This window comes from Coffea eugenioides, chromosome 2 (assembly GCF_003713205.1).
Source record: "Coffea eugenioides isolate CCC68of chromosome 2, Ceug_1.0, whole genome shotgun sequence".
NCBI classification, from domain to species: Eukaryota; Viridiplantae; Streptophyta; class Magnoliopsida; order Gentianales; family Rubiaceae; genus Coffea; species Coffea eugenioides.
Genome location: NC_040036.1, coordinates 73,466,141 through 73,604,451, shown reverse-complemented (window position 1 = coordinate 73,604,451; position 138,311 = coordinate 73,466,141). Strand labels below are relative to the sequence as shown.

The following is a 138,311-nucleotide window of genomic DNA, read 5'->3' as shown; positions in this document are numbered from 1 at the left end:
GTGTTAAAGACATCAAGGGGGATGGGTTTAAAGTCCAAAATTCTTGATCACTAATGGTGGAACCTCAATTCAACGCTAGATACAACATCTAGTCTTGAATTCAATGAGTGAAAGTACACCATTCTAGTGGTTGGTGCACTATGTGAAGTTTAGACATCCCAATGTTGAATAGTGCATGTTATTCTCGCCAATGCAAATGTAAGGATGAGTCATTGGACTCTTAACGAATCTTAAAAGTGCTATCTATGGCGGGGGCACTAAGATGTCGCCTATATGAATGTTGATTTTCGGCAAACCACAAAGTTAAGGACTTTACTTTGTAAACATTCATGAAAGGATAGTGATACAAGGCCGTAAAATGTATCGTTGAATAACTTATGGTTGTGCATTGCTCAGTGTGTGATGTGTTTATGAGGTTGGTCCAATGTCCAAGTGGTTCAAAGCTTGTCTACCATCTTGAAGGATTGATTTCAAAGAACCTTCACTAAGATAGTGGTTCAATCGAAAGACACCATTATTTATGCATATGAGTGTCAGATTATTTGGTGACCTTTTAGAAATCCATTTTCTAATTTTGAAAATGGCGGGGGATTGTTGGAAACTTTTCAAAATTTGTATGATGTACATACATGTAATTAATGTATATTCATTAATTTTTGGTACATGTATAGTATTGTGAATGTTTCTAAAATGTACATTCATTTATGAATGTATTCATGTATATGGGAATTATTGAATGAAAGGATAGATTCATGTTTTGATCTAATGATCATGAGATGTATGAATTAAAGTGCATGAATGTGTACACAATACTTTGAATCTATTCATACACAATACTTTGAATCTGTTCGTACAAGTATTTAATGGGATCTTTTGTTTCCCAAACAATCTTCCTATATAAAGAGGTCAAGTAGAGAGTGGTTGGCTGCAGAAAATCACTTTCCTACTATCCTTACTCTCTCATAAGCACTCCTTAGTTCACAAAGGGTTTGTCTTGCTTTGTGCAAGAGTTTAAGACAAACAAAACTTCATCTTATCCTAAAGGATATTTGTCCAAGGTTATTGCACGTTATACCGGACAAATAAAGCCTAAAGGAAAGTGATTTCTATCACGATTTGAAGCCAATTCTTGTTACAATATTTGCTAGTCCTTTACAATTTACCCAACACAATGCATTCCAGCACGACCTCTGATCCATAGAAAACATTTGACCTTAGGGGGCAGCAAATTTTTTTTTTCTGACGTAAGGGGTATTCTGACTTACACCAGACAAATTGAAAACAGCATGAGCTTCCAAATTCCTCCCCAGAATTTCTTATCATCCTTTTTTGTGAAGGTGATTCAACCTTACCATCCCAATTCTTCAAAAGGTCCATTAATTATCATTCAATATGCCGACTTCACAGAGAATTTTCCATCCTTGCTATACATATAATGCCAAACCAGCTCATCCTCCGGCCAAGAATCACAGAGGTATCAATATCACACAAAACGATCTCGGCCTCATGCATTGGGAAGACAGCTTTGATTAGAATAGTTCAGTTTGACAAGCTTGCTGCCTACTTGTCTGCATTAATACAACTATTACAGAATTAAGGAAATTAAGAAAGATGTTGCATTAAGGGTATCTAGTAGTATTACGAGTTTTACCAATGGTGGCGCCCTGCTGATATCCAGCAAATAATAGTACTATTAACTAGTGAATAAAGCATTCCTTGGAAATTAAGTTTTTTTTATTAAAACTAATGGAAGTAATTAAAGTTTATGATTTATTTGGCAAATAAAAAAAAGTGATTGGAAGTGACAGTTATTAGAAAGGGAAAATCGTCCAAAACGTCTCTCACATTTTGTAAAATGACTTTTTTCGTCCCTCACTTTTAAAAGTGTAATTTTATATCTCTTACATATTCACATCGGTCAAATTTAGTCCCTAACTAGATTTCCGATCATTTTTTGGCCGGAATCCATCATGTGCAAGGCACGTGATCATTTTTGAAGGGTAAATTTGTCAAATTATATTTTACATAATCTAATCTATAGTCCTCACATTTTATAAAAAACAAATTTTTTTCGTCCCTCCACATTTTATAAAATGATTTTTTTCATCCCTCATATTTCACAAAATGAATTTCTCCATCCCTCACATTTCAAAAAATGAATATTTTCATCCTTACTAAATATGTGTGTGAGGAAACCTAATAAAAAAAAAGTGTGTGAAATACATTTTGTTTAAACACATGTATATGTCTATTTGATTTTTGCTTAATATACAAATAGCATAAATATATGTATGTGTCTATTTGAATTTCACTTAAAAAATAATACGAATACCATATATTATACGTGATCATTTGATTTCATCCAGTATTAGCTAGTAAAAAATCTGGCATTCATTGTCAAGTTGGCCAACAAAGCTATTTTCGGTCAAAATACAATAAGAATATGCAAAATAAGGTTCTATTAGTAAATATTAGTCATAATCATACAAAAAGAGAAGATAGCCCACAAGTTGAGCCCAATTACATACATGTGTTTATGCTATTATTATTAAGTAAAATCAAATAGACATATACATGTGTTTAAAAAAAATGTATTCACACACATAATTAGTGAGAAATGAAAAATTCATTTTTTGAAATGTGAGGGATGGAGAAATTCATTTTGTGAAATGTGAGGGATGAAAAAATCATTTTATAAAATGTGAGGAACGAAAAAATTTATTTTATAAAATGTGGAGGACTATATATCAGATTATGTAAAATATAATTTGACAAATTTACCCTTAAAAAATGATTACGTGCCTTGCACATGATGGATTCCGGCCAAAAAATGATCGAAAATCTAGTTAGGGACTAAATTTGACCGATGTGAATATGTAAGGGATATAAAATTATACTTTTAAAAGTGAGGGACGAAAAAAGTTATTTTACAAAATGTGAGGGACGTTTTGGACGATTTTCCCTCTTAGAAATTAGTACTAAACTTAAACAAGTTCTATCTTTCATAAATCTTTATTCTTATGAGAGTAATATTAGAGAATCAAAAGATGACACAAAATTTTAACACCGAACTTCCGAATTGTCATCATTTACATATAGAAAGGTGTCGGACTAAGCAATCAATTATAACCATAATAGAGGTTGTTTAAAAATGTCCCAAAATGTTGTGCGCCATTAATTGAAATAAGGCACGCTAAAGCTTCAGTTTGACTAGCAAATATTGCATTGATTTTTTAGAACAATAATGCAAAATAATGCATGTTTGTTTCAAAAACATATTTTCATTGTGTACGTAAAATAAGCGACTTTTTTTTTAAAAAAAAGCACATGGACTAAGTGACAATTTAATTAAAAAATGCTAAAAGATTGCATTCCATGAGTATATTTTCTGAAACAATTAATTAATTTTGCAAATATGTTATTTTGAAAATCTTGGAAACATTTAGTTTGGTGTAAGAGTTTTCTTAATGGAAAATGTTTTTCCCATTTTCTTAATGGGAAATGATAAATGCTTTTTTTGAAAATATAATATTAAAAAAATTAAAGAAAATAGCAATCTCTTCATTCTTTTTGCAATTTGGTTTGACTTCCAATGCCATACTGTTGTACTACCATCGTTTTATGTCCATGCTACTTTTACTTTTTCTTGTTTAATGGTAACACTACATGATATTTCTTGGAAAACATTTTCAATCAAAAACGAAGACATGGAATATTATGGACTAGAATAAGCAAATGCAAAAAGCAAAAATGAATCGACTAAATATTCCACTTATAACTGATTTGAAACTCATAGCACAAATACATTTTTCTAAAAATTGTCTATTACACAAAACAAGCTAAAAACACGTGAAAAAGGGGAAAAAGACGGATTAAAATTTTGCATCCTCCATCTTCTGAAAACAACTCATCATAATTTATCTTTATACGTGAAAAACTTTATAACACAAACGAAAGCAAGTGAAATAACGGAGAAGGGAGGACAAAAAAGAAGTTGCTAATTATTGCATTTATTACCATATTCGATGGAAGTAAATGTCAAAATTTGTATATGTAACATGCATTTAAACGTGACGATGTATAAGTAATCAATAACTTGTACTATAAAAGATTTATCCTACAAAACTTATAGTAAGTAATTAATAACTTGGTGTGGATAAAAAGTTTGCACTTAGGGCTAGCATAGTACCGAAATTTTGAACTTTTTAAGAAAAAGTTAGTTTATTTCAATTTTCAACTTCCCGCCTCGATTAAAATTAAACTAATTATCGCTTAACAAAATCTCCCTCCCCGACTCATTCCCACTGTCGGGGAGGCCCCACATATGGTTCGATGCAATTCCATTGGTCGCTTTACAAAGCATCAGATCGCCGACCTGTCATTTCTCCACTATCCGATTAAACTCCCCAGGACCCAATCTGATGGTCCAAACTAATAATTCACCCGGATCGCCAGCGTGGCACTCCCATCCCAATCCAAACCCCGGCCTATATATTCCCCCTGTCCCCCGTTCCCCGCTCCCTTCTCACATCAAAATTCAAAAAAAAAAAAAATCGCTGGAAAATTTCCATTTGAAAAAAAAAATTTCCTGAAGAAGAAATGGACGCAACAAAGCCAACCAAGGGCGCCGGTGGAAGAAAGGGTGGCGAGAGGAAGAAGGCGGTTACAAAATCCGTCAAAGCAGGGCTCCAGTTTCCAGTGGGTCGCATCGCCCGATTTCTGAAAAAAGGTCGTTATGCTCAGCGCACCGGTATCGGCGCTCCCATCTACATGGCCGCCGTTCTCGAGTACCTCGCCGCTGAGGTAAATGCTATCAATATGAATATTCTCTCTTTCGTGGTTTTTTTTAAATCTTTTATTAATTTTGTTTCGGATTTGTTGATCTTTAGGTGTTGGAATTGGCTGGGAATGCGGCTAGGGATAACAAGAAGAACAGGATAAACCCTAGGCACGTGCTGTTGGCGGTGAGGAACGACGAAGAATTGGGGAAATTGCTGCAAGGGGTGACGATTGCGAGCGGTGGAGTTTTGCCGAATATAAATCCGGTTCTGTTGCCGAAGAAGACCGCTGCTTCGGAGGAGAAGGCGGCGACTAAGCAGTCCAAGTCTCCAAAGAAAGCTTAGATTTGGGTTCTGAGCAGTAGAATAAATAGCAAAAAAAAAAAAGGAATATGGGTTTTTAGCTATTTTAGGTAGTTTTGTTTAGTAAGTGGAGAAAGGTTCTGTTTTTGTTTTTGGGACTGAAAATGAAATGAAAGTGGACCGGGGGGGATCATTGTACTTATTATTGTGGTTCTTTTTGTTCAGACTTGTTACAACACAAGTCAAGTCATATTACCAGTTCATGTACTTCTGGTTTCCTCTCTTTCTGTATTACCAGTTCATGTACTTGTACTTCTGGTTTCCTCTCTTTCTGTATCAAAAGATAGAGATTAGCAACTGATCGCTAACTAGGCTTGTCTTCAACCAGAAAACTGGAGGATTATTGTTTGTTTTTGCATCACAGAAAAAGTAAAAAAAGAAAGAAAAAAACTGTGTAGGAGAGAGAGAGGCGAATGATTAAGAGGTCAATGGGGGGAGTGTTTTGGGGGAAGATTAGAAACACTTATCCATGTAGTTAGGCCTTTCTGTTGTGTTTTATCGAATGTAGATCATACTGTTCAAATTGGCATTTCATAAAGTCTCATCTTTGGTTATTTGAGGTTGTGATAGATTATAAAGAAGTGTTTTTTGAGTTACTATAAAAGTTGGATTCTTGAACTATGGATTAAACATCTTAGAAGTAAATATTATATAGAGATGAATACTCAAATTTCTTGCTCTAATTAGGGCTTTGGCCATGGCCATTCAGGAAGTTATACTTTATGAATTAGTCCAAAAACTAGATGTGTTTAACTGATTTTTTTTTTTTGTATGATTAAATCTAATTTTAATTTTTTTTTGAAATTAGATACGTTTAGTCTGATGGTGATTTAGTTTTTTTTTTTTTTGGTTTTTTCATCTTTTATTGAGCATTCTTTCTTAGTGTAGGTTGGAGTAGAAATAAGAGTAAATTAAGTTGGTTGTTGTCGTTTTATAAAAAAAAAATATAATTATGTAATTAAAAATTGAATTCTTATTTTTGTGAGTCTATCCAAAATTGTTGAGAGAAGAATAAATATGACAAATGTGATTTGAAAGTTTTAGTGAAAAGCTAAACAAAATAATAATAATAATAATAATAATAATAAGCTCTAATATTATTCGTGTATAAGATCATGATTATGAAATATTTGACTTTGGATAAGAATTCAAAAGTCACTTGAATATGAATGACCTGAAAATTGTACTACTTCTTTAGTAACTATTTCAAGGAGAAAAAAAAAACGGAAGGAATGACATTGCAGGCAGCGGGCTACAGTGGAAGGTTCATTAATGACAACGACCTGGGCCTAAAAAACTAACATATGGGCTAACTTAGTTGGCTAGCTTGGTCTATCTCCATCTGTCTTGGGCTCCAAACAAAACGAAAAGCCCACGTTCATATGTTCTTCAAATAAACCATGTACGTTTTTTTTTTTTTTTTTTTTTTTAAGTATAACAAGAAAACTCCAATCAGCGCTGGGTTTTATGCCGGGGGTTTTATTCTTCAAATTCAGAGCTTTATCAAGCCAACTACAGCTACAGTAATGAGATATCTTCTGGTATTCTTATTAACTTTGATTAATTTTTCTAACTATTCTTTGATAATTCTTGGGATGTATTTGAATAGACAATTCTGTTCTTATTTTTATTTTGTACATTTTGCAGAGAAAAGTTCCCTTTTCTGATAGAAATAGAAGGTCTCTCCTGCGGATACTGGCATTAGGCTCAGTTGGGTCTGGATTATTCTTCTTGAAAGATGGAACGGATTCGAGTAAGTAGAATTTGTTTTGCAATATACTTAATAGTTTTCGAGTCGGGTTTTTGATCAATGTTTGAAAACTTGGAAAATGATTGCTGTAATTGCATTCGTCAAAGGAGGGAAAAAGATTATATTTTTAGGTATTTTCTGGACCAACAATACAATTAGCTGCCAAAATCAGAGTCCCTTTTCAGACCAGATTGCCCTGATGCCAAAATTTGTCTGGGAATTTTAACTTTTTGAGTTGGGTTTTTGATTCAATGCTGCAAAAATTGGCGTACTGTAGTTTGTTTCCTCCTGAATGATTTACAAGACAAATGATTCTGTTTCTATATAGTGCATTTCTGGAAGAAGGAAGAAGATGACAGTAGTTAGGTAATGTCTAAGCTAACATGGTCATTATGATTGGCTAATGATCGCAGGGGCATCAGTATCCATATCGGTTCCTGTACATGAGTCATTGAGTTGGCAGTGGAGGAATTTGCAAGAACAAACTCCTAATCCAGCTTTTGTTTCTTCGGATCAGAATGTCCAGCATCGTAAGTGTGATTTCTAATTACAACTCATACTCAAACTTTTAAGCTCCTGCTTCCTTTCTTTCTTTCTTTTGGAAAAAACCTCGTTCTGTATTGATTTGTACTGTTATCTGATTATACAACATGATCGTAGGAATTCTTCCATTATGTTTGTCTAGAACTGGCGCGGACCCATCATGGGATGTGAAGAAGGAATTTTGGAAGGGAACTGGGGATGGTGAGAAAGGTTTTAATCAATCATCGGATATAAAGAAAGAAGCTACTGGGGATGTTGGGGATGTTCCGAAGCATTCTTGTAATTGTTTGGGACAAGATACCATAGCTAATGCGGCTGCTAAGATTGGGCCTGCTGTTGTCAATTTATCAGTTCTTCAGGGTAATGTCACAGAATTGAAAATTATTGTCACATAGTATTTCTCTATGTAATCCTTGAGGTTCTATTTACATAGGTTTCCATGGGATAGCAGTTGGAAAGAGTATAGGATCTGGAACCATAATAGATGCTGATGGCACCATCTTAACCTGTGCGCATGTGGTTGTTGATTTTCAAGGGCTGCGCTCTTTGTCAAAAGGGAAGGTTTGTGAATTGATCTAGTCCTTTGATTTCTTACTAAGTGGAAATTACTTGTATTATTTGTTACAGAACTTTCTTCTCTGTAGTTTTAGTCTCCTGGATCCACTCTAGATTCAATATATGATAAAGATAGCTCTTCAATGCAATAGTAGAATCTTAAACCAGTGTGCCATTCATTCCCTATGTGGCTTACATTATGCTGTAATACACTTGAAGGCGGATTTTATTAAGAATGCACAAGCTCCTATCATGCCATTTTCATTTTACTACCTTTAAATTGCATGGTTGAGGGATTTTGTAATTTTAGTGGTGGTCATATTATCTGCAGCACATTGTTTTGGCGGAAAATGAGAATTAGCAATAGAATGATGCCATTAAGTTGCCCAATGGCTTCATCTGTTAAGGAGACTAATTCAAGAAATTTTGTTGAGATTTTCACAATTTCAATGGAGTCTTAAAAGTCTTATAATTGAATGAAGCAATTTAGTTGTTTATAGAGTGGAATTCTAATTGACTTGGATATGAGAAATAGTTTTATTTACCTCAAAACAAGATTGTGAGTTTGAGAGAAACCTTGTCAGGTATTCAGAGTCAACACCATTAAACAAGTAATGAATTGTTCTGTATGCAATTTTGAGTAAAAAACTTGATGATGCAGGTTGATGTGACTTTGCAAGATGGTCGGACATATGAGGGTACAGTGGTGAATGCTGATCTACAATCTGATATAGCAATTGTCAAGATCAAGTCTAAAACACCTTTGCCAACAGCAAAACTGGGTTCTTCAAGTAAGCTTAGGCCAGGTGATTGGGTAGTTGCCTTGGGTTGTCCTCTCACTCTCCAAAATACTGTTACAGCTGGTATTGTAAGGTATTGACTAGTAAGTAGCCTGCTTCTGACAAACTGCTATTGTACTAGGTGTAACTCAAACGACTAATACTTTTCAAGGGTATAGTTTGTCTTCACAGCATCACACTTATTCATACCGGTTGCTGTGCACACTTATACACATACTTATCACCTGTGTGTTGTTCTCATCATGGTGGTAGCAGATCATCTTGGTATTGTTGTTTAGTGACTGCATGGTTTTTTATTTTCTTGCTACCTCTTCCATATAGTTGTGTTGATCGTAAAAGCAGTGATTTGGGTCTTGGAGGAATGCGAAGAGAGTACTTACAGACTGATTGTGCAATCAATGAGGTAAATGATGTAGTTATATCTCTTCCATTATTCGATTTTTGAAAACAGGCACATGGTTGAATACGTACCTTACTTGATCAAAGTCACATATAATAGCGTTGTCTTAAGCTGCTAATTTTCCCGATTTTATTCTGTGAACACATAATCTCCATCTAGTTGGAGTTTTTCCAGATAGCATCTTTGTTGTTGCAACAAAGGGATTTGGATGGTACTTCTTACCTATGTTATGGAGTTCTCATAATCTTCGAATTCCTGAGGCTTTGCAATGTCAGATGCGCCTAAACATTTCTCTGAAGTTTTGAGATGAAAGAAAGATAATGTTAAGTATCTTGCTTCAGGTTTTACTGGCAATTTAAGTGGCTGGGTTTAGCATTTGTCCCTCCAGGCAAGGTTCTTGGTTTGGAATTTTAACCTCACTGTTGACTCGATCAATATAACAATGGAACAATTTCAAGTGAAAAATTTTGAGTTTAATTCTAGTTTCTACCATGTTGGAATTTGGTGTGGTTGTTTATTTTGAACTCCTCGATGTTATTAACCTAAATTATGCGAATTTGTTTTCCTGATTGTGCAGGGCAATTCTGGTGGACCTCTTGTAAATGTCAATGGAGAAGTGGTTGGTGTTAATATCATGAAAGTATCGGGAGCTCATGGATTAAGCTTTGCTGTTCCAGTCGATGCTGTCTGCAAAATAATAGAGCACTTCAAGACAAAAGGGTATTTAAGAGTTGCATGAAACTGAAAATTTCACGTGCTAAATTGTGTATCCTCTTGTTGTTTCAATTTATTCAAAGTTATTTGTTTTTCTATCATTTGTTACACACACAATTAAGGACACAATGAGAGATATCTGAACAAACATAATGTGGCCCACTTGTCTATTTGGATATAAAGAGATTGATGAAGGGATAGGGCTTGATGAAGATAAAATGGTCCTTAATGTGGTAGCGTGGTAAAATTTGAGAAAGTGTTGGGAATAGTGAAACGCGTAAAGATGGTGAGGGAACTTCTGATGGTAATGCGGATGAAATTGAGAAGGTTAAGTGTTGGGTCCTTGTAGTGCTTGTTATCCAGGGGAAAATGAGGATTTTGGGTTTATTGTGGTGAATAAAGCGTAACCATAAGTGTAGGTTTTCTGATGGAGCAATTTTACAATAAATTAGGAACAATGGGAATGATGAGGTGTGAAAAAATTGCGAGGAGGTTTATAGGTGTGCAGTAGAAGTAATTAAGAAGGTCAAGTATGACAGCAGTAGTGGTGTTGATAATCCATGGGTGGTGGAAGTTCTTTGATGCAAATTGGATTTTGGAAATAGAGACATCTGAGCAAGGGATTTGAATTAAGTGTAATGAGAAGGTTCAGAATAGTAGCAAGGAGGCTTCTTGTTGTAATGACAATGATAAAACTGGGGACTTTGAGAATAAAAGTATTGGTGATGGTTGGGATCAGTATTATAAGGAAGTTCTTAGAAGAAGGCATGAATTGCTAGTCTAAAAGATGGAAAAAGGTAATAATATTGGCGGATTTTTTTTGGGTTTTTGGGGGGGGGGGGGGGGGGCGTCGGCAATCTGGGTACAAAGGATCTGTGTGGAGTAGCTTTGGCAGATATTTTGGGGAAAGTGAATGATGGCAGCAAAGATGTGGATATTTTGGAGGCAGCAAAGAGGTGGGATACAACCATTTTTTTTTTCAGAGGAGGTGGATGTGACAGCTATTTGAAAAAAGAAAACTTTTCGGATCTTAAATGTTTTACTGATTTTGTTGAACAGATTGTACAAACATCATATTGCCTGCTTAGCTAAAAACACAGGTTTTGATGCTGGCACCCTCTGTCTCTCCTGATTTCATTTTCTGCACAGTTTTAATATGTGTAATTGTTGAATGTTCATAGGACTGCCATACTGAACTGATCAATTAGCTTAGTTTGTGACCAATGCTAACCCTTCTTATAAATTTGTTAAACTTAGGTGGATGCCTTTGTTTTGTATCAGAGATCTTTCTTTACAGGTACATGACACTGTTTTTTTTTTAATTATATAGGAGGGTTGTACGACCTTGGCTGGGTTTAAAAATGATTGATCTCAATGAGATGATTGTTGCTCAACTTAAGGAAAAAGATGCTGCATTACCAAATGTCACAACGGGTATTCTTGTACCAATGGTATGCTTCTTTAATGGTATTTTTTTGAAATTTATTTTCATTTTGTTTGGGATTTTTTTTTTAGCTTTTTAGGACAAGGGGATTGAATGTCTTAATTTGCAACTATAATGTCATGGAAGGTCCTTTGTATTCATATGCTAGATCTAGTAATAGATAGACTTACCTCTGTGTATATTTGTGTGATTGCATAGACTTATGCTTGTACATATATACTGCAGAATTTGATGCATACTTCTGAGGTTTCTTAAGAATACAATAGAGTTCTCTGTTTCTGATGATTGACGGCATCAATGGATTGCTATCGTGCTGAAATGCTAGGGGAATGCTAACCTCTTTTTGGGTTCTGAAAAGCTGTTTCAAGATTCTTTTTTATCTCCTCCCGTACTCCTTTGCTTAGCACAAAAAAAGACAGCTTACCTTTTGGCCACATATATGTCCTTCTGGGTTTGCACATGAGTTATGAGTGGTGAAGGATTATGTTGCTTACCAGTATTTATCAATATGCCACAATTTTACACAAATGCCAAACATTCTCAGCAGCATACAATGAAAAGACTATGAACTCCGTGTTTCTGTCTTTCTAAGTCTCATGAGAGTTTATGTTTATTAAAACCAGGTAACTCCGGGATCACCTGCTGATCGTGCTGGATTTCTTCCAGGTGATATTGTAGTGGAATTTGATGGAAAGAGTGTTACAATGATTAAGGAGGTAACAAGGTCCTTGCCAATGTGGAATAGCATTGATTTTTGTTCTTACATGCAAGACCTACTTGTTAAGGCTATCCATCTTGGAGATTTGAAATCCTATTTACATACTTTTGGTTGATAGCCTTCATTAGAAAATCTGATTCTTAAATTGCATTGATGTATTCTCTCTAATATCTTTTTTTTTTTTTTGAGGGTTTCTCTCTAATATCTTTAAAATACTAGACATATTTATAGGTTGCGCAAACTCATTGCAATGCATGCAAAAGATTTTAAAAAATTCGAACTAAGGAACTTCGACTTGAGATCTTTTTATGTGGTCTTTAGTATTTGATCATGGCTGTTTGTTGCTTCTTTTGCAGATCATTGAAATAATGGGAGACAAAGTTGGAAAGCCTTTGAAGGTGGTTGTGAAAAGAGCAAAGGATAAAACTGTTACTTTGACTGTGATTCCGGAGGAAGCTAACCCAGACATGTGAAGAGACGGGATAGCTACCTCCTTTTTACTTTGTGCACTATGCTGCATATTTCTGTCTCTCATGAGCAGATAGTTTCTCTTGTTCTTTTATTTCCTATAGTTTTTCGTCCTTTAAAAATCCAAATCTAGTCATTTTTGGAATATGATTAAAATTTCAAGAATTGGTTGATATCTCTCAAGTCTCTAACAGCGAGAATTAAAGGTTTATACTTTCTAATGTTGCTTAGTGTTGGATATAATGGAAACTACTTTTGTTTACTCAAGTTTTAACTTTTTCTTCCGTTCCCTTTTCATTAGTTTGTATGATTGTATCACAAGAAAAAAAATAGTGAATTACAAAAATGGCAAGGTAATTTGGTGGTTATTGAAGGAAATGGTTCTCTTGTACATAGTTCTGCCTTCAGCTTTTGGACACATTTTCGAGTGCAATGCTGGCAATTAATTTATACCAAAACCCAAAAAAAGGAAAGAAAATTCCAAACTTGCCATTAAAATCTAGCAGGAAATACACAGAGGAACAACGTACAGGCACAAACGAAGAGCAAAACCAAAATCCAAATCTTGATACTACCAGCTAATATCGCCCCACCAAAATGAAGTCGTCATCATCTAAAGCCTGAACATCTCTCTCCCCCACAAAATGTTGCCGTCCAATCTCTTTCACCATATTCACGAACTCCAGCCTTTCTGACAAAGGAAGAGGGAGATATGGCAAGCGAAAAACTGGTCTCACAACACCAAGCTGAGCAAGAGCAGTGTTCAAACCAATGGGGTTTGGTTCCTTAAAAAGCCATTCAATGAGAGGCATAAGCTTTGAATTTAGAGCCGGGTTCTTCCCAGCAAACATGAGTTCTCTCATTAGACCAGGAACCAGGTTGCTGGTAACAGAAATCACACCTGTGGCATCATGATCCCACCTAGAATCATGGCACTGATCATCATTGCCACTCCAGACGACAATCCCCTTACTTGTATAGTGTTCAACCCTATCATTTCCAACACATTCTTTGACACCTGCCAGGTTAGGGCTCTCTGCAGCAGCAAAAATCACCGATGGTGGAATATCTTGGCCAGTACGGGATGGCACATTGTATATGATTGTAGGGCCCATAGGAAGTACACTATCAAAGTGAGATATCATGCCCTCTATGGAAGTTTTACCATAGTAAGGATTAATGTGAAGAGCTGCATGCATGCCAACAGCAAAACCTTGTTCTGTGGCATGGATGGCTTCCCTTGTAGAGTTGCTCCCAGTGTTTCCTATGACTTTGATTGACCCACCAAAGCAGTTAACTGTGTGACCAATAAGCATAATATGTTCATCCCAGCTCATTAATTGACCTTCGCCAGTAGTCCCACCAACAATCACACCCTCAACTCCATTTTCAATTTGCATGTTCACTAAGGAGTCATAAGCCTCGAGGTCAAACCTGCCATCTGGTAGATATGGTGTTTTAATGGCTGTAATCAGTCTCAGAGACTTAATATCCTCAGCAAAAGTCCTGGCACACATACAATACAAAGTGATACATCATTAGCAGCGCTGGAACCCCCACCTTTCTCTCTCTCTCTTCCTCCCTCCCTCTCTCCAAAAGGACAACTTCATTAGTTTCTCAGTCTATACAGAGCTTTTTTACTTCAATAAAGTCAGCAAGCAATCCCAAATATGTAGACAAGCTACAAGCATTCTCTACAATTTGACTTAATCTTTTTGTTAACTTCCTACATACTACAGCAATCACAGACAACTCTGATTTGGTACCTCATGCTCCATGTATAAAGCACATAGACATGCATGCATAAAACCTGGATTAATATAAGTAGATGAAACCAATCCATGTGTCGCGCAAACATTAATTCCTTATACTTTGTTGGTTACCAGCATCAACGCCATTAGCAGCTAAGCAGCCTGACTAAAACGTTTGCATGCAAGCTTTCATATTTTTATTACTACACTGATAATGTAATAATGCTTTGTGACAATCTGCGCATAGAAAATTTTTAAAAACTAGCAGACAAACTTTTCTACTACTGCCCTTTTGAATCATAAGCATCTCTGAGAAAGAACATTTTTGAAATCACCAGATTAGGGAGTGGGAGTGATTCCAAATAAAATTCGTTCATTCAAGCAAATATGCTATTTCAATCTAAACTTACGCCATATAATATATCAAAATACCCTGGACCAGTCTTAAGTTTATTTCTAGTCAATCATCCCTGTAATACCACCTTCATCTCCCCTTCTAGCACAATAAATTGATAGTTCAGAAGAAAGAGATGCAAGACATAAATATCTTTGAAAAAAAAAACTCGTTCCAGAATGTAAAATGCTCCTGCATATTTCAACTGTTACCCAAATTCTAAATTCAAGACACTTGATGAAAATAAAGAGAATAAAGATTAAGTCATAATTCAAACCTATTCTTAACTTCAAAACTGCGCATTGGGAGATGAAAACTAGAAATAACAGCTGCTTCAGGAGACCTCCACCTTGCATTCCTCCTGCTTGACAGAAACAGTAGTAGGTATTAGGTAGAATAAAAATCCTGGCTGCAAGAAGATGGACTTCTGCAATTACTTATCATGCTAAGCAGTAGGAAAAAGTCATAGCTATTCTCCACAACTTCATCTTCATTGAAACAGGTTAATAGCTCCCAAGAACACATAAAGAACGGCAAACACATACAGAACTAAACTATGGTTAACCTACTTGCCCGGTTGCCCTAATATGTTTGTCATACAAGCGGGATCATATTTATTCACCATTACCTACGTTAGCTATGGGAAAGGGAACAATGATTTCTCATGTCTTGGTAATCAGTTCCATAGAAGTAATTTCTGCCCTCTACCATTTCCAATGCTTCCTACAACTGACGACAGAAACCCCCAAAGAAACAAGCTGGAAGGTATACCCACAAACAAGCATCATTGCACATAGGATAAAATTTTGACCATCAAATGCGTGAAGCCATGTTCTGCAATCAAAGATTCATTCCATTTTCTTGACAATCACTTGTGCAGAATCAAAGTGAAACCTGTAAGCCACTCCTTTTACATACTAACGCAAATCACAACACATCTTATGACAAGTTTAGTCATGGGACATCTTTCAGGAACATATTTTATAAGTCTTGATATATAAAGAGACCACAAGGTCATGAAACAAATCATCAAAAGTTGTTTTAAGTGATTATGTTATGCCATCAGTAGGTAACATTTTCTGCTTTTCTCAAAACACCCGTATCCTATATAATTCTGCAGACACTCACTTTAATGAGATGATAGATAAAGTTCTATACGCAAAAGAAATGAAATATAAACATGTATTAGGCCAGTGATAAAACGAGTACATTATAAAAAAGATTGTAGCTTTGTTGAAATTTTTATAATGAGCGGAAATTAGAAAAGATAAATAAGACAAGGACTCTGATTAGATTATTAAACCTTTTATAGATAATGGGACGAGGCAAATTGAATGGAGATGAGTCCCTCAGGCTCTTTAAGGCTGGCAATTGTTGGTAAACAGTTGACATCTCAACAAGGTAGAGAAATCCCACAAATTGACTGATAAAATAAGCAAAAAACCGGCAGACTTTCTGGAATTATTATATATATTTTTTGAAGGAATAAAGGGGTAATTTTATCTTCAGAAATATGCGATGATCGTAATAATAGACGTTGTAATGGGAATGCCGGTGGATGTAGTGATGATGGGATTGGAGGTGGTGGAGAGATGGAAATTGGCGGCGGAGGTTTGGGCCGGGGTGATGGGAGAGGGCATTTCGTCGGATTCCGGCAAGAATAACACGCGAGCAAATGACGGCGGCGCAGCGGCGGCGAAATGAAGCGCTGGGGAGATTGTGGCTGAGAGCGCTGTGAAAGGTAGGAGGAGGTGGTGCGAGGACTAGGGTTTTTGAATAATTTGGATGCTGATATTAGTTTACTGCAATTTAATAAAGGAGGTGGTGCGAGGGCCCTCTGGTATTTATTTTTCAATAGAAGTTAAATTTAAAATTTGTGAAAGTATTTAAATGTAAAGATACATATAATAAATAAATGTGATATGTACATATACTACATACTAAATTAATATTTAATTTAGGTATATATATATATATATATATATATATATATATATCTAGTTAGAGAAATCTTTTAATAAAAGTTCCTTTCGATTACAATAATATTTTGAAAAAAAAATTAATGTAACATTTTTTGTAAGATGGGATTATATGTGATATAAAAATGTGATAAAGATGTAAGAAAGATTTTTGTGGGAAATCCAAAGTTCCGAACAAGGCCAATTTTTAGTGTGGAAATTTGATTGCTGACAGTTTTTGTCCAAACATTTTCTAGAGTGTTGACTGGGTTGGCACGTGGTGATTGGTGAGTGGCTTTCTGTGGAAAATGGGACGCAAGAAACTTTTGAATAGTTACAAAAGATTTCACTCTCAAGATTGACCAAAAACAGATAGTTGTAACTACAAAATAATTTAAAAAGATTTCTCAACTCTCATGCAGTTAGGTAATTCAAGTTTTGTGCTATAAAATTAATGAAATGATAAGTGCAGATGTTACATTCATTTCTTAAAAAAGATACATTAGAATATTTATTCTCCTACCCACAAACAAGGGTAATTGATAAATTTATGTATGCTCTCATAGTTTATTAGTTCATATATGAAACTATTCAATTCATGCAGTTGAAGTATTAAATTCATGTATTTATATTAGTTTTGTTACGTGTACCTTTCACCTTGTATCACTTATTTATAAATAGAGGGTATATAAACCTCATTTGTAACCTTTAAAATATGTAACCTATGAAATATTACTCTTTCATCCCTTACATCTAGTATATTATGTTATTAGTTTCACAACATTATGGGACTTTTCATTTATTTTTTTTAAGCATCCATTTTCCATTTTATAGGTGTAATCTACTAATTTCTTGATAATATGCTGTTTCATATCACTTTACCCCCTTTATTGCCTAATCAAACATTAATGATGAATTAATCATCCTAAATTTTAACAAAATGACATTAATGCCCTTATATAATAGTTCTAAAAGAATGCTATACTTTTAATCGGAATATAAAACATCTTATTAGAAAAAACACAAAGTCACATGATTTAAAAAATAAAAAAATAAAAGATGGTATAATACCAAAGAGTTGAAAAATTATATTGTGGAGAAAAAAAGAATTTAAAGATTCCTAAAACATCTGTTTAAGTTTTCCATCGCTTATTTTTCTTCCTTCAAATTGTAAACAGATTGGTTTTGATAATTTTCATTTATCTTGCAGCTTTCAGAAGATTTTCACAAGTTAATAAGATGCTATTTGATAATTTTATACCACATTCATACCTTGCTTTGTATTTTGTTTCAATTCAATATTTTTTAAAAAATAAAAATTCTCTAAATATTTTTTCAATACATTTTTATTTGTAATCATTTTTTATCCCATATAAAGCACATTAAAAAGTTCTACAATAAAAAAAATATAAGCAAATAATTTCCATTCCAAATGCACTAATTAATTTTATTTTCTTTAAAATAAGTATTGCTATGTACATTGAGATAATTACATTAAGTTGCTTAGATTTCTTTTTTTTTTTGTGAATTATCTAATTCGTTTTAGTGCTAAAAGATCGAAATACATGCAAGTGTAATTGTGTTTAAATACATCTAGCAACTATTAAAGAAATAGGTATTTACTATGTTAGGGATATTTTGATCATGAAAAATATAACTTTATTTTAACCGGTCAAAAAGTTAATCACAAAGGGTAAAGTGCATATATTTGGAATTTATGAGGGGCCTAAGTTCAGGGGGACAAAGTGTGATTAACCCTTAAAATAATACTACCATGGTTCACCTAAAGGATAAAATGGAGATGCTACTCGATGAAAACTTTCATACTGGTAATATGTGTTCACCTGCTCCATGTTTCAGTGATCGAGATCTCTTTGTACTGTAAGTACTAAATAGGCTACGTTTGATGTGTGTGTGTATATATATACTAGCATGGGTCTGGCCGTGCTATGCAGCGGCCTAACCACTGATATGACCAACTAAATCTGTAACAATGAGGATAATTTGCTAAAAGATCATAATGTATATATAGGTTCAAGAGGTAAATAATATGCAATTCACAACCATACATTACATGAACTCAATCATTCATGTCTTAGTAGAATACATACTTGAGTGCTAGCCACAGTTACATATTAGGAGGCTTAAATAAGCTTCATTGCCTATTGAATTACAACATTGATGGTTAAACTATTAATAGTTATATTAGGATCCATTACTTTTTAAGTTAAAAGAATAATGGATCATAATATAATTCAAAAGATATTGTCTAAGCAATGAAGGCAAGCACCAAGGCAATGAACAAAAGATTTAACAAAAGTACAGAATTAGGCCATATCAGTCTTCCTTTGCTTTAGCTTTCTTTGCCGGACTATCTTTGATATTGCTAGGTGGACTATACGGTTTTGCAAGTTCTTTGGCAATTTGTTCAGGAGTCTTTGTTGCATGTTTAGCAAGTGTGTCTGCTGGTAAATCTTCTGGAAACTCAAGGCTTCTTTTTGCTCCACTGGTTGTAGATGCCTGGTCTTCTTTGTAAGAACTGGCTCCAGCAATTTCTTCAAGTACCAACTTTGTGATTGGTGTGAACATTTGATCCTTTGATGATTTTTCTGCATGCCTTGCTGATGAACTGCCAAGTGCAGAAGAAACTTGAGTGTTTTCTAGAAGTGCCAGTGGAAGTGGACTATGCGATAGTTCAGCTGCAGTGTAAGCCTTAATGACAGTATTCTTTCTCTGGAGTTGACTTTGGAAAGGAGTCTCATAGGATTTCAGAAAACAGACCATTGTGTACTTTTTCAAGGCATCATTAAGTTCAGTGTCTATTCCAAAGCCCTGCCCCAGAAGCCAGAAAATGATTGTTTTGTATGTATATTTGTATTTATGGTTGAATATAAGACAGAAAATTTTTACTTACATCTTCTTGTGCTTGCTTAAGTTGCAGTGGAGTGAACTCAATCATTTTTTCAGCATCTTCTCCAGATATAATGCAATGTATTGAGGTCGAAGCATCAGTTATAATAATTGGAATGCGAGCCTTTTAATTGAGTGAAAGAATTAAGATTAATATATGGTAACAAATTCGAATAATGTTTAATTTAGAAGCATAAGTTAATGGTCTAACCTGAGTTCAACTTCACTTTGTTGTTTGCATGAAGGACAATGGATGATTCAGTCAATGTCAGCATTCACAATTTTGTGACAATTCACACAAGCAGTAGTACAATATTTGGTGAATCCATATGCAAGTTTGACAGTTCCTTGCACCCAAGCTGTCTTTTGCTGAGTCAACCAACCATGAATGGTATTTGAATGTAAATTAGAGACAAAATAGTTATATTTAAGCAAAATTTTAAAATAACAAATGGCACTTACAACTGAAAATGATGCTTGAAAATTGCTAATTGCTTTGATATCTTCTTCATTTGGAGGAGGAAGTAAACAGTTTGCATCATTGTATGTCTTAGCATCAAGCAAATTTCTGATTTCTTCCTTGTTCAAACTAAACCTGAATGATTATGTTTAGAGCACAAATAAAAAATTTACCAGTAAAATGCATTGATAATTTATGGTAAAAAATAAAAAGAAAATTATACTTACCATTGCCTGAAAGAGAGGTCATCTGGGAGTGGAGAATTTATCAGAATTCCAGATGAATACCTTGTAGTGAATGACAAAGCTGTAAAAATGATGAAATGTTTTAGTAATATAACATATCAAGTACTTAGAAGACAAACAGTAAAGAAATCATAATGCATAATGAAAATTTAACTATTGAATGTGGTCACTTTAACACGGAGAGCTATGATTAGAGGGGCAGTGCTAATCATGTCTGCTATTTTTCTCCCTTCATCATGTTCAAATTCATTCCAGAGAGTCATAAGCATGAGTTTCTTCCTGTCAGGTATAACAAAAAATTGTAACTGCTATCATTAATCTAAAATGACTTAATAAAAAGGTAGTATTCAAGTTTGATTTACTCTTTATTCACTATTATAATGTCTCTAGAAGTACAATCTGGATCTGCTTGTTTTACTGGTAATGCGTGAATCACAAAGCCTCTAATATCTGAAATAAAGGTATTGATATGAATGTAAACAATCAATAAAATATCAAATGATTGTCAAGTAAATTAAAAAATAATGTAAGAAAAATTACTGCAAAGATTATCTGAATCAACATATTTGTGCAGATCAGAGAAGTTTGTCAGCTCAAATATGCAAGGCAACATAGGTGGCACAGGTTCAGCATAATTTTCAATCAAAGTCTTGTAGTTCAAAATCCACGAGCATTCATAGGTCCCAATTCTGTATGTTGGGTCAGCAGGAACAACAATTGCATTAGAAACATAATATCTTTGATAAGGCTGCAGAAATTTACTGAAGACCTTGATGTGTTGTTCATAGGTGACAACAGAAACTTTTGTTCCCTAATTAGGATTTGGAAAAGTTAGTTTTATATATATTATGAGTTAAAACCATAACTGTCATGTTGATGGCTAACATCATATTTATCACACAGAAATTAAAATTATAGGAATGAATACTTTAATAGTTAGGTGATTATTCACTTGCAATGAAACTATGGTTCTGATGTCATAGTATGTATAAACTTACATGAATACTAAGAATTTTTTCTTAAGCAAATGTAATGAACAGACAAATCATGAAATGTTCTTATATAGATTCTGAAATGTTCTCATATATGAATTTAATGAGCAGAGAAATAGGAAAGTATTTGCTGACCTCAGTATCTGTGAGCAGAAAGCGCATAATTCGCCTAGGTGAAACTTCACGAGTCAGTTGATTGTGGCCTCTCTGAACAACTTGTGCTAGAACAGTCCACTTTTCTGCTCCTTTCTGAATGTCTAGCACTGAAGATATATGTCTAGGCATAATGACCTATATTTTAGTAGAGAAATTAGATAGTCAATTAAACAAAATAATAAATTTCTAAACAAAAAGGCCATGAATATTAAAACCTGATAATGTAATCTGGGAAGCTTCAAGAACTTCTTTATATACTATATTTTTAGTATGATCGGTGCATGATTCATCAAAATAAGTTGGCCTGATAAGCACTTTTACAGCTGAATCTGTTTTGGCTCTTGAAAGTGTAACATATAATTGGCCATGTGAAAACACAGGTTCTTTCAAATAAATACTAACAAAATCTAAAGTTTGGCCTTGTGCTTTATTTATTGTCATCACAAAGCACAAACGAATTGGAAATTGTGTTCTCTTATATGGAACTGGATATTGTTCATCACTTGGTGGCTGCATGGAAATTCTATGTATAAAAACTTCTTTGCCACAAAAATCACCGACTGCAATTTTAGCACAAATAACATTCTTGCTCAAACTCTTTATTATCAGTCTTGTTCCATTGCATAATCCTTCTGTAGGATCAAGATTTTTTAAAAGAATTATTGGGGCATTGGGTTTTAACAGTAATCTATGTGGAGGTAAATTGCTAGGCGTAAGAGTATTCAAGAGATCAATATATTCAGATTGATGATTTTCATTCAGTGTTTCATCATAACTTAAGTACTCAGTCAAATCTCCTGAAAATTTTTCGATCAATTGATCATTTATTTCATCTACAAAGTTATTCTTTGTAGTTAAAATTGCTCTATTTTGTGAGCAATGCATTTTCTTTGAAGGATCTTTAAATTCAGGATACACAATATTGATTAGTTTTTCAATTGCATCAGTCTCATTATTATAGTTAACTATAATTGAAGATGGAAGTTTTACTATATCATTCTCATCTGTTTCCTGTGTTCCATCTCCAATTTTTAAAAGAAACTGCGTGAATGAAGGATCTAATTTTGCTCTCATGTTCTCTGTTAATTGCAATTTTTCTAATTTGTGCCATAATGGAGAATTTATCAAACATGCATTTATCATTTCAGCTTTTGTTCCCTTTCTAACAACTGGCAATGTTTGTCTAAAATCTCCACCAAGCACAACTACCTTTCCCCCAAATACTTCTTTTGAATTCATTAAATCTCTTAAGAGATCATCTAAAGCTTCAATTGCTGCTTTTTTAGACATTGGTGCTTCATTCCAGATTATTAGTTTTTATTCTTTGATCATTGCAGCTAAAGAAGTTTGTTTACTAACTCGACATGTTGCACCATCAAAGATATCTATTGGAATTTTAAATCTGGAATGTGCAGTCCTTCCACCTGGTAAAATGGAAGCTACAATTCCTGATGTAGCTGTAGCAAGTGCAAGATAGCCTTTAGTTCTAACATCAGCTAACAAAGCTCTGTACAAAAATGTTTTCCCAGTATCACCTGGACCGTCAATGAAAAAAACACCAGGTCTATCTGAGTAAATTCTCTCAGATATGACTATGAATGCTTTTTTCTATTTTTCATTGAGTAGCTTAATTGAATTCAAGTCAGTTTCTGAAATGACAATGTTTCTTTCTGGTCTTAATTCTCGAGTTTCATTCTCTATATTTTCATAAGAGAATCTAGTGGGAATCAAATTATATGAATGTATACTTTTTCCCATGGATTGCAAAAATCCATCAATTTGTTGCAGGACATTTCTTTTCACTTGTGCAGATGTCATTGCTGAACATTTGGCAAAATCTTCTGACATAGAAGATTCAAAATTTTGCCACAATGCCTTTGGGTCATTAGGGCAAGAATAAACTAAAACTGTTGCAAAAAGTTGCCTCATTTCATAGGGCATATGAAACACTGAAGTTTCTTGTAAACAAATTTCTTGGTTGTTATCATTTTGTAACAGGTCTCGAATTAATGCTACTTCTTGGAACGTTTCTACTTGAACTCCATTAAAGGTTCTTAAGTCATCAAATAAAGTTGGATATCGAACCTTTGATAAGAGTAATCTCAAGTAGTATCGTTCTCCTTCAGAAGGATGAGTAGTCATTATTCGACCTATTGATTCACCTCTTTCTCTCAATTTCCAGTATTTTTGCTTAGGTAACCAGACAAAATGATCAAGAAACTCTACATAAGTACAGTTTAGATCCTGAGTTGCTTTATCTGTCCTATTCATGTAAAAAAAATTCAATGAGCATTGTTTTTTTCAAATGATAGTTATTGACAACATTTTGAAGATTAGCTGTTTTTTTGAAACTCATTGGCTGATAATTCTCCAAATGTAATTGTAAATGAATAATAGCTGACTTTATTTCACTCATACAAAATCTAAAAATTCTCCAGGCTGCCTCAGGTGGAGACACCTACCTAGCTGATACATATTGTTTAATTTCATCAATTTCTGAATCAAGTTTATTATTTACTACACAAAAGTTTGTTCTATCATGACCTTTATAGATATACTTGTAAATGTATTTGACTGCCTTAATTGTAGAGCATATTTCAACATTAAGATGGTAATCAAATTTAGCCAAAAGATATGGATTGTATGATACAACCTATCTGTTATCTAAAAGAGCTGATTTGATCTTAATTTGAACTCCATCATCTCTCCTTCGATATTCAGGATATGCATTAAGAGTTTGGATAGTTTTCTCACAGAAATTTTTAGGAAAATTATTCTTGCAAGTTCCATTTTTTCTCATGCATACACTTGTTGGATCAAGTGAACCACATGGTCCATGAAGCATATGTTTAATGACCAAATTATATAAATGTTCATTTTTCTCTTTATTTGGTATCTCAGCACAGACAATTTTATCATATTCTTCAGGGGTATACATCTTGAATTTTGACTTTAAAATTAGCAAGAAATGTGCATGTGGCAGTCCATGTTTTTGGTATTCAATGACATAAGTGTAAGCTGCCACTTCACCAAAGATGCATTTTTTCAAAAGTTCATCTTTAAGCTGCTTTAACTTAGCATGAAATACTCTAGCAAGCAAATCTGGTCTGTTTTGTGACTCTTCTTTGTCTATTAAGTGTTCTTTTATTTCTGGCCAATTAGGATTGCAAGTCATGGTCAGAAATATATCTGATTTACCATACTTCTGTACTAATGTCATTGCATCCATGTATTTACGTCTCATATTTCTTGGCCCTCCAATAAAGGATGGTGGTAATATGATACGCTTGCCAACATTACATGCTTGACTCTCACCTAATCCTAAAGCATCTATTATGCCTTTCAAGAACTCTCTCCTAATTTTCTCTTGTTGTAATCTATAGAAGTCGAGTCTTTGTGTCTCAAGCTTCACATATTGATCAACAATATATTGTTGTAGGAGTCGAGCAAAATGTAATAACCAAGATTCATCATTGTCCCTAATCTGAAGTTTATAACAATAATATTCTCGAAGGGACACAAAATTTGGATCTTCATGTATGTTTTCCATTGCTGTGGAAATAATAACAATACATCATTAAATGTGTAATCATAAATATTAAATATGTAAAATGAAAGATCATGGTATATAGTTATTGTACTAACCATGTTCTTCATTTTGGATTAATTGTTCTGCTGTAGCAGCATTTGCAGGGGAAATCAAATATGCTACATGTTTTTTTTCCCCTTTCTTCGATATACTTTTGCTCCTTTCTTTGGTATTCCTTGGTGCCAGCCAAGATCACCAAAAGGAAAAAGTATTGGATATTGGAGTGGATCATAACATCCATAATAGTATTGTATATTTTTTGAAGCACCACTATGGGTATGAACTCTAATATCACGCCTGCTGGTCTCTCCATTTTCTTACCCCTCAACCTACAAGCCTGCAACTTGTGAAGTTGTTGGTCTATTATAAACTCTTTGATCAACACCAGGTAGAGTTTTTAACACAATGTAGTATTTATCTAAATTAGGTATCTCTCTCAAATTTCTAAAGAATTTTGCATATGGATTAGACTCAAGAACTTGCATAATTTTCCTAATTACACTTTTAGATAGTCTAGGACAAGCTGCTAATCGATTGCTTACTTCAGTTTCAAAGTCATTGAAATATAACTGCAAATTATTACTATGACCATTGCTGGAATTGAAATCATTCAGAAAATGATATATTTGTTCTTGAATTCTAAAAGTGTAAATTCCTTTATTCCTTTTTGAGAGAGTCAGATCAGCTTTAGCACCGAAGGAAGTGAATCCAAAATGATTATTATACGTTCTAATAAGAGTTCTAAAAGATTGTGCCTCCTGTGAAGATGAAGTCAATAACTCTTTAAAGATATTTGGAATTTTATTTTGAGCCAAAACAACTTTACCATCTTGGCAACAAAAATATGCTGTCTCAGAAAAAAACTTCTTCGCTCCGCAATGAGGACAATCTAGTTGGTGTGGTAGGATATCAGCTTTGTCAGGGATTATATCCAACAAAGCTCTTCCTGTTTTGCACCCCCTTCCTAAAATATAATTGTTTTAGAGCATTTAGTAGTCAAATCATTCAATTGATTTTAGGGATAATTTCAGAAACCTCCCCTGAGGTTTCTGACATTTACACTCACCTCCCCTGTGGTTTGAACAATTACACTAACCTCCCCTGAGGTTACTAATCCTTTACAAATTCAGTCCAAATGATTAAAATATTGTTTTAGAGAGTGAAATTAGAATTTTGTACCTGATTTGCCCTTTGTGCTACATGTCCAATGAATGACAAAGTATTACAAATTAATTAATAATTAATAAATTTTAAGGAGCGTAGTTTATAGGCAAATACGTATTACTTATTTAAAGTACCAGCTCTTTACGGGTATTTTACTTTCAAACATTTACTTTATTACAAATATTTATTCTCAAATACAGATTTGTATTTACTCTCAAATATTTAATTTTTGTTAAATAAAAAACCTACCAGTTTTTCTTTCGTAGAAATATTAATATAACACTTTTTCAATTTTAGTTATAAATATTTATGTATTTAGCATAAATTAAATGATTCAGGATAAAATACTCATAAAGAGCTAATACTTTACTCATGTAATGAATGAAAACCATAAAAAATTAATACTTTATGGGCCATTTCTTTTTTTTAAAAAAATATTTAATTATATTAAATAGATAACCTACTGATTTTCTTTTTGCGAGAATATTACTGTAACACTTTTTAATTTTTAATCACAAACGTTAATATATTTATCATAAATTAAATATTTGAAAATAAAATATCTGTAAAGGGCGGGTACTTTAAATAGGTTATGTGTATTTGCCTATAAACTACACTCCTTACTTAAATCAATAAACTACACTCCTTACTTAAATCAATAAACTACACTCCTTAACTTAAATCAATAAACAGTTTTATTTAAGTAAGGAGTGTAGTTTATAGGCAAATACACATAACCTATTTAAAGTACCCGTCCTTTACAGATATTTTATTTTCAAATATTTAATTTATGATAAATATATTAACGTTTGTGATTAAAAATTAAAAAGTGTTACAGTAATATTCTCGCAAAAAGAAAATCAGTAGGTTATCTATTTAATATAAATTAAATATTTTTTTTAAAAAAAAGAAATGGCCCATAAAGTATTAATTTTTTATGATTTTCATCCATTACATGAGTAAAGTATTAGCTCTTTATGAGTATTTTATCCTGAATCATTTAATTTATGCTAAATACATAAATATTTATAACTAAAATTGAAAAAGTGTTATATTAATATTTCTACGAAAGAAAAACTGGTAGGTTTTTATTTAACAAAAATTAAATATTTGAGAGTAAATACAAATCTGTATTTGAGAATAAATATTTGTAATAAAGTAAATGTTTGAAAGTAAAATACTCGTAAAGAGCTAGTACTTTAAATAAGTAATACGTATTTGCCTATAAACTACGCTCCTTAAAATTCATTAATTATTAATTAATTTGTAATACTTTGTCATTCATTGGACATGTAGCACAAAGGGCAAATCAGGTACAAAATTCTAATTTCACTCTCTAAAACAATATTTTAATCATTTGGACTGAATTTGTAAAGGATTAGTAACCTCAGGGGAGGTTAGTGTAATTGTTCAAACCACAGGGGAGGTGAGTGTAAATGTCAGAAACCTCAGGGGAGGTTTCTGAAATTATCCCTTGATTTTAATGCTAGTGTAAAAACAGATATTAGAAAAATTAAAAGTATTAACTATAGACCTGGCTGAGTTTTTTTGAGAGAGGATCTGCGATGCTTGGAACGAGATTGAGAACTACGCTGAACATCAACAACTGAGGAACACTCATTAACAATTGTGATGCTTGTTCGATTTTCAGTTATATTTGTAGAAGCAATTGATCTAGATTTTGCTCTCAATCTTTTCTTTTTCCATCTAAAGTAGGCCTGTCTCCTATATTCTTTCTTATTTATTACCTCTCCATGATATATTTCAGAATATTCAAAAGGGCTCTTATCATAAGATATAACAGGAGTACTACCTATTATAGGTATATGCCTATTCACAGAGAGGGGGGGAATATAATTAGCTAGTTCCATATCTAGATTTGATATTTCAGAATAACTATTTTTCCCTTTAACGTTTGTGACTTGTTCACTCTGAAACTGATTTTCTATAATAAATGATTGCTCATTGCAGTTCACTTGTGATGAACCAGTAGGTTCAACATCAGAGAGATTGATCAAACATGAATTCATTGTGGGCAAACAATGATTGTCAGTAGAATCAGAGGTATAATGAACTTCTCCAGCATTTTCTGAAGGAAAGCAAACATTTTTACCTCTGCAATCATTTGGCAGAATTAGATTCCTATCGATGTGATTTTGTGAAGCACATGTTTCAACAAAGTGGTTTTCACGAATGTCATTCTCACAGTTGATTACAAAAGGAGAATATGACTGAGAAACAGAAGAATCGACAGTAAACTTCATATGCTCAGTCAGCATATTTAAGTTTGTCTTTTTGTTTCTTTCTAACATTCTTAGATCAAAAGCATCATCAAACATCTCATCTATCAATCTAAAACCTGTACTAAATTTTCTTTTTTTTCTTCATTTTAAAACACAAAAGATCAAAATCTAATTTTACTATAGATTAAGCAAGATACTAAGTGAAAGGCACACAACAATGACAAAATCAAAGCATCCTAGAATAGCTAAAACTAACTAATATATATAAAATGACTACCTTAATAACCCAAACTACAATCATACTAAATGATGTAATTATTGAATAGATAAACAGCTAACAACATCATGCTGATTCATGCAACATTTGAAATTAAAAACAGAGGGAAAAGTAAACCATCATAGCATAACATCAAACACATGGCATTCCTTAATTAACGGAAGGCAATAAACAGAGGCAACAACAGTGAAAAAAAAATTGCAGTTCAAAATAGGAGAGAAAATAGAAACATACCTATATTTTCTTTGCTCGCCTGAATGTTGGCAAAAGTCCGGCAACATTTGAAATTAATAAAAACAGAGAAAAAAGTAAACATAAGTTAATCGAAAAATTACCATCATAATTATTCTTTTATGCATAATATCAAACACATAACATTCTTTAATTAATGGAAGGCAATAAACAGAAGGCAAGAACATTCAAACTAAAAAATTGCAGCTCAAAATAGAAGGAGAGAAAATAGAAAATACCTATATTTTCTTTGCTCGTCTTCTGAATAGTGGCAAAACTTGGAAACAGAAGTATATATAAGGCTGGGAATAGTAAGTTCTGAAAGTTGTACCATAGATGATAAGTCGGTACAACAGTCATCCCTAAAATGAGCTGATTTTGGGGGAAAAGAGATTTCAGTGAGCTGATTTTTGGTACAAAAGAAGAATTCACGTGAATGTGGACGATTTTTTGGGAGGCAATCGAAATGAAGTATAATTAGTTGCTCGAGGAATTGGCAGGAAACTGAAGATTTTGCAGGCTCGTAGATTTTGGGGAAAAGAAATTTCACTGACCTAATTTTTGGGGCAGAATAAAAATTCACGTGCGTGTGGAGGATTTTCTGGGTTACAATCAAAAGGAAGGACAATTAGTTGTTGGAGGAATTGATAGAAAAGTGAAGATTTTGCAGGCTCATATAGCTACCTATTCGAGGGAAAGAAAGAGGCTATTCGAGGGAAAGAAAGAGAAAGGAAATTCTGGCTAAATGAAGAAGAAGGAACTTCACTGACTAATAAGACCATTAAGGTGGTGTTGACTAACTTACATCATTAGTCATTAGTCATACTAACGGGCATGACACAAGAACATTAGTTCTAACGGGCATGACTCCATTAATTTATATAATTAATACTATAATATAATTCAAAACAGCCCATGTGATAAAAGGACCCACAAATAGTCTACAACTATTTACATTTGACCAGAAAATTATAAAAGAAATAATTTCAAATCTACAAAAATAATCCTAAATAGTTAGCAACTATTTAATGAGTTAGTTTTCATAAAAGGATTCAGTTGACCTTTCCAACCGATTAAAAACCAAACAAAAGGAACAAATGAAAATAATTAAACCATTGTTACCAATTAGCCCATAAATAGTAAGGAACTATTAAGCCCTTGAATTTGGAGACCAAGTCTCAAATAGACATTTCTCACTCTTTAAACCCCAAAAATCAGAAAATAAACTCCTTCCTCTAATAATATATTGACACTTGGCATTCAATGGAGAACTTCAATTGTTCTCTTATCTAGTTGGTAGATAAGTCTCAGATTTCTATATAAACGTTAATGATATTCAGTGAAACGTTAAATTTTGCTTAAAAAAAATGAGATGGGATTGATATGCAATGTACTAAAATCAAAATTTAGGGTACCAATTTACCAATAAATATCTCAAAATTGAGGGGAAAATGTCTGATGCGTTCCGCTTGCTGTTAAACGACTTTGCCCCTCTAACATTCATCTTTCTCGCCATTTTCATTTTTGACCTTAACTAGATGACTTGAATAACAATGAAGGTTTCGAGCCAAATTAGCATTTTGGCACCGAAGCATAAAAGTTTAGGGACCATAAATACACGTTTGGGACTCAAATGAGATCATTAATATACTTCAGGAACTTTTCTGCTAGCCACATCTGCCTGATTCGTAATCGCATAAATCCCCATGATCATAATTTATACACTGCTAGCTATATACATCCAGACCAATTTTAGCTACAGATATTTACAACTTATTCAGTCTCGTCAAGAAATTTCAAATGATTATTTTTACAAATACCAACCATGCTCACACAAGAAAAGGTGCCAGAAAATCTCTCTGTTTTTAACTTCAGAAACTTTCTACTGGCTTGAGGAAATTGTGATGTTCTAGCTGGGTCATTTCTCCACCTGCCACTGGATCAAACTCACATCTATAGAAACTGCATTTGCAATAATGTCCATATGGTTAGTTCTGAATACCAGCTGATTTAAACAAAAACCAGGATCAAAAGGGTGCAAACAATCTCTAAAATATTCAGTGAAATTCACAAAGACCGTCGCATGCTACAATTGAAGAGTCTTTCACACCAAGGGAGAGGGAGAAACCTCTATATAGCCATAAGGAGGCAATCATAAGAATAAAAGCATACTATGTCGTGTCTTATGTATATCCTTTAACTACTAATTTTATCTTATCTACCATAAAACACAACACCTAGCTATTCCAGAAAACAGATTTCAAAGACAAACATAGATATAATCAATCAGGTTAGCAAGATGACCTGAATTGCATCAAAGACTTCCGTAAAGGACAATATGCTTAAGAGCATCAGAAAACACCTTAATGATCAGAGAGAAGTCATAGAGTAGTCTCAATTATAAACCATACAAAAGATGAGGCAAATTTATGAAAGTTAAGACAGAAACCTGGACTTGGCTCTAAAACAAAATAAGGCTGCCATGTATACCAATTAAAAAGCTTGCAACACAAATAATTTAACAAGCAACTGTCTGTCTGCAGTTGTAGCCGTAATAGATCCTAAATATCAGGATATCCTGTCTAAGTTGCTGCAGAACCTGTATCTTTTACCTTTGATGTGGTGCAATAGTATGATACTTTTATTTGATTATCTCGGTTGACCATACCATGCTAAGGAACTTAAAGGGTTAATAATGCTACAAGAACCAGATAATGACGATGTCCAAAAAAGGCTATTAACCAAAGAGACCTAATTTATACGGTTTTATAAACTCATATAATAAAAAAGCATAATCATACCTCCCATCCATGCCAAGGATTACAACAGTGTTCTTCTGGTGACCAAAAGCAACAATGTGCTGTAAGCCTTCCGCCAACCTAAATTGAGCCACTGACCACTCAGAACTGAAATACTTTGGTAAAACTCCTGCAAAATAAGACCCAAGAGATGTAAGTCAACAAATCATAACCTCCCATTTGCCTTCTTTATTTTGTCTGCTACACTATTGTGCCTTTGCTTCACAACACTTATTATAGAAGTCCTGGAATTGAACAGGAACTTGGTAACTATGGCCCAGATTAGGATTTTATTAAGGGATGGGTCTTATCTGCCACTGTCAGATGGCAAGGAAAATAGTCTTCAGTTAAGAACAATTGGCCTGATCAAATAGAGTCAAAACTTGTCAGAACTCTGGTTGTTTAATTATTTAAAGTTGGTTATGGCAGTGAACATATACTCTAACACGATTTAATAGCAGAGGAAAAAACATTAGGAAAATTCAGCACAAAAAAAAATGTTTATAAAAGTTCTGATAACATTTTTTCTGCCACCCTTCACTAACTGAAACTAAATGAGCAAAGGTTAGACCATTAGCAACAATGCAATGTGACCTGATCTTGGAGAGAGAGGTGTTTTTATTTTCCTTTCATAGGAAGTACCAACAAAAAAAAAAAAAAAAAAAAGAAGACACGCAGCCAATGCTTCTAATAGTTATACAATGGTATCAGCCTGTCTTTGAGAGTTCTTTTGATCTATATAAATTGCCTATCCTTCTTCCAGATTCAAGATCAAAAGTTTCCTAAAGGCCCGAAAGACTTCAATCATAATAAAGAGTGGAAATTTGTCACATTTAATGGTTTTCTTCGACTAGAGGCGTGTACTCTGCTAAATTACTGATGATTCTTATAATTTTCTCAACAACCTTCCCTGATGCTATCATTCACAAAATTTAGAAGGAAGAGTTTACTACCTTTTATGAAGGAGAGATGTGAAACTGCAGTTGGAGATGCATTGTTTGGTTCCGCTGCTCCACGTGCTCTATCACTCCCTAAAGATCCAGAATCAACCTTTAGACTAAAGACATGTACAGTTCCTTTATCACTTGACACAGCTAGCCACTGGGCAGACGAAGAAAAAGCAAGGCTGTAAATCTCTGCTCTGTCTGCTCCTCTCCTCACCTGAATTTGAGTAAGCGCACAAAATTAAAGCTTAAGAACAACGAATCAATAAGGAAAGGGTTGAGTATCCATGAACTGGCCATGTTAAATGAATAGTAATTAGAAAAGCCCTTATATCGAATACACCAAAAAACAAGTTCACTCCTTGGCTTGTCTTATAACTATGATACATTATCCTCCCATCATATACTTTCCCACTAACTGGATGCAAATGACCCTATTCTTACAGGCACAAGTTTCACTATTCTTGATTATAAATTTCAAACAAGATATCAAATAATCTAGTATCATTTTTACTTAAAACCGAGAGGAACAAGTGGAAAGGTATAAATTTTTATTTCATGTTATAAATTCCGATATTCAACCATCCAAGCAGTTAATTCCACCAAGCAACAAGTGATGGAACAGTAAATCACAATGCCAGCGAGCATGAGAAACATCGGCTATTCTGTCAAGAATGGCATTCAAAGTCAATAATTCAACAACTATTCATCAGGTAAACCCTCCTTCCTTTAGGGCAGCCACTCAAACAATCTTAACGGTTGTAACCATGAAGCTCCATCTTGGTCTACATATTTGATACCCTAAGACATTCATGTTCACTGTGCTAGTTTTCGCCTAATCAAAGAGGTAGGCCAAATCTGCTGTAGAATATCAACCCAAGATTCCCCATATCAGAGAATGAATTATCCCCTATTTGGAAGCCTCTGAGCTCCTAAAGGTACAGGATGAAAAAAAAAAATAACTTTGCCGTGTATATGCACCATGTGAGTTACTTCAGATTGTAACATAATGATATGATTGATGATATCAGGTTGCTTACTTTCTGTTTTACACAAATATTATTCAGGAATTCCCTGGCATTCCCACTTAAGGCCAGAAAATACTGTACTGTATCTATACCTGAATCAACTCTTCACTATTCATGCGAAGAGACGATTTCACATGAAACTGCAACTCATAGACAAACAAACACACCAAAAACCTGTTATCAACTTCTAGCCAAGCTGGTAAACGCTCTGAAATGTCTCTATAGGCTTCTGGATCAATTAGCCAAAAAACCTTTAGCATCTTTAAGTATCAAGTCAATCTTAGAAAGAAAAACAATTTCTGGATTCTAATACCACAAACTAAGCTATCTGGGATGATATCTTCCCATATCTAAGATGTGTTTGCGCAAGGCACTGTCTTGTATCAAGCTACTAACTTTTGTCAAGACTACTTTTACAAACTGCCTAGAGAAGAATGGATTAGTTACTCAATCATTTGAGCTTTAAATGGCTACATGGAAATCCAGTTAGCACTATACAAACCCCAAGACAAAAAACAAGTCCATAAATATACCTCCTGAAGCAGTGATCCATCTAGAGTATTGAAAACTCGGACTAAAGTCCCCTTACTACTCGAGGTAGCAAGCAACCTCCCATCATTAGTGAGCGCAAAACACGCTATTCTGGAGTCATGAGCGACTATAAATTTCGTCCTCTTTGAGGCGTAATGCTCCACTCTAACCTGTCCCTTTTGCAAACCGGGACAAACCAGCACCATTGACCCAGAAACATGAGAAACCTCACAAAGCCCTTTTGGATTCATCACAGTCTCAATCTGATGTATCAGCTTCAAGTCCGCAAAGTTGTAAACAAATATCTTCTGCAATAAAACCACCACAATTCGATCCCGTCTCAGCCGAACGGACTTAACCTCTGATCGAAACGATAATTCTCCAATACACCGAGCTTGGTGATCATCCCAGATCATTACTTTATTCAATGGGTACTGGGGGTCAGGCCCGCCACCAACCAGTGCTAAAATATTACACCTGAAGAGCATCTGAACAACCCCAATTCCACCTCCAACCACAGCAGACATAGAGGAGGAGGAGGAGGAGGAGAAGTCCCGGCGGAAGATTTCCCGAAAAGGGTCGCAATTGTAGATGCGGAATCCCGAGGTGGTGCCAGCGGCGAAGCAGCCGTGGTCTTGATTGAAGGAGAGGTGGAGGAGAGTTGGGGGAGGCAATAATTGGGCTCCGGAGGCGGTTGTGGCGGTGGTGGCGGAGTTGGGTGTAGTAGGGTTAGGGTTTTGGGGCGGTTGAATTGTGGTCGCAGTGGAAGCCGTGTAGATGTCGGAGAAGTCCGAGACGGATGAGGCAATTGAGGAGGAATCCTCCTCCTCCTCCTCCTCGTGGCCGTGGTCGTGGGAGGAGGAGGATGGCGGTGGAGGGGGAGCTGGAGGGGGGTTTGGTGGGGCCATATTGGAGGGGCTGGGAGCAGGAGGTGGCGTGGGGAGAAGCCAAGGAGAGGAGGAAGACACGGCGGAGGTCATTGATCGAATGATTGATTGATTGACTGAGAAAAAGGCGAATCGGAGGTTTCTTAACGAGTTTGGGCTGGGAATTGGGACCCCTCCTCTCTTCGTGGGAGGAAGGAGAGATGAGTTCAGGAGTTTGAAGTAAAGAAGGAAAATAAAATCAACAAAAAAATGGTGGAACTAGGACAAGTGGAGTGTGCTAAACTAATTCCTTAATTTGGAAACAAGTAATAGTAGTAATTACTTAATTTAGTACTAAATCTTGTCTAATTTGGTAATGGGAAAATTGCTTAATTAAGGATTCAAAGCTAAATAAAAGCATAAATAAATTCTCTATTTCGTAAGAGAAAAAAAAATATTTTTTTAATTGTAAGTGACGTGAATTTAATGCTTTGTTAAAACAGAATTTTGTAAGTGATTAAGTGTAATATTTTGTTAAGGAAAAAAACATAAAATACGATGACAACTAAGCATATTAAGTGATGAAGATAAAGAGGAAAATGCTCCACTTTATAACCATCTCCGATTTTTTTTTTTTTTTTCACTCTTTCGCAGATGAAGTTAATCTTATATGACTCATGTTATTTGCTTTGGAGTCTAGTGTTGATATTTTACTTCGTATATTAATGCTGGTTTGTTAATTGTTAAGGCCATATGATTTAAATGTCTAGTAAGCAAGTTTGCTCAAATATATATATATATGAAAGTAACTATTTTAATCACAGTGTTTCTCACTCTTACGTGGTATGCCTAATTGAAGAGAATTAACGGGTTGTGGGTCACTTAGGTTTTACCCATATTGAATATTATATTATATGTTCAAAAATTATCACTAATTTTAAAAATAACTAATCTTATCTTAATGATATCTAAAATAACTTTTAAAAAATAACTAATCTTATCTTAATCATATCTGCTTTCTATCAAATTATTACATAGAACTATAGTAAAGCACTTTTCAAATTACAGTTATTAAAATCTTACATATTTCATAAATTACTTCCTTTCATCCTAGTATTCATATTTCTCATCATCTCTTCCCTTAATTTTGAATTAACTTAGTGTTAAAAAGAGAATTAATTATTATACAGATAGAATTACCAATATTGTTGGCAACTAAATATTTATTGATGAAAAAAAACGAATTGCTGGATCTTTTCTGCTTAATCAAATATGAATATATAGTTCTAGGTTGATGGTCATTATAAAAATTTAAATTATCTAAATGAATATTTATAGAAAAAAGAATATCTACCAAGTTTTTGTTATGGGATACATTATTTAATATATACTATCATATTATAGTGAAAGTATGTAAACAAATTTTTAAAAATTAGTAAATAATTGAACATTTAGAATACGTTAATTTTTTAAAGTTACTATGAATGGACATATAGGATTGTTGTTAATTTTTGTATTTAAATTATTCATATTTGTATAAATTCACAATAAATAAAAAAAAATTGTGCTAAGATACGGGCAAAATTCTAGTGTTAATTGATAAGTGGAGTTTTTGAAGAATATGATGGTCTATTTAATCACTTGGTTAGCTAGTTTTTTTTTTTCACAAGGGTTTCTGATATTTCAAACTTCAAAATGAAGTGATAAATCTCCTCGGTACTGTTTGAGCAAGTAGTCAAGCACATTTGCCCTTAAAACTATTTTCCATCCTTTTCACAAAAGAAAGAAAAAACTCAATATTTTTTTACCTATTTTAGAGCAAGGTAACAACATTTTTTTTGTCATAAATTGGGTCACTTGACCATGCCTATAAAGAAAATTCATTTGGAAAATCTTAAGAATTTTCTAGCTTTTGGTAGCCCAATAAAGTTTGATAGGAAATTGTGTTAGATTTTTTTGTTTTCCCTTCCTTAAGCATGTATTTCTTGTAAAAAGTTAAATAATAATTATCTAAAATCAGCCTATTGAGGGGTGTTTTTGTTATTTAAGTTGAAATATTCTACATATTCTCAGTCATTTCTAAGGGTGTTTCTGTTATTAAAGTTATAATATTCTACATATTCTCTATACCTCCTAATTGTACTGATTATTGTCTGTGATTGATAGTACGAACTATCAAGTGCTTTTTTTTTTTTTTAAACGGAGAAATTTGGACTTATACAATTGTGGAATTTCTTGATTGTTCTTGTTGGACAGAACTCCTCTTTGTCCTCTTTATCCTTGGACAATTTCTCTGGCACTGAAGTGATTGTTGATGTTATTTTCCAGTAGGTTATTATTCCTTTGGGCTTAAGAGTGCAATTTTACGATATCTTCATTTTTCTTTTTCCCCTTGTTTTTTGTGTTTTTTCCCCTTTTTATCTTGTTGCTTTTTCTAATGAATATAGACATTTTTTGGAAAGCAAAAAGAATATAAAGATTAAGTGAATGCAATGTAGGTTGCGATGGAAGATGATGACGAGGAGAGAGCTGGAAAGAGTTGTTAAGAGTCTTCTCAACTATCAAGTTTAGAATTCGAACTTATGCCTGACAGTTAGAGGTGGAAAGAATCTGGAGAGAGACGGAAAGATTGAAAAAAAAAAAAGAATATGACTGATGAGCAAATTACTTTGTGTGATCTATATTTTCTGCAGATGACAACAGATTCTTCAAGACAACATGATATATAAGCAAGCTGCTGCTCTAATCTTTCTTTTTGTACTAACAACAAAATGTCTACTAGGAGACTAAAACCTAATTTGTTTCGTTCTTAGTACTAGCAAATAACTAGAAATCCTTGCACATTGAAGTTTCATTCATATTTGCTCAAACAATACTGGTTAAAAAAACATATGGAACATAAAAATACACTAACTTGATAAAAAAAAAACACCTTTCATAGAATTCCTTTGTCAATTGGTGTTGCCCTTTGTAGATCGTACACGAAGACAAGACTATTGACAGTTGAGAAAAATTGACTTGTGCATTAGTGCTAATGGAAGAAGTTATTAAAAAAAAATTCCCACAAACATTACAATTGAAAAAAAGAAAAAAGAAAGAAAGAAAGAAACTCATGGTTGCTATTGCAATACTTGGCATCATACAAGAAGACCAGAAATTCTAAGAAGATAAGTAAAAAGAATTGGTTTGTTGAACTTACCCTAGCAAATTGTACTGTTTAAGGTACACAACAAACTTTCAAGTGGCATAAACTTCTCAACCTATTATACTCATTCTCCCAATTAGATCAACTTGAAGGGAATGGAAAAGGGCTTCTTCATCAAGAATATCTTAAACATAACAATAATTTTTTGTAGAGTTCATCTTCCTTAGAAAATCGAAGAACATCCATTCTCCACTGGGCAAATATGGTGCTGAAGGCGTAATACTGGATCCAGAACCATGGCCATTCACTAGTGAATTTGGCAATGAATCAATAGGGCTTGTTGCAAAAAAATATTCATCATCTTCCATGGCAATATATGGTGCTGAAGGTGTAGGATCAGTCCATTGCACCGGGGCAGATGACAAAATAGTATCGTTTCTTGAATTTTGATCCATCTTCTGGTGATCATGACTCTGATAATTCTTCTGTCTCTGATCGATGTAAGTAGTTTCACTGCCATTGTCACAGCAAAACATATACGAGAAATATAGCACACCATGAAGTCTTCCAGAATTCCTAGAATTGATGGTATGAGCAACATTGGTAGGGAATTTTTGGGTTTTACTAGAGTCATATAATTCTTTTAGTGAAAGGGTAAGAACACCAACAGTTTTGTCACCACGAAAATTTTGACTACACTTCACTTCGAACAAAAGCATGAGATTGTCTTTCTGCAACTTTGATTCATCAACTTGAAACTTCATTGGAAACCACCAAAAGGGATGCGACCCGCTGTGTTCATCAACCTTTGTTTTCTTCTGCTTTGAGGTGGAAGGATCGTCGTCTCCTAGAAGGGATACAGTTGTGTAAAGATGCATTCTGGAGAAAAGATTGAAATTCTTGAAAACGTCTGCTGATTTTACTATGATATCTAAGGGTATGTAGCCCATTTTTTCTTGGATGAATTCAGGAGAGAAGAATCCCAGAAATCGAGAGGAAATTAGGGTGCAAAAGAAGCATTGTACAGAGAGGATTAATTGACCATGTAGAAGTTGATAAAGAAAAGGAGTACAAATAGATTAGAATTAGACATGGAGCTGAATTCTAATAGTAAAAGGATAATCTCAAACGAATTCTTTCTTATCTAGGAGAAGACTTTTAACCAACTTCAACTAATCTTCCCTTAAAGGACCAAAAAAAAAGAGAGAGAGAGAGATGTATTTACTTTGAAAATTAATACGACATTGAATGCACATGAAAACAATGCATGCTCAAACAGACTGAGAGAAAATAAACACAAGAATTAAAAAAAAAAATCTAGGGTAAGAATAAACTAATTTAAACAGTATATAAGTAAATTTCTGAAATTTAGCTGCAACCCCTTGTTACACCAATAACATGTAAATAATGAACAATCAACTTGGAATGGAAAGTATAAATTTGTACATTTTCTTGTGACATTCGGATGTTGCTAAGGGCTATAGAATTGGGCATTTGCATTGGATTATGTGACACCTTTAAGCCACTATAAGGGGGAAATCAAGAAATTGTTTTGCCTTTCTTGCACGTAGAAAATATAGCGCAGTGATTTAATATATGTGAATTAAAAAAATAATTAGAAAATATGTTCACGAAAAATATAAAAATTTTTTTTTACGAAAAATCACCCTCCAAACAATTAGAAAAGAATCGAAGAATCTATAACATGAAATCTTGTGCACGAATGTGCAACCACAAGGAAATAATAAATAATAGCATCCATCTTATAACTCCCCTTCACAATTGCTTTGTTGAATTGATCAGACCATTTCAATAGAACACATCAAGGTGGTCTGAGTTCCTTCTTGTGTTCTGGTACACAGTCTCATACCCTGCTGCTTTAGGAGATTGGAGGTCCTTCAAAGTTCACATTGCCGCAGAATTTAGCAGAAAAGAGAAATCAAGAAACCAAAATTATGTAAACAAAGGGGACCAAACAAATAAAATAAAATAAAATAAAAAGATCCACATTAGAAAAAATAAAAAAAAAGTAGTCAATCGAATTGACTTACTGTCAAGGTCAATGACAAAACATATATACATCAACATAATGTTTCTGTTTATCATTCCCCATTCCAGTCTCTCTCTCTCCCTCTCAAAACACCAAAAAGTCGAAAAAGACAAATGGCTATGCTAATATAAAACATCAAGCTCCATTCAGATCCTTAGAGAGCTCTGTAAAAAACCCAAGTTAACTAACCATTAAAACATGGTTAGAACACTGATAATCCCATCATCATCATCATCATCATCTAGAAACCCAATGCATCGTCATAGCCTGCATCATAGGCAGCCATTTCTCCAACATCAGACATCATATCTCCAACCAGCAGCCCTCCAAGCAATCCAGCCCCTAACCCCAGGCCAAGACCTCCCATCTTGTTCTTTTCTTTCTTAGGGGGCTGGACTTGCTGGTATGGCTGAGGAGGATATCCGTACCCGGGCGGGGGTGGATATCCATATCCTGGTGCACCTGCAGGTGGATACCCTGAAGGAGGAGGGTATCCACCATATCCTGGAGGAGGAGGAGCATATCCTCCATAGGGCTGCTGGTAACTGGGAGGGGGCATAGCATAACCCTGATCATAATGGGGCGGGTATGCCATGCTAGCCCCTGCAGCATGTTGCGGGGCAGGATAAGCGGTTACAGGCTCACCCACATTCTTCTTCTTGGCTTCCACCTCTTGCTTGAACTTTTCCCCAAACTTGTACGAGAACTTGATGGTTCCCTTGGGCTTTCCCGAGGAGGTCCTGACCTGATATTCCACGACCCTTTCGCCTGAATCCTTCGTGTCAGCATCGACACCACCATTGAAAAGTTCAGAGATCGGGAGGTTAACCTCTCCAATCTCCTTGTCAGAGCCGAAAGTGCGGTCAGACTTGAGCTTAATGAGGAGGGATACGCCTGGATTGTTAAGGGAAGGCTCATCAATTATGAATCTCATGTGATGGTTCCATTTGGGAGCGGTGCCACCATTCTTGTCAACGTGCGTCTTCTGCTTGTTCTTGGGGTATCCCAAAATCCTAACCTCGGCAAAAACATCCATTCTCGAGAACACGTTGACATTCTTTAATCCCTCTGCAGATATGATGGTAAGGTCCAATGGATAACACTCCATTCTAGATCAAAACTCGAAGCTTTCCCTTCTCTTTTCTTGAAGGATCAATATGAGATTGAAAGCAACAAAAGATGGTTTTATAAGAGAAAAGAATTGGATACTACAGGAACTAATATTCAAGAAATTTGGATGGCGAAGAACGCAGGAATGGGTACGACAATATATAGGAGGCTGCAAATGCAAAGCTTACGACTTGAGAAAAGGAAATGACAGAGAAGATTCCTATCCCAATACCAAACCGACCCAAATCACATCATCAAAATTCAAACAGAGGGAAGTTTTTTTTTTTTTTTTTTCCAAAAAGGAGAGCATATTTAGTGTGGTCCGTCATTTATGTTTCCTGAATCATAAGATTCTTGCAGATGAAGATAAATACATATACATAACAAAATAGGCATAGAAGCATCTATGCTGTTCTGTTCAACCCTTTTAGCCGCTTTTCTTGTTGTTGTTTGCTGCGCGTACGGTTCGAGTGGATGGATATGGATAACTCTACGCTACGCGGAAAGCGATGGTTCTGGAGAAATTCCAGAGTGAAAAAACAAAAAAGCAGTTTAACCAATTAATAATAGGGATAATTTCAAGTACAATTCTTCCATCTTTCCATCTTTCCAATTGGGTTTCTCCGCCTTGAAAGATAAGGAAACGTGTGGCGTCCTCGCCACTATTCACAAAAGTGCGAGCCCATTTTAAGCTGCCCATTCATTCACATATGGTTTTTTATTGTTCTTTTAACTTTTAATAAGTGCACTTATTTTTAGCGATGACATTTCTTCTTTTGCCCACAATACTACTGATATTCAACTTGTGGGCTGGGGGGTTAAAACTTAAGGGCTTAAAAAAAGAGTATCCGATTCTTTGGTTAGGTTCTGAATTTTTCCGCAAGGACCAAAACCAGAATCCACCACAAATCATTCCCAACTCTTTTAAATTAGTGAAAAGAAACGGCAACTAATCAGTCAAGTAGGCATTTCCCACAAGAGAAAGAATATGCATAACATATATTGGTAAAAGGTTCGTTTTACACGAGTTGGGACACACTTGGTAGAGAGAGAGAGAGAGAGAGAGAGCAGTGCAAGCAGCTCACTCCAGCTCGGCTCAAACACTAGGAGACAGAGAAAGCAAGCAGTGAATCCACTAGCAATACAACTCCCACAAGTGTATGCTGACCGGACAGACTTTCATTACCATGGCGCAATCACATTCACCTTACATCATAAAAGCGAATTCATGCTCACTCCAGCTTTTCTTCATCTGATTATTAGTAATAATATTGCCTACCTGGGATGTGTGGGACTGGAGGTCATTTCCTTTATTTGTTTTCTTGGGGTTTTTTTTTTATTTCTTTCTTTCTGGGGGTGGGGTTGTGTATTTATATGTTTCCGAGAGTGGGAGAGACGGACAGAATCCCCAATTCAACTTTGTCTAACTAGTGGTATTTCTGAAGTTTAATGCCAAACGGTATATGCCTACAAAGATAACACGTTGAGGGCTATATCCCCAGAACAGTTCAGCAGTTACTTTTGGAAAACTTTGGTCAACTAAATTTTAAAAAAATAATAATAAAAAAGAGAAGCAAAATAAATACTAGAGCACCATCACCATTACCATTTGCAGTACAAGATTTACCATTCTAATCCTCTGCGGCAACATAAAAAATCCTCGCCAAACTTCTGATAGGAAGGGGCTCTGAATCACAGGTTGTCAAGTTGCCTTTGTATGCGAGTCGACGTGCAGGTTCAGTGATGCCGCCCCATTAGCCATATGAGTTCTTTAAAGAGGGTGATAGGGCACATAGCCCAGGGTACCCGTCACGTTGTTCACGACATCCTTGCACTTTGCGAGTAGACTTATCATTTGTTGTGATATATCAATATGCGTTGGCATAGGTTGGACAGCAGGCATACTGAAACTCTGCACATTTCTTGGTACTAATTCAGTATGGTGAAATTTATTTGGTGCAACAGGAAGAATTGATGGTGGAGGTGGAGGTGGAGGAATAACCGTATGTATTTTCTCACTATTATAATTCAAACCATGAGAAGTTGCAGCATCATCAGAACTTGTCCTAACACTTCCCTCATCACCCAACATAAATTTCACACGCCCCCTAACAGTGCCATTACCACCTCCTGTTGATGCCCCATCATCCCCAGATGGTTTTTTAAGACAGGATTTAAGTTGGACTGGCTGAGAAACACCAGCTGCCGCCAGCCTTTGCTGCAACACTGGGGAATCCCGGGATTGCGAGATTCCGGGGTAAGGATCTTCTTGGACCTTGGTAGAGTCTGTTTCAGGAGCCTCAACATCACGAAGGTGGCACCTTACATTCGAGTTCCCAAAAAGAGTGGCACCACTGGTAGCAAATCTTAAAGCTGCCTGGGCATCAATTTTGTGGTGATAGACCAAACGAATTGTAGATGACTTCCAAAAGATTCTGGTACCTGAATGATCAAGTGGCCCAAATCGTGCAAACTTAGCCCTCAGCTCTGCAGAAGATGGTAATGTTGCGCCTGCTGGGAACTTCATAACCAGCATTGTTGGATCAGCAGCCCTCGCTGGCAGCCCCCTTGTCTTGGCAGGATCCAATCTGGAAACTTTGCCCGGTGCCAGAGGCATTGTCTTTCTGGGGATTTCTCTTCCATCTCCTACTTGAACTTCTGGAGGTTTCTGAGCAGCCTTCTTTTCTGGTGCTTGAGCCACAGTCTTTGTACTTGTATCCTTTGGATCCCCTCGTTGAGCCTCTGGAGCCTTATGAGCAGCTTTCTTCTCTGTAGTCAGTAATTTCAGATCATTGATCTTTTTCTTTTTCTTCAAAGTCAATTCTTCTTGACGATCTGATGGGGCACGTTTGCGCCCACCTTTTGTGGGATCGTCCAGTCTGGTTGGAGCCTTAGGAGGTTTCACAGATGACCTCTCTCTCAGATTATCAGGAAGATTGTCAGAGGAGACAGGAGAGGGCGTTATACCATGAGCATCTTTTGATTCATTCTCACCTGGAACCAGTGAGGACAAGCTTTTCTGGTAGACAAGGGACCGAAATCTCAAAATTACCTGTCGTACAATTGCATGACAACTCCTCTCTGCACCATAGAAGGGATTAAGAGCAAGAGCTCGCAAATCATCAAGCAACCGGGGAAGTTCAAGCTGAGTATCATTATTCACCATCGAGGGTTTAGTTCCCAAGTCGGGCAACAGAGAACCTTTTACTGCATCATCATTTCCCAGATGCTTAACTTGAGAATCGTCTCCACGACCGGAAAATTTTTCTGCAGGTTTGCCGATAACTTTTCCGGCAAATGCTGCTTCTTTAACATTAATACCGGGTATCACCACATTATGTGAGCTATTCTCCCTGCTTCCTTCTTTCTTTCTCTTCTTAATCTTTTCCACTGAACCAGATTTCTCAGAGTTCACCTCCCCTACTGGACGTTTATGATGCTTTCCTTTCTTTGTCCCACTATCAGTCTGCAGCTTAGAACCCTGAGCAACAGGTTTTATATCATTAATGTCAGAAAGGAAATTTCCACCAACGCTGTTGTGAGTATGTTCCTGCCCACGGAATTGTTCAACACCAGCTGGTTGACTTGCAGATTGCTCAAAACCCCCAGTCACTCTAGATACAGAAGTTTGACCTGCTTGATCTACTACAGAAGAATGCATGCCTTCTAACAGATGAACAGAACCAACGCCCTGAGAAGGCAGGCTAGAGGAGCCTCCTTGCCCACGGCTGATTATGTGGGTTTTAAACTCATTTGGTTCTTCTCTTCGTTTGAAAAGATATTTGTCTTTCTCTAGTTGGTCCTTTGACTTGTTGGATTTCAAAGAAGTTTTCCCCTTTCCAAGAGCTTCAGCAATCACGAGTCGACCACTCAAAGGAACTGCAGAAAAACATAGCCATAAGCTCAAAATAACAAACGAGCCATATGCTAACCAATAAAAGGACTTGCAGGTAACAATAAGTATAGATTTCTTTTTTTTTTTTTGGTCAAAAAATTAGCAGTAGATAAGTGCAGTTAACTGAAGGGAAACATTAGTGACTTACAAAAAATGAAGTCAAAGCTAACACAAGCATGATCTTATAGAGGACTAGTAAAGACAGACACTTGGCAAGATGCAACACTAGCAAAATTTAAAAAATACAAAAATAAAAAATAAAAGTTGAGAGAAAACCAAAAAACGCACAAATACAACATTCAAAAAGAAGAGTACCTACTGAGACACGTGTTCAAGTCTCTCAATCACAGACATTTCTATCGAAAAAGTATTTGCAGAGAATTTGTAACACAAAAAAATAAAATCTTTAGGCACTACAATCAAATTCAAATCTACAAATACAAGCTTCTCTCCACTACATTGATATTGATGCACGCAAGAACTAAAAGACAAAACTAACAAAGTCAAAATGCAACACCTGAATAAAACTATACAAATACAAATGTTGAAATCACATGCGATTATGCACGAAAAGTACAGATTTGTCAAAGTACCATTCCTTCAGTCATTTGAAATCCATTGCAAGGAATAAATTAGATTACTGCATCCTTTTTCTGCTGAAATGTTCTTCAAAGTAAAATTTCAAATTTGATCCATCCCTTGTAGTTCAACAAGGCCTAATGCACTATCAAAAGGCTTTGACTGTGATAAGGTGTGAAGTATTCCACAGGGTCCACGTTAAAGATTGAGCTATTACTAGAGGAACGTGAAGCTTACAATTTGAGAAGAGCTAAAATTCTAAAGCTACATTGCATCATTAGCCACTTCTAATCCACCCCAATATGATTTCACAATGTCCACAAAGAATAATCTCCTCTATATAACTCTTATCTCCTTTTTAATGTTTTAAGGCTATCATTTCGCCATGCTCAACTCTCATTCCAATTCAATGGCAGAAGAGTTCTTGCTTAATTGTTTTGGGTGTCAGAAGGGTCTTTGAAGCGCCAAAGGTGATCTTACTAAGAACCATCAAAACAGGAATGGGAGAGAGATGCTGAAAACATTTCTAAGAAATCCTGATGCAGTCAATTAAGGATTAAACCTTGAAGTCTTTATTAGTTGCAATGAAAGCTTTCAAGATGTTTTACAACAATTTTAATTTGAATCAGACCATTCAGAATTAACTCCAGTCTTTTTTTGTTTTGTTTTTAATGATAACCACAAGGATTTGAAAATTTCCTGAATTATCTACTTTTCCTGGACTTATGTACGTTTTAGGGGCAGGTAATGGTCTTTTAATTGTCTAGTAAGTTAGAATGGTAGATCAGACATCTGCTATGGTTTATAATGGGTTACTGTCCTTAAATAAGTTTCCCTCATAAAACCTTGAGTCTCAAAATGTTGTAACTATTTAATTGCAACTAACGAGAATTATATGGTTTCCTGCATGACATAATGCCACTTGAGCTGCTTCACTATTCATAGTGGACCTTACCTAGAGACTGACAAGTCACTCAAGGGTATGTGGACTCTTACCATTTTTTACCCTACCATTCTTCTCTTCGTTATTGTTCACGGTACTGTTCATAGTGCCTGAAACAGTCAGTTCCAAGAATTGGTTCGTAAAAAGGATGAGCAGCTATTAGTCTTCTTAGCTTAGCAAATTAATGGTGATGGTTTAGCTACTTTCCCCATCAAAAGCAACCTTACCACAAGGGTCTCAGAAAATGCACAAGGACCTCTCAAGTTTAAGGAACATTACCACAAGGATTACAGAAAATAATACACAAGGACTTCCCAAGTTTTTTTCATATCTCCTATCCTTCTGTCCCTTTTCCTGTTCACATGGACTCTTATAGCTAGTTTGGCAGTTCAGATTTTAAAGGAATAGAAAAGAAAGGAAGGGAAAGGTGGACTTTTCACGTTTGGGAGATTTAAGTGAGACGGAAAAGAAAAGAAACGAACGGATCTTGAAGAGAAGCCAAGCGCTGCTACAGTGCAAAATTTTTCTGACCAAAACGGGCGGAAAGTGAAGGAAAACTGATGGAAGCTTACAAATTTTTTTTTTATCCTTTCTTTTCTCACATAACTTACCCTTTCTCTTCTTTTCTTTTCTATCCTCAACTCACAAACTAGCTATTACTATCGAATCAGTTACTTCCAAGAATTGGCTTGCAGAAAGGCCAAGGGTATACTGGTTGCCAAAATCAACTTTCAAGTATTTGTTCCCGTTCAAAAGCAACCTTCCATTCAAGCAATTGGATCATCCACAAGAAGGCTGTAAACTTCTAGAGTTCCTTATTCTTCCTATTCTTCTCTCTGGTTGTTCAGAAAACCTCAAGAAATTTCTCTGAATTGGCTAGTAGAAAAACCAAGGATAGTGTAAGACAGTTCCCATGTTTGAGCTATTTTTTGGATACGAATTGCTCTACTACACCTTGGGAGGTCATTCATGAAAAAATCTGAACTGCCTGTAGAAGTTTCTAATTCTTCCTATGCGTTTGTCTTCCAATATTTATTACTGTCTGCAATAATTCAATTACTTTCCATCCAACCAAAACAGTTCTTTGCATGAATTATCTTGCAGAAAAGCTAAGCAGAAATTAGCCTAGCAGCAGGGTTAAACCTTTACAAGTTGGAAGAAAAATCTTCCACAGCAATTGTAAATAGCTTCCTGTTATCTAAACCAAATGACAATTAAGTTTTAGTAAATGCTAATCATTTCAACTTTATCTTCATCAGAAAGACATATTCGTAATACCTTTTAGGTTCCCTAACTATGACTTTAAACGTTACCAATTTAATCACTTCCAATTTTCTTCAGGGATGCATGTCTACATCAACACATGTATTACATTGCAATGCCCCTTCTCAGCAAGTATACTTGTCGAATGTCTTGACTCATAAAGAGCTTAACAACTGAACATTCCTAAATATTTCTATGGCAACTCAGCAGGGATAAATATTTCCTACAAAAAAAAAAAAATCTGGATTGAGTAATGACTATGTTATACACATGCCTTAGGTACAATTAACAAGGTAATATCTCTGTAATGATATGACTTTTATGTTTGATATTGATTAGTAACTACAAATATTTCAAAAGCTAATGCATCAGTCAAACTAAAGCTCACTTAGTTATCTCCACATGGAGGATGGGGAGATAAAGCTCAATGTTATGTATGATAAAATGGTGCCGGATCTGAAATTACAGTCTGGTTTTTGGAACTAATGACTTCTTGATCGAATGATGTAAATCATTATAAAGCTGCAACTCTTGAGCAATAAGGCTACCCCTCTGAATTAAAAAAGCAAGTACTTGCAAATTAAAAAAAGAAAAAAGAAATTCAGTTAGGATATCATCTGCTGAGAAAAATGAATGTGAAACCCAAAACTAGAGTATAGGAGGGAGAGGGAAGACTAAGAATTAATTATTAAGAGTTCGAAGGGGAAAAAGCAAGTAGCTTCCCCAGATGAAATTGTACTTGCACTTAAATTGTTGGTCAAAATCCTGATAACCACCAAAAATCAATAACTTAGAAATGAAATAAGAGAACTTGTGCAAATAGAAAAGTTTAATCACAGAAAGCAAATAGGAAATACGGAACAGTAACAGTAAGGAAAAGAAAGCCGCCTGAAAAGCTAAACTATCTTTCTTGTACATAAGGCTGTAACAAAACCAAACAACCAACACTGGCAATCATTTATGAACCAATTAGTTCAGCATGCTCCCATTTAATGAAAAGATAATAAGTTTGAATATATCCTGGAAAACCACTATCTTCAGTATACTTCCACTATCTTTTCTGGCACGTAATAGCATTGCTGAAGGTGATAAATATTGTCCTCCATTGTTGACTCCTTTACTGATAGGTACATGATGGATGCTTGTCCTTTCTTGTTTATAGGCATCGCTTATTCTCTGTTCCTCCAAACAAGACAACAGAAGAAGGGGAAGAGGACAACATTCAAGTAATCCTCCTAGTGCCTATGCACAGAACTTGAATTTTGAATGTATGCACTATTTGTCAATATTCTGGGTAAATTTGATACAAACGTACCCCAGTTGAGTCAGTATTACTTTCATTTTCCGAATGAAGAAGTAATTTAAAAAGTACCATTTCAATCTCAATAAGATCCACTGTTTCTGTTGTGAGAAATATGAACTACTATAACTCTTTTCTGCATCTAAAAATACATAAAAGCAGCCAAAACGAAAATTGGATATTACAGAAGTTGCAGATAGGAGTTAACAGATCTCAGAACTCTCCATTTTCCAGCTATTGATGGCAAAAACCTCTTTGGCACCTTATGAAATGCTTTTCAAGTATAAGCAGCAATTGATGCATTGCCTGCAATCTCTTTCTTCAAAGAATTAAAAGCTACTATGCATTACCAAAAGGAGCAAAAACCACTGTCCTCTTGAATTTGCATGCAATGAATAAAAATAACAAGTTTTCTGGCTTCACATGCATACCAAATTGCCCACAAAATATGAACCACATATTTAGTGAGAAAGGAAAATGGATGCATCCCATTAAATGCAAATTGCATCAAGACAAGATGGTGCGAGCTGTTGTCATGCACTCAAGCACTAAGAAGGGAAAATGGAAGTTTCCCAGATTAAAAGATTTAACTAAAAAGGGCCAGAGAATGGGTACAGTTTATCTCACATTTATAAATCAGCAGATAAGATTTAGGTGTTTATGAAAATCTATACATATTAGACACTCCAACATTCAATAACTATCACATGTCATCACATATAAAGATTTAATCAACACTCTTTACCAACTTTTACTTGGTGCATTACATGTGGTAAAACAAACTGAAAAAAGCCTATTAAAGCATAACCAAACAATATTTCCTGATGCAAAAATTAATCCCATTAACTGAAACTACACACCATTCGAAGGCCTTTACTACCAAATTGCCAAGTACTTGCACAAACAGCATGAAACACTCATCAGAGAACAAGGAGGTAATGCAGCAAGGCAAAACATTTAGACAAGCTATATTGCACTTCAAAAAAAAAAACAAATAATCACTATGAATGAAAAATATTAGAAGCCTACGGCAACTTTTCACATTCGTGGGCTCACAAAATAGTGTTATGAGCCTATTGGCAATAATTAGCAAGCAGTGCATTAAGAAGATAGGAGTTGCAATCAGGGATTATTAAAACAACTAATACCTCTTGATGGCTCTGGTGGTGCTTTTCGTGGAGCAGGGCGTACAGGCTGAGCACCAAAAGCCTGGGCATAGGTCTCATCAAACTCCTCGAATGCTGCCTTCCTATAAGCTGAAACAGTGGCCCTGTTCTTAATAAAATTGATACTACCAAAATCATCACCCATAGGTGTCAAAGCCAACTGCTTTACAAAATTAAGCGTCCCGCCAGGCTGAAAACTGTCTCTTGCCTTCTTGATCTGGCTTGCGGAATAGAATCCTGTCTCATAATCACACACATCTACAGCAAAGTATCCCTCAACATTTGTCTTCCGAAAATTAAACTGGTTCCTACACTTACAAGCCAAACCCAACCCCTGCCTCCTATTCACCTCATCAACAGCCTCCTCCACTGACTTCGTAAATGTCCTAGAATTCATCTGCCTAGACTTATCAGCCAAGTTTGGCTCAAAGGGTATCAGCTCAGCTGGGTCAAACCATCCATAACTACTATCTCCAAAGAAGGCCACCAACACATGACCTTCCCTTTTAGTCCTCCGGACCGAAGCAGAAGCAAAAGCCTCATTAAATATATGTCCTGGCCACCATGGATGCGACTTCACTTTCCCCCAAACCATGTCCCCAATTTCATAACCATAACCCACTGCCTCACTTTTCCCATTCGCTGCATATTGATCAAACATAGAAAGCATTGAATCGTAATCTGCTCCACTACCACTCCAACGCTGATCCTTAGCCTCAAAATTTCCATTTCCACCATCTCTTTTATCATCAATTTCCTTCCTAACCAACTCAACTTTTACATCTACCCCACCCCCCGAGTCAAATTGCTGCATTTTCTTCATTTCACTCCCTACCTCGCTAAATCCACTGCCACTCACATTTTTCAAGTCCTCGTCCACATTCTTCAATTCACAAACCCTAAATTCACTAACCTCATCGACACCCCCAGAAACCCTACCCTCCTCAGAAACCTTATAATCAACCACTAAACTAACACCCCCACCCCCACCCCCAACCCTAGCATTTTCGTCCACATGCATGGAAGCCCTAGACATGCCATCTTCACCAGAAACAATTGAATTCAAATTCAAACCAAAATTTACCTTTTCATCGCCAGGAACCAAAACCCTAGGCTTGGCTTCTTCTCCCGGGTCGTTTTTCCGATCAGATTCGAACGGATTATTGCTGCTGCTGCTCATCATCACTGATATCATCTGATGAACACCGCCACAACCCAAAACCGACGCAAAAAAATGAGCTAGCAAACTAGATACATAAATAAACAAACATCCAAAAAGCCGAAACGATTTTCACATTGGGAGAATTGAATCGATGCAAATGCGCTTTAGCGTCTCGGATTACTTTCTTGGCTGAAAATTATGAGCAAATTTGGGGCGAACAGGGAAATCAAAACCCTAGAGAAAGAAAGCGAGTGTAGCTCTGAAGAGAGAGCACAAAATCGGGAGTGAGAATTGGATTGAGGGAAGAAATAAAGGATAAAAAAAATAAATTTTTTTCTCATTTTAGTCCGAGCCTACGAGTGCTTATCGAATGGATGAGCTGCATGGTCCATGTGTGGGGCCGTACGGTTTAGGGGTGAAATTGTCAATTCAAGGGTTCGGTTGGGTTGAGGAGTGAAAGTCAGTGGTGGTTGGCTCGAGTTTGGTTGGTTAATTGAGTAGATGAACCGAGTTTGAACCAGGGTCGGACTGTTGGATGAACCGAGGAGGAGAAATGATTTTTCAAAATCTTGCCACTCTTGAACAACTTACATTCAATGGTAATATTGGACCATTTTTTTTTTAGTTCAAGAGAAACTTTAATCCTTAAATTTGACTATCTTCATCAAAAGTGAAAGCGTTTTAGATTAGCCTGAATATTTTGATGAATCGTTATTAAGGAGGGACAATAAATTGTTCTATACTTCATTATTTTCTTGAAGAATTTGGTTCATAAGTTGATTTTTTATGCCACTACTACTTTTCCTTATATCTTGAGGGCTCGTTATATTGATTCCTTTCCCATATTTTTGTTTCTTTCTACTCTATTTACTTTTTTTTTAAAAAAAACTAGACAAAAAAGAAAGCAATCTTTGCTTATATATGCATATCATAAACAACAAAAAATTCTCTTTAGAGTTATTCAAGTTAATTATTATGAGATGAAAAAGTTAACTATTATAAGATGAAAAAATTAATTTACCTTTTAAAATTGGTGAATTTAGATGAACTCAATAATTGCCTTGAGTTTAGTTGGTTAACATAACACGTCACTTAACTAATAGTAGATGAACAGGAAAGGGGTGAGCTTTCTTTTTGCTTCCTTTTGAAATCTTCACAATATTGTTATTTTTAATTGGGTTTTTCTAATGCACTTTCAGCGTGCACTCACTAGTATGCCTAAATAATATCTAACCTATCATGTGATTTGGGAATGATAAAGGATTGACTCTCTGGTCATACCACTCAAAAGTGTTTTTCATTCCCCGTCTCATTTCCTATCATAGTCACCCCTCCTTATTTCTATCCCATCCAATTACCCATCTGGGTGTTCCTATCCCACCCACTACTATTTTTATTTTTATATTTGATTATATATATATATATATATCACTAATAATGAATTTACTAATTATTTTTAGCAAAAAATTTGACGTGAGAAAGTTTACAAATGATTTTTTATTTTTATGAATCCATTTCTCTATATTTGATGTTACATAAAATCTAAATCAATTATCTTTTTTTAATAAATTATATGCCATAATAAAATAAAAAGTAAACTAACATAAAGGATTATCAATTAACCACAAAAAATAACAAAAAAGATTACATTATTTTATCATAAGAAAAATATCATATTATCAATTTCATATTTACATGTATATGATTACACTATATCATTTATCTCACATTTTTCATATATATAATATTAACATTATAAGCAAAGGGAGGATGGGAGATGCGGTGGGGTGTCCTTCTCTGCCCCTCACCCCATACCTCATCCTTGTCTTTTCTCTTGTCGCACCTATACTTATTGTCATTTCTAGTGTGAATGTACATTAACAATTATTACTCTACCTTTACTTTTATAGTTTTTCTATTTAACTTTATTTTTCCAAAATATCAATACCTGAAACTGCTTCTTAATGAGCATTGTTAGATCCTTTAATTAATTATCCTACATGTACAATTATTAAATGTCATCCTAGGATAAAGGTTAACGTAAAAAAATTATTTACATTTGAAGGAAAAACCAAAATGCATACCCCATATGGTACATTTTAATTTGTGTCTGCCGTAGGTGACTCTTCGAAATAAAATTGAAGTTTCGTGGACAATAAAAGAGCGTTTGAATAGCTTATTATTTGCAAAAATTTATTTGATTATATCATAAACACATTAGTTATGGTGCGGTTATGTTTAATCAACAAAGTTTGTCATAAATTGAAGATAATGTTGAGTCAGTAAAAATTATCAGTATCAGTTAATAAGATTTCAATGACCCAGTAATATGTTAGTAGTATTATTTGACTACCTAAAAACCAGAAAACGTTTCACAAAACCGAAGCATTAGTGATGACATCATCGTATTTGTCCAAAAATCACAGTCGTTCGACCAGTTGCTTTTGTGTTATGGACTCTTCAACTACATATATACATATTTTTCTTTGTTAAAAAATTTCTTCCCTTCTTTGTTGTTACATCTCCATTACTCCAGTTCAAAATCAGTTTCCGTAGTATAGGTGCATTTATACGTCTATGAGCTTGTACAAATATGCATTTGAGCTTGTTTGGATAGTGCTTTTATCCTAAATAATAAATAATATTTCACTTATATCATAAACACATTTCCCAACCCACCTTTTTATATTCTCAATCACCTTTTTATCTCACATACATCACATCACAAAAAATGCTACAGTAATTATTCCAAATAATATTTCAAATAATACACTATCCAAACAGTATTTCACAGTCCTATAGAGTGGTATAACAAACATATTACTACAAGCAAGCAATCTCCCAATCGTTCTTCAAATTTCAATTACTAAAAAAGAATAGATGAATACACCTCTCACAAAATTCTTCATCTCCGCATAAAAGTAACTAATGAATGAGTAAAACATATATGGAACTGGCAACCAAAAATAATTACAGAGACTGGGATTCTACCTTTGTATATAATGATGATGAAGACCTCCCTAAGTTAACGCCGGCTAAGGAAGTAATTATATTGCTTATTGATCTATGAAATCAAAAGGGTTAATGGCAAGGATAATTGTACGGAAACTTGACTATTTTGGGACCGAGCAATCACAACTATTGAAGTACTAATCTTCTATGCATTATCAGCGCTTTGGTTGGGAGGAGCTCCTGCAAGCCATCCCCATACCCCTCCTGAGCTCTGCTTCTGTTTTGCACTTAAAGCAGCTTGCTCGGAAGCAGCCTTTTGCCGCTGGAGGATTTCAAGTTCTTTTTGCAGTAACTCCAAGTTTTGTAGCTTCTGCCGCAGCTCTGCGACATCAACCTGTCACTCAAACAATGGCAGTTAGCAAGTCCTCTTCCTGTTCATTCAACGATTGAAAGAAACAAACAGGCTACATTTTCGCTTCAAGAAATTAAACTTCAATCATATCAATCCACTAACATCATCTATAGCATCCCATCAAATTAAAAATACAAAAGTAGAAGAGCCAGAACTTTGGCATTATATGGAAGCCGTAAGTAAACAACTGAAATATGGCCCTCCACATAATTTTCACATGTAATTAAAGGGTAGCTTGAGTTTATCAGCATTTCAACACCTGAAGAGAGTAGTCTGAATGTGTAAAACTCAAGAATCAAAATGCAAAACTCACAAAATCAATCCTCATAGGCTCACACCTCGAGTAGTGATCTTGACTCGACAAAAAGATTCACAGAAAAACCAAAGGAAACACTGGTAAGAAAAAGAATTGAGTTATCAAACACAACCCAATAATACCTCGAGCTTGAAGCATCTAGATTGTTCAGCAGCAAGCTGGCCTCGTACGGACTGGAGCTCCTGTAGATTGTTAATTAGACAAATTCAATTATTCTTTCTTCACAATGGCAGTAATATACTGGATATGCAAAACTGGCTAAGCTGCAAAATTTATTTCCTGAAGGTCAAAGGCACATCAGCAGTTAAACAGCTACTATAGCAGGCTTACAAGATCACAAAAAACATGACATGAAATACATATGAGAGACTCAAAACAACATCATGCTTCAACAAACATCTGAAACAGAAGATGCTCAGCCCTGACTCTAGAGTAGTCATTTGCATTATTGCTCATGCAACTAGAGAGCTTGGAGTATCTGAAAGCAGACGCTACAAAATATAAACTGTGCTACTTTGACTGCACTTAAATATCTCAAAATGCTGAACCAACAAGAGGTCCATACTCAGGCAGTGCTCTTACTCCATTCCACTATCCCATGATAATAGGAAGACCAATAGATATAAATAATGCTGAACCAACAAGAGGTCCATACTCAGGCAGTGCTCTTACTCCATTCCACTATCCCATGATAATAGGAAGACCAATAGATATAAATAAATATGTATGTATGTACACAAATATAAATACATCTATGTGTGTGTGAGTTTGCATAGGTATATATTCATGCACACAGATATAAATATATATATATATATGTACACATACATGCAGATACACATGCACACACATACACCCCTCAGTTTCAGTTATGCTCTGGAGTACCAGAATTTGGTCTAAACTCTCACATGGTTCCTTCCCATATTACTGACAAAGCTCTGGATTTAAATTTTTAGGTTTTTGAAACATCAATAAAGAACCTTAAACAGGCATAAAGCACTCAGTCCTACCTGAACCTCATTCTATAACAGGTAAGACAGATCTTTTCGTCAACTGAGAAGAAAGAAGAGCTTATATGCTAAATTTGTATGTTGAGTTGCCAAGATTAATCTCAATTTGAATGGAACTCTGTCCTTTAAGAAGCAAATTATCCCGTGTAGCATCAAGTTTGTCCGTGAGATGACTACATAACACTGATATTTATCGAACTATTCCAACAAATTTTTCCTTCCACCAGGAAGTACCCTGTAAAACTCCATGAGACATGTCAGGCCAGGCAAAAAGCAAAAGAAATTACCTTGTAAAGGTCTGTATTGCGAGTCTCTGCATCCGTCAACTCCTGCTTCAGCTGGAGTGTTAGAAGTTTCTCCTTGCTGAGAGAAGATTCTAGTTCATCCTTCTCTGCTTTAAGAGCTGATATAAGGCGCTCACTGGTTTCTTCAACTTTTTTAATCTGCATGATAGCTTACAAATATCAGAATTGGAGTTTAGAAGCAAGCCGTATAATTAACAGCTAATTACACCATTTGAACTACTTGGGCAGAGGCACAAGAACATATTCTATAGCTGCAAAATTACTAAACAATGACAGAAAAGACAGTGCATCACATGAACAAAATTAGATTTTTTTTTTTGTTGGGCATCAGAATCCACTTTTTTACACCTTATTTGAATGAATTTGTTTCAATACAACTAGGAGGTTGGGACTCAAACTTGGCACCTTCTGTATCCGGGTCAAGATGGCCAGACCAATTTTAGTCACTTTTAAGACTCATTACTTGTGCATAAAAAATTTAACACATTATGTGTCTGAAATTCTGAAAGAACCACCACTGTAATTATCTATATAGGGAAATTGATCGATTGTTTATCCTACATGTCATAGCAGTACACCTGCTACTGCATCCTCCCCCCCCCCCCCCCTTTTTCCATGACACCCATTTTGTAAGCATCTCCTTCAAGTTTCAAACTTAGCTTTTGAAGTAAGGAGCCAAAACGTCTACCCAGGTGCGAACCATTCCAGGGGCAGTTGCTCTCTAGAAAAATAAACTTGCCACCAGATCAGGTATAGAATAATCCATCTGGCATGATAGCAGCTAAAGTGGACTCTAGCCAAGCATCCATGCCCTTCTTTTAATAGTGTTTCCTTTTAATTCTTTTCTTTTCTATATTTTATTTGGAAGAGAGGGGGGGGGGGGGTGGTGTTGAAGTAAAAAAAACAAGTCCGTTAACACTTTGTTAACAAGTTACTATTAAACAGTTCCTATCCAAAATAAAAGGTTCTGAGAGAAAATTGTGAACCATTAAAATTGCCACTTCGAAAAGTCATTAAAATACTTGAATTCCACATTCTTATTCCTTTTACATGATTAGTCTATAATCCACGAATCATATTAAAACAAATTCAAAATCTTATAAGTATTTTAGATTCTAGCACATAATTCAAAAAACTAATAACCTTGCGATCCATAAATCTTGTGCAGCTGCTTGTTTAACAGATTTGAGATTTCCTAATTGCCCATAATCAGAGGAATTATCAATTCCCAGCTACCATTCTGAGTTAATCCCCTAACAATTTGTAATCAAAGCTTCAAGGAGTCAAACTAATCTATCTAAAATTATATTCAGTAGGTTTCAATTTTCCTCAGAAAATTATAACTTAAATTTCAAACTGCTTCTATGTGCTTTCTTTGATAACTTTCATAAAACCATCATCACACAATAACAGCAAAGCACAGACAAAGATGTTTGTCAAGAGTGTTCCAGCATAATACCGTGGGCTCTGAATCCATTATGATCTCCCTTATTTTCCCATCTTGACCTGTTTCAAACTCAGACTCCATATCTCTAGTGGGGTTTGTAGCGTTATGCACAGCAGACACGCTATCAGGTACTGGAGTCTCCATCATCTTTGATTGCAAAGTTGATTTGTGGCTGGGTTTAAGAACATTGACCTAAAAGCAGCACCAAACCAGCAGTTAGGGATGAACAAAGGAAAATAACAGAAGAAAAGGTAGGAAACGGAATAAAAGAATATACTCTACCTCATTGCTGTATCGCCCATTGTATCCTCCAAAGGAGACCAGGATGTCTTCACCATTATAGGAACTCAAAACCAAACTCAAGCCCTGAAACATGAGAATATGCTCTCTAGTTCATATGTTCATAGTTGTGTGGCACTTCCAAAAATCAAGAGAGCTGATTTCCTGTTCTTTTACATGCAGAACTAACTAGAGCATATGACACGCAACAGACATCTAGTTTTGAGCTTCAAACCAAGCTGAAACTAAACCATACAGTGGAAGGATGCATGATAATAAAAAAGAGCAAGACATAGCTGTGTGAGAGCACTACTCAAGTCCTTATTTAATTTTTCGTCCACAGAGCTTAGGTCAATGAATCTATTACATTAGTTTTAAGTCTCTTCAAGTAAAGCATAGACATCCATCTAACCCAATCAAGCATTTTGGCAACACTATTAGACGTTAGCAGCAATAAACCAGGACCAGGTACAGAAGCGAAGCTTCAGTCCTAGTCAGTGGGGATTAATAAACATATTTTCCAAGGTAAAAATGAGAAACTTTCAAAAGAAAACTAGCATTGTCAGCTTAAAAATCAACCGCGATAATTTTTTTTCCCAAATTATAATTCCTTAAATGAGTATAAAGACCTGACTAAAAAATAAACAGCATTAACTTGCTGGACATAAAAGATCAGATTCAGCAATCCCTAAAGGTAGCCTGATGTAGAATGTGCAACCATAGAGAGGGTAATGATGGCATTCTACATTTACTGGTGGTTATCCATCATTGCAAATGATTTACTTGTAACACTCAAATAACCAACCATAACATCAAACATATGTTCTTGAATATATAGCCAAACCAACTTTGAAAAAAAAAGAACCTAAAAATGTGAGGGTCTAATATCATGTTATACCCACATCAAGCATAAGACCAATCACAAGTCAAAACGACCAGACTTTGTGAACTTAATGCAAATATAACTACTTTCGTTGCAAAGCGTATGCAAATTAAACTTTCTTCCCAAATTGTAAGTTTTGGATTAAATGAAAATAAAGGTTAATTTGAGACAGATTTAAAATTAAGACATGCAACTCGACCTAGAGGAATAATGATGTTAATGATCATATAATATCTATCAAACTGCAGTAACATGCCCCTTATAATCCATGAGAAGATTGCCAATTCCATCCTAACAGAAAAAAAATGCTTAATTGTGCTCCCCTTAGTAGAATAACAACTTCAAGAACAAAGTTGCAATCCAGAGAAACTCAAACATTTATTTGAATCCAGAACATCACACCATCAGGGAAAAATTGATGAATAATATATCTGTACGACTAAGATATAGAAAAACCAATTTCTCAGAACATCAGGTACTTGAAAATACTTGTACATTTCTATTATTTTACAATTGGCCTCACACTAAATCAAAAGCAAATAACATGTCGGCAAGTAATTGACTTAAAATATATGGTGCTATTCACTCATTCCACACAATTTCTTTGAAGCTTGACAAAAGAAAAATGATGAGATTCATCTTTCCTACTAACATTTTGTCAGTATTCTGCGTATCTTTCTGTCCATGCTGCAGTATTATTTGAACTTTGAGCTTCTTTATGGTAGTAATGATCTTGAACTTCTAATTCTAGTTCATAAATTATGATCCAACAGTTCAGATTCTCTTATCTTCTCAGTCCGATGTAATGCTTCTCAGATTCTGTGAATTTTGCTCAATGTTGATATCCATCTTTACTAGTTTATACAGCATTAGCCGATTGAACTGTTTATATGGACCAACAAGACGGCTCTTGTCTTCTCAGTCCAATGTAATGCTTCTCAGATTCTGTGAATTTTGCTCAATGTTGATATCTATCTTTACTAGTTTATACAGCATTAGCCGATTGAACTGTTTATATGGACCAACAAGACCGCTTAGATGGTTACCATATAAGCAAATCCATTCATGTGACTAACCCTGCCAAGTGTTCAATTTGAGAGATACTTGCAACAAAATGCATCATACTCCCACCTGGGACTCCACCTTTCCCCTCTCTCCCAGGTTACAAAATTTTGACACACAAGTTGTAGACAAAATATATAGAGAGCCAGACAACAGCGGTTGGAAGGTATATTAGAAAGGATGAACATTCCAACAATACTTTTCTGCCATATTTAAAAAGTAAGTACTGTAATGCTTGCATTGCTGGAACAAAATCCCTTGTAGGCCAATTAAAAGAAAACCAAAACATGCATAGTCAGATAAGTTATATAACCAAACTTTGCCCCGTGGGATGATATACATACCTCACTAGCAATTGAAACACGTCCTTGAACACTTGTTACCTCTGACCAAACTAAGGTAGACATGTTGAGGACAACAGTTTGAGAGACCCCTGCAAAGCAAGTGGCTTACATGAATACAAGAGGCATAGAATGAATGGGGTAGAGCAATTTCACCAAAAAAAATATTGCATTTATAAGAAACAACGCCAAATAAAAGGTTCCCACGTATCTCTAAATCATACTCCCTCTGTCCTGGAATTAGAGTTGGTTTTTGATATTCTAACTTTTTACATACACTGGCCCGACCCATCTATATTAGCACAAAGTCATTTTGATTCTAAGAAATGATCATTGTGGTTTGTGCACCAAGTTTTGATGAAATGGCAGTTTGAACTGATTTGGAGATGTTGGAAAAACACAGAAAATGTAGCTCCCAGAGTTGGGTGTTGTCCTGTATGTGCCAAACTTTTGAGAATGGAACGCTTCTTTGTGTATGGGAACTACTTTTGTCATTCCCCAGGTGAATTATTTAGCCCACTTGAAAACCTCATACAAGCACAATTTGGAAGTTAGAAACAAAAAAAGCATTGTCTAACTCTGAGACAACAAAAAAACTGATGACATTAACAAGGGGATGGAGGGAGTACAAAATTTACCAAGCTTTTGAACAACAAGATTTTGCATTAGTACGTGGCAGAATAATGCATGTCATCAAAATGACAGTCTTTCATTTGTAACTTAGCTTCAAGGAGAGGAAGGGCTAAGCCAATTATAGGAGAAAACGGATCTTTTACACGTCCTTGCCTGACACCAACCATTTTGGGAGAACACGAGAAAAAACAGTCAAGGAGCTTCCAGTTCAAAGTAGTTATTTGTAATATCCAAGCATGCTGTTCCTTTTGCAAGGCATTATTGACCAAATGCAACAAAATGGGTTTTCCCCTCAAAGATATTTAACTAAGAGAATAAATTTAATAAAGTACTAGAATCATCAAAGGCCCTCTCAAAATTTGCACATATTCCTAAATACCAACAAGATGTACAAAACATGCTAACTGCAAAACATCTATATAGGGAAAAAAATCAAGAAAGAAAAAGACTGCAATATAGATGCAGAAAAACGTGCTGACAATGACCAGATTAATTCCAAGGTTATTTGTGCCAATGAAGAATGGTTACCTCTTTTGTGCTTTTTATACTGATATTCAAAATAGAAACCTTAACACATAAAGCATTTAATGTGATCTTAATAGTAAAACCATACCACTCATATTGTCACCACCACCAACAATAAACCAGTTCTCTCCAACTGTCACACCTGCATGTCCAGCTCGGGCACTCGGAATTTCGCCTTGTTGTGTAGGTCTTGACCATTCCATCTATCAGATAAAAACATAAATATGAATAATGGTAGAAATTATACATAACCCGGATATCAAAAGATGTACATTTTCTCACAGTTTGCAAATCCAGAACATGCAAATCATTGAAACAGGTAGCATGTGAACCTCCTCCAAAGATAAGAAGGTAGCGCTCCGCATGCACTGCAGCAGTGTGATCAGATCTTGGAGAAGGTGGCACTCCCCTGCAAAAACAGGCATTAGCTCTTGTATTCTGATGCCACATACTTGGAAAGAGCCATGAATTGGAAGACAAATTGTCATCAGGACCAAATACAGTAGACACTGGTTTATCAGGACTGTTGGAAATTAGGAGCACTATCATACAAGGGATGAGAAAACCCCATCAGTTTTGCTAAAAAATAAACATAATATCTTTTTTTAATTTCATGGGCTACAGGACACAAAAAGAAAATTTATCAAGAACCAATCCAATGTGAGCACATTTATAGCTCTTACATTAACTGGACGTATGCCTGAAAACATCCCTCATTCATATCCAGGCAACCAAAAGATAATGCTATTGTGAAACAAGTTATTCAAATTGCAGCAAAATCTTACAAGGTATCTACTTCATCCCAGGTCATTGTCTCCAAGTCCAAAATGTGCAGGTCATTCAAAAGAGATCGCTTTGCATCTTGTCCACCAAATATCACCAAGCTTGTCCCCACGAGGGTTACTGATTGTCCACCACGACAAACCTGTCAGATCACCCGCAAATGACAAAGTTTCTTTTCATTCCAAAGGGGGAAACACCAATAGATAATTAAGAAAAAACGAGTATATACTGGTGGCTTTCCATAAGTCTTCAAGGTTGACCAGCTACCATTTTGCAGATCAAACACCTTCACTGTAAATGCCAATTATTAAGATGTTAAGAGAGCCAAAAAACAGAAGAGGTGAATCCAGTCTGATCCAAACAAAGAAAGTGTAGTTTTATTAAGTTCCTCAATTACCATAAGCAGGAAGGAAAAGCTGAAAAGACATTCAATGCCAAAGACCCAAAAAACAAAAAAGTACAATAAAATTGCAAAACTACAAGAAAAGCAAATCCTTATTCACAAAGGGTCGTAACAATGCAGGAGATGTCAGAGAAGGCCGAACATTTCTTTTCTCAGTGACAGACAGGAGGAAGGACTCTGATTAACTTCGTGAAGAAACCCTCTGAATCAAAATATCTCTTTTTGCACAAATCAAATTAGATCTACTCTTTTCTAGTAAATGAACAAGCCATCAAGAACAATCCTGTACCAGCAGCAAGTAGGTGACTAGAATCAGCTTCCTAGGAACAGAAGCCATTAGGAAAATGCTGAGGATAACAAATAGTTTTCTTGAAGTTCAGGAAAAAATTAATCAAGCTTGGTTGCAGTTCAGAAAAAAAATTAATAACCAGAAACATTGCTTCAATCAAGATTTCTGAATGTCCTATAGTGAGGCCTAAGCGCACCTCCACCAGGATAACAAAGAACAAAAAGCACGACATAAAAGGTAAAGGTTAAGATACACAGATAGAATGAATAAGCTCCTCCCAAGATCAGTTCCATCTCAAATACTAAAAGCATATCAGGTACCGTTCATATGGAAAATTGAGAGCTTTGTCACTGGTAACAAATTTCTAATAGAAGATTTTTTATCTAAAAGATAAGGATTTTATTAAGATATCTTTCAATAATTCTCGTTCCAAAAAGCATGAGCTCATAGCCATTGTTCTAGTTAAATGATCCAAACCTTGCATAGTTTCCAAAGGATCCTTGGTGTGTCCTCCTACCGAAAGAAGCTTATTTCCTTCCCACGCTATCTACAAAACCAGCAAAACCCGGGGGCAAGAGGTCAGAAACATATCTAGGATAAGTCATCAAATGCTATAACTGGCCAAGTAGGCAACCTTTGCTGTGCCTCTCACACAAGACAAGAAAACACCACAAATACTAACCAAGGAATGGCCTGCGCAGGGAGTCACAGTTGCAGGAGAAGCCTCAATCCCTGCTTTAACTTCAACCTTCGTCCACGTCCAGCTCTTTAAATCCAACACCTAAAATATTTGATAACGGGATGGAAGGGTACTTTAGAGCTCATTTTGACTTGGAAGACCATTTCTGAAGCTATTCAAAAGGAGGAAAAAAAAAGATAAAAATAGAAAAACCAAATGCAGACCACTAATCATCTAGCAGGAAAATTAAATGTGAAAATAAATAAAACATAGGAAAACTAAACTTAAAAGAGCCCCTAAACCATGAAATTTAATTTTGTTCAAGAAATCAATAAACCTTGAGCTACTATATATTGTTCCTCCAACAAACTAGGATAAGATTTTGCAAATTTTCAATTTGCAGATTCAGAAGACTAGAGATGACAAGAAGAAGCATGCATTAGACATATTTTACAAACCTGGAGATCACTAAGGTAACGACCATTATGGTTTCCACCAAATATATAGATTTTGTCATCAATAACAGCAGCTCCATGCTGTAAATGAAGCAAAAGTATATTGAGAATAGATAACATGAATGAACTTAAAAAGTAACAGAAACCAGTAAAAAAAAAATATGACCTCGTATCGCGCTCTTGGGCGTGTACCAGATACTGGAGGTGCAACCCATTGATCATAGACACCAACCGCACCAAAGCCTTCAGATACAACTTCCAAATCCTGAGTTTCTGATAGGTTTCCATTTTCAGCTGGAATTGTCTTCACCTCTGGAATATTGTTTCCATTCTCAGTGACTAAGTCAACTTTTGCATTTTGCTGAGCCAAAGGAAGAATACTTTGTCAAAAAAGAGGATAGGAAAATCAAGGGCATAAACAATAAACAATCAACATTGCATCGTATTCTATTTTTAAGCTCCATAACCTTCATGGAGTATACAAGCTAGGATCATAATCTTCATATTATTTATAGGTATATCCCAACTTGAGGGCCAATCATGTTCTAGGTAACTAAGTACTGAGCTTTGTGCATGCTTGTTGGGATATCCTAACATGAGGGCTAATTGTATTGACTTATATCATTTTTCTTTTGCACTTTTTTCTTCCCAAAGTTCATTATTGTGAATTATTGGCTTATGAAAACTTAGCATATACAATTATTATACGCACCTTGTGTCAGAAATAAACAAGTTTATGTTCATGGGCCTCCCATACCTATGAAGTAGAGATCTTCGCCTCACTACTATTGACCGGTAATACATAAATACACAACTAACCACTGTAAGCAGACTCACATTCATTTCAACATCCACAGCAGGCTCCATTATGAAGTTCGAGGCTCTTGAATACCATCCTGGATGTTCTTCCTGCCAACCAAAAGCAATTGTGTCAATGCACACGATTATTGCGGGAGGCCTGATCTCAAAAACTACTGATAGTATTTCAAACCTCCAATATTTTGACAAAGAGTCGCATTGCCTCAGTAGATACCATGTTTCCTAGCTCATTCCAGCTGCAACAAAATAAAAAATCTTTTAGGTGACTCAAAACCTTAGGAAGTCAGTATACCCTGGTTATCCCCGTTAACAAAGGAAATGTAACAGTTTATCTGCAGGAATGCCAGGAGCGATCAAAAAGGTGAAACAGTGAGCGTTTCCTAAAATGGATATATTGGTTTCTGTGCATGAAAACAAAGCAAGGGGAGCAAGAACGGGCACAAAAAGCTATCTCCATAGGTGTAAACAAGTTAACCCAACCCAAGAAGTATGTATTCAAGTTTAATTTAGTGCTCAACAAGATTGATAATTGTCTTCAATTTGGTTTTTTACCATTGATCTGAGCTTAAATAAACTTTGATAAACTCAAGCTCAAGCAAATTTGATTGTTTTGCATACCATTACCATAGTTTTATGCTAATCAACAGAGCTTGATAAGTTAAACAAAACCAAGCTTGTTCAAGCTTGATTTGATTAATCTATTAACTAATATCAAATGCATATTAACATTCTGAGTTCAAACTGTGTCCCATGTACCGTCACACCTGTTTCAAACCATGTGGTATCTTATCTAGAACCAGGAAAAAAAAGGTAAAATAAATAATTGCCCCCTAACAAAGCATGGCATTCCATGCACTCCACCATGACAAAACTCCACAGAAACACGGAAAGAAAACAAGGAAGTGACAGGCAATGATGGGAAGCTACAGATTTCCATGGATTAAAATTTTTTCTGCAAAATTTAACATATAACTTAGCCAAATGCATTTCTAATCTCAATTTCTTTTCCCTCAGTCACTAAGCCAATATGCAATAAAATATACTTCATCATCTCTAATTGCCTGTGCTTAATCATCTAAAAATAGCTTTATTCAACTAAAAGGTAGGTCACATTTCTTGAACACACAACGTAACAAAAGTTTAACATTTCCCTCTAAATGCCCCTCTATGTAGATTTTCAATCATTTGATATAAAGACACTTTGAAAAATAGCCCTAGCATCATTAGAGATATTCAAATATTCAAATCTCATTACAATGGATCCCTGTAACCTTGACATCCAACAATAATCCATAAGATTGTGGATTAGTCCCAAAGTGTAGAGACATATATCCAAGAGTCTCCAAACAAAAACAGTTTTTATGGCTCGTATGCGTTGGACATAAACATGCATTTCCATTGCAGCATGAGTACATCTAAGATGGCATTAATTCTTACATTCTCCAATTTCTATGATGAACTCTTTGCCGTCTTCTTTGTTCCTTCAATCATTTTCTTTACATCATTGAAGTTCAACTGATGTGGTAATCTATTAAATCTAGTTCAAGCTATACTCCGCACCAAGATAACCAAGAATTCTTCATGAAAATGTGGAGACTAACGGTATTATACCAGTCTGTTAATAAGCAAATCATAAAGCTCAAGAAGACAAACCTCCTCCATTTGCTTAGCTCAACAGCACTCCATGCTTTGGGCTTGGGAATATTGCAGGGTCCTACTGTCGCCTATAAACAAAGAGACACCACCACAAGGACAAGAGAAAACAGAAAAAGATGATTACTTTCCAACCAACAGGCTGAAACTTATTAATGCAGCATCTAACATACAAGGCAACACTCACTCGAGGTGACAGAACACCTTTGTAAGCCAACATTTTTTTCTTTTTCTTTTTTCCTTAAAGCAGTCATAATCACAAATTCTTTATTGGCTGATGATTTAGGATGGAATGCAAAATACAACAGCGGGAATATAAATTATATAAATTACTAAACTTTGTAATTGCCATATAATTGACTCTTTTATTTTATTGGGGTTCATGTCCAATTGATCTCAAATCAATGGTCTCGATTGATTGAAACCTACTAGATTGATCTCAAATCTATGGCCCTGATCTAAAGATTAAATTCTAAAGCCAAATAAAATTCACAAGGGATCAAAGGCATTTTCCCATCAACCTTCTAAAGTGAATAAAGCTTAGACTCCCGTGCTATTCCCAACATTTATCTTTGGTGCTTGCTACAAGGCATTTGGAACATACCAGCTAGCATCCGCTCATCAATCAAACAGAAAAATGCAAAAGTTAAATCCAGCAGTGAGAGTAGGTAAATTTCATTTCTTTCTTAAACAAAACCCCATATTTCCTGTTAGACCTTACATTCGATAAGATAATCATCAAACTCTCAACTCAATCCTTAAACCGAAAAAGACAGAAAAAATATCACCAGATCTAACAAGATAAAAAACAACATCAAAACCCTCGGACAAAGCATTCCCCAAATACATCACAAATCAGTACCAATTCAATCAAATACACCTGAAATGCAGATAATTCAGATAACACACATCCAGATCGACCAAATTTAATCAAAATTGGGGAAGAGAGAATTTTTTGGGGGGACCTGTTGATAGAGGGCGTAGAGAAGGAGAGCGACGTCGTTAGAGAACTTTGAGCTCACAGAAGAAGCGGGAGATCCATCAAAGCCAGCGTAGGCTGCCGCGGCGTAAAATCTTTCCGGATATGCGAGGCTAGAAAGAGACCTCGCCATTGCTATTTCCAGCCCCTTGCTTCCTTTTTCTCTGGTTCTCTTGCAATTTGGGATTCAGATGGAATCGAAATTCAGAAAATCTGAGATCGATTCCGGAAATGTTCTGGAGGCGAAGGAAGAGGACTGGACTTACTATCACTCCTTGTTATTTATATTTATAGTATTAGAATTTGGTGAATTTTGAATCGGTGCCGGGGACGGTGGTAGCCCTTGGACTTATATATGCTCTGTAATTTGTTGTTAATCCGGTCCTGGTGAAAGTGAAGAGAGGGATTTTCTATATGCTCTGTAATTAATTGTTAATCCATACTGGATTAATCCAGTATGTAATTAATTAATCTAGTATGGATTAATATTTTTACATGGTTCGATGCATGTCATGTGAAAAATATAATAATTTAAGATTTGGACAGAAGATGTGTATATTTACATTTACGCTGGTGTTTAGAAAAAAAAATCAAGATAGTATGGATTAATATTTTACACAAATTTGATGAATGTCATAGGAAAAAATAAAATAGAATAGTTTAGAATTTGGATGGAGGATGTGGATTATACATTTACACAAATAATGTTAGGAAAAAGTTAATCTTATCTAATAAAAAATAAGAAGGATTAATTCTATGTGAAATATTTTAGAATTTGAAGGATTAATTCTATAAAAATATATAATTTAGAATTTGAATAAAGTTATGTGTAATAAATCGACATTTGTGTTTGTGTGTAAAAGACTATATTATTTTTATCTAAGAGCTTAAAAATGACTAATCCTAAAAATATATGAAAGATTAATCTTATACGAAAATCACAACATAGCTATATTCACCATTTATGTATTTAGTCACATATGGTTATTTTAATGATTCACGAGACAGATTTATGTTCTGATAGTCCTGGATGTTATATTGCTATATAATAGGTTTGTTTTCGACCTGTTTATTTTAGCTGATCATAAATTCTAATTTTGGATAATTAATTTATATGACGTTCTTACTTGTTTTTTTTTTTTTTGTATTCAGATTATTTTTTTTAAATAGATAAAAAATTTAAAATTAATAATCAAATAAAGAATAAATTTTGCTGATTCTGATTATTTTTATAATCATTTTGCATAATTAGATTTTGCAAATTTTAAAGCAAACAAAACAAGGCTCATTCCACCTAATTCGTGCGTGCATTGGCTACCACACTAGTTTAACCTGAATAAACTATTGTTGTTCTGATTGGACACCAATTCGAATCTAAGGGTGCGTTTGATAAAAAATAAATCTGAATCCATTAAATTATTGAATAGTAAAATACTAAATTTGATACATTTGAGTGTATATTACATTAGTAATAAGTTGAATAGTTTATCATTTATTTTTGGGATAAGTTTTGCATAGAAAATTTAGTGTCATTTAATTAATTCACATGTTCTATTTTTTATTTTTCAACGCAACTGAACATATTAAGATTTGAACACATCAAATTTATACACCGTCAGTGTATACTCTATCATCATTAAATATATGACATATGTACAAATTTTGAATTTGAAATTCAAAATTTGCGCATGTGTCATCCATCCAACTGTGATAGTGTATACACTGACAGTGTATATAAAATTTACTGTAAGTTTAAGTAATGAATTGAGTTATCAAACAAGGCCTTAAGTTACAAAAAATTAAAATTCAATAGAATGAGTTTGATAAATAAGTGCATCGATGTCTTCTACTGTGAAGGCAAAAATGAATGCCTTCATTTACAGAAGATGCCTCAGTCAATTCTTGATCTAGGGTAAAAGTAACACCACAAGGTGAGAGTGATTACATAACAATTGCGTGGGACACAATTACATGATTCTTTTAGGAAAATTCAACCCTTAACTATTTTGTTAAGCATCCCTTAAAAATTTTGGTTAACCAAACATAAATATGGGGAAATAATTAAAGGGATAATATCATAAACCTCCCCTGAAGTTTCTTCAAATATCACTTAGCTCCCCCCACATTTTAGAAATCTCTCTTACCACCCTTTGAATTGACATTTTCTTAACAATGTCAGCCCCTCTGAGCAAAAGTAACATTAGAATATTGGTTTTGGAGGAGGGAGAGTATTTTAATTCCCCTCATACCCTTAGTTTGATTGAATCCTATGACATAAAAAAGTTGCAGTAGGTGGAAAATGTGAATTGAAGATAAATTTTCTGGTATGAGCACTGTTGCATGGCTGTTGGACATGCAACGGCTACTTTGAGTGAACCGCATGAAAGGTGAGGGAAAAGCAACGGCTACTTCCAGTGGTATTAAAAGGTGAGGGAACCGCATGAAATAGCTGCAAAACTTAAAGAGGAAAGCAAGCAAAGAAATGGCTAGTTCATCCTTCCAAGGTCAATCATATAATTCACCTTCATCATTAAGCATGAAGAACTGGTATTGTAAATGCAACCGCAAGGCTACATTACGAATCTCAGAGAGTGAAAGAAATCCAGATAAGCCATATTTTAGTTGTTCAAAGTGCAACTACTTCCAGTGGTATGAAGGAAATGAAGGCGAAGAGTTGCAGAGTTAAAGAAATGAAGGTGAAGAAGTGCAGCGTACAAGAAATGAAGCTGATTCTGCAGTGCTTCCATTGAGGAAAGCAAATCAGGAATGTAACTTTGTGCTTCAACAGAATGCATGCCTCACTTTCTTGTTCATCATCAATCTTGTACTCTTAGCAATTTATCTTTTCATTCAAATTGTTAAAGCAATCCCAGTTTCTTGTTCCAGTAATAGTAGATGTGTTCCAAACTGTTTGGAGCCTTACTGGTCATACATGAAAGAACCAGAAGGCATGTGTAACTTGGACATGATGTTAAACTATGTGAAAAAGAGTTGAAGCTATGTTTTACTTCATACGTATGCCCCCCATATTTGTTGCCTATCAGTGTTATACCAAAAGTCATACTTGACAGAAAATGCATTAAGCTATCAGGTGCAATTCCTTAGGTATAATGTGTCTCTCCTGCTAAGTTCATTGGAAAACAACAGTACTAGTTTCACATGTAATCCTGAGGAATCAGAGTCATAGAGTTAAAAAAAAAACACAGCATGACATCTTTGAAGGCTTACAAATTCCGTACATAAAGGTAATAAGTCATATGCTCCAAGATCTATGGGTAGCAGCAGAGCATACTTGTGTTGAGGAATGCTGCAATTCCCAAACATAAGTACCAAAACATATGTCTTTGAAGTCGTTCACTGGGACTGGGAATGCAATTAACCACTTGCATCCACATTTACAACTAAACAAAAGTATGTAGCAATCAACAAAAATCTCAGAAAGCATCATCTAAAAACATCATTCTAGATGATGAGGAATGCTACGTATACAAATGTACCAGATCAGTCTCCCAAAGCAAAACTCATAATACTAGTACTAATTAGAACCTCATACTGATGCTGCTATTGTCAATGTGAGATCCCATACCAGCAGAAATGGATATTGAAGATGCAGTGACTGCTGGAGTTTGTTCTGAGCCAACAGCAATGGAAGGTCTGGCTCTCTTATTGGTGTTAGCAACAGTAGTTCCAACTCCTGCATTTGGCCCTCCTCTCTGAAGCCATGCAACAAATGTTATTAAACTAATGACTGGTCGATAGTTAGAATAGTTAGCAATAGGTGCTGAATCTAATTTCTGATTAACTATACCTTTCTGGTATTAGTACTAGTGCAGGCAGAATGATTAAGTTGAACATGAGCTCCAGCAACATGATTTTGAGTGCTTCCATTACTGCCTTGACTTGATACAATGACTGGGACATTTCCTTGTGCATGTTCCTGACAAATCAAATCCAAAAGCTAAGCTCATTTGCAAGGAATTAATACGCATGAAGATACTATAATTTGACATTGCTTCAATTACCCATAGAACAGATCCTGCTAATCCAGTATTGGCAATGCCTCTTCCTGGTTTTCCTCTTCGACTTGCTACCTGATTTGTAGAAGTACTGCTGTGAGACCCCGGTTGCCCTAAATTGTGAATTTATATGAAAATAATAAGTTTTACTGTGATTTTATTCCAAATAATCCGAAAATCCCTAATTGAGAATTAATTGCTCAAAAATCGAAAATTTTTAAGCGAAACCCTAGATAGCCATTTCTATTGCAATTGCATGTTTGAATGTGTATTAGACATGTGTAGGTATGTGTTTGTATATATATTGATATGGGGTTAAGTGGATTTAAAAGGTTAGAAAACCCTAAACGAGGAGAAACCCTAGTTAACCCTTGGTTTAAAGTGTTTAAGTTAGTTTATACTCTAATTTTGGCCTTGACATAAAGTGGTTATTTGGTTGATTTTAAGTGTGATGAAGATTGATTTAGAATAGGTAAGTAAAGTTTAAGGGTGATTAGTGCAATTGCTAAGTGAGGTTAGGGCATTGGGATTAAGCTAAGATTAAGTCCTATGGAGTATAATGATAGAAAATGAAAGTTATTAGGGCAAGAGTGGAGAATTTGGCAAGACAAGGTTGCAAGGACTTAAAGGCAATTCCTATACTATTTTGTGATTGGTTGATATAAGAAAATATCTTGAGTTGTTAGATGGGTTTGTCTTATAACCCTTAAGTCATAAGACATAAGGAACCATAAGTGACATAAGTCAAAACAACAAGAGAAAGAAAGAGAGAGTGAGCCGTGGGAGAGAGAAGAGAAAAGGAGAAAAAACTTTGCAAAATTCTTGCACTTGGAGCTTCCATCTTTGGTCTTGAAGCTTGCTAGGAGCACCTTGGAGCTTGGTGGAGGTTGTCCTACTCTTGTACTACATCTTAGTTGGAGGTAAGAAACTCCTCTTGAAAGTTGCTTGGAGGATTAAGGCTTGTAGCCTTTGAAATTGTTGATTCTTGTTGTTATTGCCTTTGTTGATGATATAGTTGTAATTCTTGGTGGTTTTATGGTTTAATTTTGCTCAAATTGGATGTCTTAAATTTCGGTCAAGCTAAGACAAATTAGGGTTTCTATGGTTTATGTTAGATTAATGCTTTGGTGGTGAAATTAAGCTTGTAAATGACTTGCTTAAGTTGTTAATTTTGTTTCTTGGGTGAGGTGTGATGATGTCCGAAATTTGGGTAAGAAACCCTAGGTTGAGGGGCTGATGTTTTGGGTTTGTTTAGGGCTTAAATGATTATGCCTTGGTTAGATATGGATTAGCTTTGGTTAGAAAGGTTAATGAATGTAGAACTTGCCTTTTGGTTAGAAAAGGTTAGGGTTAGGGGCTGTTTTCATGAGGTATTTCGGGAGTCTTGTTAGGGCAATTAGGGAGTGCTTTATATGTGTTAGAATGGTGTAGCCATGGCTTAGAATCTTGTGTGTGTGGTGCGAATTTGTTTCACGCGATTGCGCGCGTTGGTCCAGCAAAACAGCAAACCAGGACAGTTTACAACTAGAACTTTGGCTTCAAATTTGACCAGGTTACAAGCTGATCAGGCTCGTGACCAAAACACCAAACTTATAACCCTATATCAGAGATTTCCAACGCCTTTGGAATTTCATGAATCGGATTTATAAAACCTGAGATATAGCCAATTAAACAGGGCCTATCCGTGAAAACGATCTTAAGCTGTCCGAACCTGTTTTGGTCTAGATGACCTATTTACGTTTGGATTCAGGTTTTCCAGCCTTCATGAAAGTTGTTCATCTTGGAATGAACTTTCTAACTGTCAAGTTTCAGATCAATTGGATATGTGTAGCATATAAAACGGCCAGCACCCCTGAAACTGACCATTTGATCTTGGACAGCTTTCGTGACCCAATTTGTTTGGTTCGCTTGGTACTGAAGATCCCAGTTGCAGTTCTTGAGGTCTCCATAAAGTTATAGTGTATCCTCTTAGCTTCGAAACGGCGCCTCATACGCCTTAAACGGACACTTGTAGCCCAACTTATGATCAAAATGAAAAGGGGTAGCAAATCTGCCGTTTCCGCACTAACGGCCGTTTCCGTTTCCGTCTGTTGTTTCCGCGCGCGCACGCGTCGTTTTTGCCGTTTTGCTTATGATTTGCTATTTGATAACCGTTTATGGGCTAATGTGACGCAATCGTCTATTGCAGACAGTGACGAGCTAGAGGCGGCTGCTGGGGCCCGTTAGTGGAGTGGACGACGCTTTTGCTTAGTTGTAGCTCTTTTATACTTTGGTAAGTATCTAGGGCTATGTGTCTAAGTCAACGCCTTTATGTGGTATGTTTTGAATAAAAGGGACTTTAGGCGAGAGTGTACTTTATCACACTCGACCTAAACTCTAAAATATACCCATACTTGTACTTGATATGTGTAAATAGCATGCTGTTGGGGCTGAACCCTAGAGCTTGTAGCTCGGGGTGACATTTGTGATATGTGTGGGGTCCGATCTCAAGACCTAGTTGGGCTATTCGAGCCGGCAGGGACTTAGTCGGAGCTAGTCTAACTTAGACTTGAGATCATCAGGTTAACTAAATATATGAATTGGTTTGTGAACCAAATATGTGAACCTGTGTGCATGAACCAACCTTGCTCGAGCTATTATGTGTGTGTGGGTGACTGGCCAGTGTGGGTGCTAAGGTGGACAGCGGGTTGACAAGTAGAGCTCTACGGACCATACTTTGCGGTCGACGGAGTGTCGGCAGGTGGTCAATCATGACAAACTACTTGGCTTTGAAACCAATCTGTATCCTACATCTGTGTTATTATTTTGCTTTTTAACTTGACATTATGTGACTTTAATTGCTCCCACCATGTGAAATTTACGCTTTTACCCCTGCGTACTTACTAAGCGTTTAGCTTACCCCTTTCATTTGTTTTCCTTACAGGGGTCGACGAGGGGACCACTTTTGGGCGTTCGACTAGTTTAGTTAGGTTTAAAACCTTTCTTTGGGCAATTGATATGCGTGTAATAGTAATAGTGATAAGTGTTCCGACCCACCTTAGGGTCCACCTTATGGTTATAGTTGTAGTGATAGCATAAGGGAAAATCGTTCAAAACGTCCATTACATTTTATAAAATAACTTTTTTCGTCCCTCACTTTTAAAAATGTAATTTCACGTCCCTTACAAAGTTACATTGGTCAAATTTGATCCCTATTTAGGTTTTTGACTAGTTTTTGGTTGGAATCCACCACATGCCTTGAATGTGATCATTTTTTAATGACAAAATTGTCAAATCAAATTTTACATAAGTCCCTCACATTTTACAAAATAAATTTTTTTCATCCTTCACATTTTTCAAACTGAATTTTTTCATCCCTATTGATCATGTGTGCGAATAATTTTTTTAAACACATGTATATATATGTTTGATTTCACCTAAGTAGTACGAATAGCACATAATATATCTCTATTTGAAATCAAATAGAGATATATTATATGCTATTCATATTATTCAGGTGAAATCACATAGATATATACATGGATTTTAAAAAAATTATTAGTTTTTCACTCATATTCATTTCGTTACTCAAAAATTGAAAACAAAGAAGACATTTAAGCCTAAACATTATCGAGCGTTTATATCGAATTAAATTTGGATAGAAAAAATAAACAAAGAAAAAGTATGATAAAAAGAAGTAAGTGATTGGCACTTTTAAATTTGAAAACAATTACAAGGCAAGTAATTCAATTGTTGGTCTTAAAAGTGGTGAGTAAAAATTTCAGATTTAAATTGCAATTTGTTAGCACAACTATAGAATTTAAGTTAGGATCAATTAATTAGATGACCTTATTATACAACTCAATAAATAAATTATTACCAAAATAAAAATGTCACAAATATTGAATAGGTTCACATGGTGAAATCATTTAGATATATATATGGTTGAAAACAAAATTATTAGTTTTAAACTCCTGTATATATAAGTTGAATAACATATGCACAATTACGATTAACCTGTTTAAATGAAATTAAATAAAGATATATTATATGTTATTCGCACTGTTCAGGTGAAATCAAATAGATATATACATGGATTTAAAGAAAAAAAACTATTCGTACACATAATCAATGAGAGATGAAAAAAATTCATTTTGAAAAATGTGAGGGACGAAATAATTCATTTTGTAAAATGTTATGGACAAAAAAATTCATTTGCGAAATGTGAGGGATTATGAATCAAATTATGTAAAATTTGATATGACAATTTTGCCCTTAAAAATGATTACATGCAAGGCACGTGGTAGATTCCGGTTAAAAATTAGTCGAAAACCTAGATAGGGACTAAATTTGATCAATGTGAATTTGTAAGGGACGTAAAATTACACTTTTAAAAGTAAGGGACAAAAAAAGTCATCTTATAAAATGTGAGGGACGTTTTGAACGATTTTCCCTTATAGCAGTAGTTCGGACTTCTACTTTTGAATTGTACATAGAACACTTTTGCTGCTGTATGTGATGTACATAGTGAACTTTTGAGCATGTATATAATGTGTATAGTAACCGTTTGGGTGTGACTAGTTGTTATTAGTTTTTTATTTCGAGTCCTGGCGCGAGCTAGGCAGACGGCCTGCTAAGCCCTTTGGTACGCCTCTGGGTACGGTGGGGTCGTCACAACTGCTGCCTCTTTTTTCAACGACAGGAGCGCCTTGACAAGTTCTCCTATTATGTCCAAATCTGCCGCACTTTGAGCATCTGAAACTGATTGATCTCTTGTGTTGAGGTGCAGGAGCTCCTTCATCAGGTGCTCTTCTTCTATTTCTTCTTGGTCTACCAGCTCTTCGTCTAAGTGGTGGTGGCAAAACTACTACTGGTGTCACATCTTCCATTGGAGGCCACCTATTCATATGTGGAATTGGGTTGATCATGAATGCATACGTTTTCAAGTATTGATCAATGGAAAAGGCTGCATCACAGTAGCTTTCCAGTTTCTCCCTTCTATAAATAGCTCCTAGTGCAGCATGCTTGCAAGGAATGCCAGTCAACTGGAAAGCCCCGCATTCACATGTCCTCTCAGTCAACTTGACTATATAGGACTTATCTTAGTATGCTACTTCAAACATGTTGTCACTTGCCATTATTAGTGAACACCTTCTTGTTTCAGCTGCAATATCCTTCAGCTTGCCAATAACATGTGGAGTAACACTAGATGTCCATGTGCAGCCTTTTTGATACCTCTTATGCAGTTTTTTCATAAATTTTTGTCTCAGTCCTTCAGCCAGAGCAAGTATATTCTTTCCTCTCAGTTCTCCAACCCATGCATTAAAAGATTCTGTGAAATTATTGGTGACATGATCACACTTAATTTCAACAGAAAATGCATGCCTTGCCCAATTACACTTAGGAATGTTTGCTAAGTATTTCCAAGCATCTATGTTAATATTTTTTATTCTTTCCATAGTCTCATTGTGTCCTATCAAATCATAACTTCTAGCTGCTTGCCAAAAAAATCTCCTTAGCAGCAATCCTGAAAATTTGACTTTGAAGTTGCAGTAGATGTGCCAACAGCAATATCGTGCAGCAGTTTCAGGCACTTGTTCCTCATAAGCAAGGTTGAGTCCCTATACAGAAGTTTCAGAAACAAATTCCTTCAAACACTTGATTCAGCCACTATAACAGCAATAGAGAAAATTTGAAACACGAAAAATACAGAAATATAAAACATACCTTCTGTCTATCACTCATGAAAGTGAGTGGAATATTGGCTGGAAATGGTTCAAAGAATTCCTGAAAATAATAAAAAAATCAACTCCAGGCTTCCTTGTTTTCACACTCTACAACAGCAAAAGCTAATGGAAACAAACTATTGTTCCCATCAAGAGCAACAACAGTCAACAGAATGCCCCCAAATGCAGCTTTCAAATGGCAGCCATCAAAACCAATAAATGGCCTGCAACCTGCCAGGAAACCATCTCTTTGTGCCTTGAAAGAGACAAACAATCTCAGAAATTTAGGCTCTACCAGAATGTTTGGCCTATCATAGTGAATTTTTATGATGCTTCCTGGGTTGTGCATCCTCAACAGTTCAGCATATTTTGGTAATTTTCCATAGGCCTCACTGTATGATCCTTCTATTTGTTCCAAGGCTTTCTTTTTTGCCCTGTAAATTTGCATTTTACTTGGCAAGACTCCATGCTTCTGCATTTCAGCCTTTACTTCCTTGCTTGTCATCTCTCGGTGATCTCTCATAACAGAAATTAACTTCTTTGCTATCCAATCTGATGTTGCTTCTGAATTTTTCCTATTCATGACACACGTATGCTCAGGTGTATATGTCTTAACCATGAATGTGGTTGTATCACCAACTGGAGATGTATGAATCCTCCAGTTACACCCCTCAGCACCACACTTGGCAGTGCACCTGCTCTTTTCATTTTTCAACCTCACCAATGGAAATCCTTTCTGAATAGCATAGTCCTTCAACACTGCTCTAAATACATCCACACTGGTAAATAGCATCCCTTTCTCAAACTCAATGTCCTCTCTTGGATTGTAAGTCCACATTTTTGACTGCATGATTGCTCTCATAGGATCAGTCTCTTGGTCAGATTCTGAATCAGGGACAACTTGTGCATCCTCTATTTCCTCATAATCAGACAAGTCATTTTCCTCCTTATCACTACTACAAATTAAGGCCCTATCTTCAGCTATGACATCTTCCAAGTCACTATCTATGTCATCCTTCGAAGAGTCATCAGAACTAGAAGCATAAATCTCATCATCACTCTTACTGTCAACTACAGGAATATGAGCATTTTCGATTCCTATGTCTTTCTGTGCCACAATAAGTTGGTTATTCCTGTAGTCTACCATATTCTCCTCTGTAGTAGGAATAATATCCAGGTGCAGTAAGTACAAGTTTATAACAAGATCATTTCATGAAGTTTGAACATATCAAGGACTGATTTGTCACTACTGATGTCCATAAAGCCTGTTGTCCTAGGAATCGCACATTGCATATGCACAAGCATGTTCAAATTTCCAGGCAAATCATTCATTGCCTTATCAGTAACATCACCAAGAAGGTCAATATATTGATAGTTCTTTGGATCGACATTAGGAATTCTGATAGTGTTTCCCATGTAATGGACTAGAATATCATGTGCAATAATTCTTCTCATCCTACATATCAGTGTGTTTGCAAGAAAAGTTTGAATCAGTCGCTATAAGGATCACATATTCTCACAAGGGACATAGTATAACACACGCATGCTTAATCAAAGTCAAACTCAGGTTGCAAAGCTAAGCTACAAAGTTAAGCTACAAAGCTAAGCTGTTCTTATATATTACAGCTTAGCTTCAACTCAATATTCATCAACTTTTTTGAACCAATAAAATAAAGATCAAGCATAGTTCATCAAATCAGACATTCTTTACAGCATCCAACATTAACAATACTTAATATAAGGATCACATACAAAGGCTCTGTTTGGATGTTAAACTCGGTCATCAAGTCCAATAAACCACAAAAACACAAGGAAAACAGAGATATTATAGGCAAATCATGAAGAACAGTTCATGACACCTGCATTTTCTCCTGTTACATGTTCATCATATCAACTACCAATGAAACTCAGCCAGAGCAAGTCCAACAAAATAGAAAAACACAAGAAAACAGAGATATTATAGGCAACTGATGAAGAACAGTTCATGGCACTCGACAAGTTCTCCTTCTACATGTTGATCATATCAACTAGCAATGGAAGATTTTTACCTGTTGTGCAGCTCAGTTTTGACAAAATCACTTTCACTCCAACCGAACGCATGCAATTCAATACTTTGCAATATTTCTCCTCCTCTGCAATATCCATGGACCAATTTCCAGAAAGATACTATCAAATAACAATCACAGTTATAAGTAGTATTTCATTCCTCTTCATTTCCCGGGCTATTAGACGTCTTATCAGAGCAAAATGGCGCCATGCAATTCGTACGGAACTCAGCTTCTAGGCGGCAATGCTTTCCCGGGCTTTATACAGTTCCATGCTTGCTCTCTCAGTCATTTTTTGTATTTTATCAGCTGAATAAGTTAACAGCAAAGCAAAGGGTATTATTAGCAATTGATTAGATTTCTTGTTGACTGCTGACCCATTATCACTTGAGGGGTGGTAAGAGAGATTTCTAAAATGTGGGGGGAGCTAAGTGATATTTGAAGAAACCTCAGGGGAGGTTTCTGATATTATCCCATGATTAAAAGATATTTACTTTGGCTTTAAAAGACAACTACTTTTGCTACAATCATCCCTCACTTTTCCTGATTCAAATACAATATTAGCGTGCAAGTCCTTAATTTAGAGTCCAATAAATCAGTTTAGAAGAATACGCCACACTACTCACATATTTTAAAAATTTTTCCCAATCTTAAATCATGATTTTCTCCTAAATTACCTTTCCTCATTTTCAAAATCGTGTTTTTTACATCAGAGAAAAGTGTGATGCTTTTTTTTTTTTCTTACCCCAAAGAAAAAAAATGGTAGAGTTTAACCAATAAAACACATAAGTTCTTGAGAAAAAAATCACCTGAAAAGTTGATATGGGTCGAGAGTAAGAATGACTTAAAACCCTTTTCCCCTAAAAAAAATTACTTCTAGCACAATATTTCCTAATGTTGACTAAATCTGTTCATTCCACTCTTATCTTTTTTTTTTTCTTCCTCCAAAGGAAAAAGCATTGGGCAAATTACACTTTACCCCCTATACTCCTATAGTATAGTTAATTTTCACATAGTCCCCTATAGTTTTAAAAAATATATGTAACCCCTTATAGTTTGGATTAAAGTGTCAAAGTAATGAAAATGATCATCCATAATAGAACCTATGAAAATGTCGAAATTACCCTTGTTTAAAAACTAAAATAGGTGAAATGACCAAATTATATAAACACATGACACTCTAACCCCGTATGATTTTATGTTTTATCATATAATCCCCTTATGATTTAGTACTTTACCATATAACTCCCTTATGATTTTCAATATATATACATAGCCCTCTATGGTTAATAAATAATTTTCAACTTTATATAACGATATTTTTGACATTTTAGTTAACCCCGTTATGGATTACAAATTCCGTCACTTTGATACTTTAATTCAAATAATGAGGGGGTTATGCATAGTTTTTAAAATTATAGAGGATTATGTAAATAAACACTAAACCACATGGGGTAAAGTATAATTTGCCCAAAAGCTTTTTGTTGTAATTGGAGCAAAGAAGAATATGAAATTTTGAACCAACCATGTTTTTTTTTGGACCAACCATGTTGATGACAGAAAAATTCTCAACCGGGATTTATTTATGAGGTTAGACTAAAAGAATCAGCAATTGTATACAAGTCCGATTTAATTTGTGGCCAGAGTGACTCTGGGGCCTGAGCATTCAGAGTAAACAGCCTTCCTCCCTTGGTACAAAATACTGCAACATTGTGTCTTTGAAACGTTGGGCTTTCAACTTGGAATTCCAATGAGTAATATCTAACATTCTTGGAGGAATCCTCTCTTGAATATGATTGGATTAAGGTTCCCTTTACATCTGGACGTTTTCCAGTGATCGTCTTGATCAATTCTTCTCCAACTTCTTTTGGACTCCCAAATGCCTCAATACTGTGAAGGGGCCAAGGAATGGTATGTTAATGTAGAAGATTGATTATGCAGCCAAGTACCATTGCCACTAGCACGCTCATAATTTCCACAGACATGTATCAAATTTCTAAAAGAAAACAATTATGCAGATTGCTGAGTGATTATTCTTGAGAGCCGCCAGCTATATATCGTTTCGTATTAAAGATGAGACAGAAAGATGATTGAAAAATTTATTCATAAAAATTATAAACATTTTTCTTTAGAAAATAGCAATCTAACCATGGCATTAAACTTCTAATGCTAAAGATCGAGTGTGTAATTCAAGAAATATATTTGTGTAATTTACTATACACTAATATTTCTGTCGCTAAGTCGCATTATTGTCACTTAGTAAAAGATTTTCATATTACGAATTCTCTCTCTTATTTTTTAAAAAAAATTATAATAGCACTCCCCTAAATAAAGAAAAAAGATAAGTTGCAGTTTCAATTATCACCAGCAAAGCATTTGTTCTAAGGGGAAACTTATGGATAATATCATTGAAATTTACCCCTTTTAAAGAACAATCAACCGAGGCGGCTGAACAGAAAATATGAAATTTAATCTAGCGTATATAATTAGCTTCGAATTCCCCTACCCGTCTCCCCACTTTTTAAATCTTATTCCTCCCGACACAATTAGTGGGATAAAACCCAAACCTAACACCTCCTTGTTGGAAAAGATTTTTTTTTTTCGAAAAGGTTAAAAGAAGAAAATTAGCTTCTTCAACCAGAGCCAATAATTCTCGAATTTCCTGGGATACGAAAGATATAAACAAGGTTTAGTGGACTTACGAGAAATTACTAGGGACTGTTGAGACAATTACACTGACATTGAGCTCTCCACTCGAACCCGGTGGACCAAATGCAACAATTGGCTCATTTACATATTTCCGGCCATTTTTAAGCCCTGGTGGATCCAGTGATCTTTCTGCCTTCCCAGCTGCTCTAGACAACAGAGTTTGATCTCCAACCCAATTTGCAGGATATATGAACTCTGCATTTTCCACAATATCATAGCAAAACTTGAAAGTCTAATAAAAAAAGTAATTGTTAGCCTTCTAGTTTTCTAGTTTACCCAAAACTTGAGAATTGTTTCCATACATATAAATTAATATTGTATGTCATAAAACCAATTTATATGTAGCTGTAAAATCAAGACTTGATTATCTATGTAGTTAGTGATTTCTCCTCAAAGCTTTTATGTACTTGGGATGTTGAATACTGAATTTTCAAACATTTCAAGAATTAGCTTCGTTAATTAGACAGAGGGGAATTCACTTACTAACCAAATCCTTGATCTGCAAAGGCTTGATTAGCTTCAATGCATCTGCTATACCCTTCAATCGGATAAAGAACATCTAGCTTCAAGCTCCTAGCATTTTCAGGCGACAACCCAAGAAGAAAGCTAGTAATGCCGGCAAAATTAGCGCCAACAGCAACCACAGAAGCCGAGGCAACACCTGTGAGAAGTCGCCTCCTGAAAGTTGATGCTAAAGGTGCAAATTGGTTTGCAGAATCAGCTGGAGGAGGGACTGCCGCTTGCTGCTGAAGACTCTCTTTCTGGTCATTATTAGAAGATTGAGTCATGCAAATTGGATAGGGAAATTTGGTCTTGATTTTGCATGCATTCAGGCAACTATAGTGTTGCATCTGAATGGCCATCAATGTTGATTATTGGTCATCGTTTTCTGATTAAGCGTTGCTTCAATTGCCAGGATAGTGTGGTTTTTTTTTTTTTTTATGCCTGGATGAGCGTAAAGATTTGCATATTTTCTGTAGGTCAGTAGGTGATAATGTTATCCTTTTCTAGTGGTTCTCATTCTTCGGTAAAAGATGTGACATCTAGGGTCCGTTTGTTTCGGGTGAAAATGTTTTCCAGGAAAATATTTTCCTAATTTCCCGTGTTTGGTTGCACAAAAGTTACTGAAAACATTTTCCTATGTAAAATATTTTCACTCATCTTATGGAAAACAACTTCCCTTCCAAACTTACTGAAGTTGTTTTCCGAAATGCATGCATCCCGCCTGTAGTATGTTCAAAACTTATTGAAAACATCTTATTTCTTACACTCCCTCCCCCGTACCACCCAACCCAACCCAACCCAACCCAACCCTCCCCCTAGTATATTCAAAATAAAAAAAAACCTCATCCTGCTTATCCTATGCTAGTAATTAATTATGTATAATAGGAACATTCTTTTCTAGAGAAACTTTCAGCAGTGAGAGTGCAAGATATATGTCACAATAAGCATTGCATATGATTGATTTTTGACACTAAATGGCCAGCAGTTTGTTTATTGCTTAAGGAGATATTTTTTATTCATATATATATTTCTCCAAGATTTTTTAAAGTTAAACAATGAGATAAATTTTCTTATTTTGCATGGGAAGAAGTATGTAGTTATAATGTGTAGAAAATAAAGATAGAGATAAAAGTGAAAATATTTCAAAAGTTAAACAAACACCAGAAAAATGAAGTAAGAAAATATTTTCAATAAGCTAACCAAACACCTGAAAATGATGAAAGGGAAATGATTTTCATGGAAAATTACTTCCATGGAAAATATTTTCCCAAGGAAAACATTTTACTTCCAACAAAACAGACTCCTAGTGGTTCTCATTCTTCAATATCGTCTAGATGAGTTATTTTTTGGGGTGTTTTTGAAAAATTTTACTGTAGCAGTGTATATGAAAAATTTTTATTATAAATTTTTTTAAAAATATTTGATATATTTTATGAATGAGATATTTTTTGAAAAAATGGCCAATCCAAATGAGTGGTTTAGATCTAATTAGGTGCGATTAGTATACTGTATGTATAATGTGCCTGTACACTCATTTTATGCATTGATATGATATACACGAATAAACTCTATGAGTATAACAAAATTATATAACTGTATACCATATAATATAGAAAGTATAACAATTGGACAATTATACCAACCTCCAATCCTATCTATACCAAATCCTATATCTGAGTACTATGCTTCTACCAAATTGCGGAAATTTCTCCGGAGTTTTTTTTTTTTTGCCTTTTTGGTTTTTTCCTAAATGGACTTTAATAATCAAAAGGGTTCTTTAATCGTGGGATGTGGGAAAGTTAACCAATCTCCTTGTTGTTTTTGCTTTCTAAATTAGAGAATATTATGGCAAGTTCGAATGTGAACCTTAATTACACTATTTGTTAAAGTGCTAGTAATCTTTTTACAATATTAATTGTATTTTTTGGTCTTCAAGATTTGGACCTGGCCTTTATTTATAATTTGGTCCTAAAATTGACCAGTTTCACACTCACTGCCAAAAGAAAGATGGCCTGACGTAGGAGTTGCTCTAAATTTTGCCAAAAAAAAAAAAAAGAAAAAAGATTAATTGGACTGCACAAACACTACTCTTAGCTATACCATCGGTTTCAAAAATCTAGACATAAAATCAAACAAGAATGCCAAAAAAAAAAAAAATCTTATTTTGCAAATCAAAATTTAAAATCGAATTAAATAATCAAACAGGAACACGCTGTAGAACTCCAACTCGAAGCATATGAGGGAATAATCAGTCACCCTATTTCTTTTCCCATGCTTTCAGTCTTATAAAGTACAAGAAATTAAATGATTTTCCAAAACAATTTTTTTATAAATTATAAATGTAAAATTTGCCTCCACAGAAACTTAAAAAAAAAAAATTTAAAATTATACGTTTTTTTTTAAAATTAAAGCTCAGCCCCTCAAGATAAATTTTCTGGTTCCATATATATATATAGATAAACGATTCTTGACAGATAAGAAGTGCTTGTCTAGAATACATAATTTCGATATCAAGAATCCCAGGTGAATTTCTCAATTGTGAGTTGAATGATCCGTTGCTGAAACGTATCCGATGCAGCTTGCATCCTCTAGTACTGTTGTGGCTGCTTCAACATCCATCTCTTGCTGCTGCATTCCATGAAAAACTGTATGTCCGAATCCACCGATCCCCAATAAATCCAGAGTCATGAAATTCGAGTTCTTGAGACTTCTTGCATAAATCCCTGCTTGGTTCCTTCCATTTATAGTTGTATCACCATCATCTGCATCACAAGCGCCCTCATTATTATGCAAGAAATCCAGGTTTTCGTTAAATAATAGACCGTTGTTGGTTCCCAAATTCTGCATTCTGGAGCTCTCATCTCCATTACTAAGGGGGTCATGAAGCTGATCTGATGCTGAAACCTTTTCTGTTCCCCTTTGATGAAATATGTTCGTATCGCTCAAATACTTTAATGTTCCATTGTAGGACAACGGTGCCATATTTGGAGTAAAACCCTTTTGCACCATTGGAGAACTTATATTGCTCCTCATGATTGAACCAATTTGAGCTGCTTTCTGCATCAGGGCTGTTGCTGAAAACTGGGCTATACTGGCTTCTTGGTGGCATTTGCTATTGCTGTCATTATAACCTTTCAAGACTGTTGGTGAATTTGTGCTCAGCTGAGGACGTGAAGATGGAAAGGATAGGTTTCTTGGGCTGCCTAAAAGTGTTGAAGGGAACATGGTTAATCCAGCAATGTTTAATGGTTCCATAGACATCTGCATAAGTTCATTAGGTGGCGTCTTCATCATTGAGATTGTCCCATCTAGGTGGCTTAAGTCAGGTGCTGCCATGGATGTGCCAAGCTTGTTCTCGAATGTCCTCGTTGACATGGTTTCAAGATCTTCCGGGCTTTCTATATTAGTACCTCCCTTGTTGGCTGCTAACACCTGGCTAATTTTGCTGTTTTCTTCAGCTAGGGCGTCACAGAAAGCTCTATGCGTGACGAAACTATCTCTCCTGGAGAATGGAATAGAAATTAAACAAATTGAATCTCAGTTAAGAATAGAAACACAGAAAGTGAATAATTAAATTGGAAGGAAGAAAAAAAGAAAGCCGGAATGTTACCTACCCAGAAAAGAAAACTGGAAGGAAGAGATATGTGGTCTAGAGCTTTATTAAGTAGGCTCCTATAACAGTTGCATAATTGCTAATTAAACAAGCATTTAGTGTTAAATATTTTATTTCTTGTACACCTTTCTATAATGCTTATATTACACATGTTTTTGGTTTTAATCACAAAATAACTCAGATTTCATTGCATTGATCAAGTTGAAGAAGCTTTACAAAGCAATGCTAGTATAAAAGTTGGAACCTTCTGCTCTAACTCTATACAATCAAATACTTGTTTCATAGTAGTTATTAGTGTAATATGATCAGATATCGACTACATATGAACTTTCTCGGAATTTTTGCTATCCCAGCCTTGAAGCTCCAATAATTAATCTAGCGAAAACTGTTTGCTACACTCATGTCATAGATATTTATGCTAAGAATAAATGATCATAAGTCAGCTGAAAAGCTGACCATCAAGCTATATAATAGATGTATATATATAGTAAGTATCATTGTTATGAACCTGGAGAAGATGGTACCACATTCGCATTTATATTCCCTTGTACCACAAGTTCTTGAATGAGCTTTCCAGTCAGATTGCACTGCATACTTTTTTGAGCACTTATCACATTTCCATTTCTTTTCACCATGTTTACGGGAATAATGTTTCTTAATCCCTGTAAGATCACCTAAAGCTCGAGATGGATGGTGGTGAACACAGCAAGTTTCTGGACAAACGTAGACTCGTTTCCTTGTTTCTGTACTGGTTCTTTGCCTCAGCTTCCAGGGAAGATTATGGCCCCGTCGATGTAATTGAAGGTTTTGGTCCCTTTGAAACCCTTTCTGGCAAATTTCACATATGAATCTTTTTGTAGCCATGAGGGTTTTAGGTGATAAAGCTATCACTTCAGCATCTGGATCTGCACGTTAATTGGAGCACCAATCTCAGAAATCTATTTTGTTATTTTCTCCGTCCTTTTAATAAAAGCATAAAAACGACTTGGGGCATATATATTGGATATTAAAACAAAAAACTACAAAGAGGAGAAAATGAAGCTGGTAATATGTGAAATTTTAATCTTGGTGCCTGCAGTATCCATTTTTGGATTGTTTGATCTTGTCTGAGCCTTGCCATGGTTTTGTACAAGTTCATTTTTTTTTTTTTTTTTTGGGTGAGTTTCAATTTATTCATACATGAATCTGAATAAGGGAAAATGGAATTTCATTCCATGAATAATCTCTGATCACTTTTGACCATTTTTCGCTGGTTTCTTACAATTTCTTTCAATAAAGGTGAATTTAAGAGCCCATTTGGATTAAAGTTTTTTGGGAGTTTTGATTAAAAAAAGTTACAATAGTGTGATGTATATGACGTAAAAAGGTAATTGAAAACTATGTCAAAAGGATATTCTAAAATAAAATTTCAAAAAAATCGCAATCTAAACAGGACCTAAAACTTTTTTCTTTATGAACTTAAAACCTGAAGAATTAAGTTAGTATCATTTGACAAATATATCAACTGCTTGTTTATAATTAGCCTCAAATTAATGTGTCGGCCGGCGATTGTGACCAAAACATGTCAGGCCCTCCATCTTTGTCTTATATTTGATGCTGGTGACAAGTAAGGTATGGTATTATTAGTATTCCAAACTTTCCACAGATCGAAATTTCGAGTAAGACCATGAGAAAAGTGGATAGAAAATTTTCTTTTATAGGACTCAATTGTCAATGGAAAAAAAACAGAAGTGGGCAAGTTACAATTCTCTCGATCTTTCATTTTCTCAAGAGAAAAGTGAGGCCAGTGGAAAACCAAGTTGAGGAAGGATGGGAGGAGGCAGCCATTAAAGGTATTAGTACATGCATGGAAGCAGAGTCATTTCACCTAAACAGTCATAAAAAACAAAGGCGAATATAGAAGAGGCAATTTAAAGGTAGCTAGGAATGGTGTGGTCACCTCTCAATTATTGTGTAGCAAAATCAATAATTGAACCTAGCTACCTAAATTTTCTTCAACAAGTGATTTAAATATCTCGAAAATTTCATCTCAACAAACCAAAAGTAAAATAAATTACTAAATTATTGATGGGAATCAAAATCTCATTCTCCAACTTGTTACATCATTTGCTGCATGTATCAGTTGAATTTTACACTAGTTTCTGCTTGCTCATTCATTACTAGTGAGTACCCATGAGTCAAGAATGTTGATTGAACTTCACGGATAAACAATAAAATGTTTCCAAATTAACGAGAGAAATGATATATTTATGTTTCAATTTCAGCATGATGGACTCTCTACTTGAAAATGATCATATTCGGATTTTTTTTTTTTAATTTTAAGTTGAAGTTACTTATAGGTTCATTCCTTTTGAATTTCAAGTATACAGCTTTACAGACACTAGCTTCACATTTGAGATTGCACAGAAAAGAACATTCATCACAAGGAGGCTGACAATATTTTGACTTATTAAGGCCAAAAAAAGGGAGTATGTTATATGTTATAAAGAATGAATTGGTCTGTTGAGAATTGGCAGAATAAAGCTTTAAATTTGTGAGAGTCATGTCATTTTGAGTGCTTATTTTTATTATAGGCAGAGAAAATTAAAGTTGATTATGAGGAGAAAGAAAATTAAAAAAGAAAAGTTGATTAATTAGAGGAGTACAAATATTTTTTAAAACAACTTTTTCAAGGATCACTATTTTCTAATCTGCTTCAGAAAAGCACAAGAAATTGCCTCTAGACTTGACCAAGATTCTCAAAGATAATCCATAAGAGTTACTACTTACTGCAGATTAAAATCTTTGAAATACATATAGAAACTTTATTTAGCACATCTGAGTTTCTAAGAAGTAAGTCCCCTCACTTTCTCACAGAATTCTCCAAAGTCATGCTGAATCCAGTCTCTAGATATACATAAAAGACATCGAAAATTATGGCATGAGGCGGCTGAAATAGCTAAAACAAAAATTAAGAAAATATCTCCTTTTAATTGGCGATTATCAAAAAAACCAAAGAAGGTTACAAAATTTATTCTATTTTTAGGAAAGTGGTTCAAGTAACTCCGCCGGCTCGAGGAGAATCGGGAATTTTTCTAGTAGGAGGTCAACGAGTTTTTCCCTGAAGATGGAAAACTCAGCTATCGAGTTTTATTAATTTGCAAATTCTTCCTCAGTTAGCTAAAAGAATGAATTTGGGTGATATTATGACCAGAGAAAGTCAGGGCTAATCTGTCTAACATGGCTCTTTTTTATGTAATAAAGCAAGAAACTTATCAAAGTAAAAGAAGTATACCAGGATTTCCAGGTGGGTTTCTCTTCTTCTTGTCTTTTGGAGCTTGCTGCTGTTGAATTGAAGATCCATCACTATTTGTTGGTGTTGAAGCACTGTAATGCTTGAAAGGTTCATCATCTCCCGAAATGTTTGACATTGAGAAAGAAAGAAAGAAGAGATAAAGAACAAAGTATAGTTCTCTTGAAACTTTTTTTTGTCTTTCTTCACTTTCTCTAGATTTGCTGTTACTTGAGGAAGACGAGAACCATGGGATTTCCTCTGCGGTCTAAAGTGGAACGCATGAAACAAGTTTTCCTTGTCCTTTTATTGTTCGCATACAGCAATTTTACTTGGTTGTTGCTTTGAGTATAAAAAATCGGTAGCTACAGTTTAAGACCCACACTAGAGCTGGTTTTAAAAATCCAATGGTTTAGATTGTGTCACACTATCTCGTCAAATGATGTAATACAATCTGGATCATTGAATCTTTAAAGATCGGGTCTACTCAAATTTTGACCACAATTTAATGCTCTGAAGTTTCCAACTTTCCATTTTAAGGAGGATAGTTTCACGCAAGAGTATATTGTATATATATGTGATTAAATCTAACAGTGTATGCATTATCACAATTGTATTCATGATACATGTGCAAAAATTGAATTTTAAATTCAAATTTTACATAGTTATTATTAATTCAAAACTGATAGTGTATATATATACTATACACTGTCAATATAGGAAAAATTAATTATATATATATGTATAATGTAAAAGATACAAAAGTATGAAGAGCTAATGACAAAAAGTAAAATATCACTAAGGTTAATCGGTAGTTGAACAATTATATATGAATTCGATTAGTATTTTCTTCAATTGAGAAAATAATTTGGTATTAAAATTTAGAATTTCAGCTTCAAAGATTCGATTGAAACTAAAGAAATGAGTACGCTGGAATATTTTGACTAATTGAGCTTCCAACAGATTGGACATTCACGAACAGTTATTTCATCTGGGCATCCATGATTAATTTAAAAATTCAAATCACACAAACACAGAGAAATTCATGATATCAAGCCAATGTTCCTATCAACTGTGGTTCTTGACTTAGAAATTGGAAGCTCTTTAATGTTTAATCAATGATGGTGACCGCAAGAACATGACAAGTTGTTGGAATTTCGTGTTAAAATTATTGTGATGCTTGAAATCATGTCAATGGTGGAATAGTATACTGATCGTTGTCATCTCCTTCTTATCTACTAATATAAAAGTAAAATAATACAACGTAGCATGTTCACCAGGGAATACTTGGTGATCATGCATGGCTATGTATTACCAGAATATTCTTTTAGGCACAGGTATTTAAAAAGGGATGGTTTTTAATTATACTGTTCAGGATGTTAATCTTGTTAGCCAATTAATTGTTTTTAAGGTCTGTCTAACGGGTGCTCATTCATTAAGATATATTTTCAAGTGTCATATTTTTTAAAATATAAAATTAATTAGGAAAAGTAAATAAATACAAGGAAGGGTAGGTAAGATTAAATAGAGAAAGTATATGAATGCAAGAGAGAGTAATAATTATTAGTATGTGTGTGTGTATATATATAGTAGGTTAAATGAATGCTAAATGTGTTAACGAGTGCTCTATGAACGCTGTTCGAAAAACCCTTTGTTTTTAATGTGTTAGATCACTCAAAATCATCTAACCCTTTGTTTTTAATGTGTTAGATCACTCAAAAACTTGCCATTCTCAAGTCCATTTGCAATTTAGACTCGAAACACGTAGTTTCGTTAATTTATCCAAAATTGATGTAGCAATAAAATTTGGGCCGTAGAAACATCATTTGCCTAATTAACATTTCAACTTGTACAAGAACCTTTTAATTTTCCTTGTCAAACGGCAAAATTTATAGAATTAATCTTTCTTACACTACTGACAGTATATGCACAGTCAGCGTTGCATGAATGACAACTACACCAATTTTGAATTTGAAATTCAATTTGTACATACATGTGATAAATCAAACATTGACAGTATATGCACTGTTAGTGTATATAAGATTTACTCAAATTTATATATTAACACATGCCTAATTAACATGTACAAGAACCTTTTAATTTTCCTTGTCAAATGGCAAAATTTATATATTAACACTTGATGATACAAGTTCTAAATACAAAGCAAGGCAACTGCCCTCTTATCATCATCCTCTGCAGTATGCAAGAAACTAATAGTCTAGTGCAGAAAATAATTGCAGATCGAATCTCCTTAACAAAAAGTTATAGGATTACATATAATCTGCAATCTAAATTGTAATCCTACAGTATATGCCTCACTAGCTAGATGAGTAATTCTTACAATTAATTGCCGCAGAGAAGTGCATAAAGTTTGACTAATAACTAATAAGAGCCATAACAACCTTCAACTTGATAAGACTTATTAAAAGTGAATGAATTTGTATTATTATCACTTCCTTTTTCCCCTTAAAATAGTGTATATTCAGGCTTGACTAACTTCTAGAAGAGGACTGCATCAAGCTAGATTCGAGTGAAAAAGTGCATGAAATGCAAGTTCTAGCAGTTATGCATCCAGTGCAAGAGTGTTAGTACGATTTGATTTCAAGCCGGCAGGTGGTTGCTGCATCAAACTCAAAAACGGCCTTTTATGGTATGACTTGCCTATGCAAGTACGCATAGACTCTAACTCTTGTGCGCCTGCTAGAGTTTTCACCTCTAAGCAACTGGTAAAACAAATTTAAATCTAATAGGTAACTATTTTAGTTTTAAATCGTCAATGAACAAATACTGTTTGATTGATTCATTTTGAAAACACAATGATTGCGTTTGGTTTGAAAGATGCAATAAAGGATTTGAAATCTTCTCCAGTCCCACTAATTGTTTGGAAAATTTAGGAGTTATTTGAGTTTGTAATTTATTGATAATTTAAATACATTTTAAACACTAAAATAATTGATGAATTACACATTCAAATAATCCAAATAATTAGAGCAATCTGAGAGGATTTTAAATCTTCTGCCAAATCCCCCAATCCAAACGAAGCAAATGGGATGATGGTTACAACATAACCAAAGCGTGTTATCTGAGTTTAAGATACATAAACATATAAGTAAAATTTTTAAGTAGGTTTAAGGATAGTTGAAATTAATCAACTTGCAATTCAAAAAACATTAATAGTTTCTACACTATAATTGTAGGCAATTTTTTTTTTTTTTTTGCATTAGCAAATTTAGATGTATACCGCGTGTGCAAAAAAAGAATTTAGAACTTAAACAGATTATGTATGTATCATGAATTTACATTTGATAGTATAAAAAATTTTATACTGGTATTGTAGAAAAGGTTAAATCTTAAAAAATTTATAAGTCAAACTTTGAAGTTGGTTTAAGGACAGTAGACCTTAACTTGAAATTAAGAAAATACTAATCTTTTCTCCACTATCATCATAAGGATTTTTTGCACCAGTAGAATTGGACGCATATCATTAGTGCAAAAGAAGAATTTAAAATTTAAACAAAAAATCATGTGTCATGCTCACATTTACATATACTAATTGTAGAAGAAGTTTTGCACTGACGTTGTAAGAAAAATTAACCCTCAAAAAAGAAAAATAAATGGATAGATAGATCCACACAGAAAATTTACTTTTGATGACTTGAGCGACTCAAGGAAAGACTATGGTGCAAAGAAGGATGTATTAAACTTGTCTTCTTCCCCCCTTGGAAATGAGTTAGTAATAGAGACTAACAAGTAAAGAAAGGATTAAGATGATAATAGAGATTAACAGATAAAGAAGGATTAAGATAAGGAGGAAGGACGTACAGATACATATAAATTAAATAAAGAAATGGGACGCAGACAGACTGACTTGTACAAGTAATGGAAGGTTTAAAAAATTAAGTTGTCTTGTTCTCTTCTCTTGCAAGGCTTCCTAGCTAGTTTCATAGTCATCTAGAAAAGAATCCATGCAGCCAATAGATTTGTCGCCATTTGTACTCATAGCCAGTAGTATCAAGTAACATTCGGATGTATAAATTGGCAAGTTTTCGCACAAAAAGCTTTTTTTTTTTCTTTTTGATAAAATAGAAGTCAATATTATTAATAAACTAACTGAAAATCATCGAACACGATTTGATTAATAGAAAGTTGTACTAATGGCAGAAAATACATAAATATGTCAAAGATATATCTGATATAAAAAATCATTAGATTTAACACCGTGAATCACAGACCATCATATCTGATCCACTGCAAGTGCCGCTCTATAAATATCAGTGCATGTTTATTCCCTCAAATCCGCTATCCAATTGGTTCAAATTCAAAATTGATATTGAGATTCTACGAAAAAACCCAAGAAATTTTAAATCTAAAAAAAAAATTTAGATCTAAGAAAATAACTTGGTAGTATTTGTTTTTACTAAATTATGCTTTATGAAAATGATAATCTTTCTTGAAGAATATTGAAAATTAATGCAAATGTTAGATAAATTGATAAAAGAGTGCGTACACCACTGCAGCCTTTACTATTATACAAGAAGTATAGATAAGTATTCAATGCTAAAAAGGAACGCAATCAGATGATTGTTTGATTAAATTAGATTGCCTACTAATTAGACTATATTGCACGCCAATGGTTGATTGTAAGTTGTAACCTCGTAAAAGGTTTATCTTATTGCTTTCATTAATTAATCATTGCATGTCATATCATTTAAGACAAATTCTTATTCTTTATACAGCCCCAAGAAATTAAGGTCACAAATCACAATCCACCATTTCCTTTTCAACGCCTGTCCACCACTAAACATTGTGGAAGAGTGCTTTCCTGTTACGTAAGTATGTCTGATAGAATAAAGAAGGGATTAGCAAGATGATTTGGGATTAATAGTGAATGCTTTTAATAATGAGTTCATGAAATAAACTAGAGAAACGTTAATACATTACTTCATATTGAAATTTTTGTCTCTGACCAGAAGGAATTTTGTAATTTGATTTCTAGTTGTGACGACCTAAGCAACTTATTTGGCTATTTCTGTCTAGGTCCTTCATTTCATTGTTTATATGAAGGGACATGATCTATTAGTTGACTTGAAAACCATTTGTATATGATGATGCTAATCATTCATGTTCATTACACTAATTTCAGCTTCGCATTGGATAGTAGATTATTTGATATAATTTTTTTAAAAAATACTGTAGCACTTTTTTGATGTGATGTATTTGAGATAAAAAAGATAGTCGAAAAATATATTGATAAAACAAGCAAATAAATTTTGGTAAAAAATTTACAATCCAAAAACTCCCATAATTGATTGATGCATAGATGAGTTCATCTCTAGGGAAAAACTCCATAAAACTCAACTCTCAAAGCTGAATTGCTTATTAAGTTACTGGGAATTAGAGTGAAACTTTTTATCTGAATATAAACACTACTGAATATAGTATGTTTTTTCGGATAATGATAGACAACAGAAATATAAATTAAGAATCACGCGAAATTTTTAATGTGCAATTCTGACCCTAAGATCCCATCTTATTCATTTACAGGAATAAAACCTTTTTTGTTCATCAAAAATAGATTTAGATTTTGGTAGAAATATTAGAGTACAACAATTTTACATTTACAAGAGGACTAGTTCGTTCATTCTTTCGGTTACAATTGAATAAGAAACAAATGCTCAAAGGGAAAATCCCAGTTTTCATTCCTAAACTTTGGGTCATTGATGCATTTCGTTGTCAAATTTTCTGGCATAACACATTTAGTATGTGAATTATCAATGTTTGACAAAATTCATCCTCAAATGAGAAATTAATTAATTTGAACGAGGGCAGTTTTTCTGTCCATATTGTTGACATGGAGGGGTGGAGTTAGAAATGCAGTTCAGTGGGATAAACTTAAGGGCAAATTACACTTTACCCCCCCTTTTGGTTTAGTATTTTTTTTACTAATCACCTTACGGTTTGGATTAAAGTGTCAAAGTAACGGAAGTGATTATTTGTAACGAAATCACCTGAAATGTCAAAAATACCCTTATGTAAAGTTGAAAATTATTTATTAACCAAGGGGGGTTATGTGGATATTTTGAAAATTATAAGGGGATGATATGGTAAAATATTAAATCATAAGGGGGTTATATGGTAAACTATAAAACTACACGGGCTTAGTGTATCATGTATTTATAAGGGTAATTTCGACATTTTAAAAAGTCCCATTACGAATGATCATTTCCGTCACTTTGACACTTTAATCCAAACTATGAGAGAGTTATATATAGTTTTTGAAATTATAGAAGGGTTATGTAGAAAAATACTAAATCAAGGGGGGTAAAGTGTAATTTGCCATAAACTTAACATGTTAAATTGTACTACTTCCAAATTTCAAATCCAAATTCTGCCACAGATAGAAAAGAATAAATGTGTAAAGTTAAGTCTTTATTGATTTCGTTCCAGATGTGAGAGGTGATATGGGTGTCATTTTGTTTTTAATTGTGTTGACTTGTTGAGAACAAAATGACAAATAATTTAATAATTTAAAATAAAGATCTTATTAAAAGGTAGTGGGAACAATACTCTATAACTATGGAGGCAAAGTTATAAATTTCTGCATATAATTTGCAGATTTTGGTGGACTCAGGGGGGCAATTGCCTACACTGCCCCCAGTGTATATCCATCCTTGTTGATATGGTTTCTGATTTTGGTGAATGCAGATCAGTTATTTGTGATTATAGTTACCAAACAAAACCAGATGTTCCAGGTGAGTTCTTGAAATTTAATTAGAAGCTATACCTCATGAATCTTTATAAACTCCACAGGCCAAAATGATGAAATTTCTAGCACATCAGCAAATTTATTCAACTATAAATAATCAGTCCTTTCTTAAGCAATTATACAATCATAGTAAATTCTACGACTACGGATATCAAAGCATGCATAGGGGTGTGGATTGACTGGTTGTCTTGGTGTAAAACGGGATCGATTTTTTGGTTTTGTTTAAACTAAACAAAAGATTAGGTAACAAAAAAGTAACAAACAATTTACATAGCATGACACAGTTTCACAGAATTGAATCTGCTGGAATTCAAACACTGAATCTTCAGGCTCGGAAAAGGTAATTAGTAATACGAACATAAGGATATCATTTCCCATGCTCTGTTGTTCCTGGTGAATTAATCTTGCTGAAGCCTCCGCTGAAGAACTACAATGATACAATTCAATTCTTTCCAATGGTGTAATTTCCCCAACATCACTAGGTAGGTATCTCATTCAGGCAGGAGAAGAAGATTAGAACCAGATGTTGTAGACTGGGGAAGTGACTACTAGTGGCTTCCCAATGCACAAGATTTGTGTTTTCAATCAGCAGGAATTTTAGAGGACAAAACCCTGTCTCCACTTGCTTCCACTCTGGTCCAACACAGGCATCATCTCTGAGTTTCAGTACCTCACTCAAGGTTGGGGCACATGGCAAGATTGCCCATTATTTTCCATGGCAATTTGCTCTGAAGCAAAGAAAGCTTCTTGAGGTTTGGTGGGTAGGAATCCAGATGAGGAATCTATCGCGGTTTTGTACAAATGTCTTCCATAAAGGTATATTTCAGTGTTTCAAGTCGATGGAGGTTGGGAATGTTCTTCAAATTGGTCCATGGCCAAGGGTCTTCGTCAATTGGCTCTCTTTTGAAGTCTTGAATATCATCTTCATCAGTTGGCTCTCCCTTGAAGTCTTGAATATCATCTTCATCATTTGACTGTACTTCAAACTCTTCAATATCATCACAAGCTGCAGAACATCTTATTTCAGTCTCAACAAGTTTCAGTTTCTTTAGGTTGGGAATACTACTGAGTACATTCATGGTACAACTTGATAGACTTAATTCTGATAGTGACGGCAAATTTTGCAGAAACAAACTATTGTTTCCACCATTTTCACTACTAGAAGGATCAGGCAGCTCAATGACTGCACCAAACTGAAGATGCTGCTACGGTGGCATCTTCCAAACTTTCCAAGGTAAAGTCCAGGTGATATTTTAATACGCACGAAGGATCAAAGTTCGTAGGTTCCGAAGATTGGATATTGATTCTGGAACATTTCCACCAATAAACACCGCCGAATACCTCAAGTTAAGTAGTTGGACCATCTCACTAGGGAAATAACTGAATTTCGGGAACCCAAGGTTCAATACCTTAACAATTTTGAAGTTTACATGGCTGGACAAAGAATCTACTGGGAATTTATTCTGAGTATCCCTTGACTTTAGGTGGAAATACAAAATGAACGAGCTAGCGGAAATGAATGGTTTGAGATAATCAAATTATCATGGAAACTGGTGCGACACTGATTGGTTCTGCGAACATTCTGCACCTGCTTTCTCACTACATACATGAAGTTTTCTCTTTCAGCTTCTTTCAAGCAGAAGTCGCGCAAGAGATCATGAATGTGGCAAGTATTGATTTTGCCATTAGACTTCCTTTTTCCAGCAAAGACTAAGTTTCTCTCCATGAGATCAAGCAAATAATCTTCTGCAACCTCTTCTAACGTTTTAAACCCTATAGGCCTTAAAAATCCCCCAGCAATCCATAACATGATTAATCTTGAGACTATGATATGAGAGTCTTCGGGAAAAGCGCCCATATGGAGGAAACATGCTTTCAGGTGGAAAGGCAAGTAACGATAACTTATAGCAAGTGTCTCTAAGCATGTATCTTGACCTGTGCTTAGAAGCATGTTTCACCGTCGCATGTCGCAGTCGCGTCCCAGTCTTGTTCGACATCCGTGGCGACATAGCGGGTGATACGCATATTATAACGCATAAAATTTTTCAAAATTTCTGAAAAATTTACTAAAATTAGAAAATATCAAAAAAGGTACAATCTGAAAAACTATTTGAGTCGACTCCAAGTTGACTTGGATATTTTGACCGATATCATGCATCATGGATTCGTATCGACCAATATTAATCGAGTCAGACTTAGTCGCCGCTGATATGAAATTATACATGATTCGGGAATCGGTATCATATTAATTTCCTCCGTTCTGATTATGACTCGGCCGACTTGTATCGGACTCGACTGATACGGTGAAACATGCTTAGAAGCGAATTCAAACTTACTACGAATTCAAATAGATATATATATATATATATATATATATATATATGGGTTTAAAACAAAATTGTTAGTTTGAACCCATGTATATATCAATTTAGCATGTGTACAATTACAATTAACCTGTTTAGGTAAAATCAAATAAAAATATATTACATACTATTTGTACTATTTATGTGAAATCAAATAGATATATATATGGATTAAAAAGAAAAAGCTATTCATCCATATGGTCAATGAGAGATGAAAAATTCATTTTGTAAAATGTGAGCGATGAAAAAAATCATTTTGTGAAATGATGGATCAAATTATGTAAAATTTGATTTGACAATTTTGTTCCTAAAAAATAATCATGTACAAGACATGTGGTGAATTCAGGTAAAAAACTAGTCAGAAAGTTAGTTAGGAACTAAATTTTATTAATATAAATTTATAAGTAACGTAAAATTACATTTTTAAAAGTGAGGGACGAAAAAGTTGTCATTGTCGTCATTTAGTACAAAGCAAAGGAGTGTTTAGAGAACAGCAATCATTGTTATCAGAAGATATACTAATTTCATAAGATTAAACCAAGCCCTGATTTCGTCAACAACTCTACGGCTTTTTTTTTCCTATTTGTTATCCCTCTTTTGGTCTGGAAAGGAATACTACAGTGTTAACACGGAATACCTATCGGTGAAAGAGTATTGCCCCCGGCCCCTCCGGGTTCGGTCCGTGGTTGTAGTCCCAGTTGGGGGAGAGCCACGTCCAGGGATCGAATCCCAGCACTACCGCGGCTGGTGATGCTTGGGGCAGGCCGCTCCCAGCCCACTGTGGGATTAGTTGGGCCGTACGGTATTACCAATCCATGGGCCCAGATACCCACAGTGTTGCCAAAAAAAAAGAAAAAAAAGAAAGAGTATTGCCCCCGAGGTTCTGTGAGGATTATTCACGAGCCACAGATAGGCCAATCAACGGTTCGGGCCTGAATCCGTGAAATTATTGCGAGTATGGGTATGGATTTAATTCCGTTATCTAGACCTGGATCCGGATCCATTTTGTCAAACAAAAAATGAGTCGGATATTGAATATAGTATTCCGACCCGTATTAGACCCGGATCCGAATATAAATGGATTAATAATTTAAAATATTTATATTTATCAATATAATTTGATTAGGGTAATGTATTTAAATAAAGTCAATTTGATTTATTTTCTTATTTGATTTTTTTTTTGTATTAGTGTATAAATATATTTTTTTCTCATTTTTATTAGAAATTGTAAAACTTGATAATTTTTTTGGGGTAGACCCGACCCGGATCCGGAACATAGAGTAGAAGACCCGTCAGGTAAACGGGTCGGATCCGGATCCGATTTGGTATGCCGGGTCCGGAATAATGAATTCCGCCCCGGATCCGACCCGTTGACAGGCCTAGCCACAGGCCCACAGCCTTGCACCCCTCCCCCTCCAAAAAAAAAAATAAAAATAAAAATTGCCCCCCAAAAAAGCGTTAATATTTTTTATAGTTGTCCCCACCATTTTTATAATGAAATATTGAAATGAAATATATTAGATGATGCTATTTTTATTTTCTTTCTAACAAATTTTATTGAGTAAAATATATTTATTTTTTTCTAACAAATTTTAGGGCAAATTACATATTACCCCTATAGTTTAGTGTTTTTATACATAACCCCCTATAGTTTCAAAAACTATACATAACCCCCTCATAGTTTGGATTAAAGTGTTGATAGAAATGATCATTCGTAACGGAACCTTTAAAAATGTCAAAATGACCCTTGTTTAAGAATTAAAATGGTTGAAGTGACCAAAATATATAAACATAATATACATAACACAATAACCCTGTATGATTTTATATTTTATCATATAGCCCCTTTATGGTTTAATGTTTTATCATATAACCCCCTTGTGGTTAATAAATAATTTTCAACTATACATAGGTGAATTTTTGACATTTTAGGTGGTTTTGTTATGGATTACAAATTCTGTTACTTTGACATTTTAATTTAAACTATGAGGGGATTATGTATAGTTTTTGAAACCAAAGAGAGGTTATGTACAAAAACACTAAATCATAGGGAGTAAAGTGTAATTTGCCCCAAATTTTATTGAGTAAAAAAAAAATATGATTAATCTTCCATAAACTGACCGTGTATATATTATCATCATTGAATACATGATATATAATTTGAATTTAAATTTGAAACCCCAGTTTTATGTATGTATCATGTAACCAACTGTAATAGTATATACAGTATATTGACTCAAAAAATATATCAGGATCATTTTGACAACCTCTCGAGTACACCTACTTATGCAGTCTTGACACGTCATCAAAATTCCACTTAATTTTTGTCTTATTAATTGCTTCCCAACTCTCTGTAACACTAAGAAACCATTGAGCTTAGTTCAGTGGCCACCAAGGTGGGTCTTAAGACCCTGCTTGGGTTGTAGGTGAGAATTCAAATTTCACTTGTAGCAAAAAAAATTCAAGGGTTGTGCCAAAACACTCCCTTGAATCTAATAAGGTCTGTGTACCTACTAGTCACTAACACAAAACCTCGTTAGGTTCCTCCTCCCTTGTAGTTTAGGATAGATAGATTATACAATAGTTCTCGTCTCCGAAAAAAAAAAAAAAAAAAAAAAAAAAACTCTCTCTAACACTAAGCACTCCTTAGCAATTTTTTCTTGTTTCCTTTTTACTTCAGATTGCGCTTCCTGTTTCCTTTTTTTTTCACCACTAAATCTTTAGATTTTTGCTTTGTCATTTGACAAATTCTTAAAGTACAAAATTAGCGAAAGTTCAACATCACATAAAAAAATAATTTAATTTTAGACTAATAATAGACTACCTCTTACACTTTTGACTTTTATTCATTTATATTTATTTTTTATTTTATTTTTTATCCTTTTGTAATTTTGCGTAAGCCAACTTTTCTTTTTGTACCAAAATCTGGGTAAGCAGTTATTTAAAAACTCAAAAAGATAAAAAAAAATAGAAAAAAACTTGGGTAAAAGTCAATATAAGTCAAACATGTAGGATTTAGTTTATTATTAGTCTAAAATTAGGGTCTGCTTAACGTGATGTTTAATTTTTGTCGATTTTGTTGTTTTAAGAGTTTAAAAAAAGAAAAAAATAAGAATATAAATATTTGGAGGAAAAAAAATGTAAACAAGGAGCCCAAAAAAGGGGGGAAAATAGCTGATGGAAAATACGGTATATTAGGGAGTTAGAGTGGCACTAGGAAATGAGGGAAGGAATTAATAAGACAAAGATTAAGTGAGATTTTGCTGACTTGGTAAGGTTGGATTAGTGGGTAGAATAAAAGCTTTTTTCAGCATCATCCTAACCTACTTTTTACTCAATTTTAAATACTTAATATTAATTTTTTTATATGTCAAACCATATGAATTACAATTGAACCAAATGTTTATTAGACAGCTTAATTATGTACATTTTATGCCGCCTATTGTAAATACCAAAATATACGTCTAGTAAGATCTATGCATAATCTTAATCATTACACACTTTTATTCATAATTTTAATTAGGGATAATTTCAAAAACCTACCCTGAGGTTTCTGACAATTTCAGACAGCTCCCCTCATGTTTTGAAAATTACACATACCTCCCCTAGAACATAGGTTTGGGTTTCACCTTGATGATGTAAGACCAAAAAAGTATACGAACGCTCAAAATTGCCCTCATTTAATTTTCAAAATATGAATAGTCATTAAAATATTTTAAAAATCAAGAATACACTTGTATACTACAAAATTATGAGTTTTATTACTTAGCCAATGTCCTGATATTTTCCATCCCATGGTTTTCTACATCTACCCAAAATTTCAAACTCTTATCACTTCTTCTTTTTTTCGAACAAGATGCCAAAATCCACCATCATAATTCTTATCTTTATAATCTTTACCTCTCTATAGGTTTCTTCCATATATTGCCTACCAAACCGTTAGTCATAAAACTCACAATCCTTACCTTTTTCCCACTCAAACAGCCAAGCCCCTCAATTACCAAAATTCTTCCTTTTTTGAGTGATAGAAGATTACAATTTAATGGTCATGGGTGAAACAGTTCGGTCACAATATGTGGCTTGGTCAAGAAGACTTGTTTTCTCTTTTTTTTTTGTTATCTTTTTTATCAATGGCTTGTCTTTGAAAAAATTATTATAGTCATTGTCTATCATCAAGGGAGGTAAGTATAATATTGAAAACCTCAAGGGAGCTCAATGAAATTGTTACAAACCTCAGGGGTGGTTTCTGAAATTATCCCTTTTAATTATTATGTAATTTTATATCATTAGATGATCTGATAACTATTCCAAATAAAAACGAGTTGTAGAGAACTTTTTTTTCAATTTTTTTAATATTGAATAAATTGTTGTACTTACAATAAACTTTTAGTTTTACTAAAAGACTAAAATACTAAGTTTATGCTAATATTTTTGCATCCTATGAACAAAGATCCTGGTTTCGTAACTGGATATATATGCTGCTATCAGTGCTCCTCAGTAGGAAATTTATCATTTCTTAGTTTTCACATGATTCCTGGATTATATTTCAGCAAATAGAATAGCTTTTATATTTTTTTTTATTGACAACAATAAAATAGAAAAAAATAACTCATAAATAAATATAATAAAACGTTGACTAAGAAGTAAGAACTAAGAAGAAGTCAGAGTACAACTTGCCGCACACGGTCAAAACATTTCAAACTTTTGCCGCAATCGAACCTCATTTGATCATTTGGACATCGGAAACCTAACAAACCCCTTCTGAAATTTGTCAACGCTTGAGATAATAGTACTATATTACCAGCACCATGTGTCTTCAGATCACCACGATTATTAACAAATACTTGTGTCTGTATCTAAACAAGAAATCTGCACTCCTTCAATGGATATTTTTTGCGCTCATTTGCATTTTTCATGTGTGTTGGTGTATCCTTGGTTTGGGAGCACTTTATTTTTTTTGCTTCACGAGATTTGCGCCTTGTTTAAGCTCAAGAATGTGACCAAGTTGTAACAGTAAACTTCCAGTTCAAGAATTTCCAGCTCTAAAGTTAATCTGAAATCAGTTTTAAGCAAAACTTTTTGCATATGTATCAGTCAGGGTTCAACTACTTCAACAAGCCCATTTCATGGTGGAGTCATAAGATCATTGTTGAATTGTATCCTTTTTGAGGTTTCCACCCCTGATTCAATCCTGGGATTTTCCAAGTTTTCAGATCCCACATCAATATTCATTCTTGGAATCCAATCCCAGGTAACAATTTTGAGATCATTGCCTTGCAACTCAATGCATTTATGTTAAGCTTTACTGCTTGTTATCCTATTAACATTTGCATTCAGAAATTTTTAAAGTGTTGCTAAGGGGCAAGTCTTATATATATTATTATGCAATTAGTTCTAAGCACTTCCGTCATATTCAATTAGGGAAATCAAAGATGGCCAAGACTTGTTGCCCAAAGCCTAGATTAGGCAGAATAATTGGCTGGCTTCAGATTATTCTGGGAGGGCTGGTGATTTTGGTTAGCTTATCGAGTTTATTTAGGTTCTACTCGGCTGGATTTTTCTATCATAACGAGGATATATGCCGCCATTTTTATGCAGTAAAAGATTCATATGTGAACTTTGATGTTAGAGCATTAACTGCTCGAATGGATGAAGTGCTTAATAAGATGGATAGCCTGCAGATTAAGCTTGAAATGGCTGTTCAGCAGATGGAAAGAAACAAAGGTGACCTTAGAGAGAGCAATATTTCGAAATTAGAGTATAAGAGATATCTGGAGGAGGAGGTGATTAGGCCTCTTTATAGTGCTCATATTGCTCTTAGGCAAATTAGGCTGCCTCGTATTGAAGGGAATGATACTAGTAATGTCAAGGAGGATCCTTTGATCAATACCTTCGTTACTGAGGAGATTAGGAAGTATATTACCCCGAAAGACAACAGAGTTGGGAAGGTTAACATCTATGGAACAGGGAAGATATATAACACTATAGGGCATGCTTGCGTTTCCATGAAGAAAGAATTGCAAGAATACATGGATTATGACATTGGATCATATTGTAAAGATGATTGGAACTTGGCACAGAAACTTATGGTGAATGGTTGTGATCCCTTGCCCCGGAGGCGTTGCTTGACAAGGGCTTCTAAGCTCTACCAAAGGCCTTACCCGATTAATGAGTCCCTTTGGAAAATCCCTGATGGTAGAAATGTAAGGTGGAGCAATTATCAGTGCAGGAACTTTGAGTGTTTGTCGAGCAAGAATCCTAAACGAGGCTATTCCAAATGCACAGGATGTTTTGAAATGGAGAAGGAGACGCTTAAGTGGGTAACAAATACCTCACTTCCTATTGATTTCTTGATTAAAGATGTTCTGGCCATCAAACCAGGTGAAATAAGGATAGGACTCGACTTTGGTGTTGGTACCGGTACATTTGCTGCAAGAATGAGAGAACAGAACGTCACAATTGTCTCCACTGCTCTGAACCTTCGGGCTCCTTTCAATGAGATGATTGCACTCAGAGGTTTGGTTCCTCTCTACTTGACATTGAATCAAAGGCTACCATTTTTTGATAACACCTTGGACTTGATTCACACAACTGGATTCATGGATGGCTGGATTGATTTGCAATTGTTGGACTTCATCCTATTTGATTGGGACCGTATCTTGAGGCCAGGAGGCTTGCTGTGGATTGACAGGTTCTTCTGCAATAGGAAGGATCTTGATGACTACATGTACATGTTTCTGCAGTTCAGGTACAAAAAACACAAGTGGGCAATTTCTCCTAAATCCAAGGATGAAGTATACCTATCCGCATTGCTAGAGAAGCCTCCTCGAGCTTTGTGATCAGACTCTGCTTTCACCTTTTCTCTTCCTTTGTTTTGTACTGATAAAATAAAATGTTTAAATCTGTATGCTTCCTTTGTTATCAAATACAGAAACAACGTGCTGCCTTAGTTACAATGCAGCACTTGCCATCTACCAAATTCAATGGTGCACCTGCAAATTGCTGAGCGATATAGCATGTTAATGTGCAGAAATCTAGCCTTGCATGTGAATTCATGAATAACCAGAATGTTAACAAAAGGTGGGATATGAACATTACTTGATATAGTATCCATTTCAGGGAGGTTCACTTCATCTTGACTGCTATATCCCTGTGCTACAAAAGAATCAGCTGCATTCTATATTATGATTTCTGAAATCAAACACAGAAGGCAGTCTAAAATATTGAAAACCTCAGATGGCAAAGGGTATTAATCAGGATGACACGCCAATATCAGAGGAAACGGTTAAACTCCTGAATTTTCACTACAAATCACCGCAGCTGCTAGTTTCATCTTCTGCAATACACTTCCTGTTATCATTATTTTCTTTATATAAGGGAATTTCATCCATTGGAGAAGTGTTTCACCCTCCCATTTCACTCCACTACCAATATCTGCTTTTTCTCATAGAATTAGAGAGAGGGAGTTTTCTCCAATTCTGCAGAGAATATGAACTTCTCAAGCAGTTTCAAAGTTGAAAAGTTTAAACAAGATCAGTTAAAACAAGTTGCATATTTTGATCTCTGAAATTAGTTTGGTCAACAGGTTTATGAGCCCAAACCCCAAGCAAGCATTATATTTGGGCCAAATATTGGATTAATAAAATGGTCATCATGGAGCAAAGATTTACATGAAAGAGAAGCCCAAAACTTTAGATAACAATAAACATGCCCTTGGACCACCAAGTCAATTTCTCATTGTCAGTGATCACACTAATTAATGGGCCTAACCTAGGCTTTGAAGTATGAATTGTTTGGATGAGTCAAAATTTACAAAAAATTTGTTAATTGCATCATAAATATTTCTATTACCCATATATTTTATCTTTGATCACCTTTTTGTCGCATCGCATCACAAAAATATTATAGCATTATTTTTAAAAATTTCTTAAATAATCTTCTATGCAATTGAATTGATTTTTCTCAATAGACTTAATAGGTCGTACGATCAAGAGAAACCATAAATTTATAAACACTTTTCAATACTAGGTTGTAATTTATTATTGAAAGTGATCAAATGAATAAGGGCAAAATGGGGCTGAAAATGTTCTATGACTTGTTCATTGGCTCAAATAGTCGAGCAAATGTCACAAATTGTCACTAAGCAATTTAATATTCCCTATTCTGTCCACTCAACAATTTATTATGTCTAAATGGTCATTCAATTGATTAGAATATACATTTTGTAATAAAAAAAGCTTATGTTTCATTAGTTAAGTGACTAAAGGTGAAAGTATTTATTAGTTAAGTGGAAAAAAAAACTTTTTTATTAGTTAAATCGCTACTTTGGGCAAACAAAAAGTTTGATGAGCAAAACTGATACACAAAATAATTTAGTAACTATTTTAACCATTTCCTCTAAATACTCTAGTAAACTAAATCTCAGTTTAGGATTAAGTACTCTAATAAATTAAGAATTAATCTTCTATATACCGACAGTGTCAGTGTATACACTTTCACCATTAGATACATGATACATAATTCGAATTTGAATTTGAAATCCAAATTTTGCATGTGTTGTACATCCAATCGTAATAATGTATGCACTGTTAATATATATATATATATATATATATATATATAAGATTTTCTCATAAATTAAATGCTCTACATTAGTTCTTCACAAGATGGGCATAAGAAACGGAGCAAATGGTTCGACAAATAAAACTTTTACATTAATCCTCTAATGTTTTCATTGAATGCTAGCATGAAAACTCCCCATCTGGTTTGCCTATTTTTTCCTTGAGCAAGAGATTGAAGGTTTGTGTTCAGTTAATCTTTTTTTCTCTCTCTTTTTTCAGCTCAATCAACATGAGAGGTTGGGGATATGGAGAGCACTAAAGAAAGCACTCAAACTTGGTACGCCAAAACATCAGTCTTGAATTCTTGCATGAACATCGATCCATGGTGATTAATGGGGTGACAAGAAGGGTGAAAGTTGCCTGTGCTAGGGCTTTCAAAGACATCCTTGAAAAAATTGTTGGTGAAAAGTTTTCTGGAGGATCTAGTGGGCACCATAGTATTTCGACAGCTAATAAAGCGGCCCCTATATATAAGTAGGACATATTTGAGTTAAAAATAATGAGGTTCTTGCAATACTGGCAAAACCATTTTGGAATCCAAAATCATTCCAATGTTACCCTGTTGAGTGTTTAAAAGGCATATGGTTGAATCAAAACAGACTTCAATTTTAACCCTTCATTGAGTACTTTAAAAATATATATATACTTCAATCATAATGGCTTATTTTGATTTTAACTCTATCTCCTGATAGTATTCGTCTAAAATTGCGTTGGATCTTTCCTGCAGCATAATCTATAGCTAGAATCAGATCTTCTTGATCTAAAAGCACCCGAAAGTAAACTCTAGATTTTCACTAATGGGAGTTGTTAAAAGATAAAGTCCAGGTTTATGAAGAATAATCATCTAGCATTAATCAATTAAGCTTAACTCTTCAAAAGCAAGATGTCAAAAATATTTGTTAGGTAAACATTATAGCAAATGGCCCTTAATACTGGAAAGCACGAGTGAAGTTGCTCTTGTCCTCTTCTATTGTTATTAATGACCTTTTTTTAGGACTTCTTCTTCTATTATTTTACTTCCTTTTGCCAAATATCAGTTTTCTTTATGTCTACAAACTACAAAGGGTGCCACATTCCCTAAGCTTTAAAAGATTCCCCACCTATTTCTTCGACAGTTGCTTCCACATTATCAAAAGCTCAACCTAGCAGTGGAATATTGTTCAGCAGTCATTGACACAGAAAACGCAAAAAAAAATATCAGATTTGGTGGACTGTTACTATAGGAATACTGTCAATCGTACGTTTATAGAAATTTACTAGATTTCTAGCCACTTTTTCAATTATATCTTTGGTTTCACATTATGCTTCAAGATGCAACCTCATAAAGTATCTTATTAGCCTTCTTTTCCTGCTAGAGATTATACGTATAATGGTACATGCAAAAGTCCTTGAAAGTTTCTTGAACAATAGATGATTCTATGTGGATCCAGATTTTATCCACATCAACTTTTCTACAAAGACATAATAAAATTTTTTAGTTCAAGAGGAGATTTTAAAGCTTATAAACATAAATGGAAGAGAGAAAGGTTCAAGAATCGAGTCAAGAATTTCAAAGGTCACCTATTAATGTTCATACCAGCTAAACTGGATTTTGGAGACATATAAAAATTTCATTACACTACGACTTTAATCCAATCTGAGATGAAAATCAATGTCTGACTACCTTTCACAGGCATTCTATACCTATCACTTCTACTTTTATGTTTTATTCCAAGAATAAACACGTTGAAATTGATTATGATTATTAGTTCACAGCTTTTACGGGCTTTGCCAATCAGCTGCAGGCATTACTACCTTCCTTCATGATATATTTCAGGCACACAAATTATTTTGCATACAATATATCTCTCAGAAGCTAAACGTATCTGATAGCCATTTGAGTAGGGTTCGGGAGGGAAAGAATCTGAATAATTACGACAGCCATTTGAGTGGGGGCTGAGGTGTTTTGAGGGGGAGGAGGAGGAGGAGGAGGGTGTTTAATACTCTGAAGTCTGAAGATCCTCAAAAGACTGTCAAGCTTAGGGTTCTTCATAGTCCCTTTATGGGTTTCACCAAAAATCATTAATATAATATAGATGGGAACCCTATAAAGTTGTAAACCCTAGATCTGTCAATAAGAGAAGCATTGTGCATCATTAGATTACTCTTTTTGACTCCACCTTTTAGAACAAGGTAGATAGTAAAAAATAATAACGCTAAAATATCCTTCATCAAGAAGACAAAATCAACAAATGAGATCTATGACTATATATGAGAATCTTTCTTTTAAATAAGGGTAACGTGAATGTACCATTTTGTCAATTTTCAGGCCACACCTTTGCTAGGGTACTATCGAAGAAACTTACTCGAAAATGCTTTAGTAAAGAAAAAAGGTTTTAGTCCATTACTTGGAAAACATGGGAAGGCAATCATCAGGGCTTAAACGTCACCTCTCAACTACTTATATTTGGTTCTTGATATTGTTCCTTTTACCCATTTACTCTTTAAAAGCAATGATCTATGGTTCTTGATATTGTTCCTTTTACCCATTTACTCTTTAAAGGCAATGATCTATGGCAAGCGTGGGGTTGGATCGAAGCATAAAGTGACTCTGCAAATCAATGTCAAAGGCTCCAATGAAACCCTTTCATTGTCTCTCTTATTTCCTTTTCAAGGTGTTTAAAGCACGATAAATCAGCATCAATTAGAGGATCCTGAGCATGTTCATAGCTTTCGATTTAGCATTTGGTCTCCAATTTCAATGTACATGAAGCCAAAACTCGAAATTGAAGCTAGTTATGTTCGAGATTGATTGAGAATGAATCAACCTCTGTAACAACAATAAATAATCTCTTTTCATATCAAATTGCAGTCAATCAGCACATAGTAAATTCACGTGTTAACATGTTGTGTTCATTATGAAACTAGCAAATAGGGCAATTATCTATCTCGTTTTACTCAATTTAGCTCCTCGAATTGTGGATTCTTGCACAATTTGGAGGTGAAATACAGTTTTTATGTTTTACTTTCTCTGGTAATCCACATAGATAATGCTTCACTCCCATCGAATAGGGCAAATTAAAGCACTAGAAGTGTTGTCTTCGTAAGCAATATGGTTTAGGTATTCGATATTCTTTACAAACTTTTAGCTATTCCATCTTAAAAAACGAAAGGAATACAAGTTATTGAGCTCATCACAAGAATCAAGAAGTTGGTCTTAATTATTCAAACAATATATATAAAGAGAAGAAAGAGGGAGAGAAAACAAATAAATATACTATTTTTTTGCCAAAAAGAGGAAGTATTGGACTAATGTGATGGATGGAGCAACAAACAAATCAATTAATTAAGGGAATATAAAGGCAAAAGAGGGAAGATTAAGGACCACCTAAACAGCCTCCAGCATTACGCACACACTATAAATAGCATAGTGACAACCTTAAAATTCACCCATATTGCTGGAGACGATGTTGGACTATAATTGATGTGATTGCTGATTATTCAGCACTAGATGCTGTATGGAAATGAGAGAATTAGTGGTTGAGGTTTATTTGAGGAAGACCTAACAAAGAGATTCATAGGAACAACAATTTAAAACGTAGACAAATTATTCCAGATCTATATTATGCTATTATGAACTAAAGTAAGAACCTCGAGTGGTGACGGTTCACAAAATTACTAATTGTTATTATTCGAAGGAGACGAGTGATTCGAGAACCTGATGGGAAATGCATAATAAATACAAATAATTAAGTTTAAGTATAGCCAAAAGAGGGCATAAGTTTCTCATTAAACAACCAGTATACAAAAAAACCCTATTAGAACTTGACTAAAACCTAACAACTAAAGGTTAAATATCATGCCTTTGACGTCATATATTGAGCTGTTGATCTTTGGTCGATCCCATCCACAACATGCAGACGTGCAAAGTTGTTGTCCATTCATTTTAAGACGTAAGAATAATATAATAAGCAACAGTTCAGGGCATATTGGAAGCATTAAGCCATGGTTTACTGAGATAAATTAACAAAGGAGTTGAGGGTGGAGGGGAAGAGGGGAAGAGGGGACCATATATAAATCGTGTGATTCCATTGAATAATAAGCTATCAACAGGGTTTCAGATTTCAAAGTTTTCAAAAGTCACATTTGCTCTTCTTAAAACCCGGCTTGTGAACCTGCTAGATCACTTTTAACAACACAAATACCTAAAATTGACCACAAAGAAACAATGGCATGGACTTTTATTTCTCTACTTTGTCGAGTCCCCTTCAACTTGTAGCTTCTTAATTGGCTCTCTAGCCAGTCTAACCAAATAATGTAGCCCAACTGTGCATATATGTCACGCCTCATTGGCAAGAAGGAAAAGCCAAGAATATTTTGTTTTGATCAAGTCTGAAGTCAGGAAATCCAGGAAATTCAAGCAAGGAAGAAAAATTTTGTGAAAGTACGTAAATTGTCTTGAGTTGCCTAGGAGAGAGAATTTGTCGATGGTGAAAATTATGACCATAAGGAAGATTATGAAAGACATAATTTATTAGTTGAAAGATACGTGGATTGTTATTCAAGGAAATATGGTGGTTGTAATTGTGAATGGATCAATATGGATGATTTTTTTGATCAAGGAGAACTAGCAGCAAAATTGTATACAGATAGTCCACTTTCACACATAAATATGCAGATGAGCACCAGTTGCATATTAGGGTTGTACTTGAGTTACATTACTACAGAGGGCAATTGAATCTCGTGATGGCATAGGAGATAACAGCATAAGATATTGGTTTAAGAGAAACATTGTTGACATATTTTAAACCAAACATATTTTGACTTTTAATAGTTTTAAAAATCGATTTGTTATTTGGTAACTATATTAGATTTGGTATAAAATTGAGTCATGTTTTGGTATTATAATTAGAATAAGATTTGCGGTTATGTTTCTCTAGTTAAGAACTTGGAATTCTAAGTTTGTACGTGAGGAAAATTAATTAATTTAAATAGAATATTTTGTTTCCTCCCGTGCCTTTCTTATTATTTATTATTTGTAAGATTTTAGTGTTACTTCCGCTACATAGTTTTTTGTGCTAACAATATTTAATAAGTGCACCTAAATTATGCAATCGCATATTGAGATTCTAGCGTTACCAAATAAAAAAGAGACAAGTTGATCTAATTAACATTGTTACAAACTTGTGAAGTTCAATTGGGAATATGAACTATTACATGGAATCATGAATTATACGTACGTCAATTTGCATTTTAGCGAATGGCATAAATTTTACAATCTTGATGCCCTAACCCACCAACTATTGCCACCCATGCAAGCTTGTTTCATATCATACATGCACACGGGGTTCAGGTTCACATGACATGTGCACATTCTTTGCACACATATGCATCTGTTCAGAAGTATATATATTTATATGTGCTGATGATTGATGAAGGAGCAACGTGTCAGCATTCAGAAGCTAAAGTTATCCATTTGACCTCTGAAATGGTTGATGAGCAGGATAGGTTACTGCCAATTGCCAATGTGGGAAGGGTCATGAGGCAGATCCTTCCACCAAGTGCCAAAATCTCGAAAGAAGCTAAGGAAACGATACAAGAATGTGCAACAGAGTTTATAAGCTTCGTCACAGCTGAAGCATCTGACAAGTGTTACAAGGAGAACAGAAAAACTGTAAATGGAGATGACATCTGTTGGGCTCTGAGCACATTAGGGTTTGATACCTATGCAGAGGCCATGCTGAGGTACTTACATAAGTATAGAGAATTTGAGAGGCAAAGGGTCAACCAAAGTAAAGCCTCAAATCTTGAAAATGAAGCACATACCCCCATTAGAGTCAGTACTGATAGTACTGATAGTGATGGAAGCAACCTGCAACCTGAAAAGCAATCTGAATCTCCCATCGCATTTGAGTTTAGAGTTCTTGAGAAGGGTCAGAGCTCTAAAATTAAGCCAGCAGCTAAAGGATAATTATGATGTACTAGTCTCTTCTTCTTTGAGATGACGAAGTCTTGAAGGAGAGATAAATTACCTAATGTACTTTCTGCTAAAAGTATCAACTTTCCTGTGTTTAAGGGTTGGCCTGAATGCACTAACACATGAATGATTAGGAGGAAGCAGTCCTTCAAGGTAACTTTATTTTAGCAATTATACTCCTTTTTCGCTTCTTGCTTATGGAGGCAAACAAGTCTGTAACATTAGATTAACACAATGAAGTACAGTTGTGGCTTCACAATTTTGAGATAATCAAATTTCACATGAACTACTTCCGCTAATAATCACAGTCAGCTGCTTTTAGTTACTGCAAATTTCTTGCATCTGCTCTAATTATATTAACCTTCATGAGAACGGATCCCTTCTTTAGGCATTCGATTTTGAGAGTTATCAATTGTTTAGAGAAACGTTGCTTCCAACTGACGATTAATGTAAAGATGAACCAAGGTTAGGTATGTATGCTATCTGAAACAAATATTTGACATTCTGTCCTCAAGCATTCAAAATCCATGCCATGACAGTTTTATATTGATTCCCGGCTATTGATGAGATGAAATCCCTCTTATGATTTACAACTGTTCTTCAACAATTTGCAACCTTTCCTCACTGACCACTACCAAATTATGTTATTTGAAAATCACTCGCCCTTTTCGAGCTCCCGTCTAACTAGTATAGGCTGCAACCTTCTTTTTCTCGGATTTTAAGAAGCATAAATTGAGCTGGAAATCAGTGTCAAAGGCTCCAACGGAACCCCTTTCATTCTCTGCTATTTTGTTTTCAAGGTGTTGAAAGCATGATTAATCCGCCTGAATTGGAAAATCTTGGCCAAAATAAATTGACCTTCCTGCTGATAATTGACCATGACAACTCTGAAAATCATACTAGATGTCTTGAACCTCAGAAATCCTCATGATGGATGCCAAACAAAGCCTTGCATATGACAAAATTGCAGTATAATTTAATCACGAGTTCTTCAGCTTATGTACAAGTCTCCTTCTCCAGAAAGATGCACATTAAACCCCTTCCCCAGAAGTATTAGCTGCATTCATTAGGAATATGATGAGAAGACGGATTAAAAACCAGTAAACATATTTTAGATTTTTTAGGATTGTATGCATCTATTTCTTGTCCCATTCTATATTATTAGTCAAAGGTGAACCACGTTTTCACTTTGGCACAAAATAGGACCGATTTTTATAACCCGTTATTCCCTTGAAACCAGTAGTATAATCTTTCATTTGGTGTGGCTACACATGTAATGAAATGATGTGAAACGTTAACTATAAAGCATGTGCTACAGTGCTAATATTGTGCTACACACTCGAGGATTATGCAATCTTTCCCATAGAAAAGAACTAAAAAGCTGAGCTTATCAGAACTTTTGGTCAGAGTTAGGGTTTGAGCATGCATCCTAGGGTTTCTCCATTCCCTTTTGGACCACTTCTCCAATATCCTCCTTGAGTAGAATTGCAAGGAAAAGGGACAAGTTCTTATTTTATTAGTGATCTCGTCCCCCACCCCCCCCCCCGGCCCCCGCCCCCTCAAGTCCCAAACAGCTGGATAAGTTACTACTTCGACGAAAGAAAGAGAAAGCAAAAAGTTGGATAGGAAGAACAAATGCTATGGAGACTACTTAAAGTAAAGCAAGGTATTAAAAATGAAAAATGATACTGATGCACCAACTGGACATTTTTAACTCCATATTTGTACCAATGGAAGCGTAAATGGTTAATTTTTTTTAGCATAAATGGTTATTCGAGTGATGCACCTAGTGACATATATATGGCAAGTATGGCCTAGTGACAGTAAGAATTGGTGAGCAGAGAGAGCTTTGACACTTTTAGCAGAAAACCCAGTAAAAACTTGTCACCTGGAGTTGAACCAACTAGAATACTAGATCAATCTAAGAAACATGAATATATATGACCTTCATGCCTACCTCAGTATAAGATATTGAGATATGATCATGATGGTACCATTAATCAGAGACATATCTCGATGGAGTGGTCTATTATACATTCCTTGTATGTACAGTAGGTTTTAGTTAAAGTTGTAATGCCAATGTTTTGCCTTTTTAAGATGTTAGAAGACAATATGGACAATCTAAAAAGGGAAAGAAATACCAGAGTAAAATTTGAGAATGCTGTAGATCGCCTTTTACCTCTTTATTTAGCAGCTAATGGTTTCAATGTGTTTGTTGTCACCAATGCACTTAGATATAAGCTATTGTCACCTTACTATTGAAGGCAGCATGAGTTCAACTTCAGAAATTAATCTGTGTATCATTTAGACATTAGTCACTTTTGGAGTTATTTTCTCCATATATCGATGAACTTACGTCCTAATCATCCACTTCGAATATATACCCAAGACTGTCAGAAATGCCTAAGCTATCTGCTTAATCAACACAAACTATATATCAAAATTTCTAGGCCAAACTTGTAAGCTGCCTCCTAATTATTTCCGCTTTTAGATCAACCTGCTCATCTCAAACTTAAACTTGAAGTGTCATATCTTGACATTGATTGTTTAAGAGTATCAGTCATGTTTCCATACTTGTCTAAGTACACAAAAAGAAGTAGAAATTGAAGCACAGTACCATGAAACCATATAAATGATTATTGCATAACACTAACGAAAACCATAGAAGGAAATTGACGTAGCAGAATCCTTATCCTTTGCAAGAAAAAGAAACGGAGAGGTAAAATTGAAGGCAAAATGCATCTATCAAAAATGCAAGATTGTGGACAAATTTCACGAACTCTGCAAACATTTCATAAGGTTAAGCGATACAGCATTGATGAATTCATCTAATTCTTAGATTGCCAGGTCCAACTTGTTTTTTCTGAAAATGGGAATGTTGAACAGTTCCTGATTTAATTGTTTTAGTAATAGATTTTAAAGTTGATGTTTAGGACGTGGATTTAAATGTTTCAGTGATTTTCAGCTCTTACAATTGGAAAGTTGTGTATCTACGGGAATTTGGATTTCTTCCTGCAGGGAAAAAAAAAACATTTTTTTTAACTATCCATAAGATGAAATTTGGGTGAATCATTCCAAAAATCTAACTTAACTGGTAGAAATATTAATATTATCCAACTCCTAATCTCTTCCGTTTCCTCTACGAAGAGAGAGAGAAAGAGACAGAGAAGATAAGAGACGTAACGATGTAATAGTTTATTGAACAAAAGAGATTATTTATATTATTTTTTTCTTTTGAAATCCGAGTTAATTTTTACATAGGAATTATTAATGCCGTAATTTGATGAATAAGTAAGATTATTAATGTGGTAAATTGATGAATGAGAGACATTTATAAATTGATTGACAACCTCCAATCACACGAATTATCCCACAAGATCGTTGTCCATGGCTAACCCAACTTACAGCAAGAGTAATTCTCTTGGCAAGAATACCTCTCATGCTATCAAGACCTTTATTCCTCGACTTATTACGTCTTGAGCAAGCCTCAGAGTTAATTCGATATGCTTTTACTTCATCCGCTTCGGATATTTGCCTTGTGACAAGCGTCGAGGAGTGTCACAGTAAGAGTGAAATCACTAGAAAGCACTTCACCGGTGGTAATACTATCACTCTCAAGAGAGATGTTAAGCATTGACAACTGCAGATTTTGGGCTTCTTTTGCTTATCAACAATTTTCGATTCAAGCCACAAAAAAATACATGAGTAGTCAAATTGTAGTTGGGATTGGATCAAGTGCGATTAATCACCACAAAAACGTGTAAGCTGTTAGACATCATACAAAATATACAATAAGCAAATGATTCAGTCATTTGATAGAGTCACTTATTTGAGCCCTACCTTTTAAATCCATGGATTCTTGTTCTTTTGGTGAGCACGCAAAAGGGGTTTTTAGATACACTTTCTGAAGCTTTGTACCAGAATGAAGAGTCCCCAAATGTGAACAGAACAGGCATTAAACCAGACTATGTAAAGCTAGATGGACAATGAAGATGTTTTGATAGTTGCCAACTTAATGCGAGCATGGTGGGAGGAGCAGGGTGAGGTGGAAGGGAGGCAGGAGGGGAAAGTGATAGATGTCAGCAAATGCAGCACAAGCAATTAGTGGGAAGAGGAGGACAAAGAGGAGAACAGAGAAAGTAACAGAGGACACTGAAATGCTCTTGAAGGAGGCGAAAATAGTTGCTGTCTGGAGTGGATGGTAGATTGGAGGACCAGAAAAACAGAATATCAATGTTAAAGACTCAGATCCAACATAAGATCCAGATGCTTTGAAAGTTCAAAACCAGGGATTATTCTTAATTTACTGGATGCAGTGGAAATTTTTCGTGTAGCTCATGAAAGAGAAGTAACTTCGCTTTTTCAAATAACTAGCTGAAATTATCATTAAGTGATGCAGCATCCCACAAATTAATGTAGAGAATTCTATTTGACTTTGTTGTGCAATTATCCAAAAGCACATCTCCTCCTGACAGAATGTAATGAAAGAATAGAGAAGATGTGGACAAGGAAGAAAAATAAATGGTGCACATAAAATTGGAGCTTAGAAGGTTTCAACATTGCGGATATTTTTTAAGGAAATAAACATCTTCCTAAATGAGGTCAGAAAGTCAACCCAAGTAGCAATCAAGAAGTGCACAGATAACATGTTGGAGCAGGAAAAAGAGCCCAAGAAAGAAAAAAACCTTACATAGATTAATCAATATATTCGATGTACAAATGCTTCTACAAAACCCCATCCATCCTCAATGTCTGGTCCAACCCAAAAACCAGATATTATGACATGAGCACTTGAGCTTACATTAAAATAATGGGAAATGGGATCACAAAAACTTCTCCCAAATATCATCCCATGGATAGAGATCCTATTCATAGCAATCATGCCCCTAGCTGAACAGCTTCCCCAGTTAAAGTCAATGTCTGCAAAAGTCATACAAATTGTCAGATCCTTACAAACAAAATTTAAACAACGATCTTCCTAAATGTATCACAGCAATCTTTTTAGAAGCATTTGGAAAAGGTCCCTTCCTCTTACATTACAAACAGAAGATTAGTTCAACTGGGCAAAATACTCTGCTCTTCTTTTTTCTCGTTATTTTGTGTTTCTTGTCAGTTATGTTGTTTTCTTTTTTTATTTTATTTTTTCTGTTTGGGCAGGAGGACTGTAAGCATATGTGTGGCTAGCTGCCCAAGATGGTAAGACAACATTGGAGAGAGAACCATGCATTTTGGTACAAAATCATACAGAATAAAGACTTTCAGGATTTATGTAAAGAAGTTTCATGCAGGAAAAGAAAATCAGAGTGGACAGTAGGAAGTGGAACCGACAAAGCTGATATACCAGCGAAAATGTAAATGGAGTGGAAAAAGAATTTGTGACAGGGGAAGAGTTTCTAACTGAGAATCTATTACTACAAATGGGAAAGGCTTCAGGCTATTACTCAGGATCCAGCATCTAGAATCAAATGGGTAGATTTTTAGTTGTGTAAAAGAGATGAGATGGTCTATTGTTGCAAAGAGAGATGAATTATGAGATGTCCAAATATTTCCAACCATTACTTTCAGTTTGAAAACCAAAATCAAAACAAGCTTCCAGCAACTCTTGACTAAGAAAATGAAAGGCCAACATAGAACATGTTTTCTTTTCTATTTTTTAAAATTTTCAACAGAATTGAAGATTCAGACACTAACAAGGACAATCTCCAGCTTTCAACAATGATATACTTGGACAACATGATCCATGATGACAAGCAGGCTATGAATCAATCACAGAGAAGTTTAGTTTCTGTGAGAAAACATGAATAACAAGAAATCTGGACGTCATTTGGGACCAGGACAATTTTTTTTAAGCAAAAGATCACAGTGTTGATGATGACCATAAGAAAGTATCAAACAAAAAATGTAAAGAAAGAACTTTTACTTGTAGTTACTGGAGTTAGAAGCCTTCCACCAGCAATTTCCCTTTGGCATATTTCCTACAGCAAGCCATAGTAGAATAAGCATGGTGATAGTATGCCAATAATTGGTCTGTATTATAAGATGTAATGCTTTTTTGAAAGATTTCAATATAATACATGATAAGAGAATTGCAATATATCTTAAATCATACATTCGATCTTAGCCTCAACATGCATACTCTGTGTGTTTATCCAATGCCATATGAAATTAAGATAGTATGACCAATACAGTCAATTTGCCTAAGATTAATTATAATAGAAGAAAATCCCAAAAGCTGAAAAAATGTGCCACAAAACCATAAGTATGCTTTTCCATGTTGTTGATACTTTGCTATGTAAACATGATTTTAAGTGATTAAGTACCATGAAAGTCAAGCAATCATCTTTTGTGTATCCTAAAACATGTTTTTAATCAAACCTAAGAACAAGCGCAAGGACCACAGATCAGAAAGTTGCAACACGAATTTCTTAAGCATTATCTTCTTCACACTCTAAATTAGTTAAGATCAAGGGTCAGACAAGATTAGTGTCATTGACTACTGCTAAATTTAATGATTAATGTAATCATGGAAACTTACAAAAGAGGAACTTGTTTAAAGAATTGCCAGCTATTAACCCTTATCATGCCCAAACCACACAGAGAAACCACTTTCTGTCATCTAAACTTGTTTGTACTATGCTAATACCAGAATTATTCCCTCTTAATTAAAGCTGTTGACCAAGGTTTACAATAAACAATAGAATGAACCTCACATAGTAAAACATATGCAAGAGCCTGCCAATAGCTCAGAGAATCTTTGTCCATGTTCCATCTCAAATTTCCATTGAACCTCGAGAGGAATTAATAAATCAGTTTATAAGAACCACCAAAATAGAGCAAATAATATTGAATTTCATTGCCTGGAGACTCAGGAGAACTAGACAGGCTCATATTTATTAAGCCTTGAATCATTATGTCAAAGCATTATTTTCTACACTCAATCTAAAACGTGAAAACATTGACCTCAAGGAATTTGCTGCCATCAGCCATCCTCTCAATGCATATATGTGCAAGAAATCAAATGTAATTTTTTTCTTAAGATTATTTAGAGTGGGAGGGAGTGGAATGCAGAATCCAGAGGGGGAAGGCAATAAGGGCGTTGGAAATCAAACCTTTTGTCCTAACATGGGCAACAAACCCCTAATACTAAGCCATATTCATCCTCCTGAATATTGAGAGGTGTCCTGCATATAATGAAATGGCACCCCCCACCCTTCCCCCCCCCAAAAAAAAAAAAAACCAACCAAAACACACCAGGGGGGAAAAGAAGAAAAAAGAATCCCACTTCACCAACAAACATACTGTAAATAAAATGAATGACCTCAAGGAACTTGCTGCCATCAGCCATCCTCTCAATGCATATGCGTGCAAGAAATCAAATGTAATTTTTTCTTAAGATTATTTAGAGTGGGAGGGAGTGGAATGCAGAATCCAGAGGGGGAAAGGCAATAAGGACGTTGGAAATCAAACCTTTTGTCCTAACATGGGCACAAACCCCTAATACTAGGCCACATTCATCCTCCTGAATATCATGAGGTGTTCCTTCATGTAACGAAATGGCACTCCAACCAACCCTCACCCTCTCCCTCTCCCCGCCCCCCCCCCCCCCCCCCCAAAAAAAAAAAGCAGCCAAAACACACCAGGGCTAAAAAATGAAAAAAGAATCCCACTTCACCAACAGACATACTGTAAATAAAGTGAACGATCAAACAACAGTTGCATTTCAGTTCTCTTAGGCCTTTAATCAAACACATGGTGACTGCTCTTGAAACAAGAAATTATCTTCCAAACATAACGATCCAAAAAAGCTGAATACTGAAAATATACACTAAATTACTTAAAGAAAGTAATCAAAATGAGAACACCACTACTTCAAAGGAGGTTTGGAAAGTTAAAACTTAAAATATATGACAAACCTTCGAGCAACAGAAAAACTGCAAAAGCAGCAGCCATTAGCAACTAGCAGGAGGCTTTTACCTAAGAATTATTATACCTGAACAAAGGTTCTGGGCTTCCTTAATAACCCATTGAAGCCGAGCGCGAGTGGAACCATTACACATGCGACCATTTCATCGAGCGCCAAAACTGCTGATGGCGGGCAACCACCGCCTTCCGAAGTTGCGAGCCACTTCTAGCTCGTTGGTGATAAAAGGGTCAATTTAAACAATCAACGGTTCCCCAGTTCCATAGTACAAAAATTGCACTACTGTTTATTACCGCATGGTAATTATGAAGAGGCGTAAATAAATATTAGGGATAATTTCAGAAACCTCCCCTGAAGCTTCTAACAATTTCACTAACCTCCCCTAAGGTTTGAAATTTTTTTTTTTTTCATTAACCTCCCTTGAGGTCTATGATTTGATAACAAAATCAGTCCATCTCTGAAAAAATATGAGTCAAAAATTACTTCTAGAAGAGAGAGATGAAAATTTTGTTTCACAAATGCCCCTTATGCATTCGAATCAAAGTGTATTAGCAAAAACAATTATCAGTCAAGATGTATTGCAGTCATGATTGTCTCAAAAAATTTCATTATTTTCAATTAAAATTATAACTTTTAAATACTAAACCAAGAACAGTAGAAATTGTTTACCTGACTTAGAGGTATGCTTTATGTGATTTTACATAGAAAAGAATATCCAATTTTGCCTTTCTTTAACGTCCTTTTTCAACCGCTTTCACGAAATTCCTTTGATACAAAGGTTATCTCTTTAGTTTTTAAACCAAGGGGAAAAATCCTTAAGAAAAGACTCGTTTTTCTATTTCTTTCCTCCATACTTCCTTTGTTCTATCGAGCCTTTTTTGTATACGATTGAAATGTGGTAGTTTTGTATCTTCCACACTACTGTTCATGCTATTGACAGATAATTTCGTCAATTAGTTGATTTGTGCCATAATTACTTAATTCTCATATTTTATTTTTCTAATCTCAGATAATGTATTGGGATACATGAGTAATTTCACATTAGGTAATGCCAGAAAATGGGCCTCTTATTCTGCTAGGGGAGGTCAATGTAATTTCTCAAACCTCAGGAAAAGTCAGTGAAATTCTTGAAAATCTCAAGGGAGATTTCTAAAATTATCCCTAAATATTATCCACTAGTTCAGTTCACCCCCTATGTTCACCAAATTGACAAAATAACCCTTGACCTGCAATTCCTACTTGCCTTTCTAACTGACTTAAAATGATTGACCATGAATGTTAACGATTAAACTTTAAAAAAAAAAATTTGCACTTATAATTGGAAGGAGCCAACGTTCTAGTGCTTAATTGTACATATCATCGAAACAGCCTGTTATTAAAGATTAAAGAAACAGCCATGCTGGACGTGAATTACCAAAGAAAAGGATTTTCTTTGTGTCTATCTTTTTGTTCCTTTTTCTTAGCACATGACAAATTCTCTCTGATCTCTAATGGGAAGGTAAATTTAGTATACTAATTTATTTATTGGGCCCAAAATGCTAAAATTATCAAAGCTTAAAATATTTTAATGGGAAGGTAATTTTCTTGACATAACTGAAATATAAAAAATTTACTTGATGCGAAACAGGAATTGCACTTTGTGAATATACTACCTATTTCATGAATACGAGAGAGTGAATTGAAACCAATCTCTAATTTCATCAAGTTTGAGAGTTTAAGCAAGCAATATTATTATAACTTCATAATCATGAGAATGCAACCTGTGCCTGTGACAAGACCAAAGGTCCGAGAAGACCAACCTGTTATTGTCATTTTCAAAATGACGTGTATTATAGAAGCATACTTCAAATATTTGCAGAGTAAACCTCAGAGTCGCAGAGAATGGAGAAGAGCTTTTATCCAGACAGAAAAAGAACTTTCCTCCATTCCCCGAAAAAGTCAAATTCAGTTCCAACAACATAAGGAAGCATGAAATTTCTGAAGCAACAACCAACAGAGAGCCCATGATACTGCAGAAGAATGAAAGAGTTCTTGTGCACTCGGACAACTTGCTGGATTAGAACAAAATTTCTCTCACACAGCAAGAGAAAGAGATATAAGGGTGAATTATTATTGAATGCCACCCCACTTAGGTTCAAAAAAATATGTATAGCAGCTCCTGAAAAAATCAAATAGCGATAACGAAGAAATCAGGCATGATAACCTCAAGCAGATCCTATCAACGAGGGTTGAGAACAGAGGAAAAAGGAGAGCACAGTTTCCCTTCCAGTGGATGATTTCATCGATCAATATTGGCATCAGGTCAGACAGCATCAACTAAAGTTGCATCCAGTTCACTAAACTAACGCAAATGCATTTGCTCACTAATGCTATGCTCCCTTAACAGCATCTGGGAATTATTTCACTCAACCCAGGATGCAACATGCTGCAGTTACAAGATTGAGTAACGCTGTTCTGCACCTCAAGAGTCAACACATGTCAAGAATGTCATTCGAGCTCTCTTTGGATCTGTGTTTTCGTTTCTTACTCCTGCATGCAAGTAAATGATGTGGACATAAACATGTGCCACACATAAATATTTACATATTTACACACACACACACAGATCAAAAACTCCAATCATCTAAGGGTGTAGGGTATTACTTGTCATGTGAACCAGGATCTAGACATGATTTTAGTTTCCTGTCAATGTGCTTCACGTCTTTGGAAGTGGGGGTCTCAAGCTTATTTACCTGCATAGATTTTCAGCAAATTTTTGTAAGGTCAGAGTAGTAAATCACTAAGCCACTTCCAACAATTATAACAGAGATATGGCCATACGTCCACTTCTATCATGAGATTCGAACAACATAAGACAATTTCATACCAAAGAGTCAACAGGATTTAGGAAAACAGCAAGATCTGAATTACTAAGGGTAGGATGCTGACGTGACAAAACGCTTTTCAGATATCTGCAACAAGTCAGTGTCAAATTATCTCAGACAGCAAACCAGTTAGACCTTCATAAAACATTAACTTAGATTTCTCAGGAAGTCAAACCTCTCAAAGTCGAAAATTCCACATGCCTCATTGGACCTGCGTAAGGCTGCCAGCGCCAACTACACCATACCAGAGGAAAAAAATCTGTTATTTCTTTCAATGGTACTCATAAAAAAGACCCTGTCCATTACGATGAAAAACTAACACCACCTTTGATATAACAGAAAAGCTGAAGTAGGAAACTAGCTTCTCAGCACAAGCAAAAGCATAAGAGAAGTGTCATCTATAGGTCATCCATCTACCCTATGTAATGTGTTCAACTTGGTTGTAGAAGTACTTACTCCCTGACAACTTATTCTTTGCCGAAGTGTAACCCAAACTATCAGTTAATTACTCTGCCACTACTTTATCTTCATTGACCCCAAATATCTCCTGATAACTCTAACCGTGAGATGTACAGGACACCTACGCAATGTGCAGCTTTTTGATAGGAAATGACAATACTTGGACCAGAGGCTAGTAAGGGCAAGACAAAAGGTCATAGACAAACTTTTTCAACTTTGTTAAACTAGAATCAAGAAAATTACCCAAATTGAAATAAAAGTTAGTAGCAGAGAATAAAAAGTGTCATATAAATGGTAATAAACTGTATTTTAGAATCTTTTAGGGTAAGCAGTTATATAATTAGTTGAAAATTTATACAAGGTACAATTCCAGAGTGAACTTGAGAAGTACCTAAAATAATTAACACACAACTAGGTAATTGATAGCTCTAAAAGAAATTAAACGAATGAGCAATTATAATGCCCTTAAATTCCAAGGACTGCAAAATTCAGGTTTATCCAAATGTAAGAATTAAAAATATAAAATAGAAACTGATACATCCCAAACCTTTCCTCCAGACAGACAGAAAAAAGCACTGTATAAATCAGCAAAGTTACACAAAATAATAATAATAATAATGGAAAAAAAAAAAACCATTCAACAAGAAAACCAATAATGCAAAACCCAACATTGGTAATTACCCATAAATCTCACTCCCCTTTTTCATGACATGTATTCAATTCATAGAACACGCAGAGCATAAAAAACGTCAAACATTCTATAGGAAGGGATAGAAACTAATGATTCTCATTCGAAGACAGTGGATCTGCCACCAGTGAACATATTCAGATAATAAAAAATTTCATAAATCCGATAGGAAGGGCCAGAAACTAATGATTCTCACTCGAAGACAGTGCATGTCTCCAGCAAATTCCGGGCTTAAATTTGAATAATCCAGTATACGGCAGAAGGAAGACTAAATAGACAAGGGTGCAAGATACAATGACAGAGACACGAAAATGCACCAAGCAGTACTTGGTAAGATGGAGAATACCTGCCCGGGAGGGAACAGAAGGGGTGCATCAGTACGCATAATTTTATCCACTTCTACCTTTGCTGATTCATGCAAACTCTTTAACACAGGAAAAAAAGAAATATTCAGAAGTCAGTAGGATCCTGTGAGCAGTAAAAAGTACAGATGCTAATAATGACAACAAACCAATAGAACCATCACATGTTTCATTTAGCTGATAAGGAGATTCGAGGACGATCAGAGGCTAGCATGGCAGGAAATCATGCAGCATTAATAATGCAAAACATTTAATTGAACCAGGCAAACACTTTAGCAACTAAATCATGTCAACTAACATGTACCAAGAAGAGATCACATTATCTAGAAGCCATGACTTCTCAATAAAGTTGGAATAACATTAAAAGGTATTACTTCAGCAATTCATAGTCAAATGAATTATTGGAATACAAGAACATGGATATGTCTGTTTACACAATTGATTTCTTGTAGTGGACATAGGCCACAAAATCAAGCATAAATACTTCTAGAAACTTTTTGTCAATAATTACCCCTAGCATCGCAAGTTGCTCTTCCTTTGCTCCACAAAACTCCTGAAGGATAATGAAGGATTGTCACACTTAGGGACAAAATGAAAAATCCAGAATTATGTAAACTAAGACTATGATGCTGGTATAGGAAGGTGAATTAAACTTCTTAACAACAAACACTAAAATCAAGATGAGACCTCAACGTCATTGAGAAAACCATCAAGTGCACGGTAAGGTGCATAAACAATAAGATCAAATCCCAGACTCTGCAAAGGAAACCCAATGTGAAATGTTTGTCAGAATACTAGATAGAAAGCAAGAAATGCAACACTCAACCAAACAATAGCCATACCTGAAGAACCAGCATCTCATTGTTAAGGATCACCTGATGGTCTTGTTCAATCCCTTTTCCAAGCTCCTCTGCAGAGACATGATTCTCTTCTGCCTTGCAAGCTGCATATATGCATGTCAACCTGCAAAGAGTAGAACCAATTGATTCAGAAAAGTGGCTCAGGGTTGAATGTAAACAAGAAAAACTGTATTTCATCCGAATCAAGTAATGACTGAACCCTTAACCCTTAGTAAATTATACTGAAACTTATACATTTTTTCGGCCCGGGGGTACAGGGGAGTTGGAGAGAGAGAGAGAGAGAGATAATGCTTACATGATGTGCTTTGGCTGATGTTCCATCACAGACCATTGCAAGTAAAATCTTTTGAAGTAAATGAGAGCTGTTGCCTGCAAAGAACTGAAGAATTGAGAAGAAAGCTTTGGATTAAAACCACTTTTGTTTGATATCCAGAGTTAGAATTGATTCAAGAAACAAAGTTCATACCTGAATTTTCCGTGGAAACTTAAAAGCATCACACACATCTTGGATTTTGAACTCATAGAATGCCCGCATCAGTTGTTCTTCCTCGACTTTTAGTGGCTTCTGACGTGAGTGATTATCACCTAATAGCATCAAGAAAGATAAACAGCCAAAAAAATTAGTAACAGATAATTTCTTTCAAGATTAAATTGAGAAACTTAAGGAGGAATTTGCAAGAATTATAAATGCTGTAAATACAGAAAGAAAATTCAAAGCAAGCAAATTTACCATTCTCTTTTGCATCATTTGGATGTTCAGCGTAAGAGAAGGACCCATCGATGTTCACGTCAACCCTTGTCGACCCATACTTCAGAGCAAACAAAGCCATTAGCATAAAACGAATGTCTGTCCTTGTAAACACAGAAAAAATGTCCAATGATACCTCTAAGAACCAGCATTCTGAAATTTACAGGCGGCTATAACCATCCCAGATTAATGGCTCCAACAACACCCCCCCCCCCCTCCAATCCCCCGGGAGAAAAAAAATAGGGTATCACAAACCATATAAATGTCCAAAACAACTTCTTAGACTATCCACATTCGAGGTGAACATGAGCAATTACTCACATTAAACTACATTTCCGTATGCTACAACTTCTCTTCTGATGGAGAACCAAACACAAGCTTAAGTCTGTTCAAAAGTTTGATTATTACTTGTCGAATGTGGGATGGAGCCAAATTTAAGGGCTGCACACCAACAATCTATAACTTGGACTAAAGCAGATGATGTCATCAGTAATAGGTGGCATTCCTTCAATTTACAATAATGAAGATATAATCTTGGTGTAGTTAATAAATAAATCCAAGAAAGAACATCAAAACCTTCTCCAGTGCTTGTTTGGCTCTTTGATTTGCTGCTTTGTACTTTTCCTTCTACAAACAAGAAACCAAGAAAATAAGACACCATAATCAACAGAGGCAAATAATCAAAGATAAAACTAGAATCAGAGAGAGAAAGAGAGAGAGAGAGAGAGGGAATAAGGAAATTACATCCAAAAAAAAGAGAAACAATTATACTAAGTAATAATACAAGTTTTCTTGATTTTCCTTGATTTTCTATTCAAAGAATTTCCAATAAACAAATGGAAAAGGTAATCTTGGATAAGATAAATTGAGCGGAGAAACGTGAGATTACAAGATCTTGGGGAGTGAAAATCCACTTGGCTCGGTGAGTTGATGTCATGAAATCCGCCATTTTTTATATCTTTTTCTTTTCTTCGTCTTCGAGCTGTGTGTCTCTCTCCCTCTCAGAAAGACCACTGTTGCGAGAGAGAGATTTGAAAGGGGCTTTACAAGAGAGAGAGACTACAGTGCTTTAGATTCATTGACGCGAAATAGGACCATTTGTGATTTATCCGAGGGTAAGATGGGAAACTCACAATACATGCCCAGTGAAACCGAACGTTATGCAAGGAAGTGGAAGTATAGTAATTGCGTTTAAGAATCTTTTCGATATAACCTTTTATGATAGTTCAAAAATACCTCAAAAGTGATCATGATATATTTGTATATCTAACACAAAAAATATATCATCAAAATCTTTTGTTTCAAAATTTTTAGTTAAAAATCTTTTAATTTTATGCAATAGACCTATATCGTTGCTAGTAAATAAAATGTCATCAATATATAGTACCAGAAAATATACTTATTCTCACAGAATTTATGATATATACAATTATCAACTAGATTCATTCCAAAATCAAAAGAGATAATTACTTGATGAAATTTGAAATACCATTATTGAGATACTTGTTTGAGTGTATAGATGGATTTTTCAAATATGTAAACCATATTCTTTGGATCTCTCAATACAAAGTTTTTTAGTGCACCATATAGATCGTCTCATCGATGTTGCCATTGAGAAACACTATTTTTGCATCCATTTGGTGTAATTCAATATTAAAATGCGCCACTAATATAATAATTCTAAAAGAGTTCTTAGAAAAAACCAGCGAGAAGGTTTTCTTTATAGTCGATAACTTCCTTTTCTGTAAAATTCTTGTGACAAAATGAGTTTTGTATCTTTTCGCATTTTCGAATTTCTCTTCATTTTAAATATTCATTTACAATCAATAAGTTTCGTTCCTTCTGGTAATGGAACAAGATCCCAAATCTCATTGTCTTTCATAGATTTAATCTCTTCATTCATGCATCGATCCATTTTTTAGAATTTGAATTTTTCATGGTTTAATGAAAGTTCATTGGATTATTTTCTATCAATTCAGTGTAATTCTCATATTTTTTTGGAGAAAAATAATGTAATCATCTGACACAACACTTCTCTTTTCTCTAGTGAATCTTTTTAATGGCACTAGTTCTTAAAGAGGAAAAGTTTGTTCTTTTATAACAGTTTATTTTTCGACATTGTCTTGATTTGTTGTATCACGATCAAGGTCAGGAATACGATCTTAATAAGATCAGTGACACTTGTGAGAATATTAATATATTTCTCTTCAAAGACAATGTCTCTTACTGTATCTTTTCGCCTAAACTAGACATCCTAAAAGAATCGAGTATTTCCTGTCTCGAAAATCGATTTAGCCGTGGGATCATAAAACTTGTAATTTCTGGATCTTTCAAAATATCCAATAAAATAACAACTAACCGTTCTTAAGTTCAGTTTCTTTTCATTTGGCCTATAAGATCTGGGCTCAACTGAACATCCTCAAATATATAAATGTTTCAAACTGAGCTTTTTCCTGTCCAAACCTCATAAGGAGTTTTGATATCTGCTTTAGTTAGAATTCTGTTAAGAATATATGCTGCAGTCTTAAGTGCTTCTCCCCAGAATGATTTTTGTAAGATAGAATGACATATCATACTCTTTACAATATCCTTGAGCGTTGTATTTCGTCTTTCAACTACACCATTCATAGTGGATAAATCTGGTATAGTATACTATGAAACGATACCAATTCCTCTAAATATTTAGCAAATGGCCTTAGACATTATTCATCTGAACTGTCATATCTGTCATAGTATTCACCACCATGGTAAGATATAACACTTTTGATTCTTTTGTTGAGTTGATTCTCAATTTCAGTTTTAAAAATTTTGAACAGTTCCAACGACTGATTTTTCAAAAATGAGATATATATAATCATATTTTGAAAAATCGTCTATGAATATTATAAAATATTGTTGATCATTCCAAACAGATATAGGAAATGACCTATAAATATCTGTATGTATAAGTTCTAAAATGTCCAATAACTTATTGGTTTCAAATTTTCTTTTATTGGTTTATTTTTCCTTTTACAGTTAACATAATCATCAAAATCTATAAAGTTCGAGAGGTCGAGAATTTCATTTGACACAAGTTTTTTTATTCTTCGTTTGGAGATATAACCCAATCTCTTATACCATAATACAATCGAATTTTCATTGATTAATTTTTTCTTTACTTCTCTAGTACATAAATACAGGGATTCATTAAATGAGACAATTGTATTAATTAAATATAGATTATCGTAGTGCGTTAAAAAACCAGAACCAATCAATTTTGAATCATGAAACAATTTAAACGTTCCATTTCTAAATGAACAAAAATAATCAAATTTGTCCAAAAGTAGATATAGAAATCAAATTCCGTCGAAAAGACAATACAATAAATGTTTCATTAAGATCCAAATAAAATTCGATCTTTAAATAATCTAAAAACACCTATTACCTCAATTTGAACTATTTTGTCATCGCTCACGTAAATATATCTTTCATTATTATTAGACTTTCGGCAATTCAGACAATCTTGCATAGGCATACTGATGTGAGTTGTTGCACCTGAATCTAACCACCATATGTGTTTTAAGTGCCAAAATTAAATTAATTTCAGACCAAATCATATTAAGAAATATACATTTTTTAGCACGCCAAACGTAATAATTGGTGCAATATTTCTTCCTATGCCATTCAGCTCCACAAAAAAAAATAATTATTCTTTCTCTGATTAACTAATTTCTTTTGTTGTTTCTTTTGTGGTGCCATCAATGTTTTTAAACTCGAACTAACCAGTGAACCGGAGAGGGGGTCGGTTCGCGATTCGATCGGTCCAACCGGATGATTCACTGATTCTTTTTTTTTTTTGTTTTGGCAACTTCAGTGTTAAGTACTTCACAGGTTTTCACTCTACACTTGAACTTGTCTAACATGATTATTGATAACTTTAAGTTCCTAAAATACATTCACCAATATAACTTAAAACTAAATTTAAATTGAGATAATAATAAATTATTTAAAAATTATACATGAAACCTAGAATAATAAACATAACTAAAATATCATAATTTACCGCAAGTTTTTATAAATTCATTACAAATATAAATAGATATAGTCCAAATGTTCATCAATTATCACAAACAAAAATACAAAAATAAATAAAATAAATATTGACATTCTTTCACAATACTATTGACGTTCTTTCACAAAAATAAATAAAATATTGACATTCTTTCACAATCCTAAAAAAGTTCATAAAAGAGCCCAACTCATATTCAAGGCAAACAATTTGAATAATAAACTTCCATCATTGGCATCACAAAGCAACTATACCATATTCACAACTTCATCAATTTAACCTAAAAAAGTTAAAAGTTTATTACAAAAATATAAATCTAATTGCACAAACAAATCATCTTACAATATCACATATGGTTTTAATTTCAAATTTCAAGTTTACATTATTTTTCCTCTATCACGGAAAGGTAAATGATGAAATATAAACATTCATTTAAAAGATTGTTTGACGGTTACACCTTATTAGTAAGCAAAAATACTATGCCAAATAAGTCTTGAAAACCAAAAAAGCAAATGATTTCAGAATAGAAAAGGATAAAAGAAACATTATCCAAATTAGCTTCCATTGATACTACTCCTAAGCGAAATCTACATAAAAATTACTACAATATGGACACCAAAGACGAAAAAGGAAAAATCTGATTAGAACTCCAACAAATTGTAAAATTATAGGAGTAGACAATACAATTATTACAAGAGAATATTATATCTTCTTTATACAAAACGATGTCCTAAATAACTTATGTTATAAACGGTATTCATTTTCCTTCACAAACGACATCTTTGTTGTCAAGGACTAGTTAAAATTTTTAAATATTTGTACTGAATCATTCACAAATGGAAATAGAAAATAAAAATCTTGAAAAGGGAAAAATTAAACTCACCAAGATGGAAAAACTCTTATGAAACTTGAAAGTCGAAACTTCTAACTTGCCTATAAATTGGCTAAGATAATAGCCTGATGATCATGATAAAGGTTTGAGAAAAATCTTGTCATGGGTATTTGATTTGGAAGTGGAAAGGTTACAAAGAAAAAAATGAAAAAAAAATCGAAAGAAAAAACAGAGATAAGAGAACCGAGGATTGAAGAAGTGAAGCAAAACTGCAAAAGATGTTGTCTGGCGTCTGCTGTGTCTCAGTACTAGGGTTTCTTTTTTTTTTTTTAATCTGATTTTTAGTTTTCGCTTAAGATAGGTAAAACCCTATGGAAAAATGCTTGTCCAGTGGCTGTACTCTAGCGGTAACAAGTGTGAAATGAGTTTATTTGGAGACAAAATCTCTTTTTGACAGTTGTAACTCACTTTAAATTGGCTAAACTATGTAGGAAAAGATATTAAAACCAAATGTACTAGTAACTCTTTAAAGAATACCAATTTAAGTGTATTTAATTTTGAAACAAGATGAGACATCTCCATGATGTATTCTCTGATATTATCTTTACCACTATATTTCATTGAAACTAAGTGTGTGAAGAGCGTACTAATTTCAGTCTTTTCGTTCTTGACAATTTTTTTTTCAATGTACTGAAGGAATTCCTTAGCGATAATTATCATTTCTAATATTGTTCCTCTGAATGTTTCTGAAACAACGTTTTTAATGATCATCAAATACAAGCGATTTGATTTCTCCCATCTTTACTTATCCCTTTTTTCATCAGAAGTACTCTGATTTGTAAGAGGTAGAGGAGAATCATCCTTTAACGCAAGGTCGAGATCCATTATTTCAAGTACTATCAAAACATTTTTTTCAGGACTTGAAATTTGTACCATTCAGTATATGAATATTATTAATATTGGTAGTAATATTTGTAAGATCATTCGCAACTGAACATAAAACATAAAATAATTAACACAAGTTCACATATATCAAAATAATAATAAATTCAAATAAAAGTAACCCCATTTCAAAATACCAACATTCCATTAATATTTTATTTTTAGACAAAAATATTAACTTGTAAATGATATCTTGGCCCAATAATAAACACTGACAATAATAACATATCAAAAAATAAATTTTTCTTTGGATCAATTTATAATTCACATGTAAAAATCTTAATAATTATCACGTATTTATCATCACAAGTGCACATGTAATTTTGTTAAATATTGACCTTCCTTTGAGTCGATCAATATTCACAAAATTATAAGTACCCAACTAGTTATATTCTATTATAAATTAATTTCTACAAAAGAGGCCACTATGGTGGCATATTATTTTAATTTATTTATTTCAAAAAATATATAATTATATCAATATTTAATTTTAAAATTGCACAAATTACACACAAATTTTGATTAAGGTCAACTTTGATAAATTCTGGTCAAAATATGGTCAAACCAGTCAAATGGGTCAAGACTTATTAGACTATAAATCCATATCCATAATTTGATCCAAATTTATTATTTAAACCCAAAATTTTATGAAATCCATAAATGTCTTATAAGATTATATATTTAATGGGCCAACCTTTTGGATTTTATAAGACTTGAATGTCTTATTTAACTTTATTCAGGTTCACTCAAATTAGAGAAACCCTAATTTCCTTAATATATTAATAAGTTACCTATCATGCAAGTTTTACTAAATATTATGTTAATCAAAACTCTTGAATGAATAAACTAACAAAACAAGTCAGGAAAAAAGCGAATAATTTTTCGAAGCCCGAAATCAAGTTAATTTATAGGGATAATTTCAAAAACCTCCCCTGAGGTTTCTGACAGTTTCACTCCCCTCCCCTGTGGTTTCTGAAATTCCACAAACCTCCCCTAAAACTAAATAGGGGATGCCAAAATAGACCCAATTTCAAAATACAAACAATAAAAAATTAGTAGTTGGAGAGAGAAACAAGTGTATTCCACAAATGCCCTCATTATCTTGGGTTAGATAGCTAATGCAATGTGAAGAAAAATGAGGGAATTTAAGAAGAATGAAACTTGAGGGGGTGTAAGTGAGACCAATCATGGATTTGATTACAATGAGGAGTAGTGAACAAATGCAATGCAACGGCTCTTTCTGGCAGCCAGTTCTAACGTCTACATGCAACGGCCAACTCCGAAGGCTATTTATCAAAGTAAAATGCAGCAGCCACAGATGCAACAAACAACAACAGACAAATGTTAATCTGTGAGATGCAACTAAAATGCTTGGTGTTGGATGCAACTGAAGTGCTTGGTGTTCCATCTTGAATTGCAGCAGCAACAAACACATACGCAAATGGCCAGTTCAAGCAGCAGAGGTGAATTCTGGAATTCACCTACATCATTTACAATTAGAAATAGATATTGTCGATGTAATCGCAAGGCAACTATTAAAATTTCTGAGAGTCAACGGAATCCACACAAGCTGTACTTTTGTTGCACAAATTACAGATTCTTTGAATGGTATGAAGGTCCAGAAGAGGAAGAGGTGAGCAGCCAAAGAGAACGCAGACATTCATCAATGCAAAGGGAAGAACAAGTCCAAATTGGTAGAGTTGAAGAATAATACTCCATAGTGACAAAGCTAATGATACTTAACCTTGTATTCTTAGCAATTTATATGTTTGTTCAAATTGTGAAGTCAGTTTAATGAAATCAGTTTATTCAAATTTTCACTTTCAGTTTATTCATATGTGCATGCAAGACGTTGTCTATTATGATCTTACTAAGACAACACCATACAATCTGTACATACAAAAAGAATTCGAACCTATAGAATCCCTGCACATTGCACTTTACTTCAAAGATACAAAATGTATGTCTTTAATGAATTTACACTGCTGCTTGGAATTCAAATGTCAGGCAAAAGACCATGTATAGGTACTAAGTCCATAGATGGTATACAAAACCAAAAGTTGCACCAAGCATTTCAGCAAAGTTTCAGCAAAACTAATAATGACAAAAGTATCTCCAATCGTAAACAGATTCAAAAGAACATCAGTATTCTTTTAGCAACAATATATGACAAGGGAGGCCTAACTATTTAAAACCTCAAGCTATAGCTGCTGCTAAGATTGTGCGACTCATGATTAGCTGATGTATTGGTGCTCACTGAAGTTTGTAAGTGAGAATTTTTGGTGGAATTGGCACCAGCAATTGGCATTAATGGCATTGGTTGTGAAGCTGCAAATGAAGTTCTCCTCCTGATGTTAGTTACAGCAGATGTTCCATCTTTTTTTGAGGGCCTTCCTCTCTGAAATGATATAGGACAAGTGCATAGGGTGAGCAACTCAGAAATGAAAAAAAATGACCAAAAAGCAACTGGATGTACCTTTCTCTTAGCAGCATCCATAGTTGTCTGTACATCAGCTTGAATATTAGTTGCACCAGGTTCAGTTGATGGGCTTGGATTGTTGCCTTGACTGGAAATCACAACAGGCACACTACCCTCTATGTGATCCTGCATTAGGAAAATCTCCTCATTTGGTAGTTAACAGTTGTTAATTTGATAGTAAACAGTTTCAGCACTCACTAAACATATAATAAAGTAACGTTTACCCAGAGAACAGCTCCTGACAAGCCTGTGTTTGCAATTCCCCTGCCAGGCCTTGCTCTTCTCTTAGGAATCTGTACATTAAGTTGTATGTCATGATCTTAAGTATGGTGAACAAAGTAACATGATCAATATTAGAAATCAGTTATGAACCTGCTGATTTGTTTGCGAGGTAGAGTTATTTCCTCTCACAGGTGCTCTTTGGCATGTTCTCTTATTATGGCCAAATGCATTGCAGTTCTTACATCTCAGAGTAGTAGACCTCTTTGTCTGAGATGAAGCTGGTTCATCAGGTCCTCGCCTTCTATTCACTCTTGGTCTACCTGGAGCTCTCCTCAGGGGTGGTGGTAGGACAATTGCTGGAGTGACATCAGGTAATGGAGGCCATCGTTTCTCATGAGGAATTGGGTGAATTATGCCACTATATGCCTTAATCCACATTTCTGTTGAGAAGCAACCATCACAGTAAGCCTCTACTTTGAGTCTTCTATATATAATGCCTAGTGCAGCATGCTTGCAAGGTAGTCCTGACAGTTGAAAAGCACCACAATCACACGTCTTTTGGGCCAAATTGACAATGTATTCTCTGTCCACATCACCAACTTCAAATATCTCCTCACTTGCCATTTGCAGTGAGCATCTCCTAGACAGTCCAACAATTTCCTTCAGCTTTTTAGTGATTTTTGGAGTGATATTAGAGCTCCATGTGCAGGCCTTGTGATATCTTTTATGCAGCTTTTTCATGAGCTTTTTCCTTAAACCATCAGCAAGAGTCAGTATTGGTTTAGCTCTTAAATCTCCCACCCATGCATTGAAAGATTCAGTAAAATTGTTTGTGACATGGGCACACTCTATCTCAGTTGAGTATGCGTGCCTAGCCCAAGATGCAGGTGGAATCTTTGATAAGTATCTCCATGCTTCTACATTCATGTCTTTAATGGAGGCCATTGCTTCATTGAAGCCTAATGCATCATAGCTCTTAGCAGCTTTCCAGAACAAACTGTTCAGTAATACTCCAGGAAATTGAAGCCTAAAGTTGCTGCAGATGTGTTTGCAACAATACCGTCCAGTAGCTAATGGAATTTGCTCCTCATAAGCAAGATTCAATCCCTACAGCAATTGAGTTAAAACCATTCAAATAATAGGCATAGCTGGACATATAGAATGAGACATTTGCCATGATAGTAAAGTAAATAAGGTCTATACCTTTTGTCTATCACTCATGAATGTTAAAGGAACACTGTTATGAAATGGTCCAAAGAATTCCTGGAAAAAGTAGAAGAACCAGCTCCAGGTTTCTTTGTTTTCAGATTCAGCCACAGCAAATGCAATAGGAAAAATTGAGTTATTTGCATCCAATGCTACAGCAGTGAGTAATACTCCACCAAAATTGCCTTTCAAATGACAACCATCGAAACCAATAAAAGGTCTACAACCAGTTAAGAAACCATCTTTCTGACCTTTGAAACTTATAAACAATCTCAAGAATCTTGGTTCGACAAGTAAATTGGGTCTGTCATAATGAACTTTGCATAAGCTGCCAGGATTGCTCTGCCTTAGAAGAACAGCATATTTTGGTATCTTACTATATGAAGCTGCATGTGTACCCTCAATTTCTTCCCTGGCCTTTTCTCTTGCCCTGTATACTTGTTGTTTGCTAGGATGAACACCATATTTTAGCATCTCAGCTTCAATCCCCTTTCTGGAAATGTCTGGATGATCTCTCATCACAGCAACAAGTTTCTTTGCTATCCAATCAGAGGTGGCCTCTCGATTCTTGCTGTCCATCACACACGTGTGTTCTGGTGTGTATGATTTTATCATATACGTCACTGAATCTGCTAAAGGTGAGGCATGAATTCTCCACTTGCATCCATCAACACCACACTTGGCTGTACATCTGCTTTTTTCATTCTTCAATCTTTGTAGGGGAAAACCTTTTTGGATCACAAAATCCTTTAATGCTGCTCTAAAAGCATCAACATTTGTGAAAAGCTGTCCCTTCTTAAACTCTATGTCTTCTTTTCGGTTGTAAGTCCACATCTTGGCTCTTAAGGCTTCTCTCATGGGATCTATTTCATGTTCAGATTCAGAATCAGGTACAATATCCTCATTTTCCTTGTCATCAAAGTCAGAAAAATCATCATCACTACTGTCACTTTGGGATACAGACCAATGCTCATCACCTAAATTATCCTCATTGTTACTGTCCCAACCTTGATTCCATGAGTCATCAGAAGTAGAATCACAAATGTACTCCTCAGTCTCACAATTTAATTCATGAACTTCGATATTCTTGCCTCTACCAGTTTTTTCAGTTCTTAAATTCTCATGCTCATTTACTACATTTCTGTTTAGGAAGTTGTCACTCTGTTCTGCAGGGATGATATCCATCTCCAACACTTGTATATT

At 34.8% G+C, this 138,311-nt stretch overlaps 14 protein-coding genes across 15 annotated transcripts; 4 read left to right on the top strand and 10 right to left on the bottom strand.

Annotated features, from left to right (window-relative positions):
• The first annotated feature begins 4,536 nt into the window (after positions 1–4,536).
• LOC113761496 (histone H2A.1) lies at positions 4,537–5,442 on the top strand. The gene is made up of 2 exons (XM_027304509.1): positions 4,537–4,803; positions 4,890–5,442. The coding sequence occupies exons 1-2, from the start codon at positions 4,600–4,602 to the stop codon at positions 5,121–5,123; spliced, it is 438 nt and encodes a 145-aa protein (XP_027160310.1). The 5' UTR covers positions 4,537–4,599; the 3' UTR covers positions 5,124–5,442.
• A 1,158-nt stretch (positions 5,443–6,600) lies between these two features.
• On the top strand, positions 6,601–12,698 carry LOC113760447 (putative protease Do-like 14). The gene is made up of 11 exons (XM_027303018.1): positions 6,601–6,682; positions 6,789–6,894; positions 7,305–7,421; positions 7,552–7,794; positions 7,868–7,995; positions 8,651–8,862; positions 9,111–9,192; positions 9,767–9,909; positions 11,234–11,354; positions 11,971–12,063; positions 12,422–12,698. The coding sequence occupies exons 1-11, from the start codon at positions 6,668–6,670 to the stop codon at positions 12,536–12,538; spliced, it is 1,377 nt and encodes a 458-aa protein (XP_027158819.1). The 5' UTR covers positions 6,601–6,667; the 3' UTR covers positions 12,539–12,698.
• Positions 12,699–12,879: 181 nt separating this feature from the next.
• Positions 12,880–16,464, bottom strand: LOC113760448 (4-hydroxy-tetrahydrodipicolinate synthase, chloroplastic-like). The gene is made up of 3 exons (XM_027303020.1): positions 15,982–16,464; positions 14,956–15,039; positions 12,880–14,039 (listed from the first exon to the last, which is right to left on the bottom strand). Exons 1-3 carry the CDS (start codon positions 16,068–16,070, stop codon positions 13,112–13,114), a joined length of 1,101 nt encoding a protein of 366 aa, XP_027158821.1. The 5' UTR covers positions 16,071–16,464; the 3' UTR covers positions 12,880–13,111.
• Positions 16,465–24,052: 7,588 nt separating this feature from the next.
• LOC113760230 lies at positions 24,053–24,949 on the bottom strand. The gene has a single exon (XM_027302793.1). It carries the CDS (start codon positions 24,947–24,949, stop codon positions 24,053–24,055), a length of 897 nt encoding a protein of 298 aa, XP_027158594.1.
• Positions 24,950–30,446: 5,497 nt separating this feature from the next.
• On the bottom strand, positions 30,447–35,303 carry LOC113762722 (autophagy-related protein 18a-like). The gene is made up of 4 exons (XM_027306291.1): positions 34,207–35,303; positions 32,655–32,862; positions 31,705–31,831; positions 30,447–30,865 (listed from the first exon to the last, which is right to left on the bottom strand). The coding sequence occupies exons 1-4, from the start codon at positions 35,182–35,184 to the stop codon at positions 30,775–30,777; spliced, it is 1,404 nt and encodes a 467-aa protein (XP_027162092.1). The 5' UTR covers positions 35,185–35,303; the 3' UTR covers positions 30,447–30,774.
• Positions 35,304–40,224: 4,921 nt separating this feature from the next.
• LOC113762408 (protein SRC2 homolog) lies at positions 40,225–41,645 on the bottom strand. Its single transcript, XM_027305852.1, has one exon. The coding sequence runs from the start codon at positions 41,371–41,373 to the stop codon at positions 40,507–40,509; it is 867 nt and encodes a 288-aa protein (XP_027161653.1). The 5' UTR covers positions 41,374–41,645; the 3' UTR covers positions 40,225–40,506.
• Positions 41,646–42,713: 1,068 nt separating this feature from the next.
• Positions 42,714–51,979, bottom strand: LOC113761489. Its single transcript, XM_027304501.1, has 2 exons — positions 50,504–51,979; positions 42,714–45,254 (listed from the first exon to the last, which is right to left on the bottom strand). Exons 1-2 carry the CDS (start codon positions 51,714–51,716, stop codon positions 43,147–43,149), a joined length of 3,321 nt encoding a protein of 1,106 aa, XP_027160302.1. The 5' UTR covers positions 51,717–51,979; the 3' UTR covers positions 42,714–43,146.
• A 2,541-nt stretch (positions 51,980–54,520) lies between these two features.
• LOC113762634 (acyl-CoA-binding domain-containing protein 4-like) lies at positions 54,521–68,232 on the bottom strand. Of its 2 annotated transcripts, none has more exons than XM_027306174.1 (18): positions 67,895–68,232; positions 66,930–67,000; positions 65,449–65,512; positions 65,277–65,366; positions 64,624–64,818; positions 64,461–64,538; positions 64,006–64,104; positions 63,801–63,870; positions 62,861–62,922; positions 62,634–62,773; positions 62,131–62,257; positions 61,937–62,051; positions 60,694–60,782; positions 58,408–58,491; positions 58,138–58,317; positions 56,661–56,816; positions 55,486–55,545; positions 54,521–55,029 (listed from the first exon to the last, which is right to left on the bottom strand). In XM_027306174.1, the coding sequence occupies exons 1-18, from the start codon at positions 68,039–68,041 to the stop codon at positions 54,841–54,843; spliced, it is 2,016 nt and encodes a 671-aa protein (XP_027161975.1). In that variant the 5' UTR covers positions 68,042–68,232; the 3' UTR covers positions 54,521–54,840. The 2 variants fall into 2 exon arrangements, with proteins under 2 accessions (XP_027161975.1, XP_027161976.1); XM_027306175.1 differs by having other exon boundaries at positions 65,295–65,366; positions 67,895–68,231.
• Positions 68,233–81,182: 12,950 nt separating this feature from the next.
• Positions 81,183–83,326, bottom strand: LOC113760873 (psbP domain-containing protein 7, chloroplastic). The gene is made up of 3 exons (XM_027303612.1): positions 82,871–83,326; positions 82,377–82,578; positions 81,183–81,564 (listed from the first exon to the last, which is right to left on the bottom strand). The coding sequence occupies exons 1-3, from the start codon at positions 83,244–83,246 to the stop codon at positions 81,258–81,260; spliced, it is 885 nt and encodes a 294-aa protein (XP_027159413.1). The 5' UTR covers positions 83,247–83,326; the 3' UTR covers positions 81,183–81,257.
• A 2,021-nt stretch (positions 83,327–85,347) lies between these two features.
• LOC113763494 (zinc finger protein GAI-ASSOCIATED FACTOR 1-like) lies at positions 85,348–89,981 on the bottom strand. Its single transcript, XM_027307321.1, has 3 exons — positions 89,775–89,981; positions 87,009–87,405; positions 85,348–86,389 (listed from the first exon to the last, which is right to left on the bottom strand). Exons 1-3 carry the CDS (start codon positions 89,908–89,910, stop codon positions 85,420–85,422), a joined length of 1,503 nt encoding a protein of 500 aa, XP_027163122.1. The 5' UTR covers positions 89,911–89,981; the 3' UTR covers positions 85,348–85,419.
• A 14,351-nt stretch (positions 89,982–104,332) lies between these two features.
• LOC113760803 lies at positions 104,333–105,739 on the top strand. Its single transcript, XM_027303534.1, has one exon. It carries the CDS (start codon positions 104,333–104,335, stop codon positions 105,737–105,739), a length of 1,407 nt encoding a protein of 468 aa, XP_027159335.1.
• A 7,249-nt stretch (positions 105,740–112,988) lies between these two features.
• Positions 112,989–113,471, top strand: LOC113760229 (nuclear transcription factor Y subunit B-4). Its single transcript, XM_027302792.1, has one exon. The coding sequence runs from the start codon at positions 112,989–112,991 to the stop codon at positions 113,469–113,471; it is 483 nt and encodes a 160-aa protein (XP_027158593.1).
• Positions 113,472–118,150: 4,679 nt separating this feature from the next.
• Positions 118,151–121,610, bottom strand: LOC113762213. Its single transcript, XM_027305550.1, has 3 exons — positions 121,468–121,610; positions 119,398–119,452; positions 118,151–118,397 (listed from the first exon to the last, which is right to left on the bottom strand). The coding sequence occupies exons 1-3, from the start codon at positions 121,540–121,542 to the stop codon at positions 118,177–118,179; spliced, it is 351 nt and encodes a 116-aa protein (XP_027161351.1). The 5' UTR covers positions 121,543–121,610; the 3' UTR covers positions 118,151–118,176.
• A 1,593-nt stretch (positions 121,611–123,203) lies between these two features.
• Positions 123,204–128,434, bottom strand: LOC113762212 (cyclin-H1-1). The gene is made up of 13 exons (XM_027305549.1): positions 128,269–128,434; positions 127,956–128,006; positions 127,362–127,440; positions 127,098–127,216; positions 126,927–127,000; positions 126,614–126,734; positions 126,459–126,527; positions 126,283–126,324; positions 125,756–125,833; positions 124,438–124,496; positions 124,265–124,349; positions 124,042–124,130; positions 123,204–123,927 (listed from the first exon to the last, which is right to left on the bottom strand). The coding sequence occupies exons 1-13, from the start codon at positions 128,326–128,328 to the stop codon at positions 123,867–123,869; spliced, it is 987 nt and encodes a 328-aa protein (XP_027161350.1). The 5' UTR covers positions 128,329–128,434; the 3' UTR covers positions 123,204–123,866.
• Between the last annotated feature and the right edge of the window lie 9,877 nt (positions 128,435–138,311).

Coding starts and splice junctions, on each gene's coding strand:
- LOC113761496 (XM_027304509.1), top strand. CDS start 4,600: ATGGACGCAACAAAGCCAACCAAGGGCGCCGGTGGAAGAAAGGGTGGC. Junction 4,804..4,889: donor TCGAGTACCTCGCCGCTGAG/GTAAATGCTATC, acceptor GTTGATCTTTAG/GTGTTGGAATTGGCTGGGAA.
- LOC113760447 (XM_027303018.1), top strand. Junction 7,795..7,867: donor CAATTTATCAGTTCTTCAGG/GTAATGTCACAG, acceptor CTATTTACATAG/GTTTCCATGGGATAGCAGTT. Junction 9,193..9,766: donor CTGATTGTGCAATCAATGAG/GTAAATGATGTA, acceptor CTGATTGTGCAG/GGCAATTCTGGTGGACCTCT.
- LOC113760448 (XM_027303020.1), bottom strand. CDS start 16,070: ATGTCAACTGTTTACCAACAATTGCCAGCCTTAAAGAGCCTGAGGGAC. Junction 15,040..15,981: donor CGTCCCATTATCTATAAAAG/GTTTAATAATCT, acceptor TCTGTCAAGCAG/GAGGAATGCAAGGTGGAGGT. Junction 14,040..14,955: donor AGTTTTGAAGTTAAGAATAG/GTTTGAATTATG, acceptor TATGTGTGCCAG/GACTTTTGCTGAGGATATTA.
- LOC113760230 (XM_027302793.1), bottom strand. CDS start 24,949: ATGGAAAACATACATGAAGATCCAAATTTTGTGTCCCTTCGAGAATAT.
- LOC113762722 (XM_027306291.1), bottom strand. CDS start 35,184: ATGACCTCCGCCGTGTCTTCCTCCTCTCCTTGGCTTCTCCCCACGCCA. Junction 32,863..34,206: donor ATGGATCACTGCTTCAGGAG/GTATATTTATGG, acceptor ACTCAAATTCAG/GTGAGGAGAGGAGCAGACAG. Junction 31,832..32,654: donor ACATCTCTCCTTCATAAAAG/GTAGTAAACTCT, acceptor CTTATTTTGCAG/GAGTTTTACCAAAGTATTTC.
- LOC113762408 (XM_027305852.1), bottom strand. CDS start 41,373: ATGGAGTGTTATCCATTGGACCTTACCATCATATCTGCAGAGGGATTA.
- LOC113761489 (XM_027304501.1), bottom strand. CDS start 51,716: ATGATATCAGTGATGATGAGCAGCAGCAGCAATAATCCGTTCGAATCT. Junction 45,255..50,503: donor ACCACCAGAGCCATCAAGAG/GTATTAGTTGTT, acceptor GTTTTTCTGCAG/TTCCTTTGAGTGGTCGACTC.
- LOC113762634 (XM_027306174.1), bottom strand. CDS start 68,041: ATGGCGAGGTCTCTTTCTAGCCTCGCATATCCGGAAAGATTTTACGCC. Junction 64,819..65,276: donor ATGTGAGTCTGCTTACAGTG/GTTAGTTGTGTA, acceptor CCTTTGGCTCAG/CAAAATGCAAAAGTTGACTT. Junction 62,052..62,130: donor ATGTTCTGGATTTGCAAACT/GTGAGAAAATGT, acceptor TTTATCTGATAG/ATGGAATGGTCAAGACCTAC.
- LOC113760873 (XM_027303612.1), bottom strand. CDS start 83,246: ATGGCCATTCAGATGCAACACTATAGTTGCCTGAATGCATGCAAAATC. Junction 82,579..82,870: donor CTTTGCAGATCAAGGATTTG/GTTAGTAAGTGA, acceptor TGGAAAATGCAG/AGTTCATATATCCTGCAAAT. Junction 81,565..82,376: donor ACAGTCCCTAGTAATTTCTC/GTAAGTCCACTA, acceptor GCCCCTTCACAG/TATTGAGGCATTTGGGAGTC.
- LOC113763494 (XM_027307321.1), bottom strand. CDS start 89,910: ATGTCAAACATTTCGGGAGATGATGAACCTTTCAAGCATTACAGTGCT. Junction 87,406..89,774: donor AAACCCACCTGGAAATCCTG/GTATACTTCTTT, acceptor ATTAACGTGCAG/ATCCAGATGCTGAAGTGATA. Junction 86,390..87,008: donor TGTGGTACCATCTTCTCCAG/GTTCATAACAAT, acceptor TCCATTCTCCAG/GAGAGATAGTTTCGTCACGC.
- LOC113760803 (XM_027303534.1), top strand. CDS start 104,333: ATGGCCAAGACTTGTTGCCCAAAGCCTAGATTAGGCAGAATAATTGGC.
- LOC113760229 (XM_027302792.1), top strand. CDS start 112,989: ATGGTTGATGAGCAGGATAGGTTACTGCCAATTGCCAATGTGGGAAGG.
- LOC113762213 (XM_027305550.1), bottom strand. CDS start 121,542: ATGGTCGCATGTGTAATGGTTCCACTCGCGCTCGGCTTCAATGGGTTA. Junction 119,453..121,467: donor AGCCCAGAACCTTTGTTCAG/GTATAATAATTC, acceptor GGCTTGCTGTAG/GAAATATGCCAAAGGGAAAT. Junction 118,398..119,397: donor TCTAACTCCAGTAACTACAA/GTAAAAGTTCTT, acceptor TGACTTTTGCAG/ACATTGACTTTAACTGGGGA.
- LOC113762212 (XM_027305549.1), bottom strand. CDS start 128,328: ATGGCGGATTTCATGACATCAACTCACCGAGCCAAGTGGATTTTCACT. Junction 126,325..126,458: donor GTTTTCTCAATGACGTTGAG/GTCTCATCTTGA, acceptor ATTATCCTTCAG/GAGTTTTGTGGAGCAAAGGA. Junction 124,497..125,755: donor TTCTGTTCCCTCCCGGGCAG/GTATTCTCCATC, acceptor GGTATGGTGTAG/TTGGCGCTGGCAGCCTTACG.